A 106952-nucleotide genomic window follows, 5' to 3' on the forward strand; every position below is an offset into this window, starting at 1 on the left:
ATCTACGAAAATAAAAAGGAACAGACACTGATATTTAAGTGAATTCAGCCCCCTCAATACATTATTTGTAAATAATTTAACTGGCAGTGTGTTGCGTATTAAAGATGATCACTTCAGTATGAACACCACCACATTTGACGAGATGTTCAACATGCTGCTAACAACAGCAACAGCGAAATAGTAACATCGTAATCGCTCATAATGCTCTCAACGAGTAATTAATTTACGCATATACTCAGAGTCGGTGATTCAAATCCTTTAATGAAAAAAACACATTATGATCGACTGTAGAATAAATAGACACCTGATTACTCTATCCTGGCTCACTAGAATCTGATTCAATTCCTTGTACTAAAAAACGCGTTACGATCACCTGCAGATTAGATGTGATTATTTGACATTAGAAGAAAGCGCCGTTCCTGAAAATTGTCTTCAATGAACTCAACTGGCTGCTATATATTTGCCCGTCAATTTGTCTAATTGCTGTTGCCTTGTATCCATTCATTTCAGGTTTCAGTACTGTGGACTGAGCTAATCGATCCAGTTGTCCTGTCGTCCTGAAGTGCAAGGCCATTTTAATGAATTAATAAAGCATTTCACATGATCTTACAATGTCTTTCTTTTTGTTCCTTTTTTCTACAGTTCTCTGTAGCAAAGTTGTTCAGAGCGCAAATATATTTTTCAATATAACATTGCATACTTCGCTGCATTCTATGGCTGTTTGAATGATAACTTTTGAGACTAAATCGTATACAAATCACATAGTAGCAGTAGCAAATCTAATAGTTTTCAAATAATGGAATGATCATTTTCACAGTTAACGTAAATCGATGTTCGCATCCTAGTACCGATACATTATTGAATTTTGAGCATTGCGCTGCGCATTACAAAGCATTGTTTATTAAAATCGGAAATGGAACATTGGGAACAAGCAGGCAGGCTTGTTCACATACACTGAACTCGTCAGACAGTGCAAATGAATGTAGACTAGTTGACCGACTAACATGACCTGGTCTTGTACGCAAGTGTTGCTTTACGCCTGTACTACTCCTGTGGAGATGGTGTATGTCATAGTTTTACTCCTAATTTATGTCTGACTGCACATTGTTGATATTTTGAAACACCATTGGCTAAATTTAACATTCAGTGTGCAACTTTTATTTATACACGGTTAAACCTCTTATTAACATTTCAAATATACAAACATTTCACAGCGGTATAATGAAAACTTGCGAGTTATTTTGGAGTACTTACCCCGATTTGAAAGCATATACCTAGTGGTGATAGTTAAAAGTCCCCTAAACCAAGTAGAAATTTAAGAGGTAACCAACGCTTTAGCAAAAAAAAAAAAGGAATTTGCCTCATTTAACGGCAATCCGAAAAAGGATGAAACCAATGTATTTTACCTTGACAAAAACAAAATTTGTTTAACATTTCTTTTTTTGCATTAAATGAAGGTTTTATGGAGCTCTAAAACCTGGAAAAGAAAGTATGGTTACTACTTTCCCCTAACAGTATGCATTGCTGAACTGCATTGCTATGAAGCTTATCAAAAATTTAAATAGTTTCAATGCAGTACAGTTGTAACATTAATTACAACTGTACTATTACTTTTTACAAGGTCACTTCAACGTTTCTCAGTTCACCGACTCTACAATGTGCACATCGTTGTGCCTGACAGATGATATGTCAGCAATGTAAGAAACAAGAGCGGTGATATGCAATACATTTAGGAAGGCGATTGAAATACCTGTTTGTCAAATTTACAAGCTTGTGTTCACACGTCATTTTTGCGTTATAGCGTAATTAACTTTACCGCCATTCCACCTCAAATGAAGCACATTGTAGTGATGTTCGTGACATCTTATTTAGGACTACTGTTCTAACGTCAACATAAAAATAACAGCGTTATTTAATTTGCTTGCAGTAAAAAATAACAGGTTCTGTTCAAACTTGCAACTGCAGGCTATTTAATGCTCTGCCCAAGCTAAGTTTAACTGTCACCTTTCACTACTGCTGGTATCGTACTCAGGCGACTCCATTTGATAGCGGAGTGGGGGGGGGGGGGGGGGGGGAGGCTGCGAACGTTTTGAAAAACGAAACTATTGCTTTGTTGAAACTTGCAGTTGCGGAGTTGTTTAATTCTCTGCTCCGGCTGACTTTAACTGTCACCGTTAACTTTTGCTGGTAACGTGCTCAGACGGGTCCATTTGACTGACGGGGGAGGTGGGGTTTAGGGCCGCATTTCTCTGCGAGCATGCGAGCAATGCGAGCGTTCAGCAAAACGAAACCATTGAGGAAAAATGGCTGACAGCGGCGCTTCGGGCATCGTCAGAGTGAAGTTGGACTTGCGGTGCGTCGTGCCACATCGGGGACCGCACAGTTTGGTGTGGACTATCGTCGACAGATCGAAGACCGCGACGATAGGGCAGTTCGCGCGACTGGTACGACTGAAGTACGGCGTCCCCGAGAATGCCGAACTCTACCTGGACGACGCTCTACTGCCGCGCGGCGAACCGATTGCGATGTTGAAGGACAAGGATACAGTGAGGTAAACATGCATAAAATTCCTTTAACATGCAGCCGCTCTTACGTAGGACAAACGGGTCGTTGTATGAACGACAGGCTTCCTGAGCACGCCAACAATGTAGAAAACAAAACGGGGGGATGGCTTGCAATTCATTGCGATAATTGTGGCTGTTTTCCGGAGTTTCACAAGTGCAACATAATCGAAAAAAGCAACAACGAAATGTCGCGTCTAATTATCGAGGCTCACAAGATGTCGGGCTTAAAAGAAAAATGCGTCAGCCAAGCATCCATCTCACTTTCCGACAAGATAATCTCGTATCTGTGTGGCACAACACGTGTATATTGAGTGGACCGTGTTGTTGGTATGCACTTGCTGTCATGCGCATTGGGTTTTGCCAGGTATATAAGGTCACGTCGCTCTGCTAATAAAATTTGTTGACAGTGTGCGCTCCGTGTGTGTCTTTTTGTGTTCCCTGTCTACTTAAGCCATTGTAATGAAGTGGCTTTCGAGTTAGCTTTTTGTGAGCGGCTGCGCGCTCCGCTAGAAGAAAAAAAGTGCATAATAATAGCCAGTTCACATAGTTCAACATCATAGAAGCAAGTTTTCAATGGGCGATCATAGCCTCATGATAGAGTGTGGCTTTTTGAGTTAGCTTTTTGGTGCGTGCACATGTGTTACTACAGTCGCGCGCTTTTTCGGCACAATGATACTGTAGGTAATAAATATGTTTGTGTTATTATGGATCTGCATTGATGATGCATCTATACTCAAAATTGTAGGCTTTTCAGCGCAGTCACCACTTCTATAAGTAGTTTTTTTTTTTTTTTTAGTTGGCTGTGTGTATACATGGTAGGTGCAGTTTACGTATTGTGCGCATTTGAGACGTTTGTCAGTAGTCCAAGTAAAAAAATAGTTCCTTTGCTCTTGTTTTAACGAAATTATCGATACTGTGTTTAATTGTACTGTATATTCAATTATAAGTTAGCTTTTTGTGTTAGCGTAAGCTTAGCTTCGCTTGCGTGCTTTTTTCGGCGGTTTGCATATGATTAGCTACCTGTCAGTGACTTACAATTAAACAGCAAAAGTGGTTAGCTCTGTTCCAGCTGTTTGCACTAAGGCATCGATACTAAAATCACGTTCACTTAAAAAACAAAAAAACAGTAGTCAAACCACATACACGTTAATTGTTCAATTTCAGCGGTCGTTATAATGCTACCCGAAAATTAATCAGCGGCGTTTCAATTGTTGTTTACGCACATATGACGGGAAATTACCGAGGGGCTAATTGGCCGCGGCAATGCGGAATGAATATACATCCCAATAACTTCGATCATCATTAGTCACACTATAGTGTCTCGCATTGCATGGGTGGCTTTGGGACATTCAACCCCACTAGTCGATCGTTGGCCACATCTCTGAGCAATACTGTTCATGTACATGTAAAATTCCCTCGTTTAATTCGTGGAATGCGTGCTCCCGAATGCACGAAAACGTAAGTCTTCATTTCATTACTTTTGCTTCGTTATGTCTTTAATTTCCTGCGTTGCGAATTAAGTAAGAAAAGAACTTGATCCTGTCCGCACGAGTTGAGGTACAAAGAAAATTGATTACTAAGTACTAGTGGATGCAGTGAACGACAAGAAGGGGAACGGAGCGGCCCAACTTTTATTAATCGCAACCGTATGTAACCAACAAATAATGGAGACTAAGAAATAGCAAGACGGCAAGTTGGGCCAGTTGGTTGGGATTCATTTCAAACAAAGAAATGGCACAGGGGAATTTATTTGAAGCTTTGGTTTACATGCAAGCATGATAACCTCACGCAGGTGTGCGGCTAGCGCATGATAAGCTAGAGCAATGATGAAATGTGTTGCATTTGTTGTAAATATATCGATTCTCGAACACTTTGTCTTCCTTCTTTTTTCTTTTGCCAGATTTGTCAGGGCTATCAAACAGCCGTCCTCAGATACCTGTTCCCAACCCAATGCCGATTCAGAAGCGTTGCCAGTAACAGGTCAACCCATTAAGAGGGAGGTCAAGCAGGAGCGTCCAGGAAGCAGTGATGGAGTTGATGTTGTGAGGGCCATCACCATCAAGCTACGATCGTCGGATTCAGATTCCAGGCACAGTGATGATCCAGAATCGTTGCCAGTGGCGAACCAACCCGTTAAGAGGGAGGTCAAGCGGGAAACCCCAGACAGCAGTGACGTTGTCAGGGCCATCAAGATACCGTCGTCGGATTCAGATTCCCACACCAACGACAATCCGGAACCGTCGTCAGTAACAGATCAAACAATCCAGGAGATGAAGCAGGAATGCACAAAAAGAAGCATCAAGCCTGAAGTCGATGTTGTTGAACATGTTCAAGCAAACAACAGCACAGACACTTCTTGGCAGGACCACTCCTATGCCTCTGAGTCGACAACAGATCAGTGCGTGACGGCACGTTTTCCAGCCGCGCACAGCACATCTACACTGAGCGACGAGCCAACCAGTCCAACCGTGCAGAACCCGAACGCGACGGACATATCTGAGAGCGTCGTCGTCATGCCGGACTCGTTCTCAATGGGAATGCAGCACCACGGCAAGAAACGGCGCATGCTACGCAGGAGAAAGGGGCCAATTGAAGAATGCACGCGAGTCTCAGAGTCTGCAAGCTTGCTGCCAGTAGCTTTCGTCTGGGGACCTGTGCAGAGCGACCGAGTAGACTTGCCGACTGGTCAGCAGCGTTCTTGTTTCCATGGCAACACACCGCAGCAGAACACGCCACCGGCTCCTGCTAGAAAACTACCTTGCATAGTGTACGTGACCACGTCCGCCAAGAAAGTCACAGAGCCACTATGTAGGCCCCAGTGCGAGAACGGCCAGGATCCGCAAGTACCCGTTGCAGCCGGCTCGAACCCTGGCCCTCCGGAACTTGCCGTGCTGAGACCCAAGACTTGAGAGGTAGTAAGAACAATGCATGCTACGGTTAAACGTCCATTTGCTGAAGTCGGTAGGATACTTATACAGCCGAACCTCGTTGCTCAAACCTCATTATAACGAAGTTACACCTTACATGAAAATAACTTCGTTATATCCGAAAATTCGTTATAAACGTATATTCCTAACACTGTATGTATTGCAAGAGTGTTCTTCATATATATACTTTGTTATAACCGATATTATGTTATATTTCCATGTTCATTATATTGAGGTTTCTGTGTATAACGAAGTGGCATTGGGACCATAAATTGGTTACACCTGATATTCGTTGTAACAGTACAGATAAAAATCGGCTCAACAATTTGGCAGTCTGGCTCGTGTAAAATGCTAGACACAAAAACAAATTATTCCGCGCTTGAAACCCACTATAGACAAGGTAATCTTTACCCATCTTGCGTCATTTCAAGCTTCGGTTCATACGGTGAAAGCCAGTCAATGCACTACTTTTGTGCTGAATAAACAATATTTTCACAAATTTTTCTAACAATTAAAAAAAAGAATGTGGCTGTGAATTGTGTTTCAATATTTATTTTGTGTTTTGTGCTACCTTTTGGGTTTTGAGCACTGCGCGAGCCTAATATTTATTTGTTACAGCCGATGTGGCGGCGGCTCTCGCATTTTTGGTTTTGTTATAAAAAGAATGAATGTCATTAAGCTAAAAGCATGACCAACAAAATCTTGTATTTAGTTTGCGAAATTGATAATTGGTGCTCGCTATATTAGTGTTCGTCATAGCATGGTTGAACCGTATTGCAACATTGTAACCTGAACAAAACAGAAGTTCAGGGAAAGATAAGAGCTTGAAGCGATGAAAACTTCAACAGGGTATGTTGCTGGAGTCAACGTTTCAACATTCATCGCTGCCTTGATGAAGGCAGGTCGACTTGTCGAAACGTTGGCCCCAGCAATATTCCGTGTGAAACAAATTATCATAAGTTTGTAAGCTGTTTAGAGCTGTGCGAATAGCAAGATTTCGGGTGCGAAGCGAATTCGAATATTGAAGTGTGAGTGCGAATCGAATCGAATATTTTTCGAATATTTCTCGAATATTTCTAAAATATTTCTCAAATACTTCGAAGCGGATTCCGAAGCATATTTTTATAAGATAGCAACATGAAAGTGTTTCTTTTTGCTAGGTTGATGAAGCACTGGTGGTGTAGTGTTTTATAGTTATCTTATCAAGAATGAGGCAATGTAGAAGCCGAATTGTATTTATGTACATGATTTGGTGCAACCAAAGTGTTGCCAACAACACTTTACACGTGATAGGCAAAGATGCCATTTCCTAAGCCTCTCCTCTTTCAACTTCTGTGGAAGCCCAATAATGTGGTGAACAAGGGTGCGCTTCCTTCAAGTCCGAAGTTCCAAATCTGTCTCGTAGACGTCGATATATAAGAACATCTGAAATTTTGGATGCTAAAAAGCTTCGGCGTCCGATTTTTCGGACTTCCTGCCCAAATTTCAGGTCCAAAACAGCATTAATAAAGCCCCCAACTCTGCCATATCTTTTATCTCCATGTTGGAACCAGCATTTTTTTTTTTTTTTGAGTTAATAAATTTGCGACCGCAGCGGAGCTTGAAAGGCAGCTTTGCCGCAATACGGGGGTGTGATGAGGTGAAGCTTATTAAAAATCTAGGGACCACTTTCAATCGGACGTTGACTGCGTCTTGGCAAAGTTCGACCGTAACGGAGCTTGAAAGGCAGCTTTGCCGCAATACCGGGGTGTAATGAGGTGAAGCATATTGAAAATCTAGGGAGCACTTCCAACCAGACGTTAACTGTCTCTTAACAAAGTTCGACCGTAACGGAGCTTGAAAGGCAGCTTTGCCGCAATACGAGGGTGTAATGAGGTGAAGCATATTGAAAATCTGAAGGGGTCATTTTCAATCTGACGTTGACTGTACTTGTTTTTGGGAAGTTCGAATAGTAAAATTCCAGTGCGAATCGAATCGAATAGCAAACACTATTCGAAAAATATTCGAAACTTCGAATATTCGCACACCCCTAAAGCTGTTTCATTACATTGAAGTGTATATGAATTTTTTTTTTATATTCATGTTTACTCATATCAAAAGGACCAACAGCCGACTAGAACGTGTGATTAGATCCTAGTGGAAATGAAAAGTTTGTGAATTACATAGTGACAGATTCAAGCATCCTTTTTGCTATCTGAGTAGGATTTATATTTTTAAATTGCGTTTAAGTCGCCAAAAAACCACAATGTCGTGCAGCCTAGTAGAAGAGCCTGGAAGCTGGATTATGGCGTCGTTCACTTTGCTGTACTTAGTCTGATGCTTTCATGTGCACCATAATTAGTGCTGAAAATTAGAGTACGTATATTATTATCCATCCCCACTTTAATTTGTGCTGCTTACGAGGTAAAAAACATTGCACGCTGAGAAGCAGCGCTGCCCTCACGGCAGCTAGTGGAACATGTCGAGCCGTGGCGCACGAGTGCGGAGTCCACACATGCGCAGTAGACCTCCGCGCACAACAACAAACCGCTCTCGCACTCACCTCCCACTGTTTGCAGCATGTGTTGTGTGTATACGACATCATAGTCACCACAGATCGAAAAATTCGATTATAAATGTTTCACAGCGTTTTCCCCGTTGCCATTCTGTGATTAGACACTGACTGGTAAGCTTTCCGTTGCACTAAAGAAAATAAGTACCAAATAAACTGGTTGTTGGTCCCTTTAAGCTTTTGTGTTGTTTTGACGATTTGCTGGAATACTTGCGTAATCATTCCTTTTGTTCTCTTGTAACTGCAATTGACTCCTTGTATTGCACTTTCATGTACAGTGGACTCTCGGTAAACGGAAATCTCTTTAAACAGAATCGCTGCTGAAATGGAACAGCTGGCTCTAATATGATTGGTTCTGCACTTGAATTCTGCATCGTTGTTCATCTTCCAGTAAATGGAACTCCTATTAAACCTAACACAATTTTCCGGTCCCTGCAAGTTGTTTGACGAGTCTGCCGTAATTACAGACAGTAGGTCGCATTGCAATTTTTATGGGAAGGGCCAATTTAGGTAGATTGACCAAAAAAAGCTATTTTTTTATTTCATTACTAAAAAAATAATACATACTATGAGGAGCAAAACTGTGTATTAGCGAGCGTGTAGGAGTGCTCCAAACAACTTAAAAATGCCGCCAAAGACTGTGCCCTCCTGGCGGATGCACAGGCTCTTTTCCATCATTGTTTCTGCCTGTGTGTATTTTTTTATAACTATGGCTAGATTGGTTGAATATATTCACTTCCTACCATTTTCGTACATTTGGATAACAAATTTTCCCACAAAAACGCTTCTGCAGCATAGTCATTGCTGTACGTTATGAGTACTTTCCGCGCGTCTTTAAACATTAAAGCGTGTTTTTCTTACAATCCGTTTTTTCATAACTTTACAAACTTGATGTACCTTTTCTGGAAAACTATCTGGCCAATCGCGTAGAAATTTTCTCAGATTATACTTAAATACCTTTCAAATAGTCTGAACCTAAAACTTTGAGAAACTGTTTAAGTTATGATTAAGAAAAAAAATGATTAAATGGAAAGTCTCTCACGGCACGTGACATGTGAAGACATTATTTTTTTTCTTGTGACATAAATGCAGCCTTTTCTTATAGGTTGTGGGGTTGCACACGCAACCCATTGTCTTCAACGCGGCGGCACCTCGGCTTCGCGCTACGTTTGTGCGCGCAGTGGCGAGGGGGGTTGCGTGGGAGAGGGCACGTGCCGCTCCCGCAGCCTTTCGCGCCCTGCTCCCTGGCCGAAGTCGAGATGCCCCGTTTTCCCTCCTTGCCCTTTTTCTGGAGAGACTCCTCTCCAGACCCCAAGAGATGCGCGCGGCTTTCTTGGGGACCGCCTTGTCTTTCGACTCGAGCAGCGGTGACGACCACAGCTTGATCGAGTCGGGAGCCACCCAGACGCCATCACCCCCTGCGCAACGCCCGGTCTATTGTGAGGTAACTTACTGCCTCTGGGCCGGACGGCGAAGCCACGAGAGGTGAGTTGAACCTTATCGCTCTAAATCTCGTGTGCTTCCCATTTTGTTGTTGTTTTCACGTTGTCGTGCGGAACTTACTCCGCCGCTTCGTTCTTACCTTGTATTTTGTTGCGTTGGTGGCGCTTTTGACACAATAAACTGTGTCAGGCAAAGAACTCGTCTCTGTTACCACTGGCCTGAAACCCGCCGCGGTCGCAACTTACGCGAACCGCGGGATAGGGGGTCACAGCTCTGACTGTTAGGGCTGCTGCGTAGCACTAGTAGCGAGTAACTACACTCCTCTAGTGCGCTGTGTGATCCAAAGACGGGGCAGTTTCGCACGCGCGGATCTGTTCGTTACTAAGTAACCCCTATATTTGGCGCCCAACGTGGGGCCAGTGGTTAAACAGGACGAGTAGTTTGTGTAAGTGACTGCCACTACACGAACAACCATGGCAGCTGACGAGGCTGACTTACAGCCGCTGTTCACGCTGTCAAGGGTGGCTGCCAACAGGCAACAATTCGAAGCGGCGGTAACTGCTACCGCACAGTCGGACCCTGCGGCGAACATTAGCCAAGGGGATCTGATTTGCTTCGATGAGGGTGGCGCTACACATGAGGCCCTCCCTCCGTTAGATTGTCCGCTCGAAGGCGCGAGGCACATTACGCCGAGCCCTTTGTCCGAGCGCGCGGAGAGCAGGGAGCCACAGCGGCATACCGGCTCAACGCAATCAGCTCCTGTGCCAGACCTTACTGGCCAGAGCGAGTCTCCACAGGTTTTAAGGGATGCCTTGCGCCTGATTGAGACTTTGACGGGTGTCGTGCAGAACACTCTGCTGAGGCCCAGCACAGCTGCGCGACCAAGCGTAAAGGTGGACTTACCCACCTACAGCGGGTATCATGACACGGTCAGCGCCAATGATTACCTTGACCGCATGCTGACTTACCAGCAGGCAACGGGGTTGTCCGATGGCGAGATGCTAGAACGCGTCGTTCCAGTATCACTGACTGAGCAGGCTGCCCGGTGGTTCCGACTTACCGGCCACCGGTCAAGCACGCTGAACGAATTCCGAGCGAGGTTTCGCGACGAATTCCTACCCGCTGATTACCAGCGTCGCATGCTGCGCGAGTTAGAGCGGCGTACTCAGCATCCGGACGAATCCTTGCTCGAGTACGTGAGGGCGATGGACGAGCTCTATCGTATTGCTGACCCCTCTGCTCTAAATTGCGAGAAGGTGGAGCGAGTCACGCGACAAGCGCACCCCACTTTCGCAGCATATTTGAGAGGCGGCAAGTTCAGGGATTTGGACGAGCTGGCCTCGGAGGCAAAACGCATACAGGCGGACATACTCGCCTCACGTGCGTACCGACCACCACCCCCAGCGTCGCAGGCACTTGAGCCGCGATGCGCGTGGAACGGAGACAATATTCGCATCCGTCCACAGGGAAATGGTGTAGTTGCCTTCAGTGGCGGGCACTCGAGTAGCGGTTGGGACATATCTGACCGGGCTCTTGACCCGTACACGTACGCCATGAGAGCAGCACACGCTGCCGATGGCCGAGGTACGCAGAATCGGAGTCGACATACCGATCCGAGGACGCTAGAGCGGAGCGCGCCCGGAAGGGAGCATTTGATAGAGAGGAACGGTGGCCAAACGGCGCGAGGCACAGCACGCCAAGCCCGAGCGCGGCCGACCACCCTCTGCTATCGTTGCAACCAGCCGGGGCATTTCGCCCGAGATTGTTGGCAACCCGCAAGCCGAGAGCACGCGCTTTCGGGAAACGAGCGGGGCCGCCGGTGAGCAACACTGCATGGCCGGCGGCAAACAAAGCGGTGCTGAGTGAGACACATGAACTCCTAGCCCCGCTGGCTTGTCGTACTGGACCACCCAACGACACGCCAGTGCCACTTATTGAGCTAACAGTCGCCCGGCGCAGGTTTTTTGCGCTGTTAGACACGGGAGCAAGCGCTTCACTCTTTGGCGACGAAGTGTACGATCATCTCTGTCGGAACGCTATCCGGCTTAGATCGAGTAATGTGACTTTCCGGCTCGCCAGCGGCTCGGCGCAAGCAAGCGCTGCCGCTCGGCTAGTGGTGCGGTGGGAGAAACGGGTCAGGCGGCAACGCCTAGCTTACCTCCCCGGCCTGTCGGTTCCTATCATTCTTGGTAGAGACTTCCTCGCCAAGACGGGCATTGTTATTGACGTCTGCAACGGAGGATATAGGGAGCGAGCATGTGGCACCCTGAAACCTTTCGTTTCCTTTCAAAAAGCGTCAGAGACAATTACGTTCGATGATGCTTCGCGCGCAGACTGTCCCAACAATTGCCCGAAAAAGTCACTCGTACATGTTTCTGCCGGGTCGACAAACCGACCCGCGGAGAAAGAACGCGCCGGAGGGAACGGCTCCCCTCGCGCGCGTCCCCCATCCCCCTCTGCGGAGGCACTGTGCACTGCAGAGCGAGGTGAAAGGGACCACCCGCTGCTCAATAGCTCAAGCAGTTTGACGGTGGAAGAGAAAGCTCGCCTCTCATCGCTTCTGAATGAATATGACGCCATATTCACAGAACAGCCTGGCTGCACTGCGCTAGTTAGGCACAAAATTGAGACAGGCGATGCTTCTCCTTGGAAATGCAATCCTCGGCCGGTGAGTTTGGCTAAGAGGAAAGCATTAGACAGCGCTCTGGACGAACTGCTCGATACAGGCGTTGTCGAAAGGTCAGAAAGCCCGTGGGGTTTTCCCGTGGTACTGGTACCTAAAAAGGATGGGACGACCCGCCTTTGTGTTGACTACCGTCGCCTGAACGAGGTAACACGCAAGGATGCATATCCGCTTCCTAGCATTCCCTCGATCGTGTCTAATGTTGGCGGAGCGAAGTACTTCACTACGCTCGATGCTAGCAGAGGATACTTTCAGGTGGAGGTAGATCCCCGTGACCGAGAGAAGACTGCCTTCACTTGTCACAGGGGCCTTTACCAGTTTACCCGAATGCCATTCGGTCTTGTCGGTGCGCCTGCGACTTACCAGCGCCTGATGGACCGCGTCTTAGGTGATGCAAGGTGGCACTACGCTCTTGCTTACCTGGACGATGTCGTGGTATACTCACGAACCTTTGATGAGCACTTACGCCATCTCAGGGACGTGCTGGAGCGTCTGAGGTCGGCGGGAATAACGCTAAACCCGGCCAAGACTCAGATTGCCGAGACCCGAGTAACGCTACTGGGTTTCACGTTGGATAACGGTCGCCTTCTGCCGTGTGATGACAAGGTTCAGGCATTATTGAACTATCCATCACCGACAGACATAGGTGGACTGAGACGCTTTCTGGGGCTGGTGAACTTTTATCGTCAGTTTATCCCAGATTGCGCTGCACTGCAAGCCCCCTTGACACTTCTGTTGAGGAAAGGTGAGCGGTGGAGATGGGGTCCCGAGCAAGAGGAGGCACTGCGCAACCTCATTAAAGCGCTCGCGGAAACCACTGAATTAAGGCTAGCGGATCTCAGCAAAGATTTTGTGATCCAAACGGACGCCAGCGACCTCGGCCTAGGAGCGGTTTTGCTCCAACAGCACGAAGGTGGCTTGCGGCCGGTAGCTTTTGCTAGCCGCTCCTTGACTCCCGCAGAGAAAAATTATTCAGTGACGGAAAAGGAATGTTTGGCAATCATTTTTGCCCTGAAAAAGTTCGATTACTATATTGATGGAGTTCAATTTGTTATCGAGACTGATCACATGGCACTAACTTGGCTTAGACGCCTAGGGGAGCCGAGCGGCAGACTTGCACGATGGGCACTTTTCCTGCAGCGATACGACTTTACCGTTCGCTACAGGAAAGGAAAGAGCAACGTTGTGGCGGACGCACTTTCGCGCGCGCCCGTTGATTGTGAGAAGAGTAACATTACTACTCAACTCACCTCGCCCGAAGTCGTGCCCGAGAGCGACGTAACTGTTGCGACGCTCGATGTTGTCAGGAGGGGTAACATTAATACCCATTCTGACACCGTTGAAACTCAGCCTAAGAGCAGAGTAACTGCTACACTGCTCGACGGCGAGTGTCCTCACGGAAGGGCGGACAACCCACCTTCAATTGAGGAGAGCGTTAACCACTTGGACTGCGTCAGTTCAGTGGGGAACGTGTTCAGCAGGAAGGAGCTATTAGAGGCTCAGCGGGAGGATCCATTTTGCAAAAAGGTGTTTGAGGGGCTCCGGGAGCCCGGCGGCGCGGCCGCGGCGCATGTTGACGCAGCTGGTATTGCTGTTAATGCGCGGCGCTCTGAAACAGCTGGTAATGCTGTGAGCGCGTTGGATTCCTACCTGCTAGACTCTGACGGCACTTTGCTGAGATACATTCCTGCGGAGAAGGATACACATGAGTCCTTCAAAGCGGTGATCCCACGCACGTTGAGAGGAGCACTGTTACGCTACTTTCACGATACGTGCATCGCTGGGCATGCAAGTGGCCCTAAGACCTACCTTAAGTTGTGCCGCTTTGCTACCTGGCATGAAACGGGATGTAACACGCTACGCCCGCTCATGCAGTGTATGCCAACGCGTGAAGCCGCGTGGTGGACGCCCACCCGGGCTCATGCAGCCGATCCAAAGCCAAACACCATGGCAAATAGTGGCTTGTGACGTCATGGGACCCAAGAACACCGAGAGGAAACCAATTCCTTCTCGTCGTCACAGATCACTTCACTAAGTGGGTGGAACTGTTCCCCCTACGAAGGCTGACGGCACGCATTATCATGGAAAAGCTCATCGAAGTGTTCACGAGATTCGGCTATCCAAAGCGGTTAATTACGGACAATGCGTCCTATTTCACCGCCAAAATTTTTGTGGACTCTTGTGCAGCCCTGGGCATTAAGCACAAGAGAACAACCACGTACCACGCCCAGGCAAATCCAACCGAACGTGTAAACCGCAACATCAAGCACATGCTTGTTGCTTTTGCGGGGACGCACAAGGATTGGGACAATTGCGTCCCTGAAATCGGATTTGCTCTGAGGACGACCGTGAACCGCTCGACTGGCTTTACTCCCGCCACTCTCAATTTTGGGAGAGAGCTGCTGAATCCAGTAGAACATACTCTACAGGAACGCGGCACGGAACTGGCTGCTTCGTCGGCACGCGCCGATTATGCAGCTGGGCTGCGCGCGAAGGTGACGGAGGCTTTGGGCAAAGCACGACGGAACCTGAGCACTGCTCGTGGGGAGCAGAAAGCGCAGTATGACCGCTCTCATCGGGACGTTCAGTACAAAGTGGGCGACCTGGTGTTGAAGCGCAATCATGTCCTAAGCGATGCCAGTAAGAAATTCTCAGCTTCTCTGGCACCGAAGTGGATAGGACCGTACCGGGTAGGAGAGACTGTCTCTTCTCTCGTGTACAAGCTGACGGACTTAACGCTAAGACCGATCGGCGGACCGGTGCATGTCTGTGATCTCAAACCCTACTATGACAGAGGGAATGAGTGGCCCGAGGGAAACGCTTCCCCGCGCCCGCAGGCAGTGGCATCCGAAGGCACGGCTCGACGTACGAGCTCAGTGCGACGTTACAACTTGCGATCTCGGCAGAACTAACTCTGTCCGGTTCGTAGGGGCTTTATTGTGCGTGATATCGGATGGGACGCTCCTCTGATATCTAGCATGCATCCTTCGAGAGCGAGCACGCGCTTGCTTTTTCGGAGAGTAAGAGAGAGGGGCTAACTTGTTGTTCGAGTCGCAGATCACCCATCGGCAGCACTTCAACAACAACCAAGCCGAAACGACCGTTTTCGCCAGCAGATGCCCCATAGCCTGGCACTTCATCAAGCCGTCAACGCAAGCGTCTTACAGCAGAGAGCGGCGACACCAAAAGCCCACAGCAGCAGCCAGAGTCAAGGCGAAAGAAAAAAAAAACAGCAAAACAGCTTCCGGTCCCGAATGGCCTCGGTGCAGAAGAATTCGCGGAACCACCGCACAGCCCGGCGAAGAGTTGCAGACCCGGCGACCGAACTACGGAGTGCACCCGCGGTACGAGCGTGGTATCCCGCTGCGCAGAACGGGGGTTGCAGCCGGCCAGCCGCAAGCGTCGGGGGACTTTCTACTCCAAACGCTTAGAAGAAAAGAAGCGAAAGGGAGAGAAAGAAAGAACGAGAGGCGAGCGGAGGAGGCCGCTGGACAGAGCACGACGCATCCACTTCGTTCGTAATCGCTTCACGCGTCGGCACGGCAACATACAACAGCTCATAACACCATGTCCGCGCAGGGTGCGGTACAAGCCGACATCACGAAGAGGCGCTGTCCTGGCCCGCGCCGGAGCCCGGGCGCACGCTACAAGCGGCCGCGCCATGCGTATCCGGTTCCCGTTGCCCAAAAATCGCCCAACACCAGCAACCAGGGAGGTGCGGAGGCAGCGCCAAGCCGTCCGGACGCCCCCGGATCAGCCGAGCCTGTCGTCCAGGGTCCATCACCAGCACCGGGCACGAATCACAAAACGCGCTCGGTCGCCACCTGGACGTTTCAGGCCGGCACGGAGCCGCCCACCTCCTACTTCTCGGCGGCACCGTGGAAGAAGCAGGAGCGGGCGCAACGCTCGAAGCCCGAGAACCGGCTGTTCGCGCCATTCCAGGGGCGGACGATCGCCGACATCAACCGACAAGCAAGGGGAGCCTGCCTCCCGCCGACACCTGGGTCCACCTTTTGTGAATGCGGCGGGCTGCTGTTGCATGACGTCCACGGGCGTTCGCTCTTGCATAAAGGGTGGGCGGCGGCACAAAAGGACGGCAGAGCGGGAAGCGCAGCCCCTGCGACGGACGACATCATCCGCCGCCTTCAAACGGAGCCGCAATTCGCCAGGTGGGTGGCGTCGCTGGCTTCGGGAGCGACGACGCAAGCCCCGGCGGATCCACCGTCACAGCCGCCGACCATCGAGCAGCGGTCAACACCGGCCAACGCCACACCTGACACGGCGTCGACCGACGGACCAGCGACGCCGGTCGTGGACGAGACCGACTGTGCGCTGGTGGACTTGGACTTTGACGTGTTAATTTAATTTGGCCCCTCCTCTTAAGCCCCAGGTGATGGCGGTCTTCTTTTTTTTTTGGCTAAAGGGTTCAATTAAGGAGGGGGGGATGTGGGGTTGCACACGCAACCCATTGTCTTCAACGCGGCGGCACCTCGGCTTCGCGCTACGTTTGTGCGCGCAGTGGCGAGGGGGGTTGCGTGGGAGAGGGCACGTGCCGCTCCCGCAGCCTTTCGCGCCCTGCTCCCTGGCCGAAGTCGAGATGCCCCGTTTTCCCTCCTTGCCCTTTTTCTGGAGAGACTCCTCTCCAGACCCCAAGAGATGCGCGCGGCTTTCTTGGGGACCGCCTTGTCTTTCGACTCGAGCAGCGGTGACGACCACAGCTTGATCGAGTCGGGAGCCACCCAGACGCCATCACCCCCTGCGCAACGCCCGGTCTATTGTGAGGTAACTTACTGCCTCTGGGCCGGACGGCGAAGCCACGAGAGGTGAGTTGAACCTTATCGCTCTAAATCTCGTGTGCTTCCCATTTTGTTGTTGTTTTCACGTTGTCGTGCGGAACTTACTCCGCCGCTTCGTTCTTACCTTGTATTTTGTTGCGTTGGTGGCGCTTTTGACACAATAAACTGTGTCAGGCAAAGAACTCGTCTCTGTTACCACTGGCCTGAAACCCGCCGCGGTCGCAACTTACGCGAACCGCGGGATAGGGGGTCACAGCTCTGACTGTTAGGGCTGCTGCGTAGCACTAGTAGCGAGTAACTACACTCCTCTAGTGCGCTGTGTGATCCAAAGACGGGGCAGTTTCGCACGCGCGGATCTGTTCGTTACTAAGTAACCCCTATAAGGTAGGGATTAATAACAATATCATGTGGAATAAGTGTCATTTCTGGACTTCATGCCGAAACTACGGCATCTATATGTCACAGTGACATTACAGATTTCCCAGTATTTTTTCCTCCGCATTTTCAGTGCACTGGCTCGATAAAATTTCCTGAAACTTGCAACGTGAAGTTCTCTGGCTCTCTCGGAACGCAATGTAGTTATATTTCACATATTTAAAAAATGATGCGAGCATTACCGGGTGCAGCCAAATCTATGACATCATGGCAAGTTGGTGTGGTAACCTCAAGCCGGCATCGCTGCCTGCCCTTTCTTATGGCGCGTTTCCTCGCTCGCCAAGCGTCTTTTTGCAGGAGTGGCGCTTTTGGTACAGCGAAACGGTGATCTACGAACACGAGCAAATTTTTTGAAGCTTTTTAGCATCGCCTGTTAACTTATTTAATGCCATCACTAACTATGCTGTTAATTCCATTGCAGGTTTCACCCTCTGATTCGGATCGCCCTTCCAACCTGTTTTGTTACCGTGAAGTGCAAGTCGCACTTTATTACTTTACTAAAACAGTTCACAAGGTCTCGCTTGCCATTTTTTATTGAGTTTTCCGTTGCTACACTGCAATATCTTGCCAGCAGAGTTGCTGGTACAACACATTTTCCATGACAAGATACTGGTATGTTCACTACAGAAATTACTAGTGGTAAACCGAGCATTAATGTCTCTGGATGTCATTAGTCGTGTCTGCATGATAACGATGGTACATCATATGTGTATTTGTCTATACTTCATCCTCTGGCCTCATACAACCTTGAAAACTGATGACTTTCAAGAAATCGGTTTATAAATTAAAAAACGTTCAATAATTAATGGACATGTGGAAAGCTTATTGGCTTTTGGCACTGAAAAAAATGCATTGCTTGAATGTTTATACAGCTCTCACGACAAGCATTTCAAAGATGGCGAATCACACTAGCAAGTGAGCAATAAAGTACCGCTAAAATGTAGGAAAATGCAAGCACAATGCGACAAAACGCGGCTAGCCTGTTGTTCTTTCGAATTATTTCGCAGGTGTCACGAAACGAGTTTTCTTGCAAGAATTGTCGATCGCGGTACATGACGCTGTCTTCGAACCGCACACGCTGAACTACCTTCCCTGCAGTCACTTTTTGATGAGCACGCAGTTTATTTTCGTGCTGCTGGAAGCACTGTGAAAGACGCTCTTCAAGTACTGCATCGTCAGGTTTCCGCGAAGTCCGGCGGCTATCTCGCCCCACCGAAGAACAGAAGAGACGACGGACTGCCATTTGCCCTGGATGTGCAAGAAAAAAATGACAAGACGCTGACCAAGATTAGACTGTCGGCATCCTCATGTTCATAGCTCCACGTTTTCGGCACCACAAAACAACTACAGGGCGTTTCAGCTAACTTGTGCCAATTATACTTTACAATTTTCAACGCCCTAAAAAAAGGCTGGAAGAAAATTCAACAAATGAGCATTGATGAAATAATCTGACGCTGCTAAAGAATCGTTACAACTTTTCTAGGAAGCATTTTTCATCTTCGTTACTGTTATGCAGGTTAATTAAGCAATTCTTGTTAATTACCCAGAAGAGTGTAGGATTGGGCATGTTGGTATACCATGATTACATTTCTTAGCAGCGTAACAAACAAGAGGGGACAGAAGAGAGGAGACGGAGCGCTATTTAGCACTTTGTCTCCTCTCTTCTGTCCCCTCTTGGTTGTTACGCTGCTAAGAATTGTAATCAACTACCCAGCTTATCAGATTGCCAGTCATCTTAGCATGGATGAAATCTTCCGAAGTTTCAAAACAAGTGCTACAACTTTTGCATTGAAGATTTTTCGCTATAGTTACTAATTAAGAAGTTAATTAAGGAGTCTTCATTAATTACTCAACTTGGCAAACCGGAAAAAATATCCTGACGTGTTGCATATGGCTCAGACCAATATTAGGCTAATTCGACACGCATTGCATACATGTTTGTTTTTGCAATACTAGGTGCAAGTTAGCTGAAACGCCCTGTATGCTCAGCTACAACCTAAGCAACAATGTCAGCTCCGCCCACAGCCATGGCTGTCCCTCCCACAGAGCGTTTGCATAAATGCTCCAGCCAATAGCAGTTACTCACTTTCATGATGTCAAGCACTTCTCGTGTTTCAGATAATTGACTTTCCCACACAGACACGTTTGTGTTGTTGGTTTTAGGTAAGAAACTTGAACGTACAGGTAAATGTCATCAGGAATTCTGACATCGCTGCTCAGCCAAACATAATGTTTTTGGTAATAACGACACACCTTTATCTCTTAATATGCGTAGTATTTACATTAGCTAAGCAAGAGTACTTGAGGTTTGAACAGAAACCAGGCAGCACGACTGCCTCTCACAGGTGAAGGCAGTCGTTCTGTTGGCAAAGCTGACATATTTTCTTAAGATTGTAACCCAGTATAGTTATGTTCCTAAAGCAAACAGTAAATTCGCATCTTCTTTCGCTGCAGCTTCCATGTAGAACTCACAGCCACCAAATGTTAAAAATAAGTCAAATACAGAACAATGGAAAGTCAGGCAAGTTGTTTTCGATTCGCAACGTGAAATGACATGAAAAAGACGATAACACAGAATTGAAGACAGGATGACGTGCCTAGTGTGCCATCGCATATTTTCTCATTTGTGTCGTCCTATCATGTTATATGACAAATAGATGTGGATTTCAAACATATTCACTTGCTTAAAATTTTTTAGCGCCTTTGTTTGCTGCTTTTGCTGACATGTTTTATGTCAAAAATCAAATTCTGGAGTTTTAAGTGCCAGAATTAACAGATTATCAGACATGCCACAGTGGGGACTGTGGATTAATTTTAAACAGCCTAGAGTTCTTTAACGTGCATTTAAATCGTTACACACACACACAAGATCTTTGTGAACAAGGCTTCAGTGTCGGAGGCAAAGCACCTTTTAAAAGAAAACATTTCTAACTTAGTCAGCACTGCGTTTTTTCATCGTACGGAATTATGTCCAACTCTTGATTTCGTAAGAAAGACCCATTTATTAGTTTGCTCCTCCATCAACAGATGGCACTACTATCGGCGGACCTTAGTGCGGATTGATGCCATGCCGAAATTCCCATGCATAAATCCTGTGAGGGGATTCACAACTCATGTGACAAGAACTTTGGTCACGCATCACTCCCGGCAAGAGACAACGGAGGCGTCTTTTTCAAGTTCCAGTACAGGAGAGCAGCTATTTGTGCGAGCATTCTGTGTCATTTCTGCTCTAGTCCAAAATGTCATTTTGCACAGGAGCTTCGTTATGTCTAAGCACGAGTTGCAAAAACTACGGGGCAGCTTTCCTGCACTACAAAAGTTCGTGCACTGCAGCAGTGCGTCCTGTCCTTGCTACATTTGTTACGTGCACTGTAGCGTTTCACGTGTATGGCCATAGTGATGTGCACGAATGAGAATGCGCGTCGCGTCTCCCCTTAGTCTGGCCATTGGAAAACACTTGAAACACTGCGCTACACATAACTGTAGCAAGGATGCAATGCATTGCCACTGTGCTGGAACTTTTATATTGCAGGAAAGCTACCTTGAAAGACTTTGCAACTTGTCTACACTATGCAAAACTAAGCTTCTTTGTGCAATCTAATATTCCGCCACAGTTGGAATTTACAGCGGCGGCGAAATTACAACTTTTCGTACATTACAACTTTTCGCATTGCAACGCATCGCAGGCCTTTCCACACTACACGGATGTTGCAACACAAATGCAAGTTTTTTACTACTATAATGTGCAGTGTACCTCATCGGGTCCGTGAAACAGGAATGTGATGTGTGGCTCTTGCATTCGCAGATTTAGGATGTCATCTGGATGGTAGGCGTGCTTAGCAACCTTGTGGGCTGTAAAGAATTGAACGGTCTTTAGGAAACATCTGAGCTTATCTCACCACAGTCATTTTACATTGTGCACACATACACATGAAAACATTGTACTGTACACGTAGATACATTGTACGCACGTCTTGGTGATATCTGCATTAGTAAGCCACCTGTACCATCGCCTACAAAAGAGTTAAATTTCCTGCGAAAACGCTGACATCTTGGTACTGTCCGGTTATCACCTGTTACGATGCTGTTGTATGGATGACTGCCTCGTGCATGTCTGTCGTTATCACCCCGTGACCTTTGTTCACTGTTGCAGCTGTGGTATATTTAGGGTGGTCGGGGTCTCGAAAAATAAACTTTGTTGTTGCTAGTAGGGCTGCGTGTGTTGTCTTCTTTTGTCCTTGTGTCGAGTTCGTGCTGCAAACAACTCCTCCATGCAAAAATGTAACAAACTGACGTGGAAGGCGAAAAAAAGAAAGAAGCTGCCATTGAAATGCGGTTTAACGGGACCCCACCTCTTGAAAAAACGACAGAAAAGCGTCAGCACTCCAGAAGTTATACGTTCCACAAGATGCGTATAAAAATTCGCCCTTTAAGAATAAGGATGACACAGAAACACAGAAAGAGACAAAAGACGTAAGTGCTGATGTTTGCGTTTACGTTTTGTCTATCCTTATGTCCTTATTCTTGATGCACGCTGCCATAAGCTATCCCAATTAATTGATACATGTTGCTGAGTAATTTAACACCAAATTTTTTTAGCTCACCAAAACGTTTTCCCTGTGGCCTAACCAAAACCATGACGTTCACGGGTGTCATCGTTTCCTCTCACTCCCGCATTGAATAGCTATTTATTGGCACTGTATTGAACCAGCAGCCTGCACAACATGACCAAAATGAAAAGAAAGTGCCACACAAGATTTTCTTGCTGGTCCCAAATGACCTTGTATACCATCCAAAGTTGTCAGAGCACGCTTTCAGAGCAAAATGCTTGGATGTCTTAGTGCTGGCTTTGCAGATTGCCTCTGAAGAAGGAATGTGAACTTCACAAGGACAGACATTTAGCTAATACGCAGTAATAAATTTTCAGCGCAGAGGTAGTGCAAGGACTAGGAATGCACGCAATACTAGCGCCAACTTACAACAAACACGAATGCATGCGAAGTGATTAGTGTTTGTGTATTTATTGTAAAAGAGAAAGATGTCTTTGCGCATGACGTCTTGTTGCAGCACGTGGCATCATCAGCATATAACTTTGTGCCTCAGGTGAAATAAACCATTGTTGAAAGTATTGCCTTTCAACAAATAAATCTTACTTGTATTCACACACTCCTCAGACCAGAGTTTGTTAGCAAACCTATAGTGCTCAAATACATGTATCAGTTAATTGTGATAGCTTATGACACTATCCATAAAAAATTAGGATGACCCAAGGATTAGGAAGACCCAAGAATTGAGAAGAAGACATTGCTTTGGTGCTCAAAAATTTATTGCGGAATAACGTGAAGGCCATACTACATACAAGGACAGTAAGTCATACAGTACTCACCATTGTATACGACGACGCACACTCTGTTGGCACACTGTTCTTTTCGCAGGCTCTCTAGCCATGCGGTCACACTCGTGCAACTGCAAGTAATCGTATATCAAGAGTGAAATTACCGTATAATTCCAAGCAAGCACCCCTTCCCCTTTTTGGGAGATTTGAAATATGCACCAATGACTGAGCAAGCACCCCCCCCCCCTTCTCCCCTCACCTTTTTTTTTCCAGCCTGTTCTCCGCTACCAAATCCCACAGCACTGGTTCCTAGGAACCCAAGTTCTGAGAGTCTTCAGATATGTGGACGATTTCTTAGTAGCCTTACAGTCTAGTGCCTCGGTGTTGCATTCTGAGTTGTCACGTACTGTTGGAACATTTGAAGAACGTCTTTTTCCCCTTGTTATAACACATGAAATTCCACACGAGGACTCCCTCATGTGGCCTTCTTTATTGTGCCTTCTTTATTCTTAGCAGTACTTTCACAGCCATCTTGAATGGCAGTGAAAGTACTGCTAAGTCCCCCCCCCCCATTCTTGTCCAGTTACCTTCACCATAGGGGGGGGTGCGCTTGCTCAGGATTTTTTGGTACTTAAAATTGTACATTGTGTCCGAGGCACGAGCTACAAATACAGCCACAAGTTTTTTCGTTAACTGTGAAGGTTTTCTTTCCGAGAATTCTGTGTGGATATCGTTTGTAACTACGTGGCACAGACAGGTGAGTGATAACTTTTTCTCTTCTAAAACCTTTCTCCATTTTGTGGGTTTCTGCGGAACTGGGGTGCTATTCTGGACAACTGTCAAATTCTGCCATGTTGTTGTTCTGATTCTGCCATCTTGTCAGTTCTGATTGGCCCAGAGGGCTGCTGCTACAGCAGCTCTTAAGGGGCATTGTGGGGAGCATGTCATCGCTTCATTTTCGTTTCTTCATCGGTTGTGAAGCTGACGCATGTTATCTTTTGGAATCAACGGGGAATGCTGTGATGAACCTTTGCAGCCCCCCCCCCCCTTAAGGGGGACCCTGTGCATACCTGTGAGCACCCCCAATCTGCCAATAGCAATAATTAATAACTAATTGGCATCACGGATAGCCAGGACTTGTAGTTACCGCCAGCCGTAAAGAGAACTAGAGAACATAAACACAAACCTCACGAGAGAAGCGACGTCTAGGATGACGACGCAGAGCAGGTTGTTCTGGATGCTGGGGAGTTCAGCGAGCGTTTCCAGAGACTCGAAGGCATCGCTGCAAATCAGAAGGTAGCGTGGGAAAAGCAGCTGAAAGTGACACAGCTTGCAGTTTATCACTTCTACTACGTCTGTAGACTATTTTACGGATGGCTTTCGGTGCCGCCATATTGGGCTGTTAACCTTACCCTTTTCTATCTTTAACAACTAAACGAACAGTGCCACGGTGGACGTATACATATAAAAACAAGTGTCCTGGGAGCCACACATAACATTGATACGAGTACATGTATAACACTGCTACACAGACGATGGTGTTTGAATATTCATAATGAATACCAAATACCCTCTGCATGCGCCGCTGCTATTTGAAGACATTTTAAAAAAATTGTGCCTTGGTACGAAGACATCGTGTCCGAAGGGGGCAGGCTGCCTTGATAAGTGCAATGTGGAACAGATACAAACGTGGTACTTGCGCTGTGCACGGTCGAAATTCAGCCCACTCCGACAATTTGACGAGCTGATCGCGCAGTGTCTCTCGCATGGCCTTGTCCACACCGATGACCTGTTGAGTGGAAAACACTACTTTTGGCCGACAGTAGAATCCGTGGTTTACACAATCTTTATTTATTTACAGCATACTGGGCTCGAAAGAGCAAGCAGGGGGGGGGGGGGGCTTAAAAAAAATTATGGCAGCTTTTCATTAGTGGTGCCAAGCCTGAAGAGTGGAGCTGAATGGCTTTCCTTGTTTCTTTCTTTCTCTCCGTTTCTTGTAATTCTCTTTTGTATCTATTTATTTCCATTTCTATCTCTTTCTTCCTCTCCCTCTCTCTCACGTGCTCCACTTCGCCGAGCACGCTCGCATCTGCTGCAGGGCCGTACCCAGTAATTTTTTTTCGGGGGGTGTTTGTGTGTAGAACGGCTAACTTTAGCAACTGGTGGTCGCTGTGAAGGCGTGCAAGTATTTTTGTATCACCCGGAAAGCGAAGTATGAAAAAATTTCGGGGGGTGTCAGAACTCCCCCCCCCCCTTATTTACGGCCATGATCTGCTGTACTCGGTAGAGGGGCGTGCCCAGTTCCTGTGGCGCATACCCACCTGTGGAGTTTTTGCACGACGGAGCACAAGTTACCGATAGCTTGAACAGCTTAGCTGTTGAAACTAATTGACAAAATAAATTCAATAAAAACGTAAGCAATAAAAACAGGGTGAGGGTGAGGAACACAGTATAACAAAGACAGCAAGATAATGCAAACTGTAACTAGGGAAATATATAATGCATTGTGAAACAGTCGTATGAGCAGAAAGATACATAGTTATCAAAGTCAGGATTATCATTATTACAAACGCCTCGAGAGGTAACGTGTTACATTCATTGATGGTGGGAGGAAAGAAAATTCATGAAAAGATTAGTACGTGCGAAGTAAGGGTTCAAGAGCGTAAGCATATGTATGTCTAGTTTGTCTTGAAATTCGGTGCTCGAGAGTGCAGAAAATTCAGCCTAGCAACTGCTCTTCGGTATTGCAAAGTAGGGGTGTTATTAATGGCCATGAGCGTTATTGGCGAGTCATTTCTCTGGTAAGCGTTTAACATAAAACGAACCGCTTTCCGTTGCACCATCTCAAGTTTCTTCACTTTAAATGTGGGTCCCGAACGACATTAGCATAATCTAACTTTGGTCTTATAAAAACATTGTAGGCCAACAGTTTGATTTCTGAGGGTGCTGTTTTTAGTTTCTGCCTCAAGAAACCGAGCTTTTTGAGGACGCTACAACACAAACATTCTACGATTCGAGGCGTTCGATGGCGCGCTTACCGCGAACTTCATCGTCAGGAAAGGAGCCTGTCGCACTCCGTCCGCCATCTCAGCAGCGCTGGTGTTATTCATGGCTGTAAATGACGCACCTAAGAAGACGGAGTGGCCTGCAGTAGTTGTGCGAAAGTCAATTGCTTCGGCTCTTGCCTGAAGCAACGCAGGAAAGAACGCTTGAAACACTTGAAACACCCGCTTGCAAAACGCATTGATTTCTCGGCTACGGCTACTGTTGGCTGCTACAAATTTTTCTGACCAGTGTTAGCAGATCAAATATTGTAAACTCGATCTGGGCAGCGTGGGTCGCCCAAAGCGTTGCCCAAGGAAGTTCTTGGTTCATGCGCGACGTAGGCCAGTAGTAGCCAGTGTCATGCACGAAAAAAAAAAAATCCTTTATACCCAGCGCTTATGCAGTTCTTGTGTAGGTCTTGGTGGTGTTCCAAATACTGCGCTAAATCCTGCGCTAATGTCTTTCTTGTGTAGGCCCCGCTTTAGTTCTAAATCATGCGCCGATGTTCTTGCGCAAGCCCTGGTGTAGTTCTAATCCCGTGCTAATGTCGTTCATATGCAAGTCTTGGTGTAGTTCTAAATCCTGCGCTTAATGCAGCTTCACTACCGTGAAACCTGAGGAAGTGCGTAGTACGGGGTACCTTGGCAATCGTGCGCTGGCCGAGGCGGTGGCGCCCTCTCTTGTGCGGCACGGGAATCAGCCGGATGTTTCAAAAGCGTTTTCCGCGATTTTAAGTAAATTGTTGCGATTAATTCTTTGTTATTTCTGCAGTTTATATTATTGTAGACCTTATTAGTTTATTTTGCACTAGTTCTGAGCATGTTAGCCTTGTTTCAGGCCTGTACTGACCACTGCCTTTCTAATGGCAGTGGTCAGTACAGACCATGTGACGCGAGACAGTGGATGGACGACAAGCCAGGACCCTTAAGTGCTACGCACTTAAAATTATCCTAAACTTCTAGTACACACCCACATGCAGTAGATGAAGAATGCACACGTGATCATGGAAACTATTAGGACGCCAGCAGTGTATTTTTCTTTCTGCTGCGAATATCTGTGGCAGTGCAGCTAGATCACACCTTACTGCACCTTATTATTAATTCCTGTGCATTCCGCTTCCATATGTTGAGAGAATGCCCTTTGCAACACTACACATCACCACGAAACCTTCCCAGCAAAGCAACAGCTCTCTTCATGGTAGAACAGTGGACTGCACAAGCCTGACAACGCCAACATAACCCTCCCCCACCTCCCTTTTCTTGGTCATGTAAATGACAAAATGCCTTAAACTCATTTTACTAAGGATCATTAAATTAAACTAAGGTGAAAGTTTAAAAATTAGTTTAAAACGCACGAAGACGCGGACAACGGTAGTCTACAGGACAGCACATCGGTGCGCTTCAAACTCCCTTCCATGGTACAATTTTCTTTGTTTTCTTCGATATAATTTTTTTTTATGCTTTATGTATTGTGATTTTTCTGTAACCCCCCCTACTCAATGCTCCTCTGGGGCCTGTAGGGTAACATGAGTAAATAAATAAATAAATAAATAAATAAATAAATAAATAAATAAATAAATCTTAAACATGAACACCCACGAACTCGCCCAACTCGCCATCTTGTAAGGTGAATGAACACAACAAAGACTAATAACATTAGTAGACACACACTCTAGGGGTGCCTTTGATAAATTGTCCGCTTCATTCAATTCTTTTTATTGTACTGTTTGCATTTGCTTGTTTTGTAGGTTCTTACGTGTACCTTTCCAAGCCCTTGCAGTAAACAATGTTCCTATCAGAAGCTGTTGCTGCACTGAAAATACTGGTGTACAGTGAAAAACTTCCACATGCCAACAGTAATAAACTTGCACAAAAGTTAATTCGAGGGACAAACGTGACAAAAAAATTAGATCAAATCTTTTATTGCACTGAGTGAGCAAAAATTCACAGGTCACTGATGTGCAACAATGATAAAAATCTTAAATGAGCTGTCCAATCAGGCAAATGTAGGGGCAAATACAACCATAATTTCGCAATGACCACCATGACTCTTATGCAAGTAATGACAGTAAGTCGTGTTTGGACAATCTCAGTGCATAATGGAAACGTAAGAAACCCAGAATTCCTATCTTTGCATTTCAACGAAGAGTTTTCATGAGATGGAGATAGCGTAGACACGAATACCAGAATATGTGTAGAACAACACTGTGTGTGGTGAAAATTTGCAACGCTGTGACACACTGCAGTGCATCGAAAGAGATGTTTTTGTACTCCATGATACTCAAAGAAAAGGAGATAGCAAAACACTTTCGTGACGATTGTTTCACCAGTGGCAGATTCATGGCAGCAAATGTCTGGAAGACTATTGGTCATTGCGATGAAGATTTAGTACACTTTGATTGAACTGAGTGCCACTAGCGCGAATACACATGTACACACTTTCAAGTATTCTGGTACTCGTCTTTTTAGTACGTTTTAGGTATGCTAAGAAGTTATTAGCATTGCTTGCCATCTTTTACGCTATGGTAGTACTTTTCATGGACCCCAAGTGAGACAAGCCAGGCAGCTAAAACCACATTCTTTACGATGCCTTAATTCACCCAAAGGGTCAAACTTAAGCATCCATTCTCTGGCAGTTAATAACACAGCAGAATTGTCACTCCAACGTTGCAAAATTCACTGCTGTACTTTTGTGAAATATAACACTCAATCTTATATCCACAAATTCAGTTTCTATTGTTGACATTTCTTCAACCCACACATGTATCAGTCAAAAGTGAAGCATAAATCCACATTTAGCTTACAGTCTGCTAAGATATAAAGTGCAACACCTATTTGGTGTTCAAACAGCAACCACTGCAACCTTTTGAGCTAGAAGCTCATGAACGTTATACCAGGTATACCTATCTTAATGGAAACACAAGACGTGTACACATTTCAGTTGTCTCGTATCAGCTGGAGCACTTGAATTAAACATTAAAAATTGCAGTGATGTTAGCTAAACAACAAACTTTCACTTTTGAGCTGCAGAATTGAAGTCAAGCAGTATTTAGGTAATTACCAACCATTTAGCCGAAATATGTCCATAAGTCCTCGAAATTTGTGGCAAAATGCGCTGACAACATTAACCGAACAGTTAGACTTAAGTTAGCTCTAAAAAAGTGTCGATAAGTTTACACTTATCAGAACCCTATTTGCCACACTGTTCAAAGTATAAACTGAAGCATCAAAGCATTTTACCACAGATTTCAAGAATATATTTCTAAAATTAGCGTGTTTAGCTCAAGATTTCTGCTTAATTGGTATTAATTCATTACTGGTTGACTTCATTTATGCAATTAGGAGTATGCACTTTAAGGTAAATAACTCTAAATTACTGAAAACTGAATGAGTTAGCATGACTGCAATTTTGCCGCACAAGTATTGTCTCCTTCCTCAGATGACCCTGCATAACTGCAGTACCTATCATAGGATCTCGCTGATAACGTGTTTCCATTAAAATAGATAAGATGGTACAGCTCTTGCACAGAATAATACCTATGATAAAATATTAAAAAATATTTAGTGGGTGAACAAGGAGAATTACCAGCATAGAATTCAATGTCATGCTGGCACACTATTAAAGTCTGCAACAAAGGTCGACGGGGCATGAGATTTGAGCCAAATGTGATTTCCTGCTGTATGAAGACTTCGCACTTGTACAAATCAGTCTGTAGCTCACAAAAAGTACTACAGACCGAAACCTTTTCATTTGTGCACAGAAGCTTGGCAGGATTGACCCTTTTGACGGATCTTGTCCCCATAACTTTTGCGGCAAACTGTACATCTGCTGTTGCACTAGTGCCTCCGTAGTTCACAATAACATGACAATCGTCGTTGATGACAATCAATCAAGGCTTTTGTCAAAATGAAATTCAGTGCGGGACTACAATAAGGAAGACTCGCAATGAGCCTCAACATGACTCATTCTCGTGAAGCCATGCAAATACATGGCTACATAAGACTTAAGTACACACCCTGTCGCTTCACAACTCTGTCACAATTGTGACAGAGGAGATCGGTGAAGCTGTCATCAAAGTACTGCTACTGTCGTGGACAACCGAAATGTGAGTGAAAAAGCCTACCGTACTCGTGGCAAGTAATGATGCAAATTGCAATTTTGAAACTATACGTCAGCTATTGCCAAAGGCGGCGCAAGCCTCAAACTAAGTGTTCAAGATGGAATCGTGCCGACATTCTTAACGTAACAAAAGTAAAAAAATGACAACTGCGTCAAACTTAGCCTTACCTCAGCTTCCATTGTTTGTCCATGACAGTAGAAGTTCACACGATATGATACAACAATGAACACACATCAACGAAGGTGAAATAGGGAACGAGATAGATAATTAAGCGAAAGAGACAACGAACCTTATCTATTGAGCTAGGTTCAACGCCTTGAAATAATCAAACTGTGCACAGTAATGTTTGCAATGTTAGGTAGTCATTGAAACACAGGCAGCCGTTGTCAATGAAACCTAAAGCTGATTACAATGACCATCATGATCACGCTATTGTTGACCAAGAAAGCATCAGGGTCATCTTAACTTTTCATCTAAGATTTAGGTGCAGGGAAAACACTGTAAAAGGAAACAGAAAGAACCACAACAAATACTATGCCTAAAGATGTACGTCGCATTATGATGAAGACTCTGAGGGCATAATAATTCAGTGAGGAAACATTCTTGCACAAACACCTTCAAGAAAAAACACAAAACAAAAGCGCAACGCATGCCATGCTTAAAAACATCACCTGCTTCACTATGCACAACCAAGACGGTAGCGAGGGTGTAAAATGTTAGTGAAGAAGTTTTCTTGTGCAAACGCACAAACACAAACACAAATAAAAACACAACATATGCCATGCCTAAAACATCATCTGCTTCTCCATGTATGACCAAGCCTAAAGTTAGGACATAAAATCTTAGTAAAGTTTTCTAGCACAAACACCGTCCTAAAAACAAACACAAAAGAAAACACAACGTTTAAAATCATCTGCTTGACCGCATATGACCAAGAAAGAGGGAATCTAATTTTAGTGAAGAAGTATGTTTGTGTGAATGCCATTATTAGAACATATAAAAGAAAACTCAACTTATGCCATGCCTAAAAACATCACTTGCTTCACTACACATGACCAAGACAGTAGCGAGCGCACAACGTTCTGAAGAAGTTTGCCTGTGTGATCCCCAGCATTAGGAACACATGAAAGAAAACACAACAAACACGACGTAAAAGACATCGCATGTCTTAATACAACCAGGAAGCACAGCGAGCACATAAAATTTCAGTGAACAATTTTGAATGCGCAAACAAATCTTTAAAATAAATATGAAAGAAAACGCAGCACATGCTACACCTTAAGACGTTGCCCATCTCACTCTGTAAGTACTAATAGCTGCTCTGAATTGTACATTTAGGTGAGGCATGTGCTTTTTCAAAAATTTATGGCCTTCCCAAGAGCTGCGCGATCGCTACATTTACAATTGATGCAATATTTCACTGCATTTGGCTTTAAACATGCATACATCCGCATTAAGCGTTACGTCAGCATCCATAGCATCATTGCCCCGCAACGTAAAAAAAGGCATTTGAGTTGCATTGCACTGAAAGACAGTTTTTCATGAAAGAGTGCACGACTCCTTACATCATGTGACAAACCCGCGTAGGTCATCCCAAAAATAAAACAAACAACAAAGAGACACTTAAAAGAAAGCAAACCAAAAACCATGATCTCTTGCACTGTCAGAAGTCACACTTCTTTTCACAGATCACAATGAAAAAAACAAAAAACGGTCCATTTGTCCTTCACGAGGCCTGAGCAGAAAATGGTCCTAGTCAACGTAATATTCAAAGAGTTGACTACCAAAGTCTATTTAACACGGGAGCTAGAATAATTCATTCAGTTTAGACCAAAAAGCTGCTATTTGCATTTAAAGCCAGCTACAAAACCAAAACACATGTGTTGCACGCAGCTAGAGAAAAAACACAAAATAGCGACGTTAGGACAAAACTTGTACTACATACATAAAAAATTGTTCAGGAACATAGCTTGAATGACAGCTTCCAAACAGACACCAAAGACATGACTGCTTGCATGTACAGCCCAGCTCACTCTCAAAAGGAACAGCTAATGAGCAAATCGGCCATATATTATGGTTGGAGTAGGCGACTAAGGCTGGTGAATTTTTTAATGCATACAGGTCCAACCTCAGTGCACTGCGCCAGCCACCTCCCGAGATGTAGTCGAAGGAATTTGGTACTAGTTGTAACGTGTTTGTTTACCAGCTAGGCATTTCCTTTGAGAATTTGCCATACTGTAAAGCATACAATTCGCTTAGCACGACAGATTTCATGAGACTATCACTCAAGGCATAAGCTTGGCCTTGAAGGGAACTGAACGTGGTGGCTTACGTTTCTTAAAAATGAAATAAGCTATAAAAGGAAGGGCATAGTCTAAATGCTCCGTGCCAAGCCATTCTATGGCAAAATGAAAACTACTACCGATTAGGACCCTCCTATAAAAGGTAGAAAGAATCAACCATCAGGTGATAAGAACGACGACACACTTCTGTCGCAAAATCACTGAAACGTATGTGCAAAATCACCGAACCATATGTGCAAAATCACCAAAACGAAAGTCGTTCTTGTAGTCAGAATTTTATCCTGCACCGAATTTGCGACAACTTCTGCTTTTTTTTTTTCTTGTGATTACGGATGAAATGCCTAACCTCACAACTTCACTCTACAGCCGCGATGCTTGTCAGTGAGCTGACGGCTACTATGCAACAAGCTAACGATGGCGCAGATGAAGTTAAAAAAAATATCTATAAAAATGAGTTAAAATGATGACATAAAGACCTGCATACCATAATCCCATTTTTTTTTCCGCTGGACACGAGGTCACCCAGCCTGATTACCCGAAACAAAAAAGAATGTAACAGGGAGGGGTGGCAATGGTGATGTGCAAAATTCTCTCAGGCACAACTCGTATTTACAAAGGTATATGCAACATTACTATCTTACAAAATACACTCAAACCTCATTATAACAAAGTCTCATCTGCCACGAAAATAACTTCGTTATATCCGAAAATTCGTTATAAACGTTTATTTTTAATACTGTAGCTATGACAAGGCTATTCTTTATTTACTTCGTTATAACCGATAATTCGTTATATCCGTGTTCGTTATAACAAGGTTTGAGTGTAGTTAAAGCAGCCACAGTAGTTTACAGAGTGTTGTCAATGTAAGCAGATATCAGTGACTCATTTACACAAAAACTACCGCCGCACGTCATGCACACATTGCACATTGAGGTTCATACATTTAGCGGTGATTATTTATCCAAGATCGTGCTTTGAATACAGCAAAACACGACGCAAAGACAAAAATTCGTCGCTAAATGGCAGGTACTGGTAAAGATCGCGAGGCAAACGAGACAGCGGGTTGACGTATGAGGAGCATCTGAATGAGTCTCCTATTGCGATAGAACACTCCGCATTTATACATTTACACTACGGTGACGATGAAGGGGCGATGAATGTTTATATTTTTTACAAGAACGCTGCGGAAGCGGAATGTTTTATCACAGCCTAGCCCCTTCCGCGACACGTGTGAATCTGGCAAACTCTCAAATATGGTGCACGCACGTCTTGGTGTGATATAAAAAAAAAAAACACTTTCTCGTCCTGGACGCACATACGTCCTGGACGCGCATGCACGTGCGTCTCATTCGCGCCTGTTTCGATGAAATTTGTGATGATGTTTGCTACGCACAGTCATCGCGGTCTAATGAAACTTGAACAACACACCGTCGATCCAAACGTCGATACTGTGGTCGAAACTCGTGAAGCAGCACGTCCTTGCAACAACCGATTGCAATACCGTATTTACTCGATTCTACCGCGCCCTCGATTGTAACGCGCACCCGTTTTCCGCGACCAAAAAAAAAAAAAAAAAATAATACATCGATTGTAACGCGCACCCATTTTGCGTGAGAGAAAAGAACAAAAAAAGTCCGTAGGAGTCAAACTTCGCACATTCAGAAGAACAAGTATCTGGGTTTTAAACAACTGAAGTTTCAAAAAAGTAAAACACAAAGTCAAAAAGGGGGCCTTGCCGTTAAAACTGTCACCACTACGGCGGCGATACGAGTCGCGTAATGGATCAGTCCTCGTCGCTGTCGGACAACTCCTTGTCGCTGTCAACACTCTTCGATTTCGGGAAACCGGCCCTGCTTTGGTCCAATGAAAGCTTTTCGTGAAGCTTTGCTGTAAAAAATCTTCTGCTTCTGTTTGCGCCAGTCTCGCACGCACGTTTCGGGAACTCCGAACGAACTATATCCGAACGACCGCGATGCGGCCCGATTTCCGTCCGTCTCTCTGCACATGTAATAACTATTCTTTGAAATGCGGCATCGTGGTACACTCGTCGAGTATTTGGAGTCGGCACTTCCATGCCGTCGATGCGAACGCAGAACGGGATGACAATCTCCTCGGCACACGTACGAACTGAAAAAATGGCAGAAATGGCCAAAAGGCGCGTAGGAGGCGGCCATTTTGAAATGTCGATGGCAATACGATAACCGAGTTTCTTTTTTTTTTTTTCGGTACTCGATTCTAACGCGCATGCGATTTTTGGACTCGTTTTTCCGGAAAAAAGGTGCGCGTTAGATTAGAGTAAATACGGTACTTCTTGCACATACAATCATCTGTCTTTTTTGTATTTCATTAGTCCACAACCTACACCCACAAAAAAACAAAATGCACTGGGAAATAATATGCGATCATTTACCACCCGTGATGTGCAATCGCAGGTGACGCTTCTCATTCTAAATGTATGAGCAAATGTGCGTACATATATACATGCATAAATATATACAATATATGCCTTTGATTGCAGCTGCAGAACGAAAGAACAGACGAACATAAAGAAGCACTGGTTTCATTAAAATGTTACTGTCCTAGTTGCATTAAAAGATGGCATCTACATCTGTCAGACTCCCTGTCATCTCTCAAAGAGACACGGTTAAACCCAACATCTCGCGGGACATCAGTTCCTTGGCGCATTAAAATCTTTCCTTCGTTAAGACATGGCGTAACTAAATTAATGAATCACTGTGTACGTTGCAAGTGCCGACATGGTGAGTCATCAAGAGATAGATTTTGATTAAACTTTGATTTTGAAGCTATGTACGCATGTTTTCTAGGAAGCAAGCTTTTGTGCAAAATCCTGCAATCTCCCGTGGATGGCTGTACTGTAAGGTAAAATGAAAAACGAAATATCACGACACGTGAAAATTGAAGACATTAGCAATAAGTCCGGTGACTAGAAAGGCAATCAGTACTTGGCTAAGCAGGTCTACAATGCCTCCGCAGGTCATGAATGTTCTTTGAGATTGTGCGCTGATAAACTCGGTTAAAATAGCAATGTCGTCAAGTGGAAAACGATGGATGAAGTCGCAGAAATATGGCTGTACACGAACTATGACGGTGGAAGCGCGAGAAAATTAAGATTGATGTCTCGTATGACTGGCGACAGGACGAGGGTTGAAATCATAAAAAAATTACTGCAGTACAAAGATCGTGAAAAAAGAAAGAGAGCTAAAACGCTTAGAAAAAGAAAGAAAGAATGGTTTGCAATGGGATGGTTGCGTAGTTCACGTTGACAAAAAGTTAATGCAGAATGGAGATCATGACGAACAAACGAAAATGCGTCATGACTGAGGACAGGATGAAAAAATGGCGGTTAAAGTAATTAAAAGGACGACTATGAAGATCGCGACATAGAAGCAAGTGAAAATGAAAACACCGTCTCGTAGGGCTTGGTGAGGCCGGGTACCACGCTGGATAACTTCTGCCATCGGCACCTTCGGCCTGAAGCACATTTGCAACACGAGTAAACAACATCAAAAAAAAAGAAGAAAGAAGTGGGGATGAAACACAAAGTACTGGCAGAGACCCACTTTCACGGGCTTGTGAAACGCAACGCGCACAATGCATAACGGCGATGCGTTGAAGAAGTGACGAAGGCGAAGCTACAGGAGAATGTGGTCCCTCGAGACGTGATCCCAAACGAGGAAAGCGTGCTCGGTGGGTCGTCGGCTCGACGGCGGAGGCAGTTATTGCGACAGCGGGACGGGGAACAAGGCGGCAATCCTTCTCTTCTTCGTGGTCTGGACGGGCGACGCAACGCAGTCGGCCTCCGACCTCGGCCTGGAACCTGAAAAAGGGAGAGAGACAGATGCATGCTACAGTGAAATTCAATCACTTTGTAGCTATAAATTAAGAACTCTGTGGTCCCTAATTTCACAACCACAAGTTCATCATTAGTAAAGAAAAGAAGAGAGGTCAGAGTTCTGTATCTGAATTTTCCAGAAACATAAAAGAGTGACATTGGGTGCTTTTTGAACCTATTTCGGGAGCGGGGCCATTATAAACAACCGGTAATAACTAAAGAGATTGCGCACGAATTATTTTTTGAGCCTCGAGATCTTTTGAACTAGTGCGGCTATTAAAAACTAATTGCAGATTTGAAATCCGCATAAAAAACTGGTCAATACAATGAAGTTTGGTTCATATTGACTCAAAAATAAAGAAAAACTTTTTAGGACCCACGTCCTAAATTGCTCGAAATTACCATGTCATGCCGTGACGAATTTGGTCTCTAAAGATAATGTTGGCTTTGATCTACGCGTTAGAGTTGAAATTACACCGCTATGACACAAACTGAAGACGGTGAAAACATAAGTGTGTTCGTTACTTAGCGCTAAATTGTCCTGTCTCGATCCGTGAGTACTGCACATCAACCGCACAACGGCGAGCTAGGCAACGTGTTGGTATCCTTGCCAGACTGTACTTGTACAGATCCCACGGTGAACCTACTACTAGGAAGAGATGCATTACAGACTAAATGACAAGTGAGGTCCCTAATGGCTCATTACACATTACAGGCCACACCATGGAGCGTAAACATGAGGAATGCAAACAGTACATGATTTGACAAAACATTAGCCTCATGCTAAGATACAGTATTACCGTATGTACTTGTGTAAGGGCCGCACTCCTACTTTGGAGGGGAAATTTCGAAAAAAAAATTCAAGTCCCGCCAGAAAGGTGTAGTTAGTTCTACTGCAGCTAGATGGCGCTGCCAGCTTTTCTGCTTCCGCCGAACTCGACGGCATTATTATTGCTTTGTGTGCCGCATCGTTGGCATCGTGTGGGTAGCTAGGCAGTGTTTCTTCAGATCGGTGTTGTCGGTGTCACTTCGTCTGTAGTAGTGAGCCCTGTTTGAGCCAGCACAGGTGAGGGACGATGGGCCGGCATTTGAGATCATTCACTGCAGCATTTACACTGCAAGTGATTGAATATGCCGACGAGCACGGTAAGCGGGAAGCTGGATGCAAATATGACGTCAATGACAAGCATGTGCCTTACTGGATCAAACAGAAAGATGCCCTCACCGCTATCAACAGGAGCCGAAAGGCATTCCGTGGAAAGTGTAAATACCCGGAACTTGAAGGCGAACTTGTCAAATGTCATCGTCACTTGAAGGGACGGCTACGCCGTCTCAACTGACATGATACGCGTGAAAGCCCTGGCCATCGCTCGCCACATGGAAATACCCCAGGCATAATTCCAGGCAAGTCGGGGGTGGTCTACGCGGTTTATGAACTGTAACCAGCTTTCCATCCGCCGCCGAACGACGCTTTGTCAAAAAGCTTCCAAGCGAGCATGAAAGCCATGTGATTAAGTTCCATCGCTTTGTAAATGGTCTCAAGAGGGAGCATGAGTACGACCTCTCCCAAATTGGGAATGCGGACCAGACTCCTGTGTGGTTCGATGCACCAGAATGCACCACAGTTGATTTAAAAGGACCGAAAAGTGTGTGTGTGTGTGCACAACCGGTGCAGGATGTCAAAGATGCACTGTGATGCTGTGCATCATGGCAGAAGACAGAAAACTTCTGCCGTACATCCTATTTTAGAGAAAGACTTCGAAAGGAGCAGTTCCCTCAGGGAATCATCGTACATGCCCAGGAAAAGGGTTGGATGTGCGAAGAACTTGTTGTAGACTGGATAAAGACCGTCTTGGCAAACAGACTTGGAGGCCTGTTGCAACAGAAAGCCCTCCTTGTTCTGGACAGTTTCAGGGGCCACTTGACGGACCGCGTCAAGAACTGACTCGCCACAACTCGTAAGGACTTGGCCGTTATTCCTGGAGGACTGACGGGTGTGCTGCAGCCGCTCGACGTCTGCGTTAATCGTCCATTTAAAGCGGAATTTTGCCAATGCTACTCGGAATGAACGGCTGGAGGCCATCATGAAAAGACCCCTACAGGCAACTGAAGCGGGCATCGCTACAAGTGTGTGCGTGGATTTTGAGTGTGTGGCGTGCCGTGTTATTTGAAACAGCCACAAAAAGCTTCAAGGTGACTGGAATTTCAAACTGCATGAACGGCACTAGGAATGATTGTCTCTGGGAGGATGCCGAAGCCGAGGCGAGCTCTTCCGAGCACGAGGACAGCGATAGTGAAATGGAATCGTAATAACATTCCTGACATGTCATTTGCGACTCTCTTGCACTCTGCTACTGTTGCAGAAACAGTACAGACGTTTGATGAGCTGTCATCGGCCTGATTCATGTAAGGGCTGCACAAAGCAAAATTTTCTAAAAAAAAAAAAGTGTGGCCCTTACGCGAGTATATATACAGTAATACCTCAAGATGTTATTCTGTAGCAGCTGTTTCTAATCAAAGGCCAGTTTGCTCTCAGCACAGCAATATCTTTTTGGAAACACTTCTTTCACAGCTTCTGAGGCGTCACCTGCTACGTGTGAAATGGAACGCAGCGTCGTCTAGTGCAAGCTGCCCCAAAGGAGAGAGGGTCGAGCAAGAAGAGAAAAAGAAAAAACCACCACCGGCTTCAACGTCACCTTCAAAAGCTATTATGCCGAAACACATCAGCAAAAGCCTCCTCACGGTAGTCAGCTGCGTCGAACTGCATGAGGTCGCCGGCCAGCGTGACTTCGGGGCAGATGACCGGCGACGGTACGTTGCTCGGAATCGGCCCGTCGAGCAGGTCGTCGTCCGCCGGCGGGAACAGCCCCAGAAGCTCCGGTTCCGGCAAACGAAACGGCACCGGCTCCGGGCACAGCTGCATCAGTTCCGCACCCGCCTGCAGGCAGAGGTCCAGCAACTCTGGCTCGAAGCAGCTCTCCAAACTACTCATCAATGTGTCATCTGCGGTTGAGCAGTTGGCCGCGGAAGGCACCACCGTCGGCGACTCCAATGAGGATGGTTCGTTCGCGATGGCCGCCCTTGGCACACTGTCGACCTTCACAAGGCTGACGGCCCGCACGTCCCGGTCCCAGCACATGCTGAAGTACTTGGGCAGTGAATTGAGCAGCTCTTCTAGGCTTTTGAAACCTAGTTGCTGCAGCGGAGGAGGTTTGCCATGTCTGCAAGAAACGGGAACAAGAAGAAAGGCCTTTAAGGGTCTAATATATGACGACAATGATGAATCAATCTTATTTGGCCAATCCCATTCCTACCAGAATTGTAAACGTTACAGAAAATAAGTAACCGATTACAATTACAATTACAGTAATACCTCGTAAACTCGAAGAAGTAAAAAGCAGAAAAAATTTCGAGTTAAAAAGATTTTCGAGATAAGCAAGGTTGAGCAAATGCTATGAGAAGTCCACTTCTATCTAAAAACGTTATCACTATTGACCAGTTTCTTAACAGGAGGGCCTAACTGGCTCTTTGTAAAGAATTTAAAGAAAAATAATGACATACCAGAGCTGTCAACCAGCTGTATTTTTCGGCACTGCCTCGCAGTAACACTTGCACCTAGCAAAGATTTCTGGAGGTGCTTAAAGGCCAACTCCGGCGATTTTTTGGCCATGTCAAAGTAATGGTGCTTTTATGTTCCTGAGACGCTCCTGTTACAGGCCCGATAGCAGAAATACTCGGCAGATTGGAGAATAATTTTAAATAAGCAAAAAAGCGCAACACCGAAACCGAAACCCAACCGAGTGTACTGTCTACGTATGACGTAGACGTTGTTACAAACAAACCGGAAGTCGTGCAAGGCATGCCGGTCACGCCGGCGCGGAGTATGAAAACTGTGACAGCCGGGACGACCAGCGAAGCGCCGGCCAAACCAACGCTGTCTGTCGCCTTGCGCACAGCAGACGCTCGCTGTAGCGGCCGAAGCGCCGAAGTTAGCGGTGCCCTCGGCTGCGTCACTTCCGCCGCCTTGCCGATACTGACGTCACAGACGCAATGTTGCCAATAATTGTGGGAAGCCAGGAGGGCATTTGCAGACAATCTTTAAAACTCATTTGCAAACAATCTGCGCATGTCTCAAGCCTGTAATTTGGCATAAATGACGGAAACGTGCAAAGGAACGTACCCAGCGAATTTCACTGAGATCCATCGACCTCGAAAAATCGCCGGAGTTGGCCTTTAACACATAGCATGTGGCGATCATTCGCACCGCTGCACTCAACTTTATTTCGCATTAAGCGAAACATGTTTCTTGTCTCGGCTGATGTCGTCACCCCTTGAATAGCTGCATCGACACTGCCGCGATCACCGTGCATGACGCCAAGTTGTTTCACTTAAATGGTCAAACCAGTCGATGTTGCAGGCGAGATCACTGTAGCCCACCACGAAGTCTAGAGAATCGGCCTTCTCTGTCAATGTTGTGACTGGAAGGGGCTCCTCTCGCATGGTGCAACCACACAATCAGCGCCGTCTTGACATCCGGAACTTCGAGTCTCGAATGCGCTTCTTTGATTAGGGCTACCTTTCTTTGCAGCACCAGTGACTTGCTTTTCTTTGGCGGCGTTATCCTCACCACATCGCACGGCCGACGAGAAAATCCGAGCGACGTGTCTTGCGTAAATAAAATGCTGAAATCGCATCTCTGACGGTAAACAAAATGATGTGTGCGACCCATGCTATTTTGCAGGGCCTGCCTCTGTGCACGTCTATGGCGTCACATGACGTGACACAGGGTAGCTGGAAAAAGTTGTTATGCCGCTAGGTTCCGACTTCACTTTCGGGAACAGTGTTCACTTCGTCGAAAGCGTGGTAGCCTCGCGTGAACCTTGTGAAACGTAGACATTTTGCCGCTAGCATTTTGTGAAACGGTTCGGCGGCGAAATTTTTTTTCCACTCTCACTCGAGATTTCGAGATAACCGAAAGTGGGCACGGAAATACTTCGAGATAAAGGGCAATAAATACATTGCACCTATGGGAAATCGTTTGGTACCGCGGAAAATTTCGACTTAGCTGATTTTTTGAAATATGCGAGTTCGAGTTAACAAGGTATTACTGTACTTCCTTTAAAATGTAATTGATTGCAGTGGTCAATCACAACCTCACAAAAGTAACAGTAATTACAGAAATGTAATTGATTACGTTTGCGTTACTTTCCTTCAAAAATTTTATTGCCGTGATAGAGTGTTACATTATAATCTCGTAACAACGGATGTGTTTACAACAGATATTTGGATGCTACAGACCAATATGCGGCGTTAGGCCAACCTTCGTATCTGTTCTATTGATTGATCTTCGCTTACAACAGATTCTGGCACAATGGACATTCGAATATAATTGACTAAAATGTGAGGCCAGCAAGGTGGTCAGGATTCCTTTACAACGGACTTTTCTACCACGGACACTTCGAATTCAATAACTTCCGACTCCAAACATCACTTGGCATACTTTCGGGATGGGAACAGCACCTCGGATATCGACGTACCGATTTAAGAACAAAGGCCGCCGATCTCCGGTTGGTCAATGATTAGTTATGCCTAGCCGCGGCAACAAAAAATTGGCATGCAGCGTGCTTGGTCTAGCATTCCGTAGCGCCGACGCTCGAAATTGCTAGCCGCTGCCACCGCTGCTCCTTGTGCTGCACAGTGAGCTTGGTCGAGGGGTATGCTGCCGAAGCGTAAACTGCCCATCCGAGGTTCTGAGGAGCCAGCGGGCGATGTGGTTCGTTACTTGTGATGGAGCATACTGCAGCTTCTTCGCTTTCGCATGTCCTCTAGCATGATGTTCTTGCCCGCAAAGTTCAGATTCGTCTCATACGTGGGTGCCGTAAGCGTAGTTAGGCCAAGCCACGACTTGAAGCAGAAAGCTCGGCTGCAGTGTGCGTGGCCGCGGTGGCCGTATGTTTCAAAGTACGCCATGCTCGATCGCGAGTACAAACAGTTGTTCCCGGATGGTCTTTGTCACGAGGTTGGAAGTGCTGATGAGCAGAGCCCCTAAACACGGGTCCGACGAGTCAAAGCTACAGTCGAGCCCGACTATATCGAACCCGTTTATATCAAATTATCCCGTATATCGAACAATTTCTAAACACGGTAAATTTACATTGAGAATATATAGCAAAAGTTACTGTTACATCGAACGAAAATAGCAACGACAACCGACATATCAAACTCCATGTGCCTCAAAAGTGCCCCAGCAAGTTGGCTTTCCCTCGCGGTGGCGGGGAAAACTGCCGGCGCCACCCTAGAAAAAGTGGTTTAGACCCGGTTGTGCACGGGCGAACACCCCCCTGCAAGAAATGATCCTGGCCCGCTCGCAGCGCTTACAGCCAATCAGAGGCCGTCGTGCTTTCTCCGAGGTACAGAGGCGGTAGAAATGAGCGCCATTTTTTCTTTCTTTATGCTTGTGTGCCTGCTGCTGCCTGTTTTCCTCGAGTCCTCATTCAGCGTGGTCCGTGCTGGTGGTGTTGCCTGTTGGTGCTCTGTGAACCTTCGTGTCGGCAGGGAGCTTAAGATCGACTTGCTCGGAGCTCTTTCTATGTTGAGTAGATCGTGGGCAGATGTCACGAAGGAGACGATCCAGAACTGCTTTAGGCGTGCCGGCTTCCGCATGCCTGGTGATGACACCCCAAGTTCCAATGACAGCACTGAAGACACCGCAGGTGTTTCCGCCGAAGTTTGGAGCGAGCTGGCAGAGTTCCCGGGAGCTATCGACGGATCGACATTTGACGAGTTCGTCAGTGCGGACGATGATGTCGCCATCATGGGTGAGCTACAAGATGAGGACTACGTTGCAGACGTCGTGCCGACCACGAGCCAAAGCGACATCAATAAGGAAATTGACGATGGCCCATTGCCTACATCCTCCGAAGCGATTAGTGCACTTGCGTTGGTCCGGCGCTATTGCGTGAATGTGGAAGGTTGCAGCCTCAGCTGCTCCGACTCGTTGGACAACGTGGAGGCGTGTGTGCTGTCGCAGGCAGCAAAGTCGTTGACACAGAAGAAAATCCAGGACTATTTTGTTCCAAAGTAGGGCACGCAAGTAAGCCACCATATTAATAAAGTACTTTTCTTATTGTTATGTGCCTTTGTGTCAAAATCCTATAGCGGGCCTATATCGAATTATGCCATATATCGAACTAATAAACGTTTTTTGGCAAGTTCAATATACCCGGGTTCGACTGTATTACAGCCGGTCCGAGATGCGCGTCAGTGATGTTCGTGACGAGTGTGGTGCGATATCGTAATCTGACGATTGAGTTTCCGCTTTCAGCTGCTAAAGTAAAGCGTAATTATATCCTAAATGATCATCGAGCCATGAACACAGAAAGCGTCACTAAGTAGCGCGGTTTTCGACAGCTGTAACCTCGCAATGCACAAGCAGCAGACGACGCTCTCCTGGAGCAAGCATCGGTCCAAATACGAGACGTGCTGAAGCAACATGGCAGAAGCAGGCAATCGTAGGCCTCGAAACAAACGTCCAATGTTTGCTTTTTTTTATGCTTGTTTCTGAATGGAGGAGCTAGCTGAAGTAGGGAATTTGAATACGAAGAAATGCTCTTTCCGACGAGCCCAGAATGGAGGAGATATAATTTATTGAAAAACGCTGGTTTTTTTTTTGTTTCTTTTTTTGCAATTTCTGCAATAATTTTCGCCACCTCAGCAGGCACAACAAATCTTTTACAGCACTCCTATGTAGTTTTCAGTGAAGATATTTGGAATCAAATAGAAAAAAGGCTACAGAAACTGTAAATGCGACTTTCAGAAAATATATTTTGCGTTATTTTCCGCAGTAAGAAAGCCGCGTTCCCCATTAAGAATAAATTTGTTCTTTGACCGCGTTTGTGACTTGTAATTGTCTTCGGTTGTAACAGACCCATTCAGCGCTTACATAAAAGTCTGTTGTGACAGTACTTGGATTTTACATACTCTCTTTACAACATACCAGAATCCTCTTCACTATAAAGGTCCGTTGTAATGAGGTTATACTGCATATTGCCGTAACAGAATAACACAAGTTTACTCAATCTACAAGGAACTATGGTGGATTGCATGGTAGAGAGAAGGTTGGGAGGCTTACTGTGACTTTTGTGATATAGTGTTAGACGCTGTTAACTTTCAATAGGAGTGGTTCTTCAATGTTGTCGCTGATTCTTCCATGTATCCTCGTTAAGAGGTCAGCTGCTACGTTGAACACGCTCTCAATGCCTGCGCTGGATGAAAGCGCGGTATTATAACGTAGGAACACCTTGCTCGTCAGCTCGTAGTTTCGCAGTGCTTTGATGCTTGTGTCCATGTCATCTATAAAGCGTCCTGCTTCGCTGTTGCTGGCACTTGGGTAAGGCGTTGCAGGTAGGGCAAGAGGCCGCATACTTTTCAGGACAAGAACTGCCGTAGAAGACTGGTTACCACTTGATTTTGGAAAAATAAAGTAACTGATTATCGGTAATTAATTACAAGGAAATGTAACTGAATTACCCAGAACGTTAGTTTCGGAGAAGTAATCAATTATATTACAAAATTACAAGAAAATGTAACTGATTACAAGTAATCGATTACTTGTAGCGCATTATGTACAACCCTGATTCCTACGGTATCTCTTTAAATCGGCATCCCCAATCCACTGGGGCTTATCACACGTACTGCACCTCCCTCACTCACCTGCGACGGTAGGCGTCTTCAAGCAGGGCCAGGGACATCTTTGGCTCTTCACCGGGCTCTGTGACGGAGTACAGCAGGCGGCGCAGCTGCCAGGCGACACGGTACAGGGGCGACAGCTTCACGTGGCCGGCGCGCCGGTCGACAACAATTGAGCCGTTGCGCTCCAGGTCGCGCAGTAGCAAGAGGTTCGGGTACGAGCTGCACCGCTGGTGGAACGCAGTCCACAGCTGGGCCAGGTCCATGCTGTCGTCGGGTTCGGAGAGCAGGTCCAGAACACACTCCTCCTCTCGCCTCTTCTCTGGGGTTTCCTTTGTCTCCGCCTGTTTTTCTTCAACGACCTGTGTCGTCTCCTGGCAACAGGGCGGGGCCAATCGTCAGTGCAGTCATACATCGTCACATCTGACACGAAAGTATGAAAAATTTTCGAGCAAGGGGTGTCGCTGCAGCTAATATCTATGCATACGTGCCCAGCACACTACCATATATACTCATGCAATTGCCGCAGGTTGTTTGCCGAGCTTTGGGGTGAAAATCGCAGATGCGGCTATTACACAAAGAAAAAGAAGACTTTACTGGGAGAAGCGAAAAAGAACCTCTGTCACTTTCATGCGGTTGCAAGAATATTATTTCTCCCCTTTGTCCTCCTCGTCCTCTTAACTCGTCGCATCCTCAAATTCGTCTCTGTCCGAGATGAGGTCGTCCTCAGTCCCATCAAATTTGTTCGGGAGTCCCGTGACCTCGAAGCTTTTCTCCGTGTGGAAAGAAACCCCACCCCACGCTTCAAAAATACAGTGGCACACATCCACAAGGGATGCCCTGCTCAGCTGTCCAGTCTGTATTGTTTGATGGAGGGCAGCGCCTCGGAGGAAGCCGTTCAATCTCAGAGACTGTGCTTTTGCTACCTAGAGGTGCAGAAACACCACACGACTGCCTTGTTTTGTCTCCCCCCAGAAAAGCTTTGAAATTCTTGCACTGCATAACGAAAAATACTGCTAACCTTCTAAAAAATTAAGGGTGTGGCTAATACACATGCAATTTTCAAGTATATTTTTTAGGGGGATTCTTTAACATAATTCCGGGTGCAGCTATAACACGGGTGCAGGCATTACACGAGTATACAGGGCAATTCCAATGCTGGTGGCGGTTTCCCAATGCCAAGCTTGGGCAACATTGTTGGCACACGACGACAAGTTCGAAAAGCTCGCAAAACCATCAAGTCGATCCCGCATAAGGAGAGAACGCACATCTTTAGGCACAGGCCGCAGCTGCCAACTCGGATGCCGGTAGCCGGGCACCAGTCGCACTATTCTCCTCCGGCTGTCGCTCTTGTCCAGCTGCAACAAACACGAGGTTAGCAATTATTACAGCGAAAGCAGTCCTGAGATCACAACAGCCAATTTTGGTGGTGTAGTTGTCCGCCGCTGTCTGTAACTGCCATCGCGCAGAATCCAATTTAAAAAAAAAAAAGAAAAAGAAACCTTGGAGAACGCTTGAGCTTCGCCATCAAGAACAAAACACGATAGCGTAATCGGGCCACGCGCGCATTGCCTTCTCAAAGGCTAGGCCTTCTTCGGTTCTAGGTGGATGCCCCATCTGTGCTGCAAGGAGACGAATGTTTGTGCGTGTAACATTGGCAGTTTCAAGCTACCCTAGAATGCCTACTGCAAGTACAGTTGCGAAGTGCCCACTACGCCATAATTTTTCCTTTTACACATCAGTGAAGGGCCCACTACGCGTCCGCAAGGCAACATACAAACATACGCAGCTGCTCACTTTGCTGATGCTTCTGCTGCTGCTGATGATTAAATATGTGTGAGCGCTTTGTAATGGGTGGGCCTTTAAAACACCCACTCATCGCGAAATTCACAGGTTTTGATGCTGGGCACGATTCTACACTTCTAGTAAGAAACTCATCATGTGATGCCGTTACCCTATGAAGTCATAGTGATGTCACATGTCGGGAAAATATCTGACGTCATCGAGACGACACAGTGATGTCCTGACATAACGTGATGTCATATGGTGACGCCATTGCACACACTGTCGATTAATCAAAGGTGGGCTGATCCCAAAGACACTGCAAAACCACGTGACATGCAAAAAGCTTGTATGCCATCGATCCTGGAGGCAGAGGAAAACCAAGTTAGGTGCAAAAACCTTTTGGGTGCGGGATCAATACAATTGATTGAGAAGAAAAAGAAAATAGAGTTCGCCTCCGAGTCATCTTAGGCAAGTGCATAAGGCATCCTGTGAATTTTTTTCATCTCTTCAAGCTCCCACATTCCCCTGAACTTCTGCCTCTTTTACTTCGAGCGAGAAAGGTTTACCCCGTGGACAACGTGGTGCAACGTTGCAACACGGTGCACAGTTCCACCCACCTCAGCAACGTCGGGGATGGCCTGTATCAAATGGGGCAGCTTCCCATACGGCAGGTAGTTGGCAAGGCAAAGGGGCCGGCCAAACGCGTGCTGGTAGGCGCTGCTCAGCTCGCACAGCGGAATGCCTTTGTCGCCTGTCGGGCCGAGTAGATGGACCAGTTCCCTGGCGAATAGGCGCAAGCGCTCCGCACACTCCATCGTCGGATCGGGTTGCGCTGAAAAGGCGACAGGCAGTTGGTCTTTTTTCCCGAAGTTCAATTACCCTATACTCGGTTACAACCTAATACCGGTGTCACATGGGCACTTTTGATTGCGATCAGGGCCGTTTTGGATTAGGCTCGATACGGATCAGGTCCCTTTTAGTCATGATCAAGCCAGATTGGGAACACGACGATCGCGATCTGCACATCGCGATCTGGCTGACGTCTGCGCTAAACTCGATCCGGATTAGGCTGTATCATATAGCAGTGACAAACTTGTTGATCGCGGTCAAGAAGTCCAATCCGGATCGGCCCTGATCGTGATCAAAAGTGCTCGAGTGACACCGATATAAGAAAAAATGTGAGCTAGGTGCCCACAGAACTGCCTCGCAGTTCTGTGGGCACTTAACAAGGCAGTCGCGCTATGCTCTGTCTGTGCCGGTTGATGATTTTAAATGGGCTGCACCAGATTTTCTGCGCCAGTCACGCTACTCACGGCATTCTCTTCTTAATGTGAACTATATACAAAAGTCTCGGCCAGTTCTTTCTGAAGAATGAGCGACCCAACTGGTGAAAGCGCGTCGTCTGCTGCTGCTGCTAAACGAGCTGCCCGAGCAGAGGCTCAACGTCGCCGACAACCGAATCCAGATATGCACGCCGCTGATGCAGAAGCATTTGCCTCAACTTATTGCAAAATCAAAACACCTAAACAGCCGTACTCAGAATTCGCATCAGGCAGTATCGTAACTGTCGGTGAATTTTTGTTAGGTGGTAACCGAGTACAGTAGAACCCCGCTGATACGTTTTTGAAGGGACCGTAGGAAATAAATGTAAGAGACGGGAAACGTAAGAGCCGAAAAACAGGAAAAACGGCAAAATATTTAGTGGTACAGAATTTTATTTCAATTCTTACGAGTAGCACGAAAATTAGCGCGCTCAGCCGCGATCTAGTCGATGGATAGAAACGCGGAGCTTAGGACGGCCTTATCCACAGAAATGGTAATCAACGTATGTGATTTTTTTAACACCAACAGCTGTAGGCATGAAAGAACTAAGCACACGCAATCACGACCGGCGCGGCGAGTCCGACCGCGAACCGCACGCACGACCATGCGAGCTCCAACCAGCTCGAACTCCTCCCGTTCTCCGACAAATAACGATGATGATGAGTCTACGCCAACGCGATGGCAGAAGTGAATGCCAATCTCGAAGGCCTTGCTTTCGCAAGCAATTACGTCATACACGCCATGTTTGTGCAATGCAAATCTCAGAGGCTATGCTTTTGTCAATAGTAAATGCCAATCTCAAGGCCTTGCTTTCGCGAGCAGTTACGTCATAGACGCCATCTTTGCAATTTGAATCTCGAAGGCCATGCTTTTGTTTGCATCAATTGAAAGATTCTGTTGCTTGCGCCTCTCATGCGGCTAATATTACGGTCAAACGAGGCCAAGCTGCGTGAAAATGCACCATGGCCGCTCTCTTTGGTAGTCACTCGGTCGGCTCCGGGCGCACTCGCGACGTATCATACGGGAACGGTCCGACAGTTACGACGTAACAGCGGGGTTCCCAATACATTGTATCCTATGGGAGCTATGCCGGGACCGGCGGAAAACGACGTAACAGCCGGGAAAACGCAGCAGTGAGGAACGTAACAGCGGGGTTCTACTGTATATAGCCCCATGATGATGATGCTATGCAGGGTTTTGTGCCGCAAGGGCCAATGATGGCCACAGGGTGCCAAACATATGTGATGATGCATGGAAATGACGCAGCCTATGACAACGGTACTCTGTAGCGTTGGGTGTATGTGGGCCTCAAACTTGCGCTGTAATGTGCGTAATGCAAAAATAGCTGTTAAAAGAATGTCATGCTTACTGAGACGTACAATGAATGTGCAAATACGGTTTGCAGAAATGAACTTCTAAGAAATCGGAATGAAGGCAGACCTTATACTTCGTCAAGGCCCTTGGAAATAAGGACCACGAGGCATGCGCTGTATGGCCTATGGACCCTCGCCTTGTTTGCAAACATATGCCCCGAGTGGCTCCCCGGTTTGCCCACCAATGTAACGTGCTAAACTCAGCAGACAAGAAAAGACACTGCCGAGTAGCAGGAGTACATAAAAATGGAAGCCAGCAGATTTTTCAACTCTTTCCAGTGAATAACCGTATTTTGCAAGTAAGCACAGCCCAAACATACACGCAGTATTATAAGTATTAGACTTTTATGACTTTCCTTTATTCCAAAATGCAATAAATTATTCGTGGGACACGTAAACAAATGAGAAACATGCTTTTCATTCCTGTGCAGCAAAGTGACAATGCACGTGACCATACAAACTTGGGATTCCATGTTTGTTGCTGATAAAGTAAAGAGAAAAGCAAGAACATGAGCACTACCTGAGACGCTATTATGCAATGCATAGCTGCACAAAAATGTACAGAATACATTGTAGTCTCCTTTTCTTTTTTTTTAATGTGCGAGAGCAGATTTGCGCAAACTGCCCTGCAATTCTTGAATGGCGTTTTACTAGCCTACCTTATTTACACCTCATTCACACTTTTAACAGAGCTGTTCTAGCTTGGCATAAAATGCCTGTCGTGACCCAAAAACCTCGCCTCGCGTTGCCTAGCAACCAGCCGCATCCGCAGCTGGGCAACACCTGGCATAGCCACGCATGCGGAGCCAAACCACGTCTACGAACAGAGAGGCTGCGCACAACCAAGTTCCACCGTGCCGCAGCTGCTCTGACACAGGCCGCACATGCGCAGAGCCGGGTTTCACAGCGTTGAGCGTAGCCTAGCAACCGGTAACGCCGCAGCTGGCCTCGCATAAACGCGGGTGCGCAGAGCTAGAAGAGGGGGGGAGAAGGACGGTGGGCTCAGGGACAGCGATTTGAACACAATCAGAGCGGCAAGCTTTGTGCGTATTCCAGACCTGCTCGTTGCAGTTTCTTGGCTGCTGCTTTTCGGCCAAGCACGCTGGACCCAATCAACACCGGCGTTGAGATTCCTGTGCCGCAGCACAACGAGCTGAGGATCAACCAGCTTCACTGCGCCAAGCTTTACGCGACTTAGTGCAAGCTTCCCGCATATTTTTTATTTACATGCTTATTTACACTTTATTTATGCCTACCTTATTTATACCACCTTATTTATGCCCTTTATTTGCTCCTATTTATACCTTATTTACTCCTACTTTATTTACGCCAGCACTGGTCAACATTTGCCAGTGTTGGCAAATGGTAGCTAACTGATTGATAATGTTGGCTTACCAATGGCATACACTGGATGGCTAAATGATGCTAAGTGTTGGGCTAATGCCAGCTAAGGTTCACTATTCACCGTGATAACAGCGACGCGGTCTTATCCAATGATGCTTATCTTATCCTTATGATGGAATCTTAATCTATATAACATGATGGAACATGGTGGAATATTGTTCTAATGATGCTCTCGGTTACACATAGAGAACAGCTCAAGTTCGTTATGCCTGAAGCGTTTTGAATGTTTCCTGCAGTATCTCCACCTTCAGGTCTCCGAAGAACACTCACCTGGTTCAGGATAAGTGATGAATACACTGCCTTCTTTTTGCTCCACCTGTGATAGAAACGAGAAAGAAATTCACGCGTTAGTCAATGTCAATAGGCCAGATGAAATTGTAACCAGGTGTGTGAAAACACAGAACAGCAAATTTTGAATTGAATAGAGCAGAGGAAAGCTGAATATGAAATCGAATATCGTCGAATTTTATTTGAAGGGTAATGCTGACAAATATTGTGCCAGTACACTTGGTGTGCCATGTGCTCATGAGTTCATTTTTGCTCCGTAATACAAACGTTTATAAAGGCCAGTAATTTAGCTAGTCAGAGTTGAATTGTTCAGTTACTCAAATCCCACTACAACGAAATCGACAGCATGAAGCAAAGAAACTTGTCGTGGAATTTTGCTGCAGCAGAATTTCATGGGCAGACCACACACATCCACAAAATTCGATAAATCTCACTCATCCTCTGGTCTTGGTAAGAGATTGCATTATGCACTGGCATCAAACTACTGCTGATTTCGACATATTTTTGACATATTTGGCTATGCTCAGAGTTATGACAACCCAATGCTCTTTTCATACATTGAGTACAACTCTGAGGAAGCTTGGCAAGAAATTCGGTCAAGAAAATGTGTAAGTCCACAAAACTTGCGCTTGAATTTTGTTGTGGCAAACGTGGCCTTCACGATTGGCTCCAACTGCGCGCAATACAGGAACGAATCACAGAGGCCACCATACGAAAACAAAGAGACACTAAGCGATCCAGAACAACCATGTTGACAACCGTATAAATAATGAGGTTCGTTTATGTTTAAGGCAAAAAGCATCTTCATTCATTACTCAGTCTAAAAACGAAAAAAAAAAAAATGCCATCACGGGTGGTAAAATTATTGGATTACTTTTTGGTGCGAATGCATCTGCTGCAAGAAACGGAGTATTGGAGCATGCCGAGCATCAAGCACCGCAAATGTGCAATGCAAAAGCCAAGCGGAACAATGTGCTGAAGTCCGCACTGCCACGGTTATCAGCAGACGACACAAAAGCCAGAACAGTGCGTTCCATCATATGACCTTATTGGCTTTTATCTTCTGCCATGTTGGTCGTGATGCCAGCGACCATGGTTCCATCCACAGTGGCAGCAGCAAAGGGTAGCTTTGTTCCTAGACATTGAGCGTTAATAACAATATCTGGGTTTTTACGTCCCAAAACCACGATACGATTAGGAGGGCTCCGGAAATTTCGATCATCTGATGTTCTTTAACGTGCACTGACATCGCGCAGTACGCGGGCCTCTAGCATTCCACCTCTATCGAAAATGTGACCACCGCAGCCGGGATCAAACCTGTGACCTTCAGGTCAGCACCCGAGCACCACAACCACGGCGGCTAACACAGAAAGTATTAGAAGTAAAGGGTTAAAAAATTCACCCAGTTCCACGCCGTGAAAACTGTTGGACAGTGAAGCTGTAAGCGCGTGATTGGTTTATTAAAATGAATGTGTCTCTAATTAATGTAAATAATGAAAGTGTGAATTGCTTTCCCAGTATTTTTTTTACTGAAAGTAATCATCACCACCATTTCGTTCTGTTTATATTTTATTCACTCACCCCTGTGGTCACGTGACCTGCATGACACGTACTACTAGTACTACTACTACTACTACTACCACTACCACTACTACTACTACTAGTCACCAACCACTTATTTGGATGCCAAAAAGTTCGGGCATGCTCGTTTATACGGACACCTTCACAGCACCGCCACTCGCCTCATTGAAGTACAGTCGCCGACCGTTTATTCGGACATGCTCGTTTATTCGGACACCTTCGCGGCACCGCCGCTCGTCCCATTGAAGTAATGTAAACTCATGACCGAAAATTTGGACACCCCACAGTCCGCCGTTCGATTTTTCGGACTTCAGCTGGCTGATCGAGTGCAACGTTGAACGCCATGACAAGCTGTCAGCAATGTTTACAATATTTTTGCTAGGTTGCCAGCACTGAAATGTTGCACTGGCTATAACTGGAGATCGTGCCAGTGCCAAAAATCCATGCAGAAATTACCGATCTCGAAGGCTATATTTGTTGGCTACACGTAACTGTTTCCTTTTGGCTTTAGCCAGCCAAGTATCCACTGAACGGCTGCCACGGCCGAACAGCAGGCCAAGCCAAGCCAAGATTGGAATCAGCTCGGTGTGGCGTTTGGGGTGAATGACAGCGCATACGAGTACGGCACGGATCCTAATTCGGACAAAGAGAGTACGACAACACAAGCGCTGCAACATCAACTAGCCCAACGTCGTTTCCATTTGGCGTATGAGGGTTTGCTTTGTCAGACATTTCTGTGGCTAGGCCTGATCTGCGTCCCGAGCCCCGAGCTTTGTCTCGCTCCCTTGTTTGTTCCGTGGCGTGCAAGGCCTGATCTGCGGAAACTTCTCCGATGCCGCTCATTCCATGTGCGCCGTCGATGCACCGTCGGAACTAAAAAAACGCGGCAACTAAAAGACCTTAACGATGGCGAAAAAAGCGGCGATTATTCACCAGGTGGAAGTTGCTTGGGAGATTTCGCCGAGTTAGGCGATGAGATCATCTGTCAGCTACTCGAGTCAGCGCATGCGGACAGTGACTGCCGTGATGACGCACCTCCCGCACCACAGCCATCAAATGCGGATTTAGCGTAGGCCGTTGCAGTGCTCTTGCTGACCCATGGGGGTGGCCAAACATTGGTTGAAATACAGGGCAACTTGGTCGCGCGTAAGCGTGCGTGTGTACAGACGCGCACTGACAAGTTTTTTCCGGCCGCTGGGCCAATAAAAGCGCTTTTTTTCTGGTGAATCCTTTTTTTTGGACTCCCGATTATTCGGACTTTTCGGTGGTTCCCGCCAAGTCCGAATAAACGGTCGGCGACTGTAATGTAAACTCACGACCAGAATTCGGACGCCCCACAGTGCTCCATTCAATTTTTTGGACTCCGGCTGCCTGATCGAGTGCGACTTCGAACGCCATGACAAGCTGTTGAGGTCTACTATATTTCGCTAGGTTGCCAGAATTGAAAGGTGGCAGTGGCTATGGCTGAAGGTCGTGCCAGTGTCAAAATCCATGCAGAAATTACAAATGCCGATCCCGAAGGCTATGTTTGAGGCTATGCGTAATGGTTGCCTTTTGGCTTTAGCCAGTCAGGTATCCATTGAACGCCAAGCCAAGCCACACTCTGAGTCAGCCCGGTACGGCGTTTGAGTACAGTGTACTAAAAGTACACTGGAGCTTGAGGCTGAGCTGCGTCTCGCGCTTTGTGTTTTGCTTTCTTGTTTTTTGCTTGGCGCTGCTTGGCACGCGAAGCCCGATCCTGCTGAAATGGCTCCGATACCACCCATTCCTGCACTGCCGGTACCAATGAAGAAATGCGGCAACTTAAAGGACACCAACGATGTCGGAAAAAGCAGCGGTTATTCGTCAGGTGTAAGGCAGTGGACCTCAATCCAAAGTTGCTCGGGAGTTTTCACCGAGTTGGACGACGATGAGGTCGGGTCCTCAAACCAGCGCAGGTAGACAGTGACTCCGATAATGACACGCCGCCTACACCTCAGCCATCAAATGCGGATTTAGCGCAGGCTGCAACAGTGCTACTGTTGACCTACAGTGATGGCCAAACCCTGGCTGAAATACAGTCAAACCTCGTTAAGCTTACTCTAAGCTTACTAACAGTTAAAACGTAGTTGCGACGAATCCCTGACCGAGTCCCATAGAGCCCAATGCATTCACTGACTGCACCGTAGTGGTTCACCCATGCCTACTGGTTCGTGTGTACCCTGCATACCACAATAACTTTTTGTGCCATAAAATTTTACTGCGCCGCTGAACTTCCTGACGCCACAATGTACCGCGAAAGGTTTTCAGTCTTTTCGGAAAGTGAGGAGATCAGTCGATCACCGGTTCAGACTTCCGCGTGATTGCAGCGACACCTTTGCGGGCAAGCAACGGGAAAGAACGAAGGAGAGGTGGCAGCCACCGACAAACGTGCCACCATGACTTATCGCCAGCAATCTTTTATCTGCTCGGGCACGCGTGCGGTGCAGCACTACTTTAAGCCTACTGCATGCTTTTATTAGGCGACAACCTAAAGCGTTGGGCCGCCGATCGTTGCTGCCTCGTTGTGCGGGGCCGTGCACACACCACTTTGTAGAAATGAAAGCAGATCGCTGTTGCGGAGCTGAGCGTTGCGAGTTGCGGGTGCCGAGAAACCTTGCTGCATTGACGCTATCATGCTAAATGCATGCGTATGGTACAGCAAGCTTAGCGCTGTTGTAACCATGCTGCACGCTTTTATTAGGCAACCACCCAACGCTCCTCCGTATGCTGCCAGAATTGCTAGAGTGTTGCAGAGTGCGCATTGCTTGCAGGAAGCTCGTCATCACTGCGTGAACCGAACAAGCTACTCGCGGCATCTGTGCATCGCTTCCTCCATGGTGCACGGTCTGGAGTGAAGTGGGTACGAAGGACGCTCCCACGACAAATGTGCGGTACAGCAAGCGGCCCGGCAGTGACGGCATGAGCCAAGTAGGCGACGCACTGCACACAACCAGCCAGAAGACAATAGGCTCCACGTGGCCGCACTGCATTTCAAAGTGCGTCAGTTTTCGTTTAGTAGCAGATCGCGGTGCAGACATGCACATATATCGCGGAAAGCAGACACTGTCTGTTCTGTCACTATGTCGATCACTGCATATTCCGGACTCTGTAATAGTTTCGAAATGCTCTTTGGCGTCGCCACAGCGCGCTATCGGGTGGTCGTGCGAGATTCTTTTCTCCACTTTAACAAAAAGAAAGAAAAGGCTTCGCGGCGGGCACTTTAGGCAATACACTCGATCCTGGATATATAGAACTCAAAGGGGACCGCGAAATAGTTCGATATATCGAGAATTCGAAATACAATATATGCGTATTTAAGGCTTAAATTAAAGCACTGCAGGCCTCAACAGTTTTCGGAAATCGTAAAAAGCGCGAACATGATTCGCTCACATATGCTAAAGAACAAGGTGACAACTTTTTCTTTTGCAAGTTACTGCACTTTATTTCGCATGAAAATAGTCCACAAACTTGCCTTGCTTCTTGCGTGCCGTGAATTTATCAAGTCATCGTCAATATCATTGAAGCTTTCCAAATAAGCAAGTTCAGTACCTTCAGCCACAACAGCAGTGATCGACCCTGAACGCCGATGCGAGCTCTGTAGTGCGGTAAAGGGTTTAGCGGTGGCAGCGGCGGCATTGGCATCTTCAAACCGCACGGGTCCATTTCCGCAGCTCCGGCAATGTGAGCCATGATCTTGGCATTGATACAGTCAGAGAGAGCTACATTGTTATCTGCACCGATGAAGTGGCTCGCTGTGCTCCCATCCGATATGTTGCAAAATTCACTGACGCACCGTACGTCGTGGTCAGCAGTCATGACGCACCCAAAGTCTTCGCCTGACACCAAGGCCCGCAAGGAAACGGTGCACGACTGTGCTTTACTTGATGTCGCTCCAAGCACCGGTCATCATTTTTATGACTACGAGCGGGACAATGTTTAGTTCGACGCCCAAGTGAAGATTTATCAAGAATGAAGCGAGAAGTACACAAGTTCACATGCCGTGAGAGACAATGACAATGCTACACAAAGAAACATTTCTCCACCGTCGACATGTTGGTGATAGCGATGACACTTGTGGCTTTAAAGGGGCCCTGCAACACCTTTCTTAATTATATTGGAATAGTCTCATTATTGACGTATGACTCTTCACGAGTCATATGCCGCAAAAATTTTTCGAATCCGTCAAGTCTAAGTGGTGTTACCAAATTATAGAGATCACGTTCCGCAGCTTTCTCTCTCAACTCAACGCAGCGAGCGCGCGGAAAGCTGCGCGCGGCGTGAGGGGAGGGAGGGAGGGCGGAGGTGCGAGGAGGCGACGTCAGCGCCGGCGGCATTTTTTTTCATTATTTTCTCTCTGGCGTCTCGGCGCAACCACGTGGTCTGTGCCGCCACTTCCGGTCGGCTTGTGTCGTTCTCGTCGAGCGGAGTCGATCGCGCTGTGTATCGTGCGTGCTTGAAAACTGCGCGTCGGTTTGGTAATGTTGGGTGTGCACCTCGAACGCCGTAGTGTTTTCATCACTCTGCCAACCATGGAAGCAAACGTGCGCGCTCGTTTGGAACGAATGACAGCTGAGATCGGTTTCGGCCCATACTCCGATACACCGCCTCGTAAGACGGCACTGGCAGACGACCCCGAAGCGCCGCCATTACCGGACGCCAGCATTGTTATCGGAGACACGCTGCGCCCGTGCCTCGGTCGGTCGTGAGAACGTGCCGACGATGCAGTTCTCAGCTGACGAGGCAACACTCGAACGGCTGCCACTCTCAACGGCAACCGGCGATGGTCAAAAGCACAGAAATATTCACGTTCTCGGCACTGCGCATGGCGAAGAAAACGGAACCACGCAACTACGAGCAGACGAGCTGTCGGTGAGACCGGAAGTGCTAATATTAATGTTTGTTCGGTGTTTTTAACGCGATAACATAATATAAACGTACATATTATCTACTTATTGAACTCAAAATTAACAACGAAAGTAATAATGAGGGTGTTATCGTGATTATAACATCAGCCAATGGTGGAACTGCCGACAATCGCGTCATATTTTGCGACTAATACATCATTTGTCGAGAGAAGAAGGAGCGATTTTCAGCTGACTTTGAGAATTTATTGTAAATTCCAGGCCGTGCGCATCGCTATAATATTTGACTCGCGTGTTCTCGAGAGCCTCGACTACCGATCGGCAGCGCTTTTTGAGCATGCTCGAAAAGTGTTGCAGGGCCCCTTTAAAGAAGGCAGTCGCAGCTTTGGCGAGAAATGTGAAAAAAAAAGCGTAGCCTCTGAGATATGCATTTTAAAACTGAAAACACCAAAAATACGTCATGAGATTGCACATCTCGAAGGCCATGCTTTTCGGGTCCACATGCCATTGTGCGCGAACAAACAAGGAAAGGAATGCAAACATTACTATGAGGCTGCCGAGTCACATCGCATTCTCATTTTGAAAAACACTATGCCCGTGCGTTAAAACCTGCGGACCGCACATCAAATATACCGGTGCACTGACAAGTGCTGCGCAACAAGCTAGATCAACGCAATGGAATAATAACGCCTTTTCGGCACCTGTGCGTGATGAGATCGGAACTTGTTAGAACGCGGCCGAAAAATGATCAATATTTGTTAGGAAAAATGCACTTTCTGGGCTTTGGCGCGGTGCAGCGTTCGATATAGCGGATGTTTCGCTGTGTGGGAGTTCGACATACGTGCGCTCCAGTGCCATACTTTTGCATGGGAAATTCATGGAAATTTCTCAACTGTTCGATATAGCCAATAATTCGATATATCCGGGATCGACCGTATCTGTTGGGACGCTCTATTTATTTCTTTGTTGGCGGCGATGGTGTACGCCAGGAGATGCAAATCTTTACTTGGTGGTAATGCATACTACCGTTTAGTGTGTAGTTATTAGGGGTGTGCGAATATTCGAAATTTCGAATATTTTTCGAATAGTGTTTGCTATTCGATTCGATTCGCACTGAAATTTTACTATTCGAACTATTCGAACTTCCCAAAGACAAATGCAGTCAACGTCCGGTTGAAAATGACCCCTTCAGATTTTCAATATGCTTCACCTCATTACACTCTCGTATTGCGGCAAAGCTGCCTTTCAAGCTCCGTTACGGTCGAACTTAGCCAAGAGACAAAGTCCGGTTAGAAGTGGTCCCTAGATTTTCAATAAGCTTCACCTCCTCACACCCCCGTAATGCGGCAAAGCTGCCTTTCAAGGTCCGTTACGGTTGAACTTAGCCAAGAGACAGTCAACGTCCGTTTGGAAGTGGTCCCTAGATTTTCAATATGCTTCACCTCATCACACCCCTGTATTGCGGCAAAGCTGCCTTTCAAGCTCCGCTACGGTCGCAAATGTATTAACTCAAGAAAACGCTGGTTCCAATATGGAGATGAAAGATGTGGCAGAGTTGGGGGCTCAATTAATGCTGTTTTGGACCTGAAATTTGGGCAGGAAGTCCGAAAAATCGGACGCCGAAGCTTTTTAGCATCCAAAATTTCAGATGTTCTTATATATCGATGCCTACAAGGCAGATTTGGAACTCCGGACTTGAAGGGAGCACACCCTTGTCTGCCACATCAGTTGGCCTTCCACAGAAGTTGAAAGAGAAGGAGAGGCTGAGGAAATGGCATCTCTGCCTATCACGTGTAAAGTGTTGTCGGCAACACTTTGGTTGCACCAAATCATGTACTAAATACAATTCGGCCTCTACATTGCCTCATTCTTGATAAGAAAGACAACTATGAAATATGACCCCACCAGCGCTTCATCAACCTAGCGAAAAGAAACACTTTCATGTTGCTATCTCACAAGAACATACTTAGGGATTCTCTGCAACTTTTTCTGTAATTTCACTTCGAATTATTCGAAAAATGTTTGAGAAATATTCGAAAATTATTCGAAATTATTTGATTCGATTCGCACTCAATCTTTATTATTCGAATTCGCTTCGCACCCAAAATTTTGCTATTCGCACAGCTCTAGTAGTTATGCTACGTTCCCGGCAGGTACGCATTAACAAGGTTTCACTGTACATGCCAACTTGGTCGCGCGTAAGTGTGCATGTGTGCAGATGCGCATTGACAAGCCTTCAGGTCACTGAGCCAATAAAGGTGCCTTTCCTCCAGTGAATCCTTTTTTTTTTTTTTTGGACTCTCAATTATTCGGACTTTTCGACGGTTCCCACAGTCTCCAAGTAAATGGTCGGCGACTGTACTACTATTACTACTAATACTACGACGAAAACGATGACGGCACAGGGCAGACTAAGACAGCTTCATTGCAAAAAATTCAGTAAAGTTGTACATGGCTTACCGTTAACATTACGCTAGGCAGTGTCTCCAGCAAATCGTCCAGGGTGCACACCCCATAGTCTGCCACTTCCAGTGGCCGTTCGTATGCACTCTGGTAGTGTTCGAGGAGGCTGGACATCGACATGGTCTTGGGGGCACCAGGCTTCTGGAAGAGGCGCTCGATGTCCCAGACAAACCGCTTCATCTGCTCCGTGTGTGTTAACGTTATGACACCATAGGAGCCGTGGCCTAGGACCTGCGGAGGTTCAAACAAGCGGTGGAGTGCACCATATACAGTAGAACCTCGTTGATACGTTCCCGCTTAGTACGATTTCCCGGCTCCTGCGCTCGAAATCGCGAAAATTAAAAATAACCCAATACAGCTGTGTGTAATACGTTCCGGTTAATACGTTCCCGGAAAATATAATTATTCGGCAGCAACGTTCAGCACCGCGAAAAGCTGTGGTTGTATAATACGTTTTGTACTCAGAAACTCTCATTCAGGTGTGCAAAAAGGGCCCTCTCGTGTACTTGTGAAGCGCGAAGTGGCAGACAGCCGCCGCGCGGCGATGACAGCTTCTTTGCAGTGCCTTTCCCCACCTGCGCGCTTTCTCTGCTTTTCACAATTGTCCCCTCCGCGTCTCTTCCGAATTGCTCGATCGTCCCCTCCGTGTCTTCTCCAAATTGTTCGATCGCCACTCTCTGTCAACCACACACCGACCCGAAGGCAGGCGGCGATGCTTGCCGTCAAAATCTTCAGAACGGCTTGCCGTCAAAATCTTCAAAACGGCTTGCCGCGGAAACGCACATGCCGCTGCCGCATCGCCACCGCTGCATAACACGCCACGATCTGTAACCATAGCAACGCCGCCATTGTGCCCAGTGAATATGGCCGATAATTTCCCCCGCACTTTTCTCCCGGAGCGCATTCGTTTTTGGGTTGCTGCGCCCGGCGCAATTCCAGTCGGCGTATTTCTCTGGCTGGGCAATTCTGCCTACAAGCGGGTCGCCAGAAGCTGCCAGAAAATATTTGTTCTGGAAGATATCTGGAAGGTTTCTGGTTATCAGATGCTAAAACGAGACGATGCGCGCTCGTCGCCATCTTTTTGAGGACTTGACGGATCAAAGTGCGGGCGTTTGGGGACTTCACCTTCCATTGCCATTACGCCAGGCGTTATCTTTTAAAGCCCGTTCCGCCGTGCGAGATGGTGCAATTATGAGTGGAGGCGAACATAGCACATGTCTAAAGTTAAGACAGAATGCAAACTGATCAGCGCGAGTATGCGACATAGTGTGCGATTGCCGCGAACAGCTGTCGCTTTCGGGGACGCTTATCACTTTCGCAAGATTTCACATATCGCGTTGTACCACGATTGTTACATGCACTGCGAAGAGTTGAGCTTGTTAAGGCTTTAGCGGGGCGGATTTTTCTTCACGGACGGGGCAAGTCACGCGTGATCTTGCGAACTTATGTTATCGTATCCCAAATGCGTATGCTCGAGAATATCACTTCTGCTCTTCGGCAAACCTAGCCCCATATTTCCAAGCGGCAATGCAGAAAGAACCGACGCTCACGCGGCGCAAAGTTTCGTCTGCTGACACGGCGGTAACGTTTCCTTGCGTTTACGCTGGTTGTCAGAGAGTTCGATTTTGCAATATTCGGGTTGTCTCGGGATTTCAATACACATGACCATGACGTTATTTTTGGTCAGGACCGGAACTAGCTGGCTGACCTCTGGCTGCCAGTGAGATGCCAGGAGTTCGAAAATCGAAGAGTCCCTCCATGTTTTTTGAGAAATAAATGTTTTTTGCGTGCTGGGTTCTTCACCCTGGAACTTCGTTCTCGGACTCTACCCCCCGCCTCGTCAATTCCTGACGCCATGGCCCCAAGCTGCTACCCCGCACCTCCACCAATTGATAGTATGCGTTTAATAGTTTCGGTACGGTGAGCGTCTTAGAGGCGGGACAGCGACGGGACAGCAGTCAGTTTCCAAAAACGGAGCCAGCACAAGCACCAACCACAACAACCGTCTTCTTCATTGTTTCTCTACGGTAACCGTATTTATCACTACAGTACAAACGGTTCGATCGGAAACCAGCTGCCATGACCGTCTTTCGCAGGTGAAGGACAGACGCGCCGCAGTGCTGTGGGCGGAGCTTGCATATTTTCTTAGGTTGAAACCAACTATAGCACCAGAGAAGTGCCGCACCTCGACGACTTCCGGGATGGTTGCCATGACGTCGGCCACCTTGGCGCAGCCGTAGTTGAGTGTGCAGAAGGTGCGGGAAAAATGGGCCTGGTACACCCCGGTGAACCGGCCCACTTCCAGCCGGCAGTGAGGCTGCCGGCTCAGCAGTTCCACCATTTCCAACGCCAGCTTTTCCGTTGGAGATCCCTTTACGATGCCTGCTGGGAAAAAAAAAAAAAAAAAAACAGCGAGGGTCAGGCTACATGCAGCAAAGCACAGTTCTGACTCACCAACACTTCTCTCTTCATAAAAATACAAGCACAAGATAAATATAAAACAGCATTGTCAATTACAATTACAATGTTACATGTCAATTACAATGTAAATGATGATCTAAGTGTAGTCAGTCACACTAGATTTCTTAATAAACCGAATTCAGCGACCCACTTAAACTACTTGCAATAGTTATCTGCTGTCAGTGGGCATTCCTAAAAAAACAAAACAAAAATATTTTGAAATTCCTGCCGAACCGCCCCACGTCCAACATCTCACATCTCACTAAACATGGTACTGCCTTCATGAAAACGATCGTGAGGAGCAAAATATTTCGCTCAGACGTGATACAAAGGAACATTAGGCAACATGAATGCTTTATTTACCAGTTACCAGAATCTCAGCGTTTGTGATCGCTTCCTTGAGAACAGTGTACGGAAATGGCACAAGTAAGTCATGTCTCCAAATAAGGACACCGCGTCGCAAAGGGCTAACGCAACGTGCTAGCACGCTGACCTGTATGCTTGGGTGACTCCTCCCGCTTGGCTCGTTTGAAGCCCCGCTTTGAAGACACGATGCTGACACCTGGCACTGATGCCACCAGGTGTTCCAAGGGCACAGTGCCTGCCTGCCACTTCTCCAACTTTGTTGCGATGGGCAGTGCTCCGAACTCGGCCCGGTAACACACCTTAAAGCTGCGTGGCAGGAGACATCGTGTCAGCCAATTGCGATCCACGTCACGCAAACCAAATTACATGACATTTCAACACGAAGGTGAAACAATGAATCAGCTTATATAGATAACCTGCACTCTGAGAAGTCTAGTGCAATTAATGTCAGCATCATAAGTTTATTATTAGAGGAGAAAACCAAGGTCAAAGTTTCACTTTTAAGCTTGTAATAGCATAAATATGTAATAGCATGTGAAACGCGAGAAACAATGATATCCAATATCACACATAGGATACCACAGGTAAAAATATGAACAGTAAATGCAGAGATCACAAGAAAAAATAACGACAATGTACGACAAACAACAATAAAAAGTAGGCTTGTGTGAATAGTAAATTTTAGGTTCGAAGTGAATTCGAAACGAACAGTGATTTGGTCAAATAATTTCAAATTGAATTCAAATATTATATATCACATGTTATAAAGAAAATTTAGCGTAGTTGTCCTGACCCAACTAACTTGCACAGTATTTTTTGAAATTGAAACAAGGCATGTGCAAATGTCATTCTTTTTTTTTTTTCAAAAGAAGTGGAAGCAACTTTGAATAGTAGCAGGATTTGACTTTTGGTAGAATGCAAGTGATAACCCCTAAAATACGTTACATTTTAAAATTTTGCTTTACTTAGAGCATATAAGCTGGTTTAACAAGCTTCTAAACTTAAAAAATGACGAATAGATGTGAGGGTAATACGTTCATTTAGGCTTGAAGGGGGGCTTTGCAGCAGTGTATATTTCCCCTGGACAGGTGTAGACATGGTATAGCACCCTTCCACTGCAGTGAAACCTCCTTTACAGGGGGGGGGGCTACATGCGGATTAATATAAACCTACTCGTTCATTTCGAATACTTCGAAATTTTCGCTAACGTAAATTCGATTCGAAGCGAATTCGAATACTGTAATATTGATTTGAATATTCGAAGTGCTCAAATATTCGCCCAAGCCTAATAAAAAGAATAAAAGACATGCCACGAATGTGCAATTGAGCTTTGATGTACTTCCAGTGCTTAAGCGAAATAGCAAAACAACATGCAGACATGGAAAGAAAAAGGGACGGTAAGCATTCTTACTGTTCTTTTTTTCTTTCCATGTCTGCATGTTTTTCTCCTATTTCACTTAGGCGGTGGAAACGCATAAAAGTTCAGTGTTCCAAGTAGCCCAGCAAACTGCTTTAAGTGCAATAGAGCACATGTTCACACAAAGGTCTGCTCAGATAATGAAAAGGAGGGTGCCTTTCTTGTTTATCTAAATCGCACACCATCTGGAAAGTGACAGTCAGCATGAGAAACACCTCAGGTCATAGGCACATGCAAATCCACAATTACCTGTCCAACAGGAGGGAGCCGTCGTGCACGTCCAGCAGCTTCCGCAGTTGCATCACCCACGTTGAGCGAGGCAAGCACACTTCGGGAAGCGGCTTTGCCACAAGTCTAGCCGGGCCGGCTACCCCAGCAATGGGCTTGGCACTGTCATGAAGCGGGCAGTACGGCGGCGCACCCGTCTGCAAAAGTTTGGAGTGCAAGTGGCTATCATCGCTGCTCTGTTTCAAAGTCAAGTTGTCTTTGACAATTGAACAGAAACCTTTGTGGTATTACAACAAAGCTGTCTTATAGTCTACCCCGTTCCATCGTTGTCGTTATGGTGGTGGTAGTAGTAGTAGTAGTAGTACCGTCAAATCCCGCTACAACGAAATTGACGGGACGCAAGAAAAAGTGTTGTCACGGAATTTCGTAGCGGAGAAATTTCATCTATAGACCACAAAAAGTTAAGAAGATCTGATAATAATGACTCGTCCTTTGGTCCCGGCAAGTGCATGCATTGTCCTTTGCATTTAACTCTCGCTAACTTGGACGTACTTGGCCGCACATCGAGTGAATGTATTTTCTCATGTATAACATGCATAAAATATACACAAAATTTAGCAGTAAACTCGGGGTGCGGGTTATATGCAAATTTCGGTGCGCAAGTTGGTTCACGGTAATGCAAGGAAGGCGGCTTTGCGTCAATACGCGAGTTATACACGTGGGTTATACACGAACAAATAGTATATGCAGGCTTACTTCGAAGCGTGCCGAGCGAGTAATGCTGCGTAGGAGTGTGCCGAAGTTCACTAGAGGCTAACTGAAAATGAAGTGCCGAAGCTCTGCACTACCACCGTCATAAGCGAGCGAAAGGGAAGCCGAAACGCTTCGTGCCGTTTTACAACTTTACTGCCTTTAATCTTTCTTCGGGTGTGTTAGCTGCGCACTTGAGTGTATTCGCTATCAATGATCGCAATGATAGCGACCGCCATTTTCTGCACAGCGGCTGCGGCAAACGGTAGTTCCATTTTCAATCTGTGCGCGCTGGCCGTGCGTGTGCCTTCAGAACTGCGTTGTTGCATTCTGTGTTTGCGTCTACTGCGGTTTTGACAGCAGCATTGCTTTGAGTCGGTGCGCATACGTTGGATGCGCGAGTACTTTCGTGGTCGCCCATGATCGCGTCGACACGACCGCATTTGTGTTCACAGCGCTTGCGGCAGAATGTAGTTACGCCTGGACTAGGTGTGCGCTGGCCAAGCGTGCGCCTTCAGAACGCCGTGGATGTCATTCACGATCGCAGGGCTTGTGACAACGAGCAGTAGTTTTGTTTTGAGTGCTACGTCCAAAACATGCGGAAGTTCTTGAATAACGATTCTTGCGCGGCCCGCACGCGCATCCAACCTGCCGGCAGCATCATGGTGGATGGACGATCTGTCGCCGAGCATCTCAACGGCAAAAAATTTACCAGGATGTGCGCGTGGTGGTAGGAAGCATGTCTCCAATGAAGACACGGGTGTTGTGATGCGGCCGCCGCACGGCTCTGGCAACGAGAAATGGTCGAGTTTCTAGCGGAATTTCACGTCAATTCTAGGCAAGCTCCTTTTCCTTATGTGGTGGCACTCGCGAAAACTTCATTCAAGCAGAAGTACCCAGAAAAAGTATTTGTTGTGACGAGACATTTTTTGCATTGTTTTCTACGGGCAGCTGACGGGGAATCGAAAATTATTTGTTGTGGCGGAAATTTTATTGTAGCAGTATTCGTTATAGCGGGATTCGACTGTAGTAGGCATCACATGTTTGTGACCAGAGGGGGGAGTGAATAAAAAAATAAATAAAAACAAAATGATGATGACTCGGTACAAAATACTGGGAAACCAATTTTCACTTCAATTACATTAATTAGAGACACTAATTGCAATAAACCAGAGCAAGGCACCTGGGCACATAAGAGGGTCATGTAGATAACAGGAAGCACACACACGGCAGGATTCCGGATGCACTGCTGGCAAATCATGTGACGCGAGGCCTTCGCTGAAACACGATTGCCCAAGCCAGCAGGTGACGTGATCTCACTAGAAATCTCATGACATGAGGTGTTCGCTGAAAAGCCAGTTGCCTGAGCCCGCAGGTCACATTATCTTGCTTTGACCAATGAAGTGCAAGTGCGCATTTCAAATCTAGCAGCATAAAACATCACCACGTGATCTCGCTAGCCAATCACATACACTCGCGTGCTTACGGCGTCACTGTCCAACGATTCTCACAGTGTTCAACTGGCTGAATTTCCTTTTATCACAGTATAATAATAATGATAATAATAATAATAATAATAATAATACCATATTTACTCGATTCTACCGCGCCCTCGATTGAATGCGCACCCGTTTTCCGCGACCAAAAAAAAGAAAAAAACTAAAACATGGATTGTAACGCGCACCCATTTTTCGTGAGAGAAAAGAACAAAAAAAAAGTTCGTAGGAGTCAACCTTCGCACATTCCGAAGAACAAGTATTTGGGTTTTAAAGAACTAAAGTTTCAAAAAATAAAACACAGTCAAACAGCGGGTCTTGCCGCTAAACTGTCACCACTACGGCGGCGATACGAGTCGCGTAATGGATCAGTCCTCGTCGCTGTCGGACAACACCTTGTCGCTGTAAACGCTTTTCAATATCGGGAAACCGGCCCTGCTTTGGTCCACTGAAACCGTTTCGTGAAGCTTTGCTGTAAAAAATCTTCTGCTTCTGTTTGCGCCAGTCTCGCCCGCACGTTTCCGGAACTCCGAACGACCGCGATGCGGCCCGATTTCCGTCCGTCTCTGCACATGTAATAACTTTTCTTTTAAATGCGGCATCGTGGTGCGCTTGTCGAGTATTTCGAGTCGGCACTTCCATGCTGTCGATGCGAACGCAGAACGGGATGACGAGCTCCTCAGCACACGTACGAACTAAAACAATGGCCGAGGCGCGTAGGAGGCGGCCATTTTGAAGTGCCGATGGCAATATGATAACCGAGTTTTTTTTTTTCGGTACTCGATTCTAACGCGCATGCGATTTTTGGACTCGTTTTACCGAAAAAAAGGTGCGCGTTAGATTCCAGTAAATACGGTAATAATAATAATATCTGGGGCTTTGCGTTCCAAAACCAATATATGATTATGAGAGACACAGTTATGGAGGGCTCCAGAAATTTTGACCATCTGGTGTTCTCTAACGTACACTGACATTGCACATTACTCGGGCCGCTAGCATTTTGCCTCTATCAAAATGCGACTGCCCTGGCCAGGATCGAACCAGCGACCTTCGGGACAGCAGCCGAGCACCATAACCACTGCTCCACCGTGACGGACTTTTATCACAATATAAACCTTAGCGTAAACAGGCTGATGCAGAAATGAAACAGGACAAGGTGCTACTCTCAAACTAAGCTGTGCTTTTGTGGGAAGCTGACAAAACACAGTGGCTTTACATGTGCAATAAGTAGAGATGGGCGCACGGAGATAAGTATTGCACACTTATCACAAAGAGGCAATATCATCTCTCTGCCAGGAATACAATAATAAAAATAAAATGTATTATTTGTGCACGTGACATTTTGATTACTGCTCTTGCACTAATGAGAAAGAAAACTACAGTAGAACCCCACTGTTACGTTCCTCACTGCTGCGTTTTCCCGGCTGTTACGTCATTTTCTGCCGGTCCCAGCACAGCCCCTGTAGGATCCAGTGTATTGGGAAACCAGTTGTTACATTACAAGTGCGGGACCATTCCCGTATGATGTGCCATGAAATGCGCTCCGACACTATTCTAGCACACAGTAGAACCAGCCGAGCGAGCCCGAAGAGAGCGGCCATGTTGACTTTTCACGCAGCTTGGCCTGGCTTGACCGTAAGACTGGCCGCACGAGTGGCGCAACGACAAGCATAACATACTTTTGGTTGCCACAAACAAAAGCATATCCTTCGAGATTCAAGGAATGTTGGCGTCTATGACATAACTGGTTTTAAGCTTGTCTTTAGTGCTCGTGAAAGTACGGCTCCTTGAGGTTGGCGTTTGTTTCCGCTGTCCTGTTCGCGGTCGGACTCGTCGTGCAAGTCATGTTGCGTGTGCTTAAGGGGAGACGCTCCTCGAAACAACTTTTTTTAAATTTTTTGTAATAGAGGCTTGAAAATTCTGTTATATGTATAGTTTTTCATGCAGATTTCAAATATGTCATTACTTTCCATGTAGCTGCTACAGTTGTTGAGTTATGTCATACACAATGGCAAAATGTTACACTTTTTGCGGGAACCCTTTTATGTACTAAACTTTCAGTAAAATCATTGTGTTGAATCTTATTCGACTCTTTGTAGACTGTAGAGTGCCAATATCTATCCAGATATTCCACAGAGATAATGGAACTAATAAAAAAAAATTGTACTCTGTAACTGATTATTTTCAGTCTCCTTTGAAACAGTAACCGAATATTTTCACAAGTAATGCTGATAGATATTGCAATTTCAAGTAGATATTTGCATTCTACATGTCTTGAAGAATACGTGTGCCAAGTTTCGTTACTATACAATAAATATAAGTTTATAAAAGGCTGCCCGGAAAACGTGAAATTGTCGAAAAAAATGAAAATGAGAAAAACAAGTTTGAAAGTTTGAGACGTTGGCATTTATCAGAAAAAACACTATTTACATCAAATTAGGCCAGAATCCGCCGCCACGTGTGCGTGGACGAAAGTGTAGACTCGGGGCAATCAGAATTTTCACAACACAGTTCGAGGAATGCCGAAAGTTCTTTGCGCTTTCCAGCCGCCTCTCGGACGCCGAGCTTCCGTTCGCGGCAAGTTGGCCGTGCCGAACCCGCCACAAGTGCCGTGAGCGCGCCGATTTCGCAAAGCATCGTGTTGACAGTAGGAGCACCTACCGGTCTAGGCTCACTCTCAAAGAATCCAATCTTCTTTTGGGATGCACTGATAAATTCCACAGCAGCGTCAATTTCACAACCACTGTCGCGGGGTTCGGTGTCGGCGTTGCGCTTTTACAATCCCGACCAACTCCAGCCGGCGACTGCAGCGCCGCGGCGCGGTCACGGCGTGAACTATCACAAGAGCGCAAGCTAGGTGCTTTTTCTGACGACCGCGCGCGGCCTAGGCACCAAAATGCACGAACGTCCCTAGCCGTTTTAGTCCCTAAAGTCACTATACACGTCACGGCAGCTTTTTTTTCTGTTTTTGTTTTTCCATCTGAAGCCCGTTTGAAGGCGAGACAAGTCAGGGCGAAAACCGAAAGTACGCGGTAGATCATAGGTAGATGTTGTCCCGTGTTATGTGGAAGAGAAAGCCTCGGATATCAACATTCCGTGGAACATACGAACGTCGGAAAAGAGCTCGGTCGCTGTCGGGCCCGTCATCATTCGATGTTGTTTCGTGTGAGGAGGTGTTCGCCATTTGTTACGCGTCCATCTGCCATGCACACGAGCATGCGGTCATTTCGATGACAAAGCCGGTATGAACGCGATGTGTGCTTCTTGTTTTGTGAACTCTCGTTGCTATGAGATAACCAGTCGGTGTCGTTATGCCCTGTATTGAGGCTTCTTTTTGCAACGTGTAAACGACTGCAAACGGCAAGCGACTGCATCGGCAGCTTCCAGTTGTTTACGGACGAGTAATGTACTGTACATACATGCCAATTATGTAAGTAAATTATGTTAGAGTGTTCTGCGGCAAACACGATCCGCAATCGTTTCCTTGCCGTTCAGCAGACTGTAGTGTGGCAACAGGCTGTAGCCGCAGACGGGTTATTGCGTCGCTGCTTCCAATCATTTGTGCTTGGTCGGTTAATTTCGCCTGGAAAGCCAGTGCGAATGCATTGTGCGCTGTTTTGTTGAACTCCCGTCATTAAAAGCAAACTGGTATGTACCTTGATCACCGTGTAGATTCTTGTTTTCATCGTTTTCTCATTCCCATTTAACAGCAAGAACGCGCGCAATGTTCAAATCGCCAAGACAGAACGAGACATCGTCAATACTTCCTTTTGGGCAGGTTGGTTCATTGTTGACGAGTAACCGCGCTAACACACCCACTAGGGCAGTGGTTCTGAACTGGGTGTCCACGGACCCCAACGGGTCCGCGACACTCATCAAAAAAAACTTTTTGGAGGCTGACTATTCCCTGCGACAGCGGCCCCTTTTCATTTGTGGTATGCTTCGCCGCGTAAAACTCCTGCACTGCGGCAAAGCTAACCTATAATTCCACTTCTCTATCAGATGGCTTCAAAGCTTCTGTTGCAGTTGTCTTCGGCATATGTGCGCGAGCACACTTTCTCTAGCTTTCAATATTTGAAGAACAAACATTGTTAAAAAAGAGGTTGAAGGTGGCTGCTGACAGCACAGCTTGTTAACAAGCTGTTGACATCGAATCGGCGTGGCACATTACTCTGACCATGCTTTGCCAGGGAGAAATAAAAGCCACCTGTTTCAGCTGCATGTTGTGTTAATTTATTACTCTGACCCTTTGTCTCTCACTGCAAGGGGTTCCCAGATCATCCATAGCTGAGAACCACTGCACTAGAGACGACACGGACACACTAGTGCTGACCAACAACTGGATTAAAGGAGCCCTGGAACGCCTTTTCATCTGCGAACTGCAGCGCTGTAATGCTGAATACTGAGGTGAATGCAAAAAGAATGATCGAAATCAGTGCATTCCATAGTTCGAGAAGAAGCAATGAAAACTACACGCTTAACTTGTGTCGCAGGGCCCCTTTGATGGCAGAATGACACACCTTATATATGCCAGAGTGAAGCATGGGAAAAAAAAGAGGGATACAAAACAAGGTTTAACACACAAAAACATTATTTTTATTTTCCTTTGAGATCCAAGATGTAACAGCCGCATCCAGAAGATGAAACTCAGCATTAAACAGGGCAAGAGATGGGGCTAGTGCACTTATCAAATGCCTTAATATGATAGGCTTCTAAACTGATACGTGCAGTGCTGCCTTCACTCCTATCGCAAACCGTCGACCCTTTAAACCGGGCCACACATTTTGCTGACATGAGCAACTAAACGTGCGTACTTGTAATCTACCTTTTGCAATTTTTGTGCGTGTTCCCCCAAATGGTGATTGACAAAGCGCCCAGTTCCGCCAACGTAGAACATCCCACATGACATGGGAATGCAATACGGCACTCCTGTGGAACACTTGACCAACAGCGTTTTGTGGTTCTTCCAGCATCCACATTTACTGGTGTTGCAAATGCATGGCCACAGCTTTCCCACCTTATTGGGAGTAGACAAACAAATGGTGACACCGTGCCTACTTCCCATCTTCTTAAGATAGTGGGAAACTATATGAACATATTGTACAACCTCTGGCCTAAGGGTCTTCCGGTGATCCTTCGTGGTTGCGCATCCTGTTCCACGTTTCAATTTTTAGCGGAGGGTTTCAGGAAGAGCAGTCAAGACTGAGTTGGGGAACCCTGCAGCCGAAAGACTGCATATGTGGTTCTCAAAATTGGGCACCATTTGATGTGGGCACGATTTTTTTAGAGCAGATTCCAGGCACATCAAAGCTGTAGCTCTCTAATTTGTCTTAAAATGTGCTGAATCAAAGGGAAGCAATCCCTTCTTAGCCCTCGGGTAGTAGCCCCAGCAAGCATGTCCTTCGCAGAATATCTTAAGGTCTAAAAACCGTAAAACCGAACGTCATCGAAGTTCATGGGTAAAATGCAACCCAAGTACTTGTGAGCTAAAAACAGATGAAACTTCACCTACTGTACAGGGGTAGGTGAAGTTGGTAGTTGCTGCACGAGTACAGAGCACCAACTCATCTGAGAGAGTTGCTATGCAATTGGCACCCACTACGTAATTGCATGTACAGTTTCCATGTAGCACCACTCTGTATGACAGGTGTTGTAAAGAAACAATTGTGTTGAATGAGCGATAGATAAATAAGATTTGTTTTTTTTTTATCTAAATGCAGTCCCTGAAATTTTGAACCATGTGTTAGTATAGTGATTCTAACAGAATGTTGTCCATTGTCACAGGGATCTCTTGGAGGCAGATAAAGTTATACAAACATAATAGCAGTCCTATATGCACTCTTGCTTCATGAATTACTTTGGTAAATAAATATGCTTTCTGTGTATACCTGTATGTACTTCCAGGAGCTGCTGCACTGTGTGCCATTTATTCAAGCCTGTGTTCAGTACTAGCATTGAGAAGTGAATGTTTACGCACACTTGGACACCATTGTGTGTTTCAATGGTTACATGTCTATGCATAGAGTCAGTGTTCCTACAACTAGTATATCAATAAATGGACAAGAGTTCAGTTGCCCACAAAGTAAGTGCATTGCAGACCATTTTGCCACATGCCTTGTGGAAAGTTATCAAGTCTCACAGAGCGAATTATTACCGCACCAGAACGTAGCATTCATTGAAATTTCGCACCTCGCCCACTACATACAAATTTACCCTGTCACTTGAGCATGAGTCATGCAGTTGCGATATAAAAGTGCATCAACAATACGCCCGCATACAGCACCAGGCAGTGCCACAATACAAAACTGTCGTGGCTTAGCTTATTTAATGGTTAGGGAAAAAGGGGGAGTCCAGTGAAATATGACAATTAAGTCACCTAGGAAATGATTTTCTCACAGTCTGAAAGCAAATTCAATGCAGTATAGCTGGCATACTGAAGTACACATCTCAGAATATGGCTACTTGATAAAGAAAATGCAGTCAGTCCACAATGGCTGTTGCAAACAAACATATTTGATACAGGAAGTGACATTAGATGAAATATGGTGCACTATGGCATTCCCAAAAGCTTTTCCTGTGTATTATATTACATGGCCACCTGACATGCACTTTCCTGTGCGTCTGCGAGAGGAGTGCTTAAAAAGCAGCTAATCTCTCATCCAATAGCCCTTAAAGACCCTGGAGAAAAATGTGTAAATGTTACCATTGGCATTGTATCCCATTATCAAGTAAGAAATGCAAAAATGTTGGACTGGTCAATCCTAATGCGGGTCATTCTGTCTTCAGCAACAGTTCACAAACATTGCATTTGGGAGCATGACCTATTAATGCTTCAGAATCTAGCACAGGACACAACACAAAGGCAGACTAAAATAACACGATTGCCACAGTCTTGCTCAGTGTTTGTACTGCATCCTGCACTAGATGCTGCAATGGCACGTCCTTATTTAAACCTCCACCGTGGTTAAACCAACATGCTCCACAGTGGTTAAACCAACAGAATGCCCAGACACACAAAAATGGATAGATATGGTTAGTCTGGGTGTATGTGTAACGAAGTAGTACATCGGTGCTAAATATTGTAAATATTGCACTTAGATGAGTTATAACCACTACGGAAGGCTCCAGCACACGGTAAAATAGAACGCCAGCACATTTCAATAAAATTATCTATTTGTAAATAACTTGCTTTGAAGCACCGTAAACGAAGTACTAGTACTGCGCCGGAATAATTTAGGGCTTTTAGGCAAGCATTAATGTTGCTGTGCAAAGTTGCAATATTCCAGAGCAAGAAGATAGAAGTGCCAAGGCCGCGCAACTGCCTCGGTCCTTTTACTAATGCAACCTTTGAGAAAAAAAAAAAAACACTGCAATGGTTAACTGCGACAACGCAAGAAGCCTTAGCTGAGATTTCACACCCGACAAGATGTACTGTCAGAGTATGCAAACAAGATGTGCTGAAGAAGTACGGTGCGCACATGCAACCATGAGCGCAGGATATCCTCACGTTTTGCTATTTCATGAACGGCGCAAGCTTCCACTCCTAGTGCAAAGCTCACCGGCGTACACACACCACTGCTGTACCCGAGCGCTCCTCACGCCGCCAGCGATTCAAAAGTGCTCGTGTGACACCTGTCCCTGCTGCACGGTCCAAAGTAATCCGTAACAAATACCGCCACTCAAATTGCAACCATACTGCAATCAGTCCTGATCGCACTTAAAAGCGACCACACAGCAGCAAGTACCCGTCGTCAGTGCGCATTCAACACTACCACTTGCACGAAACAGCCAACACTCACGTATCATCACATTCGCAGGACGCGCCAATATTACAAAAATACAAACTGGCGCACAACACACACAGCGCAACCATGGCGTTAACAATCGCTCCCCGCTCCAGCCACTGCTAGGGACTAAAATGGCTAGGGACGTTCGCGCATTTTAGTGCCTAGGCCACGCGCGGTCGTCAAAAAAGCCCCTAGCCCTGCGCTGCTCATAATAGTTCGTGCCGGTACGCGCCGCGGCGTTGCAGTCGCCGGCTGGAGTTGGTCGGGATTGTAAAAGCGCGTCGGCGTTAGGCCTATCCGATATCGGAGCGTCGGGGGCATCGTCCATCGCTGTCGCTTTGGGAAGCGTCCGACGCCGTTTCCCTCGATACTTGTGGCGAGTCCTGAACTTTCGAACATCAGAACTGCGCTTTTTAGGGCTTGCCATGGCACGAAAATACAGAAGAAACGCTGAACAACTCGGTCGCGGCGTTTGAGGCTTCATTCTTTTGCCGGGGAGATGGGAGGGAGGAGGGGGTGGAGCGCGCCGCCGTCCAATGGCGGCCTCGCGCTGCGTGCCGCGAAATTCAAAACGCTCGACGTACGCGTTGTTTTTCTCGTTTTTTCTTTATTCTGCGTGAAGATACGAGACTAACCCCTGGTGTATTGTGGAGAAGACAGCTTTACGCTGCATGCGGGCAGGATTGCAAATGGCGGGCACCGCGTCATTTTCGCAACAGAAGGACGCAAACTACACCATTTTTCGCGACTTTTGCGCATTTCTCGCGTCACTGCTTCTCACTTGGAAGCCTTTTTAGATAATTTCTCGTGCGAATTTGAGCTTGATATTTTCAGAAATAAAAGATTATAGTCCAAGGATGCCAATACAGCCGAAAAAAAAAACCCAAATTTTTTTCGGAAAACCGCGACTTTTCGACCCGCGTCTCCCCTTAAGTTCTTTCACGCCTACAACCGTTGGTGCCAGAATAATTGCATACATTGTTAACATTTCTGTGGATGACGCCGTTCTCAGCTTCGTGGCTCTATTTGTCGACTAGATTGTGGCCGAGTGCGCCAACGCGTGCATCAGTGCGGAAGTTTAGGAGTTGGTGGAGAAAGGGTCGTTTGATGATTGCTTTCGGGGGTACTTTAACTTTCATGAGATGTTCGACCGTCTTTGACGAACCATGGTGGTCTGATACTACGCCAACAGCGCTACATTATCACTCGGTGACCCCGACAAATCCGGCAACAATCTTGCGACGGTATTGCCAAAAGTGATCGCTTGCCAGGTGTCGGCTGTGGTGGCTCTAGATTCAACATAAAACGACATAATCCTGCAGGTGCCTGAAAAAACATTGCGTGCTGCTCGAGCATTAGTAAACACACCAGGCAATGTTGCACGGTTTTTTCAAGCGTAAGAATTAAAACAGAATTCTGCACCACCAGATATTTTTTCCTGTTTTTTAGGTCTTGCATTTCTCATGTCTTGTGTTTATTCTTAGTCTCTTCAAAAACATCTCATCGGGGTTCTACTGTACATTATTAATCGGCAGCAGCTCCTGCAGTAACAATGTTGTTTTAACGTTCATGCTTGGAAAAACTCCATTAGGTGTGAACAAATACTATCATCATCATGAATTACCTCTAGTACTTTTAGACCTTAGTGCGTGCAACGCAATTAATTGGCCGGCACACGCTCTCTTCATCCTCTTCTTCATCTTCTGCTTCGCTCCCTGAACACATCCGCCAATTTGTCCGGCATGGGATGCAATAACTCGGATGGGTGAGAGAAAAGGTAGAGAGAGAGAAAGATAGAAATAGATAGAAAGACAGAGAAAGAGACAGAGAGAAACACACAAAAAAGAAAGAAAAAACAGAGAGCAAGACAGAAGGAGAAAGTGAGAAAAAAGGAAAGACAGAGAAATAAGAGAGAGAGAGATAGAAAGAGGAAGCGAGAAAGAGAGAGAAAGAAAGGAATAGAAAAGACAGAGACAAAAGAGATATAGAGAAACAGAGAGCAAGCAAAAGAGGTAGAAATAAAAATAAAAACACCAGGCACTACCTTGGAGGTAAACAATGGCTGCTAATGGGAATGAGAGACAGAAGAAGTCGGCTTTTAGCTAACACTTACACTTCTACTTCTACTAACGTTTCCTACTGGAACATGCCAATGGCTGCTAATAGGGAATGAGAGACAGAAGAATTCGGCTTTTAGTTAACGCGCACGCTGCGAATATTTTATTGTTCAACAACGCACAGGAAAAATCTCCCACCAGCACCGCATTGGAGGTCAAGATCTGGTACTAGCATTACGACTGGTTACGCACTACGACTACTATGACTACGAGGGACGAACGGGTGCCGCCTTAAGGAGCTTCGCCCCTAATAAAGAGAAACAAGAAAGGCCACCCAGCTCCGCTGTTCCTTCAGGCTTGGTGCGAAGCTGCCTAAATTTTTTTTACTGTTCCAGTTAATCCTAACTGGCGGTGTTACTTTTTGCTGGCAATATCCCTGTGACTGTCATACGGTAGCTGCTACCACAATACAACACCTATTCAAAACACAAAACCTTGTAACTCACCTGCACCAGGACTTTGTCGTCGACGCTGAGGTGGAGACAGTAAAGACCGATACGGCGCTGATGTATGAGATGAAAGGCTCGTAGAGCTTCTGACGCGTTCGGCACGTGCACGAATGCCTCGACGTTACCATCTTTTTGGAGATTCAGAGTAATATTCAGGACCTAGCAGAGAGAGAGTGAAAGTGAAGCTTGTTAAAGGACAACAGAAACACCAGACTCCCAACGAGCGTATGTGGTGTGCAGTGGTTCCATTAAATTCAAAATGCAGTTGGATTTTCCCTGTCCAAATCAATAAAATGTGTGTTAGCGGGGCTTAAACGAGGCCGGTTCGCATTTCCTATGACTGCTCGTGGAACCCTGAAGTTATGCTTGAAATCGACTCACTCGCGAATGTTCAACATACCATAACTTTCATTCAAATGGGTTTAGAACATCCATTTTTGTTGCACTGCACACAGTTCCAATTGCAGATTATCGTGACATGCTGATTTACTTTGTAACGCAGTCAGTTTAGAAATAATCTTGCTCCCCAAAAGGTACATGAAATATTTTGTATTTTAAAAACTACACAATATACTAGAAACGTAATTGCATATTTGAAATCAGCACATAAATATACATAAACTCAGAAAATTTCATCAAGATTGATCAAGAAATAAAAAACTTTTTTTAAGAGCAGTGTCCCCCCTTAAGTAATGATATGTTCAAGCTGTAAGCAGCCCCTAAAATAAACTTGACGAACAAACGCAGTGGCTGCGGCCAGTGCACGGCGTGTGCTGGGCATGCCCCTGGCAGTCGTGGCTGTAAACTGCCTGGGAGCAAGAACAGCAGAGTAGTGTTTTGTGGTAAAGTGTTTTAATGTATCAGAATATTCCTAATAACGAAAATGATAGTTTAAAAAATGCTATGAACTCGACTACGGATAATGCCTTATTTATTCTCGAGCCACTGCTACCGAGACTAGACACTGTGTTGCAGCGAAGTGAGTTTGACGAACGCACTCGCCGGCAAGTGCACTTAGCAGCGAGTGTCACTAAGCGTTCCCTTGTGACAGTGCGAGAATGACACTAGCGGCGTAGTGCACTCCCTCAAAGTGCACTTAAGTTGCCCCGTGTGACGGGTGTAAGAGACCCCTTATATAGGGGACAAGAACTGCTCCCCGGTTCATGTCTCTCATAATGGTGCATACAAATACGTGTGCAACCGGCACACCTTCGAGAGCTGACTTTCTGTATGCTCAGTGGTGTTGGGTTTATCGCATGCAACGCCGCAATCTGCGAGTTATAAAGGTTTCATAAAAAAAAATAATGAACACCGAGAGATGCAGCTTACAGTCACTCCGGACTCTTGAAACACCGCTAAGAGCATCTTCTTGATGACATTCCTATCAAGGCTGGGGTCGAGGTTTGTCACGCGGACGCAAGCGGGAGCGTCGTTGCGTTCCTTCAGTGAAACATTTTGTAGTCTCTCTTCCAAGGGCATGCTGCTAGCAGGAACAGTCACATTTGGATGCCCGTGCAGGGGAACAGTGCTCAAGAGGCTGCCGGAAAACGGAAGAAGTCCACTCGGCAGACCATGGCGGATTCCAGGAATGTTGCAGAACAGAAGTGGGTTGGCGCTCTTGGTTGGAGAGCACGACCGGTGGCGAGAGGATGCGCTTGATGCCTGTCCCGAAATGGGGTCCACAACTTGTGCGTTGTCGTAGTAGCAGACGCTCGGAACTTCTGGCTGCAAAGGCGAGAAAGAATACGTCATTCTGTTTATCCTATACAGGCAAACGCACATCCCAGAATAACGCATCAAAATCACTTGCCAAAGTAATCACTGGAGGGTGGATCTTTAGGCATTAAAAAAGCTCGTTTTAGGCGCCAAAAATAGGCAGGCAAAACAACGTTTAGGCCTCGAATATCGTAAATATAGGCGCAATAAGTTTTCACATAAATGCAAATAATTTCGAGCAAGGACGTGCGCGACCTCTATCAATGACAGGAAAACAAAAACGTTATTGCTTACGGTGGCACAAAGGCACCAACAATTGAACATATCCGTGCAATTGTGCAGTGTCCCGCATGGTTCGCAGAACATGGCCTCTCCCGTGTTCTGCACGGTGAATCAAGAGTCCACTGTCGAATCAGCACACTCAGGGGTGTCTTTTCGCCATGACTGAGAAGGTCAGAGCCAGAGCAGATAGCCAGATCGCTAAAATACCAGAAGGGAGGGATTCTTCCTATTGACCGGATCGAATCGCATAGAGGCAATTTCCCCTCTGGCAGTGAACCACTTGCGTAGCCAGGCGTGGGGGGGGCGGGGGGGAGTTCGCATTCACCACGACCGCGTGGCGGCAAATTCTCTCCGGCGTGTCCCATTTCACTGCTGCTAGAGGTTGTTTCCGGGAGTTGGTTGAACTAAAGGCCTAGGTGGAGCCCCATAGTTCCGAACAGTCAATGTTGCGCGGTAACATGAATAATGATCTCAAGCTGCACCCGGGAGCTAAACTTGAGGCTAAAGAGTGTTGATATAAGCGCCAATTTTGAAAATAGGCATTTATAGGCATTTCTAAGCATTTAGGCACGAATGCCAAATATAGGCATTTGTAGGCACTATAAAAACACTATAAAAGCCCTTTTTAACCTCTAATTCATGCTCATATATCAAAATGGTGCGATAGGAGCGCCAAGGAACAAAATAGGCATTTGCCTAAAATCCAGTCTCTAGTAATCACATTTAAGACTTGCCGCGTACACCCTGAAACACTTTCAACAGCACCTACACTGTAAGTTTGAAAAGTCATCCTGTTTTTTATGCATTCGCCGAAGACGACTTGAACGCAAGAACAATCTTCTTTTTCTTCTCAGTTGACTGTCAACTGTATTGCACAAATTAGGAAAACATGAGTTATTGGCAATGCTTTCAAGCACATCAATGGCATCGAGACAAGTCGTTTGGTCCCAAATTGAACGCGAATTAGTTCTGTGAACTCATTCGGTTGAAAATGTCATTTTATTTTAAACGTACACCGTTAAGTTTTACGGTGTGACAGCAAACGAATGACATTGCGAACGTACCTCATTTGCTGTAAACAACCATTAGAATTGCTGCGTGACAGTGGTATAGCGGTCACTCATGAGCCCAAGTTTGTATTTTCTAGCAAGTGAACGAAACTAGAATGACACCAAAGTCATCAATCACTCTAGAGTGAGCACAAGTCTCACCTGACTGGTACTCCGCATGGAGGGAGACACACGTCCCACACTTCTTGGCCTCCTGAACCCAACGGCAGCTTCCGGCCTGGCCAGAGCAGTCGTGGCAACGTCTGGGTTCCACATGTCCACAGCACAGAATCTGTGTCAACATGCAATCGAAGACTTACATGACCAAGATTTCGGGACATGTACAAGTAGCACCATCTCTCACTGGTGGCAGGGAAACCTTGCCGTAACCGAGTGAAAAATAGGCTAAAAAAATCATATCTGACGAAATAAGCTATTTATCAAAAACCACTCCTGGTTCTATACGGCAAAGACCCACTGAAACATTCTGGTAAAATTACAGTATCGTACAACAAAGCACGCGGTTTTCCAGAATATTTAAAAGGATACTGGACAAAACTTTTGCCACTGAGATTTTCAGCTGAACTGAAAGCTTTGGTGCTGAAATTGGCAGACACAACATTCATTTCAGACAGGAACTAGTGGAAAATAATGAATTTAATGCATTTTTCACAAACTGCCACATCTAGCAGCTGCACCGTGAACTAGAGGAGTTTAACGTCCCCGGAAACAGACGTGCCAACCTTGCCAGCTGTCGCCCACATCTCTCAACCCACTCAGCTCCCACTACGGCTACGGACCACTACGAACGGCACCAGCAGCGAACAATGCTCCCGGCTGGGGTAAAGCCCTAAAGAGTGGGATGTAAAGGAGATGTAGAAAGGGAAGTAGAAGGATAGAAAAACGTGCACCCTGCATCTGTCACAGTGACTTCGACGTCGCGGCTGGCACTGGTGCGCAGTGCCGCATGCTGACAATCCCCCCAAAATACAGCCTTCTGTTCAAAAATATGTGAAATAAACTCTTGTTTATCGGAACAGTAGCGTCTTCCGAGTGGAATTTCATTGTTTTCGTAATTTTTTTCTGTTTGTTCAGTATCCCTTAAAAGAGAGTAATTACAAGAGAATAGCCTACATGTCTTGGGGACGCTGCAACGTTGACACACTGTAGTTGTCCGCTTCGACTGACGACGACTCCGGGCTGCGGCTGCTGCTACTGCTGCTTCGCTTGGCTCCAGTCAGATCGGTCCGCAACCGCCGCCGCCGTGGTGTGTGCAGAGTGACGGAAATGGCGTTCCCGCAGACGTTCTCGCCGTCCATGCGTATGCGTGATCTGCACGCGACAAGAGTTGCTGACATTTCGGGAGAAGACTGCCTGATTGATTCACGGATTGATTCATCATAGGATATGCATCAAGCCACAGGGAGACGTGTCGGTGAGCTCAAAGTTCTCGTGATATCACCAGTAGTCAACAGTTATTCAACGGCTCTTTACAAGGGAGCTATTTTACAGTAATTTCTGTACAGTAGAACCTCACTATAACAAACACAAGTATAATGAGTTATCAACTATAACAAAGAAAACCTAAAATTTACCAAACTGCGATATGAATTTAACAGTATTACATCGCAGTATTACATCGCCTTAAAGGGGCCCTGCAACACCTTTCTTAATTATATTGGAATAGTCTCATTATTGACGTATGACTCTTCACGAGTCATATGCCGCAAAAATTTTTCGAATCCGTCAAGTCTAAGTGGTGTTACCAAATTATAGAGATCACGTTCCGCAGTTTTCTCTCTCAACTCAACGCAGCGAGCGTGCGGAAAGCTGCGCGCGGCGTGAGGGGAGGGAGGGAGGGCGGAGGTGCGAGGAGGCGACGTCAGCGCCGGCGGCATTTTTTTCATTTTTTTCTCTCTGGCGTCTCGGCGCAACCACGTGGTCTGTGCCGCCACTTCCGGTTGGCTTGCGTCGTTCTCGTCGAGCGGAGTCGATCGCGCTGTGTATCGTGCGTGCTTGAAAACTGCGCGTCGGTTTGGTAATGTTGGGTGTGCACCTCGAACGCCGTAGTGTTTTCATCACTCTGCCAACCATGGAAGCAAACGTGCGCGCTCGTTTGGAACGAATGACAGCTGAGATCGGTTTCGGCCCATACTCCGATACACCGCCTCGTAAGACGGCACTGGCAGACGACCCCGAAGCGCCGCCATTACCGGACGCCAGCATTGTTATCGGAGACACGCTGCGCCCGTGCCTCGGTCGGTCGTGAGAACGTGCCGACGATGCAGTTCTCAGCTGACGAGGCAACACTCGAACGGCTGCCACTCTCAACGGCAACCGGCGATGGTCAAAAGCACAGAAATATTCACGTTTTCGGCACTGCGCATGGCGAAGAAAACGGAACCACGCAACTACGAGCAGACGAGCTGTCGGTGAGACCGGAAGTGCTAATATTAATGTTTGTTCGGTGTTTTTAACGCGATAACATAATATAAACGTACATATTATCTACTTATTGAACTCAAAATTAACAACGAAAGTAATAATGAGGGTGTTATCGTGATTATAACATCAGCCAACGGTGGAACTGCCGACAATCGCGTCATATTTTGCGACTAATACATCATTTGTCGAGAGAAGAAGGAGCGATTTTCAGCTGACTTTGAGAATTTATTGTAAATTCCAGGCCGTGCGCATCGCTATAATATTTGACTCGCGTGTTCTCGAGAGCCTCGACTACCGATCGGCAGCGCTTTTTGAGCATGCTCGAAAAGTGTTGCAGGGCCCCTTTAAGGCCAATATGTCATAAGGAAGGATACTTTCCAATACCCAACAGTGTTGTTCCAAGGATACCAAACCAAAAAGCAATAAATGAATACCTAAAAACAAGCAGCAGCACTGACAACAATTAAAGTCACAAACAGATGTCAAAACTCTAACACTGACTGAAGGCATCTAAATTACTAGTCAGATCATTTCAATAAAAGATAATTCTTAAATGTTTCTCAAGGTGTATCAACCGTAATCGGTGGATACCTCTGGCAACAAAAACAGTTTCTTTGCAAAAGTGGAATCGTGGTACTTTGACCTTTACTTGCTCTAGTAGGAATGACCCTACGATCATAAAATTACCAACAATAAAGCTTCTACTTGATTCACAAGACGTAGTATTTTCCTTTAATACTTTTTCAAAATGTTCTTCGCGCTTTCCCAGCGAAAGGGAGACGTCACTGTCGAAGCTCACCGGAGGGCGGCGTTTGTGGTCGGATATTTCAGCACGGCCGTTGCGCCGCTGATGGAGCTCACGCGCCCCCCGCAGTTCTCCGACAGTTGCTTCAGCCGGCTTTTGACCTTGCGCGGCGACTTGGCCACCGGCAAGTTGGTCACCATCAGCTCAAGACAGTGGACTTCCTGCATTCGGACAACGCACCGACTGAGCTTGCCGGCAAAGCCTCACCATGTGAAAAAGATGTGAAAGAGCACAGAAAACACAAGACGACGTGGTTCTAGCGCAACACCGCAAGGTAGCAAATTATCGAGTATACAGCAAGATGGACATGCTCCGAGCAGCGGAGCTTGTTTCTGCTCTTCTGTAGGCCGGCAGACGTCACTGACCTGTGCAGTATCATGTTTATGCTCGCATAACATTGTGCGCACGTTTGTACCTTCTTTCTGTGTCCACGTATTTTGTGCACGCTAAAAAGGTTTCAAACATGAATTCATACCAACTCACCCAGCTATCAGTTTTACTGCAATATGCCCCCCTGCTACGGCCACGATATAGAGGCTGACAGTATTGAAAATAAATGCAGTAGACACTCAGTGAACGGAAATCTCTTAAACGGAACAGTTGCTTAAATGGAACAACTGCCTATAACACAGTTGGTATCGTACTTGGATTCTGCACCCCTGTTCATCTCTCAGTAAACGGAACTCCTGTTAAATGGAACATATTTTCCTAGTCCCTTCAGGTTCTGTTTTACGAGTCTACAGTCGGTCTGGTAAAAATACCTTATCGATCCAATCGGTACGTGGTATGTATGTTCTTCAAGATGGTCTCCTTGGGTGTTGATACACCAGCGAGCTGCAAAGGCTCGCTGAAACTTGGTTATTGTGACCTCTCTCGAGGGCTCTGTGACAGCCCGTTGGATGGCGGGAACGCCGTCAAAACGGCCACCTTTCTGGCTTCTCTTGGGCATTGGGAACTGGAAGAAATCAGCCAGGCTCACATCAGGGCTGATGTAGACTTGATACAGCCCTGATGTGAGAGCCCTTTAGACTTCTTTGGGTTCCCAAATCTCAAGAAAAGCCAGAAAGGTGACCGTTTTGACGGTGTACCCGCCATCCAACGGGCTGTCACAGAGTCCCTGAGAGAGGTCACAACAGCCAAGTTTCAGGGAGCCTTTGCAGCATGGGAATCGCACTGTACTCGGTGTATCGACACCCAAGGAGACTATTTTGAAGCGTTCAAATACCACGTACCGATTGTATCGATAAGTTCTACCAGACCCAGTCTCATTACTCTACATCCGTGTTATCAAAGCGAGCAGCCCTGGGGTGCAATCGCGGAACGATGCCTTTTCCAATGCCCATGCGTTTCGTGCTTTTTGCGCTTAGCCAGTGCGACCGGTGGTCGGAGCAACAATTCGTCCGCGTTATCAACGGGATCAGCCAGCCGCGAGTGGTGGATAAGAATAGCATAGAATAAGGCGTAAGTCATCGCTCCGTGATGGCACGCCTCGCCGTTGTCGGCAGATAGCTAGTGTAAGCGTATTAGTGCAACTGTGCAGTTCGTGAGGCGCGACCGTGCCTCTATGGTTTGTTTGCGGAAGCCGTTGTTTCTGCGTGCTTTTCAACGTGGCATCGCTATGCATAAATGAGAATCGTGTCGTGACGCTGTTGGGGACGCAAAGGAAGCAGCCGACACTTTTTGAATTTTGAAAATAAAAGTTTCTCTGTTCTACTAGCTTAGGTCAGCCATATTTTTTTCAATTTCACTACACCGAAATGTTCGCTTCAACGAACATTTTCCCGAGCACCGTCAATTTTGTTGTAGTGGCGTTTGACTGTATATGAAAAATAGACTGTAAAATAATACTTCAGTGCAAAATAAGCCCTAGAAGCTGCCGGCTATAAACCCCGCCCCCGGCTATAAACCCCGCCCACCACTGATGACTACCATTTTGCCATGGCGTGTGTGATGTCGTGCCGCATGGAGCGAAGCTGTCGTCTTCTACCAAAATTTCGGCCACCATATGTAGTAAAATTTCGATGCCAAGCTGAAGAAAGCTTAAACACCTCGACTGCATGCGTAGCTGACCATGGAACGATATCGTTCACCAGAATTTTGTTATGTCACGTCCAGCGAGTGTGCCAGTGTTACCCGACTCTCGGGCCGCACGTGTGTTTATAAATATATTCAATTACAAATTAAGTGCCTGCACCAAATGTGCTAAAACTTCGTTCCCAAACCTTGTGTTTGTGAACGCACAAGGATTAACCCACATAACACGGATTATCATCGAAAATATGGACACGCAGACAGCGTGCGTCCATCTTGAGGGGTCGCTACGGTCGCCATCGCAGCAATGATAACAATGACCACAGACACCACAACCAACATGAACCCAACAATGAACAAAGACACAACAATGAACCCAGTATACAGTAATTTCCGCACTCACATCACGACGTGAGGTGCGGAAGGGCAGTTCTGATGCCAATTCAACAAAGCTGTACGAATCGTGAGCACACGCGGTTAGAGCCTCCGGGGCCGAGCCTCCGTGCAGCAGCAATACACGGATCTGCCGACGATGCCGGAAGTCCGACAGGTCTGTGGAGAAGTTGACGTCCCCTGCGATGACACAAACAAAAGAAGTTTACAACCTGCTTGGATGAGACCCGAAGCAACGACGTGCGCAAGCATGAAATTGCACTTGCCACTTAGATGTCAGCAGGGGAGCTATTCTCGATGTGTCGATCTAATGGACATGTCCATTTCAGTTAAGTGCACTCAGTTACTTCAGATAGCGGCAAGCCGTGACATTATCCCGCTCCTGACTACACATTGACACACCGCGCAGCACACTCCCAGTGTTAGAATAAAGTGGATGAAATGTACAGTTGCCGAACACTTATTAAACAAATTTGACAAGTTTGTCCTTGCATATCAGCACGTCCAATGTGTCTACGAACGATACCGCAAATGCGTACCAACCTTCACAGGTACGCTAAACGGGCGGCCACATTAAATCTAATGCGAGGGCTGATGCGCTCAGAGAATCAGAGTTAACGCATGGCCTCCGAGATTCGCGTGACCAAAAGCAGGTCTAAGAAGGCTGCATTTCTTGTGTCAAAGCGCATTCCGTTCCTCTGCTTTGCATCAAGAGCTGTGAAAGCTCTGTGATGTCATAGAATAAGAACCGGAAACGGGGGGCACGCTGCTCACCGAACTATATCCAATCAGCAATGACCAAAATTGCATCCATTAGATGGTCACACTGAGAACAGGTGCCCAGTGCTCACTATTTTTCATCTACTTGGCTTCATAGAAAAATTTTTGAATTTAGCTTTGGTTAGACGTGTCAATTAGACACGCTGCGAAACAATGGACGCAAGATGCAAGCTTCGAAGTGAACGTGGGCAACACCAATGATTGCTTCCAGCACCGATCCCTTCCCGTTCCTTTCTAAGTTTCCTGCCTGAGGTTTTTCCAGCTATCCTTTTTGCTGCTGGTGCACCCTTATCAAATACTGTGTACCAATTCACCTTACAAGCCACCCTTCTGACCAATTGTTGCAAGACAAGCAACCTTATCAGTTTCAACTGTCATGCACAAACAAAACTTTTCTCAGGATTTCAGTTTAACTTTTATTACACTGAAAACTGTTATGAGATCACAACAACAGCCAATTTTGGCGGCATAATAGTCTGCCGCAGCCCAGCTACCACAGCTACCCAGTTACCCAGCTACCACAGCACTGCATGTCAAGCACCTAATGTGTGTACGAACAACCTTGTCGTCAACAACACCGACTCGCGGAAGCACACATAACAGACTGACCCGATATCAGAACAAGCGTGGCGGGGCTGCCATGGATGTCAACGAACCGCCGCATGCACTGCTTGAGCTTGTCATCAGCAGCGTTCTTGCTCACAGCGTTGATGTGCACCACGGTGACCTGGGCCAGGTTGAGTTCGTGCACGACCTCGGGTAGCTCTTTGCGGATGTCGCAGACACACAGGAACTCTGCCTCCACGTGGCCCCCGAAGAAGAGCTCCCTGATCCGGCCGACCAGAGCGGTGGCCGACTTGCCCCGCGGCACCTGGCAGTTCTCGATGTCCCAGAACACGCCGATGGGCACCTTGCCATGGGGGACGTCTGGAAAAACCATTTTGCGACACAGTGGTGTTAAGTACTTGCTTAAAGCGACCGACAACTGACTTTTCTCGACCCATCTTTTTTACGGCGCGGCAGAAAGCTCACCCTTCGCAGTAATTGTAGCTGCAGTAGTTAATCCCAAAAGCACGAAGTTAATTTACAAGCAGTATTTTTCAATCTGAAAGCCTCTAAACACGGACGTACCTTTCCTCCAGCAACGCTGAGAATTGATAGCGATGCCGCGAGCCCTTCTCGCGATTTGTGAAAGCTATCCTTCTTCTGCTTTTGCAGGAGTTCCTGTAACTATGCTTAACCACCTTTATTTAAAGGTTTTCAACTATTTTTGAAAATAACAAGCTGTTACGAGATGATGAGTCATTATACACCTTCCCTGTATTTGTACGGCGTTGTGTGCGCATGCGTCCAAGGTTGCCTGCGCCTTTGTCATGGGTGGGTTGTCCCGCCATCGTTACTCTCTCGATGCACGAGCCAAGCCAAGTCATTGAAAATGTCACTACGCATATGCGCAACCGCGCCAAGTAGCAGCGCGTGTCATTTCTGAGACGAAGTGTAGGTAGCAAAACTATGTCGCTCAAAAATCTTGGCGACCTGGAAACGGCCTACACAGTTGCATGAGCACACTGAAAAGTTGCTCAAGACGCGCATGGGATCATAACATCACGCGAAGGCAGCACCACTTGAATGCATACTACTAACGCAGGCCCATATGTACATTTTTATGGAGTAATACCTTTGCTATAAAGAAACAAAGAATATTTCAATACTAACAAAAAAAAATCGTCGACTGCATACAGCAATCAACGGTCACGTGGCTGGGTGCATCGGATCGTTCATGTCTTTGCCGCCACAGGTCATTTTTCTCAACTTCCAATTAAGAAATAAAAATATAAATCCACCTCTCATGAAAAAAAAAAAATAAATAAACAGGGTTGGTTTGAGTCAATGCAACGGAAAATCTTTCCATCAATGAAGTCATCTCATTTCATGTTATGGGCAGCTGTCGGTCCCTTCAAAGGGGTCATGACACGCCCACCCAACCATTTCTGGCTTTCGGTGAAAAATAGAAGTAGAGGGTCTATTGTGCATATACATATATAAAATATGGGCTGTGAAAGAATATTTCAGTTCAAAAATAAGCTCTAGAAGTTACTGGCTACAAACCCCGCCCACCGAAGACAACCGCCATATTGCCGTGGCATGTGCGACATCATGTGCCACAGGAAGTGAAGCCTTGGTCTACCAAAGTTTCAGCCGCTGAAAATCGTTCAACTTCAATGCCGAGCTGAAGAAAGCTTAAATAGCTCGACTGCATGTGCAGCTGACCAAGGAACACAATCGTCCACCAGAACGCAGATGCTTGCAAAGCAAGCAGCCAGTGTTGCCAGACTTTCAGGCCGCTCGCGTGTTTATGAAAATATTCAATTTAAGTCCTCGACCAAATGCGCTAGCACTTCTTCGTCAGCTTGCTTGTGAATGTGCAAGGATTGAGCCACATAACAAAATTATGAGTGAAAATTGGGTGTCATGGCCCCTTTAATCACTTTACGTGCAATTCCAGCCTGCTAGTTACGGCAAGTGCAAAATGCTGTACGGAGGCTTTTCCCGAGGCCTAAAAAAGGTGATGTACTTCACGTCAATATAAACGATTCTTTAGGCAGAGAAATGCATTTCTGAAAGTTCTGATCGTGGGAGGAATCAAGTGCAGAAGGAATAGCTGCAATACTTTGCACTCTGAATTGCTCTGAATATGACTCATTCTCATTGAATAATCCTCACTGATAACAACATTCCTTTCTCTGGGTTTAGTTTTCATCAAATAAACCTCGTCCTCAATCTCAATATCTGAAAATTTAATTGATTGTAGTCATTTAATATTACTGTTCATGAAACATTTAGCGAATAGTGTCAGTACCCTGCCTGAGGGCATTTTTAAATAAATAAATGAACTATGATTCTAGTCTAAAGTCTGCCATCTTGGATGGTTTAGATGAGACATGCAGAGAAGTACACGAGTGGGCATTGTCCAAATATTACGGGAACCCTGATATATTTATACACACTCTTATCTGACCTTGCCCCTAAAAGATCCAGCAACAATCCTTGTGTACAGCCACTGTAGTTATAACTGCAGTGTAGTCATTGACAGTAGTTATAACTGCAGATGTAGCCATGACTGCACACAAGTTAACAGTGATCCACGTTCGCTGATAGTTTCCTGATCATGTCCTTTTGGCTTCCGTTTCATTTTCTTCTGTGCACTGAGATGAGCCTATCTCGTCTACACATATTATCTTTCAAGCCCGACCTCTGCAAATAAGTATTCCATACTAAACATATTGCAGCACATCAGAACGCAAATAATACTCAAGAATGGACAAATACAAGGGTTCTTAAAGGAACACAAGTGTTTGTGTTTATCTGTCCTTCGGTGTGGTCCTTGTTCCAATATGCGTTGTCATATCCTACCATGACAAAGCAACTATGCATTTATTTACAGAAATACTGCAGGCATAGGAAGGGCCCATGCAGGAGGGGCGTTTTGGAAGAACAAAAATGAAAAAAAAAACACGAAAAAAAAAGAGAATAGATAGCTTGCACATGACGTCATGGATGCAGCTTTTGAATGGACTGGTGCTTGATGATGGTAATTTTGATGACAAACAAACTGCGTCAATGTGAAAACGTGGCGGAAACATCTCTGTGCGTGAATAACGAAATAACCTGCATGCGATGTTTTGATAGCATTAATGTGACATCGCAAATGTCGCATCTCCACATGCTGGTGCTCCAACATGGTGGTTTCAGTGACGTCAATGCAAGCCATCTATAGTACAAGTGTGCAACAACAAACAACACAACATGTAAGAATGAGTAATTCACAGTATAGAAGATGAACACTGGAGTAAGTATACTGAGGCATTGTACAGAATCTAAGAAATCATGATATTCTCTGAGCAATAAAGTCAGTCCCAGTAATAAGTCTTAAAGGGATACTGAACAAAAATTTGAAAAAGCTACGAAAACACTTGCATTCGACTCAGATGACACGACTGTTCCTATAAACAGCGTTTATTTCACGTAATTTTGAGCAGTTGGCCGTATATTTAGTGGATTGTGAGAGCGCGGCGACTGCACCCCAGTGCGCTTGTCGACGGCTGTGAAGTCGAATGCTCCAGCAAGAGGGGGGCAACCGGCATGCTCTCTCCTGCCCTGCCACTTCCCTTTCTCCACTTCTCCTCTCATGAACACCTCCCCGACCGTGAGAACACGTTTTGAGAGAGAGGCGCGGCAGCGGGTGGCGGTTTGCGATGTTGATTGGTAAGCGACTTTGCAGCGAGCACGGTTGGCGAGTCAGTATCCGCAGAGTTTCACGTCACTTCCTCTCTAGCATGCGGCGCGGCCGCTAGACGCGACAATTTGCGAAAAATGTATTACATTCATTATTTTCTGCTAGTCTCTGGCTGAAATGAAGGTTGTTTCAACAAATTTCAGCACCCAATCTTTCAATTGGGCCATTTATCTCGGCGGCGAAAATTTTGTTCAGTATCCCTTTAAGCAGATCACTGCAGTACGTTAAGAGTGTAGCGGACTACCACAACTGAGAAAGTGAATGAATATGGTGGGGAGTGGAATATTTATTTGGATGTAAAAAGAGATAAATTACGAAGTAGGGTGCCTGCACTTGGAAGGTGACAGCCTATAAACTCTGTTGAACAGTTGCACCTCAATCAAAGACTGTCTTGCCTAAACTGTCAAAACGATACGTTGTTATGTTTACTGCATGAGGTAATGCACGGATAAAAACAAACCAAAAAGAGTCAGCTGGGTTAGCTGATACAATTTTAGAAAGGCATGATCAGGAGCTTAATAATTATTCTTTGAACAATGCTTTCAACGCAAAATATCTTTACCATGGTAAGCAGGCTGTGCTGTTCACAGAAGTTTTGTAATTATGAGGAAGAACAGACACGAACTTCAATTATGGAATTATGGCACTGAAAGCGCACCTACACTAACATGCAGTGAAACAACACCTACAATAAACGATGATGTAATGTTCATCACCTGACTACATGTGAGCAGTGAACGCATGATGAATCATAAAACACGTTAATTCTACTCATGCATGTCAAATGGCTTTCAAGAGCTTTCCAAACAAAACGTCTTGTAGTAAACTTGGCGTTTGCAAGGCTACTTTCCTTGACACGATACTAAACAAAGTAATATGTTAAACTAGGTAAGTCTTGATAATATTCTTTACCACAGTAACTATGACATTGTTTAACTGTACACTTCCTGATGGAACACTTCACTAACTTATGACTGAACAGCTACGGGTGTGTAGTTAGACCTGCAATAAGCGCAATACTTGATGCCTTTTTCATGTTCGAAATAATTTTTTTCCAGAGGATCGTTTGATAGAAACAAAGTACACAGAAATATGTTCTAACAACTAAGCATAAATGTCCATTTCAACACATTCTAGCTTTGACTTTGCGGCACGTAAAGCATGAGAACAAAGTCACATTTAGAATCTAGACACATGCACAAAAAAAAAAAATGATCGGATAATGCTACCTTTCTTGATGTTCAGGGTCTCCATACTTCATCAAGTTGAGGCAGCAAGCGTGGCTGGAAAGAGATAAGAAATCCCAAGATTCAACTCAAGTACAGTGCAATTATCAAAAATCAACCGCTGGATGATAAAACTACGCGCTTGCAGAACCGGCGGGTCATCAACAATCGTAGTCGTTGTAACAAAGGTCACGGTTACCGTTGTGTTGGACGGTTGAAACACGTTTTTGAGCGTAGATCAGGTGGGTTTCGAACACAACGGTGGTTATCACGCTATAACAGCGAGTCCGCTCACGCACCAGCTTCGAACAGTATGTTAGACAAGGAAGCAATGTAAGAAAAGCCTCAAAATCGCTCCCCTACGGAACGTCAACAATACACAAAGCCTCTCGCACCACGTCACAAGCTCGGCAGCAGGAACGATGCGTTCGAAGTTAGGGTTTCCATCTACGGAGCGGCTGAAGCAAAGCCAAAAACTAAAAAATCCAAGGACACAAAACCGACATATCATACGTATACCTATCCTAACAGCCACTTTTCAAATGAACAATCGATGTAGCATTCCTCCGTTGGGGTATCGCTTCGGAAAGGGGTCTAAAACATACTTACCGCGGGATGAAGAACGGTGCGATTACAGTGATAAGCACGCGCAAGCGCTGAATTACTTTCGCACAAGCAGCTGACGACCTGCACTGCGGATAAAATATTGCAGGACGAAGTCTTTTTGCGGAAACTTGCTAGCTCCACAACGTCCGCACGGCATCCATCTTGTCACAGACTGCACTCGTGTCGATACCGATGCTGCGAAACGTCATTGTGAGGCTTTTGGTTTCGTAGTTCGCTGGGTTAGTAACAATTTCCTCACTAAAATCTAAACAAAAAAGATTAATAAAGATAGCATTAAGATGAAACGTAACACGAGATAAGCACGGAGATAAGCATTGTGCTTTAAGTGTATTCTTCATCGCGGAAAAAAAAAAAGGGACGCGGGAAATTCAAACTTTGGAAGTTGTAAGCGACTTTCAACTTCGTCACACGGTGCACTTTCGATCGCGATCGAATACGATACAAATTCAATTCCTCATTTGTGATTATTTGATTTGCGCACGCTGCGTGAAGGAGCTCATCGTGGTCGAAAACTTCGATGCGAATCGTGCTCTCGCCCAAGATCAACAGTGCAGTGTGTAACGCCATTGCGACAGTTCAAGTAGCTGAACATTTCAATACAATTGGCTGTCTAGTTGAATCCCTTTGTGACACGCATTACAATCGACAGTCTATAAATGCATGAAATTTGCCTAATTTGATGCTAGGGTTCTGGAGACCAAATTTATAAAGCAAGTGGGAGTTTTAGAATAAATTACAGCGTATTTTACATAAATTAATTGTAATTACAACGTAAATACATATCTAACTATTGTGCAGTCTGTCACGCTATATTTTTTCATAAAAATAATGTAACGGTCCCACTCGAAATCTTAATGCGAAAGTTATCTGCTGGCAGCGAGTAATCCTGAAAAGGTAAAGAAATGTTTTGAAATTCCTGCCGAAACTCTCTACGAGCAACGTCTCGTTAAACACGGTACTGCGTTCACCAAAGCAATCGTGTGTAGCAAAATAATTCAACCAGATTTAAAGGAGCTTTGGGCAATAAACAAGCCTAATAAGGTTCAGGACTTTAGATTATTTGGCGAGGTTAGTAAAGTGAAGCGAAAGTGGTAGTCGTGAGGAAGGGGCCAGGGGGCTTGGCAGTTCGTTTTCCTCGCCACTTTCAATTCATTTTTCTTTCTAGCTGCGCGTAAACAATGAATACACACGTACACCCATGACGGTGCTGCAGAATTAAGGGCTATGGGCTTCTTAGCTGTTGCGCTATGAGGTCAGAACCTCAAGATCGCAAGTCTACTCAAGGCACTGTTACGCCTTAAGCCAACAAGCGTACATAATGAGTAGGGGTGTGCGAATATTCGAGTTTCGAATTCGAATCGAATAGTTCCTAATCGAATAATTCGATTCGACTTTCGAATAGCTAGTATTCGAAGTTTCGAATAATTCGACAGGACGAATATCTAAAACGCGACAAAGGCTAATGGTGCAACTTTGTTAGGGTAGGGTGGCTTAAACTAACGCAAACGTCGTCGTTCGTTAAACTTTCACTGACATCCTGGTTCAAAAGCGAGCGCATGTTGATCTTAAAGGAGAATATATCATTTCAGCACGTAGAAAAACACATGAGAGAACTGTAAAGTCCTTCACAACTTCGCTCCCGAAACGAAGGAACGGACTTCTTGCGTATAGTTCGGTCGCATATGCCGCAAGCGCCGTGAAACGACCTGACTTAGGCCTGCGAGACCCTCGGTGATTGGCTTTGCATGTAAAAATTTGTTCACGTTGGGCAGTCACCACTGCCGCACCACACCACTAGTTCAAAAACTCCCATCGTTCCGGTGCGCAGTTAAAACGCTGCTGTGAACGGGCGCCCGAAGACTTCTGGGCCCGGAGCATCCATGGCGATGAAGCACAACTTTACCGTTGTCAGATGAGCCTTATTTCTCGACCATAGGGATAGAAAACTAGCTACCGTACCCCCCTCTGTTAGCCGATAGGAGGAGTGGCGCTGCTGACTGGCTCTTATATATCAAGATGCTTGCGCGCCCATAAAAGCTGAAACAAAAGCCACTCCCGAACAAGTGCGTAATGAAGCTGTCAGCACTCCGTAGCGTCCCTGATATTTCTTTTATCTTCCCGTAACTGCGGTACACATTTCGTGTAAATATACTATTCGATATTCGATTCGATATTCGATATTTTTGGCCACTATTCGGCACTATTCGATTCGAATTCGATACGAGTTAAAATTTCACTATTCGCACACCCCTAATAATGAGTCGTTCAGCCACCAAATAATGACATCATGACATCAACCGAGGGCCTCGAGCTTCTTTCATGGTCGGCGCTTCTCTTGAACTATATTTTTGAGTGGCGGAGGTTTGCACCGGAGATGTACCCTTATTCTGGGAGCCGAGCTTGTACTGAATTCTTAGCTCATCACCGAGAAAAGTTCTGTCTAGGAAACCCTGGAACGTTTTCTTGACGCGGTTATATTTGACGCCACTGACCTCTACTACAATCACCTTGCAAATCATAACGCATTGCGAAACCTTCTTGCACAGACCAATTCTATAGCTCGTGTTTTCCTTAAAACATACGAAGTCTAGCTGATATGCACATGAAGAGCTGGCGTTTTCTCACCAATAAGACTGAAATATAGCTAACGTCACACGTTTTATCGTGTGATGCTCTTGCGACTAATCAGTCGCTCAAGTGGCCCAAGCTCCAAACATGGGCGTCGGCAGAATTTTGACTTCGGGCTCCTTCTAGCCACCATATACTTCAGGTGTGTGTAAACCCTTTGAATCGCTGCTAGGGGAGGGGGGGGGGGGGGGGCAGGGGCGTAGGCAGATTTTTTTTTTTTTTTTTTTTTGGAGGTGGGGGGGCACCTACTGGATCTGAAGTGGGGACCGGGCAGGCAGATGTGGTCGAGTGTCATTTTGTGCTCGGCATGCCGTGGCAAAAAAACGTTTTCGGGGAGGAAGGGGGGGGGGGGGGTGGCACGGTCCCGGTGTGTCACCCTCTGGCTACGCCACTGGGGGGGGGGGGGGGGCATTGGTGTAGCTAGGGCGGGGGGGCAAGTGCTGGTGTGGCTGGCTGGAGGGGGGTGCACCCTCCTTCCGACGCCCACGGCTCCAAATATATACAATGAACTCATGGTAACTGAAACATAGACAAATTTTTCTGCACATAATCGTTTTTTATCAACTTATTCCTCCTCTTTTTGGCTTGTCGCGAGCTGAAGCACCCGAAGCGTTCTCAAGTTTGTGTGCTTAATATAAGCGTCGAACTACGTCATGCTGCGGCTGCGCCATTGTCGCCACAGTCGACAGTGGGACAGCACTTGGGGTAGCCGCCCTCGCGAGGCCTCATCTTGCACGGACCGTCTTCGTCAATCTTGGTCGGGCTGCAGCTTCAAGAAAGAAGGAAGAAAGAACTCGAAAGCGTTATGAAGGTCACGGCAAAGCGAGTGCGAAATAAGAGAACGCGTTGTTCATTTAGTTCATTTCATTTATTTTAGCCTCAATCGCACAAAGCTTTAAAAAAAGGAGTGGGGTAAATAAAATAACAAACAAAAGCGTTGGTTGATTACTCGCAGGATTTACAAAATGCCCAGCTTGGACGGGACAGTGAGGCAGTCGCAAGACAAGAGTAAACTCAAAACTAAGGGTACATTCGGGTGGTCGTTTGAAAGCACTCTGACTTGTGTTTGAAAGTGGTGAATTCAACAGCTTTAAAGCTCTGCAACGAGAATAAGCATTTGTCCGCTTTATTTCAGTGGTAACGCTTAGTTGCTCTTAATTTACACCAATTTTTCAGAGACGCCGGAGCACTCTGAAACAACCGTCCGAATGTACCGTAAGGTTTCTTCTTCACGAAAGAAGGTATGGCAGGCGGACAAGGTAAGAATTAAGGGAATCAAACAACACAAATGCCGACAATCGATTTAAAGAGCTCACTGTGGCGTAAAAGACAGCACACGTAAAGTGTGCACGATCTTTTTGGCCACATTTAACGTTATTAATAATATACAATATTGTTTCCCGTTTATTTCCTATAGCCCTATGTATTCGTATCAGAACCGGATTTAGGTTGTTTCATACATACATACATACGTACATACATACATACATACATACATACATACATACATACATACATACATACATACATACATACATACATACATACATACATACATACATACATACATACATACATACATACATACATACATACATACATACATGCATGCATGCAGACAGACAGACAGACAGACAGAACCACAGATAGATAGATAGATAGATAGATAGATAGATAGATAGATAGATAGATAGATAGATAGATAGATAGATAGATAGATAGATAGATAGATAGATAGATAGATAGATAGATAGATAGATAGATAGATAGATAGATAGATAGATAGATAGATAGATAGATAGATAGATAGATAGATAGATAGATAGATAGATAGATAGATAGATAGATAGATAGATCGTTTAAACGTCTTCTTCTTAAGGCCACTTACCCATCTCCACTTACGAAGCCGTGCGAGGCATTCGCGGGGGAACAGCGCCAACTTTCACAGGGTTGCTCCAGGGAAATGCTCTGGTTCATCGGAATCTTCCTCCCTTCAAGAACGCAGTTTCCTTCAGCAGGCCAGGAGATAACAGAAAAAAAAAGCGGCGTTTATAAAACTCCCAAAGATGCACTGTCGGATCATATCATGGGGGGTATACAAAACCATTTCACAGACTGTTGTTACATGACTGTTGCAAGCAAGTGGAACATCTTAATCTTGTTCTATGTTGCATGTTCCATCCAGTAAGTGTAACGCATTTGTAAGTATGAATGAAGGAAGGGAATTTCCGAAGGGATCGTTTCTTTGCTTGGCACAACCTAATGAAAACCATTAAGCATTTGCAAAAATGTTAGTGTCCACTTGGCGTTGATCTATGGGCTAGTTAGTATATACTTTATGGTCGTCTGTGCTCCCAAATCCGCTGAACTCACCTTCAATAATGGGGGCATAAGCGAGCCAGGTGGATTGCTCCGAGCATTGGAAGAGCTGGGCAATCAGGAAAAGCAGCAGTCCTGCTGGCAGACGCATGATGCACAGTTCTTGTTCTTGTTCACCTATATCTGGCTCACACCCACTGTGGGGGATTGGCCAAGAATTGAGTGGTTTTATCAAATGTTATGGAACTTTAGAATAGGAGAGGTTATATAATAGAAATATTACAAATGATATAAGAAATTTTAGTGCTCGACGAAATGAAAAAAAAAAATCTACAACAACAAAGCTATTGACCTTCCTTTTCCTTCTCTTCTTTGCACAGGTATATCTAGAGTGACCTAGAATAGGGGGAGTGTCCAAAGCGCCGACTGCCGCGTGGGCCTTTTGCCGTGAACTCCCGCGCCGCGCCGCTGCTGCGCCGGACCCGTGGGCTTTCGGCGCTCGGGAAGCGCGCGGAAAGCGAGGGGCGTCTGCTACGCGCTGTAGTTTTTTGCGCCGCGTTTCCACACAGGGCACTTGAAGTCTACTTAACTTTTATAATGCGGTGCGGAATGGAGCTTGTCCATTTTTAAGCGTTGTGTTAGAGCTGGGGCAATACCGGAATGCAAAAAACCATGTGTCAAGCGGCATCAGCGTGGCCTAGTTCCGGTCACAGAGTTCGAGAACGTTGGTGCGTGTGTAAAAACGCGCAAAACGGACACGCACAAGCAAAGAACGAAAAAAAAACTTATTCGCACCAGTAATCTGGCAATAGCATCACGTATGCACGAAGTAAGAGTAATAAAAAAAAAGTAAATTGCACGCGCAGTCAGCTGGAATACTTGCGCGCAGTGACCGCTTCACACTACGAGCTTTTTACTCATGGTCACCACTAGCACTTTATTATGGACGGAGCACACCGGGAAGACGAAGACGCAAGGGAAACAAAAAAAAAGAGTAGAGACGGCCATACGACCGCAATGTTGTTGGCTAATTTTTGCTCCTGAGGTAGCGTACAACAAGGCTCACCGTGCGCAAACATTTGAAAGAAAAGCAATGTCAGGTAAACTAACCTTATTCCACAAGTTTTTGCATAAAAGGCGTAATATAGAAAATGCTTTACAAATATCCACATATCATGAAACAAAGTTACAAATGCCTCCATTGTTGCTGTACAAGCTGCCTGAACAAAACTACGGTAAGAAATTGACAAATAGAAGTGTAATATCTCAATCACTTCAGAAAATTGTTCAAATGCAGAGATCCCTTATGTACCTATAGCCTGAAAAATGCAGCATGCGATAATATATATATCACCACAATTTCGTGCTGAAGCTGAGGAGTACTTATATAGCGAGTCTGCTAATCTCTTGAATAAATATAAAGAGATGACCAGACGGGTAAAACAAGCCTCCTTTGTCCCGCAGATGCGTGCAATCAGCTGCTCTGAACTGAGAATCCGTTTGTTTTCGGGCGATCGCTCGTAACATGAAGTGAGCATACACGATCTTGCACTGTTATCGTTTGATTTTCTTTGGTCTGTCTTTTTTTTAATGCTAAAGCCTTACATGCCTCATCAAACACGAAAATTGACTGTCGGCGTCCCGCGTAGCCAACACGAGTAATGCACGAAATCATCACGCGATGACGTCGACAGAACTTGTGACGTCACTATGACGTCATTCAACGTGACGTCATATGATGACGCCATCACATTACATGGTCGCTTGCATTGCCTCCGTGATCGGGGGCCGATCATGGAGGCAATGTAAAAGCAGGTGTGGTGCAGAAAGCTTGCAATGCCTTCGATCCTGTCGGCAGTCCGAAACCACGTTATGTGCAGAAGGCTTTCGGAGAGGGGCGAGGGAGGATCAATGCATGGACTGACGAAAAAGATGGCTTTAGTTTTCGAGTGATCTCAGGCGAATGCATTTTTTCGCATACATTTTACCTATGCGGTCAGTTCTTCAATATGTATGGGTAAGTCTAACATGTTGACATCGATATTGGTGACCACCACGTTTTTTAGGGGCGAAGCTCCTTAAGGCGGCACCCGTTCGTCCCTCGTAGTCGTAGTAGTAGTCGTAGTGCGTAACCAGTCTTACGCTTTGACCTCCATGGTGGTGCCGGTGGGAGATTTTTCCTGTGCGTTGTTGAACAATAAAAAATTCGCAGCGTGCGCGTTAACTAAAAGCCGAATTCTTCTGTCTCTCATTCCCCATTAGCAGCCATTGGCATGTTCCAGTAGGAAACGTTAGTAGAAGTAGAAGTGTAAGTGTTCGCTAAAAGCCGACTTCTTCTGTCTCTCATTCCCATTAGCAGCCATTGTTTACCTCCAAGGTAGTGCCTGGTGAGATTTCTCCTGTGCGTGATTAAACAATAAAAATTTTGTTCAAAACGCCGTTGATTGATGAAATAAACCAACGAAAGACGCCAGATGTTTTGTAAAAGCAAACCGAAAAGACGCCAGCTGCTTAACGAAAGACGCCAGATGTTTTCTAAAGCAATGGTTTTCTAAGCAATGAAAATTCACAGCGTACATGTAAAATTAAAGTGAGCTGCAAGTCGTCATAACAAATCGAACCTTTAGTATAAACGCGCCCAATCTCACGTCGGTGATGATGTACTGGGCAGAATTCACGGAAGATTCACGGTTTACCGATGAACCTCCGCAGCTTCGCCCACTCATCATCATTCACTCCGTGGATATGCTGTGATTTTATAACCTCACGGAAACAAATCGTCCGACCACACATCGTGAGAATTATTTCCGGCTACAGAAAGCGGGTTTGCGTGTCACACAACATATTATTATTGTTAGTCGTTACGCAAATAGCAAGCATGTGAAGTTAGTGATGCGGTGACGTATCGGTCGTGTTGGGCATACGTACATTCGTGCCCCTCCGTGCCAATTTTCGTGTATACCAAGTGAACGAGACGCGAGTTACGCGAGTAATTTTTTTACTTTCGGTACCGCGGCCACGCCGACTGACACATTCGGCTTCGCATGAAACGGCTTGAAACAGCAGAGCGCCAGAGGCAGCCTTGTAAAACAAGTCGAATGCACGAAATGAAAGATAGGATATGAAGGGTGCAAACGCGTTATCATGCATGAGATAGTTACTACGCGCATATGTGCTACGTTCTCCTGGTTAACTCCAGTTTATTTTCTCCTGCAGCAAGTTTACGTTCGTCATTCCACACGAAAGTAAGTTAAGCGCCTTTTCTCACGATGAAGTGCGCTAAGGATGCGTTCCTCAAACAGCTGCGGATGTGTGGACCAATGCGGTGACAAACCAGCTGAAAAGATATATACAAAATCCCCGTTTCACAACACAAACTAACAAACGCGTTCTCTGTGTGATGAGTCGCTGCAGTGTTATATTGCAGTGACGCAGTATTAAATATTGCCCAAATTTCCGCAATTTTAGCTAATAGCGGCCAAAATATCACGCGCGTAGCAGACGCTCGCCGCTTTGACGCGGCTTCCGCCGCGGAGAAAGCCCACGGGTCCGGCGCGGCAGCGCCGCGACGCGGAAGTTCACCGCAAAAGGCCCTCGCTCCTCCTATGTATTCGCCCGGCGCTTTGGACACTCCCCCTATTCTAGGTCACTCTAGGTATATCATACGCATCTGATGATGATGATGATGATGATGACAAAGATCAGAATTTTTAGCAGTGGTGCACACCCGTTGCGGTGTTATACTGGTGTTCTTTCGTCTGCAGACGCGGCGCCCCTTTTTCTGGACATTCTAAACCCATATTCTGTAATGGGTTATTACGTCATCGATAATTTATGACCGAGTTTATAATTGACGACCGACAGAATAGCACGCCCAGCGGTGCCATTCTGGACACCTACATTCGCAATCTTCTCTGCTGTGATTGGCCCAGGGGGCTGGTACGGCCTCTCTGATTGGCCGCCATTACGGAATTCACCATTTACACAATAGCACCTCTGCTATCCTATTTACTGGCATACTTCTGCGACTGGTTAGCACTGGCTATTGTTGGCCAGTGTTGGCTGAACGACGCTTGATTTAGCCCAGTGTTGGCTAGTATTGCTTAAATGAAGGCCAGTGTTTTAGTGCTGGCTCATCTTGGCTGAATATAGCCAAAAGATTCCCAACGTTGGTTAGCACTGGATAATTGTGGCTAAAGCTCCCAGGTCTTTTTTTTTATGTGTGTGAGAAATCTAGTCACTTTAATTGTGGCTTTCTTTATATTCGCAAATGTTGCCTGGTCTTGCCTCTAATGTTGTCGAAATGGGGGGTATCATAGTTGAAATTAAGAAGAAGAAATGGATATGGGCCGGCCACGTAGCACGTCGGCAGGATAACCGGTGGTCATTAAGGTAATTAAGGGTAACTGACTGGATTCCAAGAGAGGGCAAACGCGTGAGGGGAAGACAGAAAATTAGGTGGGTAGATGAGATTAAGAAGTTTGTAGGTATAACGTGGCAACAGAAAGCACAGGACCGGGTTGATTGGCGGAACATGGGAGAGGCCTTTTCCCTGCAGTGGGAGTAGACAGGCTGATGATGAATTGTGGCCAGAGTGTCGGAACGGAACGAAAACCGAAACCGAAAAACGAAAAAAACGATATTTTTGACCGGAACGAAAACGTAACCGAAACGTTATTTATTATTTCGTTCCGGAGTGAAACCGAAATTTTTTCAATCGTTTTTCGGTTCATGAGAAAATTTCGCAATCCGGAACAACTGAGCTCATGCAATGTGAGCATATCTCAGGGTATAGTATTAGCGCGTACCTCAGACAGGAAATCCAAAGCAAATATATGTTGAAATTGTGCGAAAAACGAGAACAGTGGCAACCAGAGATGTTCATATTAACGCAAGTGGACTTTTACGCGCCTGTCAAGCAGGCCAAAGTGGAGAGGGCATTGTCGGCGCTGAAGTTTGTTACAGCGAAAGCTGTTATGAGATCACAACAGCCGATTTTGGCTCCATAGTTGTCCGCAGCCGCCGGTGTACGTGACCGCTATCGCGTGGTATAAGAAAAAATTAAATGAGAAACAAATTTCTAGGATCCGCGCCCTCTGCGTGGCAGTCGGGTCTTCCACTACAGTGTCACGCTGGTGCTTATAACTCCATCGCAAAGATACTCTACACAGGTGTCATGTCGGGCAAGGAATCGCGTTAACATATGTAATATAGGGGTGGCAGAAGAGTAAAATAACAACCAGTCATCGCACAATGCTAATAGCGCAAAGAGTGTGTGGTTTAATGCTTCCCACCAGTGTTGCGGAGTTACCACTCCGGCATTGGAATGACTCCGGAATCTTCAACATTTTCGCGACCCCGCAATGGAATGGGGACAACGCTCGGAAGAATGGAATGGGAATGGAATTACGTCTTTTTCCGAAAATAGAGGACGTTTTCGTCTACGTGCTGTTTTTCAAGCTTCAAACGTTAGTAAGTCAGAGCCTCGCAAGTTAACACTAAAGCAGTATTTTTAAAATGGCTTAGCTGATTACAAGCACGGTACATTTATAAGCAACGCGCCTACTACAAACGGAAGCATAAGTTAGTGTACAAACAAATGCATTATCCCAGCAGATACCGAAGGGAGAAACAAATTACCCCTGCGCGTTGGTTCCCATTGATACCCCCACCCGAAAGTGGCGAATACTCTATGCATAGCCTGATCTTTATCTCACGAGCAGTTTAGTCCCTGACACACTTAACTAACCTTTGCGACAAGGAAGACATTGCATGCCTGCGCACAGGCGAACACAGAAAGTTCTCCTCACCCCATCCATGCTTGCGAGGCGCGCTTGACAAGCGTGAGTGTTGACGGGCAGTGCGGCCCAGTGTTCCGTATTCGATGCAAAGGCGCTTTTGTCAGCATAAAAATACGCACCACCATTCGTTCAAACATGTTGACCACGCAAATACTATCGGTAGCGGGAGAACTGCCCCTATGGGAATTAGTAGGGTGGTTGTACTGCACGAGATATGTCACCAAGCTACTATTCCTCGACCTTGGCAACGTGTTTTGCGTACTTTTGCAGTTCTTAATGCATTTGATGACATCAGCTTTATGGGGCGTTCATTCTTAACTCGATAAAACTATCAAGATGCCTTTCCTACGTTGAGGAATTACAGGAATGGAATCGGACTGCCAGGCCATTCCCTGAGTGCCAATGGGCTAAGTTTTTTTTTCATTCCGAGGAATTGAAAGGAATGGAATTGCGGCAAGTTCTAATTCCCCGGAATGGAATTGGAATAGAATGGAGGCCCCCATTCCGCAGCACTCCTTCCCACCCACTGCAAAGTGCTCAGCCATAATTCTTCATTATCAGCCATAGCACAAAGTGCAGATAATGCCTTACAGATGTGTAGCGGGTACCGCGATTCTCCGAAGAATGAAGAAAAATGGCATAGTGGGAACTTCGCTACTTCAGAAAAATTGCGACGATTTATGACGTAGTGGGTACGTTGCATGTTTACTTGGATTAGTTGCCCCAAGAGATAACAACGGGCTCTACAAAGTCCGCTCTTCTAGCTTTTGCTGTGACTTGCTGCGTGTTTCACGCAGGCCTGGCGATCTCTTTATCAGAACAGCGGTCTCGCACATCAGAGAGTACACTCAATGACGTGCTGCTTCTGAGATCGTGCTCGCTCCCTTGACACAAAGAATTAAGCCAACTAAAAAAATTCGTATTTTTCTTGTGAGAAAATAAATACTATGACTTTGAAATGAATACTGATTTGTGCTAGTTGGTAGGAATACGTGATACAGTTACTTCCACTCCTCTGAAGAACGTGTTTTACCCTTGTCCCACTTTCTTAAAGGGACGCTAAAGAGAAACAATGAATTGGTTTAGATTGATAAAGTGTGCTCGGAGAACTCTTGTGTTGTTTATTTCACCACCATAGGTTTATTATTAGGGGAGAAAACCAAGTTCAATGTTTCATTTTTAAATTTCGCGCCGAACTTTGTAATTCGTGACGTAAAACATTTCAAAGAGCATTTAACGTATTTTGGCGCCACTGGCCCGACGAAATTTCCACAATATCGTTATGTCAAGTCTCTGGCCCCCTCAGAGGACAATGTACTTCGATTTAACCGGTTCGGAACTACGTGGGCCCAAGCAGGCGCCGTCAAAAATACGTGACGTCACGGCAAATGGTGCGGGAATTCCAAGGTGGCGTCGTCACCTCTATTTTCTTTTTGCGAGTTTTCTCGCTTATTAAGCGTCTTTGCGCAGAAAGCGTGGTGTTTTTGGTATCGTGGAAGACTACTTTACTAATGCGAGAAAAATCGTTTTGCTCTTTAGTGTCCCTTTAAGAGGAGAGCAAGTAACTACATCACAAATCCAATGTTTTTTTTTTAATGATTCCTTTACCTTTTTCATGCTTTCTTTTTTTTATACAAAGAAAAAAAAACCGTTACGAACCGTTACGGAACGTTTTCTTTTTCGTTCCGGAACAGAAACGAAACGGAACTTTTTGCGGTAAAACGAAAGTAAAACCGAAACGAAAAACATTTCGTTCCGACACCCTGATTGTGGCTTTCTTTATATTCGCAAATGTTGCCTGGTCTTGCCTCTAATGTTGTCGAAATGGGGGGTGGGGCTTGCTAACTATATTGGCCAAATGATTCTCATGTTGCTTGTGAATGATAGCTGATAGTGCCGAAAGATGGCTAGATGATTCCTTGTGTTGGCTATAGCGTTGGCTAATGGCTGGTGTCTATTCGTAAATGCTACATGCTTTTGCCTTCATTGCAATTGCTAAATGGTGGCTAGTGTTCACTATCAAATGCCATCAACAGGTCAGTTTACACATACATTATACTCTAAAAACTCCATTGTCGTTAATTTCACTACAATATGTTTATTAATATATGAAGAAATCGATGCCAAAACTGTCACTTTTAAATTTCCCGTTGAAATCTCCGATGCTGACATCACGGATTCCAAAGTGATTTTTTTTTTTCGCATATTGGCCACATTTTCTCAACGAAATTTTCTGAAATTTGGTATGTTAAATTAGTTGCTCCCTCAGAAGACAATATGTACTTTATTTTTACCGATTAGGAGCTACGTAGACCCCAGTAAATGCCATCAAAATGTATGACGTCACAGCGATGGGTGCGCGAACTTCAAGGTGGTGTCGCCGCCCACATTTTCTTTTTGGACGTTTTCTCGTTTACCAAAAGTGTCTTCTCGCAGCGAGTGCGTCGTTTTCGATGTCGTGATAGAGTAATTTACTAATACGAGAAAAATAGTCATTCTCTTAAGTGTTCCTTTAAATCTCGCAGTCCAGCAGCCTCCTTGGCGGCCGGCAGTCGCCCGCTTTGGGGGGATCTACCGGTAATTGCGGAGTTCGCACTTATTTGTGTACAAGTTCAAAAAAATTAAGGTAGCTTCGCACGAGTGGTGACAAGCCTGAAGGAAGTGCGGAGCTGGGCAGCCTTCTTTGTTTCTCTTCAGTTTTCTCTTTCTTTCCTCCTCTCTTTCTTTCTTTTTCTCTTCCAGTTTCTTCTGTTTTTTTAATCTTTCTTTATTTCTATTTATTTCTACTTTTCTTCCTATTTTTCCTCTTCTTTCTCTCTCTAATTCTCGCTTGCTTTCTTTTTTTTTCTATTTTTATACGTGGGTTCGCCTGCGTTACACCAAGCGACGACAGCATACGACAGTATACGACAGCCCGGGCCACTAAAGTGCTCCACACTTAAATAAGCCTTTCAGAGAGAAAGTGATCTTATTTCATGACGTTATCTGAGAACTATGTGGCAGTCGAAAGGCAAGAGCGTGTATTTGAAAATACAGTCGGTGATGATGAAAAATCCCTGCATAGGAAATGCCGCTGGGGTCAACGTTTAGACAAGTGGACTTGTCTTCAAGGCGACAGCCCAGGTGAAAAAATTCCAACTGGTTCTTGCTGGTTCCAGCTGGAAGCAGTTGAACAGTGTTATGGAACAATTCCCAGCTGGAACCAGTTGCCATGTCGTCCCGGCCGGAAGTTATTGGCTACTGGTCCCAACTAGAACCAGTGCCAGCAAATACGAATGACACAAGTACTAATGACAAAGGACACACCCTACATAAGCATGAGCCAAATATTTTCACACGTATTATGAATGTGTCGCTACATATGCGATGCAGTTGTGGAGGCGTGCAGTTCGGTCTGCAAACACTTTCTCAGCATGGTCAGGAAATGCTGCCGATCGGTAGTCGAGGCTCCCGAGAACACGCGAGCCAAACATTATAGCGCAGCACGTGGCCTGGAATTTATAAATAATTCTCGAAGAAAGCTAGAAATCGCTCCCTCTTCTCTCTACAAATGGTGCCATATACCCAAATTACTGCGTCACATACTCAAAGTCTACGGCTGTTGGCTGATTTGAGCATCGTGAGCTGAAGAGTTACCATG

General features: G+C 45.9%; 5 protein-coding genes across 5 annotated transcripts in view; 2 read left to right on the forward strand and 3 right to left on the reverse strand.

Moving 5' to 3' along the window:
- The window catches only part of LOC119400239 (coilin), a 10817-nt gene extending 10215 nt beyond the window's left edge, over positions 1–602 (forward strand). The window contains exon 7 of the mRNA XM_037667248.2: positions 511–602. Within this exon, the coding sequence (XP_037523176.1) occupies positions 511–561 (51 nt within the window). The 3' untranslated portion in view covers positions 562–602. The remainder of the gene's footprint in view (positions 1–510) is intronic.
- Positions 603–2208: 1606 nt separating this feature from the next.
- LOC119400241 (uncharacterized) lies at positions 2209–5473 on the forward strand. The gene is made up of 2 exons (XM_037667251.2): positions 2209–2551; positions 4465–5473. Exons 1-2 carry the CDS (start codon positions 2304–2306, stop codon positions 5471–5473), a joined length of 1257 nt encoding a protein of 418 aa, XP_037523179.1. The 5' UTR covers positions 2209–2303.
- A 12424-nt stretch (positions 5474–17897) lies between these two features.
- LOC119400242 (uncharacterized) lies at positions 17898–24368 on the reverse strand. The gene is made up of 5 exons (XM_049417553.1): positions 24361–24368; positions 23921–24016; positions 22786–22865; positions 21154–21251; positions 17898–18647 (listed from the first exon to the last, which is right to left on the reverse strand). The coding sequence occupies exons 1-5, from the start codon at positions 24366–24368 to the stop codon at positions 18498–18500; spliced, it is 432 nt and encodes a 143-aa protein (XP_049273510.1). The 3' UTR covers positions 17898–18497.
- Positions 24369–27690: 3322 nt separating this feature from the next.
- Positions 27691–83365, reverse strand: LOC119400240 (meiosis regulator and mRNA stability factor 1). The gene is made up of 15 exons (XM_037667249.2): positions 83205–83365; positions 81095–81292; positions 80123–80252; positions 78243–78638; positions 76911–77072; positions 64336–64511; positions 62797–62975; positions 62029–62228; positions 59841–60074; positions 50899–50944; positions 47146–47360; positions 46012–46101; positions 44768–45117; positions 38798–39276; positions 27691–36040 (listed from the first exon to the last, which is right to left on the reverse strand). The coding sequence occupies exons 1-15, from the start codon at positions 83348–83350 to the stop codon at positions 35940–35942; spliced, it is 3102 nt and encodes a 1033-aa protein (XP_037523177.2). The 5' UTR covers positions 83351–83365; the 3' UTR covers positions 27691–35939.
- An 869-nt stretch (positions 83366–84234) lies between these two features.
- Positions 84235–97662, reverse strand: LOC119400244 (meiosis regulator and mRNA stability factor 1-like). The gene is made up of 4 exons (XM_049417554.1): positions 97566–97662; positions 87024–87341; positions 85645–85814; positions 84235–84327 (listed from the first exon to the last, which is right to left on the reverse strand). The coding sequence occupies exons 1-4, from the start codon at positions 97660–97662 to the stop codon at positions 84235–84237; spliced, it is 678 nt and encodes a 225-aa protein (XP_049273511.1).
- Between the last annotated feature and the right edge of the window lie 9290 nt (positions 97663–106952).

The sequence above is a fragment of the Rhipicephalus sanguineus genome, chromosome 7 (assembly GCF_013339695.2).
Source record: "Rhipicephalus sanguineus isolate Rsan-2018 chromosome 7, BIME_Rsan_1.4, whole genome shotgun sequence".
In the NCBI taxonomy this organism is placed as follows: domain Eukaryota; kingdom Metazoa; phylum Arthropoda; class Arachnida; order Ixodida; family Ixodidae; genus Rhipicephalus; species Rhipicephalus sanguineus.

What these genes read in the sequence shown, in the direction of transcription:
- LOC119400241 (XM_037667251.2), top strand. Translation starts at nt 2,304, where the DNA reads ATGGCTGACAGCGGCGCTTCGGGCATCGTCAGAGTGAAGTTGGACTTG. An exon ending in AAGGACAAGGATACAGTGAG is followed by an intron (nt 2,552 to 4,464) that starts GTAAACATGCAT and finishes TTCTTTTGCCAG; the next exon opens with ATTTGTCAGGGCTATCAAAC.
- LOC119400242 (XM_049417553.1), bottom strand. An exon ending in GTGCGTCGTCGTATACAATG is followed by an intron (nt 21,252 to 22,785) that starts GTGAGTACTGTA and finishes AATTCTTTACAG; the next exon opens with CCCACAAGGTTGCTAAGCAC. An exon ending in TGTTTCACGGACCCGATGAG is followed by an intron (nt 18,648 to 21,153) that starts GTACACTGCACA and finishes TTGCACATCCAG; the next exon opens with GGCAAATGGCAGTCCGTCGT.
- LOC119400240 (XM_037667249.2), bottom strand. Translation starts at nt 83,350, where the DNA reads ATGGTGACCAACTTGCCGGTGGCCAAGTCGCCGCGCAAGGTCAAAAGC. An exon ending in TTCAAGAGTCCGGAGTGACT is followed by an intron (nt 77,073 to 78,242) that starts GTAAGCTGCATC and finishes TCTCTCTGCTAG; the next exon opens with GTCCTGAATATTACTCTGAA. An exon ending in TGCGGCCTGTGCCTAAAGAT is followed by an intron (nt 45,118 to 46,011) that starts GTGCGTTCTCTC and finishes CCCTGTTGCCAG; the next exon opens with GAGACGACACAGGTCGTTGA.
- LOC119400244 (XM_049417554.1), bottom strand. Translation starts at nt 97,662, where the DNA reads ATGCGTCTGCCAGCAGGACTGCTGCTTTTCCTGATTGCCCAGCTCTTC. An exon ending in TTATGCCCCCATTATTGAAG is followed by an intron (nt 87,342 to 97,565) that starts GTGAGTTCAGCG and finishes TGGTTTTTCCAG; the next exon opens with ACGTCCCCCATGGCAAGGTG. An exon ending in CACGCTTGTTCTGATATCGG is followed by an intron (nt 85,815 to 87,023) that starts GTCAGTCTGTTA and finishes GTGTCATCGCAG; the next exon opens with GGGACGTCAACTTCTCCACA.